We start from the raw sequence: 118,827 nt of genomic DNA on the forward strand, positions 1-118,827 counted from the left end.
AGACACACGCACACACTAATCTCCGCGGGTGAGGTGAGGGGCTATGAGGCGAATCATAACAGAGCGCCATAAACCTGTCTCGAATCCTTCACGTTAAGTCTCGCGAATTATAACATCAGTAAATATTTACATCTATCAAACTAGTTCCTCCATTACCACTTGACCTAATATGGTGTACTGTATATGGGAGAGGTATTTAGGGGGTTTATATCTGTCTTTATCACTTTAGACACCTTATATATACGACGAATCAACAAGGAATTACTGCAACTTCCTCTCGATAGGATATTTTTGGGTATTAGATCCGTGAGGCTGAATAAACAAACAAAAAGCAGCTGTCTGCACTCCCACCCCTCACCCCTCCCACCTGTACATCTTTCAATTCTCTAATATCACAACAAACTTCTAATCCACAGGTATTGGTTTTCGCACAGAACAAACCTATAAAACTTATTAGATCGTGAAAGATTATTATATTTTCTTTTAATTATTTCTTTTCTTATTTTGACTCATCTGATATTTTGTTGAAAGATATGCGGGAGTGTGTATACTTGTGGACATTTTTAGAAAGATGTGTAAGATGATTCATTAAGCAGATGGTGGGGCCGGGAGTGTGTTGATAGTGGCTAGCAGGTAAACATAACATCATAGCCTAAGCGCACGTACATACATACACCCCCCCCCCCACTGCCTCCACGCCACAGTAGATTAATGCACACAAATAGGTCATATACTTATACGGACAAATAATCTTAAATGCAAATGGGCGCGAACAAATTCCTTTCGTGAATCCCGACATGGTCACACACGTGTGTACATAGCGGGTACACATACTGTACACAAACACACACACAACCACAAGTACACACAGAAGCACGAACTGTACAAGCTCAAGTATGTAAACCGAGAGTGAGATAATTGTAATTTGCAATTGTTGATTAAATGTATTGACTACCAATATGTAATTGTTATTACCTACGTTCAAAGTGGCATAATAATTAACACAATATTATAGTGAAACGCACGACTTCAATAAGTATGGACGAGTATTAACGTTATATTAAACCTTGTCTGCCTGTAACGTGTATCTGTGACACCATAGTTCTCTACAACAAACAAAATATATATTAATACAGCCAAACATCAGGTCAGGTCGTGTCAGGACCTACATTCTGAGGTCAAGAGACAGTTACGTCACAACTATGCAGCTCATCCGAGACTCGGAGGCTTTAAGCTCACACAGTCAACTGTATACACGTATGGCTAATAACATCGTGAGTAAAAATTAATCCATTTTCATAGTGTCACGCCTGGGCCGAGACAACAACTACGATATATCTAAAATCATGATTGTCCGCTGAGAGGATCAACAGACCCATTCATTTCGTCCTTCAGCAATGCTCTTCTGCCTTTTGTTGATGACCGAGCCCTTCAAAGGTGTGATAATGTTAAATACGTCATTACTAAGGTGACCACAACAATGTCCATCACCAGTATTCAGTTTTTATGAGTCATACATTACTCACGTTACAATATATAGCAGTCCAAGTTTTAATTAGAGTACCTGTATGGTAACCAGGAGCCATACGGGACCAGAGTAAAGCAGCAGTAACAGTCGAGAAACGTGTACGTAGTGTTAGTGCAGGAAGTGATGACACAGGCTTCCAAAATGCTCTTTATACTTTCAGATTAGAAACTTAGACCTAGCCTAACCTAACCTAACCTAACCTAACACACGCCCTCACAAACGACACAAACTCAGGCCACACAATACTGCTGGTTCGGCCAAGATTCAGGTTTGACCACTCCAGTTCAATAATTTGTCTCATGTCGTCATTTCTGGTGATGGTCTTCTTGTCGTTTATACTGGCTGGTGTGTCTTGTTGCCGCCACCATCTTCATCACCCTTGTTTATGTGTCATTGTGTCGTGTGTTATGTGATGGTCTGAGGTCCAGTCGTCAACAGTAACAAAGAAAAAAAAAAAACAGAGAAGTAATGAAATAAAGCATCACCAGAGAAAATGGAAAGAAAATAAATATAGAAAAATAAATAAAGACTATTCAGGAAATTCTCAACACCACTCTTGAGTAATTAAGGGGAAGGTGCCCATCCCCGCCCATCCCTGCTCGTTAAAGAGACGGCTGTGAACACCCTTCTCCCCCTCCCCCCCCCTCACAGCCCCCACCCTGAATTAAGGTGGTACTTGTGAGTGTTTCGACCTCCTCCTCCCCGTCCCCACCTCACCCCTCCTCCCCGTCCCCACCTCACCCCTCCTCCCCGTCCCCACCTCACCCCTCCTCCCCCTTTCTTAGCCACCCTTAAGTATGTGAGTGGTGGTATTCAGAGCAAGTTCTGCCCTCCGACATGAAGAGACGGGGGAGGGAGGCGGTGAGGTGAGGAGTGAGGGGAGGAGAAGACGGGTTGGAGGAATAGGTAGAGGAGGATATGGGAGTGACAGTAAGATGAGAGGAAAGACAAGAGGAGGGGAGGATTAGGAAGAGAGGGGAGAGGCAGAAGGAGGGGAGAGGGTAAAGAAGAAGAGAAGGTCAAGAAGAGGTGGATAGGGTCAGGAAGAGGAGGAGAGGGTTAAGAACAGGAAGATAGAGGTAGAAGGAAGGAGAGAGGGCAAAGAAGAGGAGAAGAGAATTGAGAAGAAGAGGAGAGGGTCAAGAAAGGGTCAGGAAGAGGTGAGAGTCTGGAAGAGGAGAAGAGAGTCGGGAAAAGGAAAGGGTTAGGAAGAGGATCGGGAAAAGGGAGAAGAAGAGAGGGGAAGCAGGAGGAGGAAGGAAAGGGAAGGGAAGGAAAAGGAGAAAGAAAAAGGATGAAAGGAGAAGAAGAAGAAGAGAGGAATTTTGAAAGCGGATACAATAACGGATACGAAGAGGAGAGAAAGAAGAAAGAAGAGAATCAGGAGGAGAAAGAGAAGGACACAGAATAAGTCGGATGAGAAAGGAGACGAAAGCGACGAAAAAAAAGAAAACCAGAGGAAGACAAACAATGGAAAAGACGAAGAAGACACAAAACAAACAGAAGACGAAGAAAAGGATCACAAAACAATGAAAAAGAAAACATAAAGACGGAGAAAAATAAGCAGAATACAAAGAAGAGGAAGCAGCATATGAAGGAGTAGGAGGAGGCAGGGCTGGGTAAATACACAAGCATATTGAGTTCTGATAAACCCCTTAAGTTATACTGTACCTGTAATCTGCGCACATACAGGCCAGAAATTAATTAAAAGTAACACCCAATAACATGACCTGAATCAGAAGGAAAACAATATAAGGTAGAAGAATACATTAAGAGGAATTAAAGGAGAAAAAAGAGAATAAGAAAGAAAGTAGGAATGGAAATATAAACGTGAAATGAATTAAAGGGAAATTAAAGAGAGAGGAAATAGAACATTATATATATATAGAAATGAAACGTTTGAATCAAAGGGGGAAAGAAAGAAATATTAAAAAAACTAAATAAAGACGAGAATTTTAGAAAAGGATACAATAGAAAAGTGACTAAAGTGGTGGTAACAAGAGAAGCTATAGAAGGAGTTGAGAAAAGTTTAATCGAGATAGGTTTTAACCCTCTCAGTACCGGAGGTTTTCACTAAGCTCAATAAACTCCTAAAGTACTGGCAGTATTGAATGGGTTAAACACCAAGTAGAGAGAGATAAACTAGGGAGATTTTCACCAAACAGGCATACATACCCCCCACTTAAACAGGTACAATATTCAACAAGGCGCGCCTGTACAGGATGTTTCATGAGTGTTCGGGCTAACAGTAACCATCTTGAACATAAAGATTTACCAAAAACACTTGACCAGAAAACTCAACTTATGTCAACAAACAGAAATGTCTCAAGTCACTACTAGAACATGTTTTTCAGTAGTCCTCGATACACATACATTGTACTGTAAATAAGTGACCGAGATGTCCCAAAGAGACTCGGGCATGTGGTGAAAAGGAACATATATATGGCAGAAAAGGACATATGCACAATAGTAAATTTCATAGAAAAAGAGATGGACATGTACCAATAACTAACATAGATACCCAAAAAAGGAAGTCTTAAGTTAAAGAGAACGGGTCTATGTTGACAGAAAATGGTCACATAAGTTGAGAAACGTAAGGACAAACTTCATTAAAACAGGTGTGAGGAAAATGGATACACCAAATTTAAGTAAATGGAAATGGATTTAGAAAATGAATTTGTAACTAAAGAAAACTAAATTATAGATAAATAGGTAAGTTAAATACTGAATGAAGAATGTGGATTTCTGAGTAAAGGAAATTGGCTTTTGTATTAAAAAACTAGACTTAAAGTTAAGACAATAGGCATAAAGATGAAGAAATGGAATTGTAGCCAAAATTGATGTGTGAAGATAGAAGACAAAAAAATATAATGTTTACTTCAGAATGTTAGATGTCAAATTAGTCTAATCTATATTGAGACCTATTGAGACTGGGGCCTATTTGATCAGACATACAGACAACAAATATATGAAAACAATAAAAAAAAAATGGGTTAATCATAAGAGAAAACGGACACGCAAGTACAGAGGGGAAACTTGCCTATAAAAGATAACACATGTCCAGGTGAGTGTGGGTGTGGGCATGTACTAGAGTTGTGTTGTAGGGCTGGTCAGTTGTTACGACGACCAGCGAAACACGACAGCGATCCTATCAGTCCTCAGGTGGTGGGTAGACCAACAGGTACAGCCGCTACACCGACACATTAGCATACCTCACACCTGCCTCTATAATGGACTACCTGTTGTAACATAAACCTCTAGGTCTTATTTATACCATAGTGAATAGTTTACTAAATTCAGGGTAATTGTGTGTTAAGAATAAGATAGATAGATCGTAGACGCTAAGTGTGTGTAGGACAAACGAACTTGGCTTTAAAAGGGCAACAGAAATGGCATTCTTAGTGATTTCATAAAACTGGTGACAACAGAGGCTCGGGATAAGTGAGATCTGTATCCACCCGTGATGTGTTCTTCAATGTCCGTCTTGGCAAATTTAATGCTAAATAAATCGTGACATAAGGGAGAGGAGGAGGGTGGTGGTGGTGGTGGTAGAGGTGGTACTGCCGGAAGCGCCTCTACAAAAAAAGTTGTTTGAGGAATCTTTATTGTGTGTCTCCTGTATGGTGTTCGGTTGTTTACTAATCTGTGGTGTACGGATTAGGTCTGTATCTCACCACCTGCTGTGTAAACTACTGACGAGGTAGAAATGAACTATATTGTAACTTTACACCAACAACTATATTTTTGTATTTATTTTTTTTAGGAGGGGGGATTTGTTTGCTGTGGAAAATCTGACCTCGTGGATGTTGTTTAATATCCCTAATAGTTGGTGTACTAAACCAACATCCAGCAACAACTGTCTTCAGAGTGATGGTAAGTGAATATGTTTTTGTAAGCTATTTTATATCAAGTAGTTACGTGCATTAACGAAGGAGATACAGAGCTATTAGAATTCTGAAAAATCTTTACTGGCAACAGGAGGCTCCATTGTTAGTAAATAATGACCTTACTAATTGGTTCACAGTTAGACGGGGAGTAAGATAAGGCTGTGTTTTATGTCCAGCATTGTGTAATATATATTCAGCATTCTTAAAGAGAGAAGTTATAAGTAACGATGAAGGAATACAAGCTAATTAATGGTAAAGTGATATTAAATACACACTAAGCAGATGGTACTACTCTTATCACAGATAGTGAAAAGGCATTACAAAAACTCGGTAACAGATTAATGGGAAAAGTGAACAATATGGGTTTAGAGTTAATGCTGTAAAGACAAAAGTATTGGTTGTTTCCATATTGGAAATAAATCCCAAAATAAAAATAATAGTAGACAACAGGGAATTTAAACAAGTAGATTATTATTATATTTTTGTTTTTGTATTTGGGAAGTAACATTAGCTGTGATGGTAGCTGTGAGAAACAAATCAAAGCAAGAATAGGCCAAGCAAGAACAGAATGCAATAATATTAAAGACTTAAAAGAAAGGGACATTTACTTCAAATTGGGTAAAGGCTGCTGAAATGCTATACATGGCCAGGAGTGTTACTGTATATGGGTCAGAAGCGTGGACACTTTCAGCCTTTGAGATGTGGTGTTATAGGTGAATGTTAAGAATGAGTAACAGTGACAGGAAAACAAATGAAGAAGTACTACGGTTAGGAAAAAAATGAAGATATAGATATGAAATGTACAGAAAAGGAAAAAGAAGATACTTTGGACCTGTAATTAGGGAAGAAGGAATAATAACATATATTAATAGACAAAGTTGGGGTTAGGAGGGCCAGGGGGAGGCAGAGTCTGAGATGAATGGATAAGTTGAATTAAAAACTGTGCCCTCAGAGATACAAAACCTTGGAGGATCGGTAAAAACAGCCCGAGAACGTTTACAGTGGAGGACTGTGGTCGCCAACCCTCCGATATGAAGACGGTGCTCTGATTTACTTTGATCACCCCCGACGTGAGTGTGCGAGGCTGTTTCGGGTGTTAGAAGGAAACTCGTCTTCCAATTTTGGATGAGTTGGATTGAATTTGTTTAGGTATGATCATTACTTCTTAAGGTCAGTTCCTACTGTTCTTAGGCGGCTTTACATTATACTGTCTCGGATGTAAAATTGTTTATCACTCGGGTTGTGTACACCTGGAGGGCAGCTGTGTTTTGTGTGGCATTAGGCAAGGACACACACACACACACCGTCAACACTTGAGTGGACGCAGATAATCTATGTCACGCTCACATTCTGATATATGTACTCAGGGGCACGCACACGAATACACACATAAATAAATATACGCACACGCAGTTCTTGGGAAAATATTATGACAAAGAAAATAATAAGTCTTCCAATAACATGAAAAGACACAGTGAACAGTACTCATGGCGTGTGTCAGGTAACGACTTGATCATGATGACGGGGCGACCGGATGGCGTCAATAAAACCGGAATCTCAGATATCCGAACGTTATATTTACTTCGTAACAGAAACATTAATTAGTGTCATGTCGTGGTGCAAATTCGACTTATTTTTGGGGGTCGATATTCCTGTACCGACGTTAGATATGGTCTGTTGTAGAGAGAAGGGAACAATTAATGTACGAATGTTTGAGGAAAGGACCGTGTTCACCACACAGCAAAAGGCCAGCTGGCGAGGAACAGCAACAACCAGTCTGGTGTTGGCCACTAACTCAGCTGATTCTCGAACCTGAAAAGTTGCTGCCTCCTTCAGTATATTTTCACAATGATAATCCTACCGAACGCTAAATTTCCAAAAGGTGTTCGTCTCACATCCTGGCATCTTCATTTTAAGGCAACACAGCTTAATGGCCCCAGTTTAAGGATTCATGTTGGCACGAATTTATTATTGAAGCCTCTGTGTGTACAGGAAAAAATTAAAGGTATGTCTGTGGCTCAAAAAATAATTGTCAAGACAACTTTAAACATGTAACATGACTGCTAAACAAACCCCTGGCGTTGCCCCTCTAGATGTGATTTTTTTTTCTTTTTGGGGGGGGGATGGGAGGGGGGTGAGTCTTCGCGTAGCTGCTATAGATAGCCTCAAGGTGTTTATGTGAACAACTAAGACATTCTAATCCTCTCTGAATATAAAATAAAAACTTATATAATATCATTATCAAGTCTTGAGATACCTGACACAAGGTGATAAAAAGATAGATACAGTACATCGTCTTCTGTCTGCCACTCCTCTCGTCCCTTTAACTTGGGGTAGTTGCCACCTCTATTGTGCTCCTGTATGAATGAACTGGCCACACCTCCAGCCACCAGAAGTCCCAAACTCATGTCATGCATATTTATGACAGTGGTCAAAGACGTGATCAACCAGAATCAACAATTGGCAACTACCTATCGTGGAAAAACATACTGTATTTCCAGCCTTTATATAATTATGACTCAGATAAGAGTTGAAGCAGGAACAAGCGCTGAATTTGGGGATTATCAAAGTCAGTGAGCCGATGGTATAAATGGGTGGTGACTCCTTTCAAGAGACATGGCAACTATTAACGCGGGACGAGTACACAGCCCAAAGAGTGGCAACCGACCGCCGTGCATCCATACCAACGTTAGTTACCTCAGTTGGTTCAGTGCTCAGACTCAGTGAGCGTCGAGCTGCCAATGTGTGTAGTGGTGGCGGGAGTGTGTGGTAGGCGTGGTCTTCGTCGTGTACAAGTTTTAAAGTGATTCTGAGATACAGTTATACTACCACGAAGTGACTAACGTGTAACATCACCCGTCTGGCTCACATGAGGTTAGATCTTGGTCAATAATACCATCAGTGGCAAACTATGTTTTTACATTCTACAAATTCTTAACATTATATTTGCCGCATCATCAGAATCTACACTATTATTAATGATATAAATATCGGGCCTCGTGAGTTTCTAAATCCCTGACATACGTAAGTGCAAAAGTAAATAATATCAAGAGAAAAATGCAAACAATTAAACAATATTTTAGAAAGAGATAAACATTAGCTCACACGGCACAGGTCTCAGAATTAATCTAAAGTCAGTTGTAGTAGAACCTTCAACATGATGTACGATGTGGTTGTATTAATTAGTTAGTGTGTGTCTTAAGGGTTAAAGTCCTAATTTAAGAGTAAGTTTGTAATATGTCTCAAGAGATAACTTGTCTAATCTTAGGAATGTCACTATAAAATATGCTAATTGATTCGGTATCATTAACTACTACTGTATCACTAACTATCGTATCACTAACTACCGTATCACTAACTATCGTATCACTAACTACCGTATCACTAACTACCCTTTCACTAACTACCCTTTCACTAACTACCGTATCATAACTATCGTATCACTAACTACCGTATCACTAACTACCGTATCACTAACTACCCTTTCACTAACTACCCTTTCACTAACTACCGTATCACTAACTACCCTATCACTAACTACCCTATCACTAACTACCCTATCACTAACTACAGGTATCATGAGGAATACTGTGCCTCTTTAAGGGATATTGTGTCAGGAATATTATATCTCACTAAGGAATATTGTCTTACTGAGGAATAGTATGTCTGAATGATGAATATCTCAGTGAGGAATATTATTTCACTGAAGAATATTGTCTCACTGAGGAATTTTTGCCTCATTGAGTAATAATGTCTCAGTGAGGAATATTATCTCTCAGTGAGGAATATTATCTCTCACTGAGGAATATTATCTCTCACTGAGGAATATTATCTCTCACTGAGGAATATGTCTGGCTGAGGATTGCTCTCCAAAGTGTTCCAGATCCGCATATATGGTTATTTTATGCCTGTGTTTGTGTACTTTCCTGCATTTTAATCTGGGTGTTTGTGTGAGTATGCCTGCATGTTTGTTTGTAAGGCTTTAGCTATTTTCATCGTTGGTGTGTGTGTGTGTGTGTGTGTGTGTGTGTGTGTGTGTGTGTGTTTGTATGAGTAAATTCATATTCATATAAAGAAAACACACACACACACACACACACACACACACATTGCAGGTATGTTACTATTTCCACATATATATTTCAAGGCCAGTTAACACTCCCTGCCCTGGGGTAATAGTGGATCACATGTCAACCCCTGAGTGAGGCCTTTGAACCTACAGGACCCATGTTCGAACCTCGCTAGCCTCCCGCAACCACCAAGTACCTCACCTCAATCAACAGTGTCATTACCATCATCATTGTTACCAAATATTCATCATCATCATCATCATCATCATCATCATTATTCCAATCGGCAATTTTACTGCATCAACACAAACCAATTACTGTATTCAAGCTACAGTATACTCTTACCGAGCCAGGAATTAGTGTTGAGAAATACAACATTCATACAACAAATTTGATCATACAACACCATGTATTATTTCACCGGTTATATCTGTTAAACGTGTATAAAAGGAAACATGCATCGGCTGTGTCTATCATGGTACAAACAGCGACGAGGAGACAAACACGGGCGTGATATACTTGTTATCACAAGTTGAAAATTAAAACAGATCCCACTGGGTGGTGATGGGTGATGTCACTTTCCTTTAGATAAGACTAAATGAGTTACCCGGCTTCGCCCGGGTTATTGAGTCGATCCAATCGTCGTGGAGAGACAGGAGACAGTGCATGACCATCTCCTAGTCGACTCGCACTTCCCTACCATAAGAAACATACAAACACACTATGTATTTTGTGTATATTGAAGTACTTGCTGGATAACGCCTCGAGAACGCCGAGAGAAGGAGAACTTGTAGCAGCGAACACAAGAACAGAGGTACATATGACACTCTTATACTAGCACATGAGAAGTGAGTGGCGGTGTCAGTAGTGGAACTTTAGGCTCCCCGGGTAGTGATCACTGTCTCACACTGTATTGTGTTGTTGAGTTACACAGTCACGTTCAAGAAGTTATGCAGCATATTCGACTGTGACTCATGAAGATTAAACTTGATATAGGATGGATAAAACAGCTGCGTGTGCATGTGGTTAATGGGGAAACACAGTTCATTGTTTTTATACAGACTTAGATCACCCGGGGTAAAGTTCACACTGAGTAATATTAAAGAGCAGGAACTACGAAGAGGAATAATAATACAACACTAGACACACACACACACACACACACACACACACACACACACACACACACACACACACACGAGCCACGAGGAGGACACAGGTGCTGAATTATACACGAGACACAGGAATAATAATCAACAGTTAGCAAAAATAACATTCAATAATCTCCACCACACCTCCACAACCACCACACCTCCACCACAACCCACCACACCTCCACAACCACCACACCACCACCACCACGCCAACATCTCCACCTCACCAACACCTCCACCACGCAAACACCTCAACATCACCACACCATCACCTCTACAACGACACCCCCACACCAACACCAACACCACAACCACACCAACACCACCACCACGTCAACTTCACCACCACTACACTATCATCATCACCACCGCCACCATTAACACTAGCAGAGCCGGATTAAGGGTTTTGTAGGCCCTGGGCACTTTTTGATCACAGGCCCCTAAATTTCCCGATTCACCATCATGTGCCTTACTTTACCTTCACGACCTATGGGTAACAGAGCCTAATGGGTTAGTTGACACAGACAGACACGTTGATATGTAAGTTTTCCATAATTTTAGGTTAGTTTGTTTTATTGCGGTTTTTGCAGGTTAAATCTAACAAATATACTCGTTGGCTTAGGATAATTATGGATTTGCATATGTGCATAAGCAAATGCATATTTTAGCATTTTTGAGCTAAAGAGCATATTCATTAATTTTTTTGTTTCATAAGGCATATTTGGGGACAATTATAAGGTATTATGATAAATGCTTCAACCTGTTATGGTATTTAGAATCGTAATATACAAAAGGAATTTACATGGGTACATTAAGCTCTTGTCAGATTTATCGATTATTTCCATTTACCGTGTTGGAACATAAAGGTTAAAGGCCATACCACAGTGAAAATACATACATTATATCTCAAATTTCGTAGGCCCCTTAAACCTTCGTAGGCCCTGGGCACTGTGTCCACTGTGCCCCCTTGATAATCCGGCCCTGATTGCACTAGGCCCACAACATCATCACTCACTGGGTCTTTGTCTGGCTGAAGTGAACTCTCCTCCTCCTCTGTTGGTAAGGATTATATCCGTCACTCTTCGTTGATTTAGTCTACTGAACCCCATTCTTTGGTGTCACGTGTGGATTCCGCTCCCAGGGTATAAACCTGGCCTCTGGATATATCTTGGACTGTGTTGCAAAGGATTGGATACTATTCGCGTGGCCTTATCTTGCAGGGGATTACATGTTTCCTTTTGGCGAGGGATTAAAATCTGCTTTTGTTTACTGTTTGGGATTAAAATCTACATGTACTTTTTTGAAAGCGATTAAAATTAAGTAGATCCTATTAAGAAGGGGTTAAAATTTATCAGCGCTTTTTTATAAGGTATTACAATGTAGTAATTCATTTCTGTAGAAAATCAGAATCTAATGGTTCTTTCCCGCAAAGAATTACGGTCTCTTAATTATTTCTTGCCTGGGAATAAATGATCTAATATAGATTTAGTGCAACAGGTAAAATTCTATTGAGTTTTTTTATCTCACAAGGAATTAAAGTCTACAAATTCTTTCCTTCAAGAGGATATAAATACAGCTCTTCTTTTTATTCCCACCATCCAGGATATAATGAAAGCCTCCCTCAGCCATAAACATCACATTAACTCCTGGGAAAGAGCAAAGAATGGCCTGCTTGTACCGCCATCGTCATCTCAAAGGCTAAATGTCAAGCTTGGTGTCTGTGTGTTTGTGCATCAACTTTTATTCTTTTTTTTTATTATTATTCAACAAAGAGTTTCCTTGAGTGAAGAGATGAGATTAACTCCTTCGTCCCATCCCCCTCCCCCCCGGACCCGCCAACCCTTCCTTCCCCGCCAACCCTTCCTTCCCCGCCAAAAATAAAACTCATCCACCAAAGACTACAGCAAGGTGGTTGTTTGGTCTCAGTTTAGTTCATAGAGCATAATCGGAGAAAAAGTTCGAGCCGGGAGTTCAAGAGTTGTTATTAGTAGGATTGTGTTGGTGGGACTGTGTGTGGGTGGGTGTATGTTGAGAAGTTCATAGGGCAGAGCAAGTTGAAACTCTGCTTATTCAGGGGGGTCCTCGGTACTTGCAGCCCACATTGTCTTACCCTTAAGTCTGCATGCAGTCAGGTATTTGTGGCCTTTGTCTTGGTTCTTATATTCCGTATTAGGGAAGAACTACACGCACTAAACACCTTATTTGTTATAACGTTAATAATCCAAAATTACTACAATACACTATTAACTTATTTGTCGTATTTTACATGTTTTTTGTTTTTTGTTTTTTAAGAGTAAGAGCTTAAAAGTTCTTAGTAGCTGAAGCACTGAAATACACAATAAGCAAAATCAATTCGTAGTCAAACATAGTAGCGCCTTGCATCAATAACTATTCGCCTCGTTTCAGCATTTTTTAGCGTTATATCAACCCCTGTAGTCCCCTCATTAAGACTTACAGTGTGTAATTATGAATTGTAGTCCTAGTTTCAGCAGGACTGGTAGCCCCCTAACGCAAGTAGTTAAAATCCCAGGACAGACATTAGTTATGGACCCTTTGTCTCACCTATTGTAACCTGTATTTCATCACTCTGCTCTATATACAGGACTTATAACCTGTGTATCGGCATCTTTACTGCCTGTAGCTCCTGTGGCGGCACTTTTAGGTCCTGTGGCGGCACTTGTAGCTTCTGTGCAGGAACCTGTAGTTCCTGTGCCGACACTTGTAGTTCCTGTGCAGGAACTTGTAACTCCTGTGGCGGCACTTGCAGCTCCTATGGCGGGTTGTAGCTCCTGTGCCGGCATTTGTAGGTCCTATGGCGGTACTCGTAGCTCCTGTGGCGGCACGTGTAGTTCCTATGGCGGCACTTGCAGCTCCTGTGGCGGCACTTGCAGCTCCTATGGCGGGTTGTAGCTCCTGTGCCGGCACTTGTAGGTCCTATGGCGGTACTCGTAGCTCCTGTGGCGGCACTTGTAGTTCCTATGCCGGCACCTGTAGCTCCTCTATTACTATTTATAGGGCAGTGCTCGTGATAGTATTTGCAGTCAATAATATTCAGGATGTGTAACACTATATCGGTATTTGTGGGAACACATCAACGAGTAGTACAAATAAGCACTTGTACTGTATTGGTACGACAATCGTATTCAACAATTGCAGTCTTAGTAGAAGCGTTTATAGTCGTATGATGAACGTAGCCCCTGACCAACATAGCCTGTTGGTGAAAGTAGGTCCCTGGTGCACCAGCACATGTAGTCAGCCCTGCCAGTAGCACTTGTTGTTGCTCCGTACCAGCAGGTTGTCAACACAGCCAATGGAAGGCATGCTGGCCCGTGATTGGTGGAGAGCTTGTTGTTGACGCCAGGCTGAGGCCATCGCTTTAAGGGAGAACGCAACTGTCCAAGATAAGGACGGCATTTCTTTGTTGTAGTAAAGCGTTCCTTACAAATCCCGGCTTTTTTTTTTCAACTCCCCACACACGTGATTGTAATCTATGTTAATTCACGAGGTTAAATCCCATTGCAATAAAGCCTTTGAGTCGGGTCGTGAACGCAAGGGGCTGTCATGCACTTCGTATACATAGATGGAGTTTTGACACCTCTCTCGGTATTTGGACGCAGAATAATTGCGCAGTGCGTGGTAGGAAAAACAGGGGATTGGAATCCAGGCAGGCGGTGCGTGGGTGGTGAGGTTTTAGTATGCGTTTTTTATAGTGTTGTTACCCTGTCTCACTCCTGCTAAAGATGGCTGTAATAAAAGGAGTTAGTTCGTTGAAGTCGATGTTCATTTTATAATGTATTACTGCGCCTCAACGACTAAAATCTTTAACCGCGTATTCTAGATAAGTAAATACCGTAGTCATAGTCATAAATAATTACAAATGATTACATACAGATTATTTTTTCCTCATACGTTCTCCGCTAGTCATTAGGTCGGTTAGACATTGTTACGTGACTGCTTTTCTCACCACGATGTTTATATTAAATACTTGACGCGAAACTCGAGTACCTCTCTCTCTCTCTCAAGAAAATCAAATCAAAATTAACAATATACAAAAATCCCTGGTCTCTTAGGAGGAACAATGTTGATAGCCTTTTAAGTGAAGTCAATTTTACCCGCTGTCAGTTGGGATCAGATCAGGGTACGTGCGTGTATGTAGAGGTAGCAGGTTCCTCCCACACCGTAAACGGAACAACTCTCGTGAAGAAAAAAAATCACCAGAATATTTTTCCCCAAACTTATTTCACCTTAAGATTAGCCAACCCAACCCAACCTTCCTCCAGGTAGCGTTAGTGTTCAATCATCAGGTGAAATTAATTGAGGAATAATCTTCAGGTAATCTGCAAAAAAAAAAGTTACGTTGTTAGGCATCATTCACTATGACTTGTACTATTGATGTTAAAATGCGTTACTGTATTTGGACGAATAGTTTAAGCACATATAACCATTATTTATTTTGTTAATTATTGTTACTGACTCGTCCCCCAACCTAAACAAAGGACCCTACTGGAGCTATGATGGCTTTATTGGCTGCTCCTTGGTTCGTGTTATCGTTTACCATTGTATATACTTGTAATGACCCTGAACATCGCTTTTGTACCAGTGTTGTCTATGTGTATTGTACATATACCCTCATCATCTACGTCGAATCGATATGAACTTGTGTGACGATTTTACTGAATAAATATCTATCTTTTTATCTACACAATTAAAAATAAAGATATTGTCTAATCTCAGTGTCAACAAAATCAACTCTCAAGATATAGAATGTGAATGTTTCTTTGTTGTATGTGTACCTGAGCTTCAACTAAGACCAAACACATAATCCACATTCAAATTATAGACAACAACATCTACAACTAAGAGATTATAGATGTCTCATGATGTGAACGAATCATTTACGATTACATACATTTGATTTTACGGTTTGCTTGTCAAAATATTCGTCCTCGTACATAATACTAATGTTTTGAAGCTCCTGTGTGAGACATGTGGAGGAGATGGAGTATAATGAAACTGATAAACAAATGAAGGTGTTGTGGACGAGACTCACTACACAACTCCACTTTATGGCGCGCTGTACATCCTCTCCGCCTCCTAGTTAACTCCTCGGCTCAACCCCTGTAAAAACTGGCCGCGAGCTTCTTGTGTACCTAAGTCGATAGGTTTTGAAGTCATTATCATTTATATTTATTCCCCAGAAACGAATGCTAAGTTATCGTTCATTTCATTATTATTTCAACAATACATGAATTTTTTTTTATTGGTACAGTAGGAACAGCGTGTTTAAATCCCATCATTGGTATAGGGCACAAGTGGCAGTAACGTCTATATATTTTTTTTAAATAGTTTTCTTGAGCACAGTACCGCCAGCAAGACCACGAGAGAAATATTAAACAAAAGAATAAGTTTGGACGCTCATTGTGGGTTAAGAAAGATGAAGGCATGTGAACCGCAAAACGGGGTCTACCTGTTGACTAATTGGTGCTGGCGTCCAGCTGGTATACGAGGTATTCTTATTTATTTTAAAATTAAGTGTCGCTTGGTGGAATAAATCCATAATTCATTGTACAGCAAAAACTCAGTTACTGTTTATTTTTTACGTGAGAACCGGTTCTGATAGGAATATTAAACTAAATACAAAGAAACTTTGAATTTTGATAGCGTTTCGTTTCAATTCAAGATTACATACAGTATATCATGTTTTGTTGGAATTATATGTTTCACAGCCGAAACATGCCCTTGTTATTATTATTATTCAAACATAAATACACTTGTCAGAAGGTTTAATTCACTAAATGAACGATGTTTGATTCATGAAATAAGAGACCCACAGTAAGGTGACCTTGTTCACTGGATATTTAACGACTTAATTTCACCTCTCTCTCTCTCTCTCTCTCCTGGCTACACACCATAATCAACGTCTTGCCAGCACCTACTGGTCCTTATCTCTCTCCCACACTCTTAACACTCGGATTATCAGGTTTGCCTCTACACAGCGCTAGGGCTAGTTTATTGGGGACTCCCTTGCATCCTGTTCAAGCCGAAGTGTAGAAACATTATAGCGCCCGACAGGGAAGCATGCGGAGTACAGTACATGACTGCCTCTAGTATTCCTCCTCAGTTTCATGCTGTTATGGCGAGCACCAGCTAACTGAAGGTTCTGGTGTAATGCTGGTGTCTCTCTCTCTCTCTCTCTCTCTCTCTCTCTCTCTCTCTCTCTCTCTCTCTCTCTCTCTCTCTCATAGCATTACTGAATAATACCACTTACGTCAGAAGATGGTAATGGACATTGGAGAAAAACATTTTAACTTGTATAAATAAATCTAATACAATAAGCAGGGATGTGGCGGCCGAGTGGCTACAACTCTTGTCTCCTGTCTTAAGGGTCGATAGTTCGATTCCAGTCCAACCATCTGTGACTGAGTACCTACAGTACTGTAAGTTTGTAGTTGGGGGAGTAAAGGCAGTCGAGTGCAGTACCAGCAGTGTTCCTCCTCGTGTATCGAAGGTTTAGTGTGCGGTACTGTATCTACACTGTCCCTAACAGGGAATCGTGCAATATGAAATTATTAAAGATTTTTCTTGATGATAATGACTCATCTCTACTTCCAGGAGGATGGGGAGGATGATGTGCCCGGCCCAGGTGTGGCTGCTCCTCCACCTGCTGCTCCTTCACTTTTCCCAGGTAAGTTATACTCGTCCTTGGGGCATCAAGAGGGAAGGAACCAGCCTGGGGTGGAGAAGTGATCTTTGTATGTCTGAAGGTGAAGACGAGCAACAAGACTCTCTCTATCCCTGTACGTGTGTGTCCTTCCCCATCACTCATCATCTTGTAGACTCGTGTGCACCTCCACCCTTCTGAACATACACACACATGTATGTCTCTCCTCACATGTGTAATAATCGCCAGTGAAAGCCTTGATATCTTAATGACCGGGTGGACTTGACCTAGTCTTGACCTCTGACACGAACCAGACGCCCTCGTCTGTCAGCCTTGAAGACTTGTGCTTGATAGTAAAGAAATTCATGGCTCATTGTGGCTATATTTGGAGGTCCGAGATACTCACAAGCGGGGGTGAGAAGAGCACTTTGTGGCCCCTTGTAGATGCTGGGTGTCTTTATTTTGTTATTATAGAGATAAGAGGGAGAGAAAGCCTGGAGCAAATAGATAAGAGGGAGAAAAGACCCGCAAGTACAGAAAAGAACACAGACGTAGACGCATGTAAACTTTGTCGTCATCACATACACAGTTCGTTCTTACACAGCTATGGACCCCACACAGATATTATACACAGATTATACTGTATGTACAAAGTATCTTTACAAATTTGTGTTAGATAATAATGACACAACGAACGAAGCATTTTGACAAACCTACCGAGACAACAAGAGTCGCATCGTTCATTTTGAAATTCATTGGACCATTCCGTAAAGATACTTTTTTGATTGTATGCACAATACATAGTACAAACAAGAGCAAGTTTTCACGCCTGAGCGCTCACGTGCACACACACACTCCACAAATAAGCACATACCCTCACCCACACCGGAACACACACGCAATCCATAATAAATCCCCATCGAGTATTATCAACAAGATCTGGGGGAGGGGGAGGGGAGCAGACGTGATGCCAAGGAGGAATTTCGCTGTCTCCAAACGTTCATATTTGATGTCTCCTTCAAACATGATAATATATTGAAGTGTATCCTACACCAGCCCCATACACAGTAGGTAAGATGGCATCCAAATTACATTGAGACAATATGTTAGTTCTCAATATAAAAAACTTTATTTGTGAGGACTTGGGTGAGTGTGTGGAGTGTTGTGCGGGTAAATTCGATCAGGCTATTCTATCGATCTCTTTATCCCATGTCTTTTGTCTCTTCCTGGCGAGTAAAATCTCTCTCTCTCTCTCTCTCTCTCTCTCTTTTATTTTCAGATTGGTGTGTTACTGATCAAAAAGCTATAATTTTACTGAAAGTATATTGTAGTTGTATTATACTGTACAATAGCAAGGTATCTACTGAATACAGAGGTACAGTACTGATAACAAACTCTTAGACATTAAATACATAACATTCACGCGTATACACAAGTGATCTCGTTATTCATTTCGTATACTATTGTTCACAACAGAAAATAAATGCCTACTATTAATGTACGACAAACAACAGTATTTCAGGAAAATGACAGAAAACGAGTACTGTGATGTATATATTTTACTGTATATTTTAAATGGGATTTTGTTCTTGTAATAATCTGGAGTATGAACACGGCGGCGGCGCTTCTCCATACCATCAGAACTGGTTCACTAGTAACTAAGAGGGGCTTGGCTTATTGACCATTCTTACAGCACCTCCACAGCACCCCACACAGCCGGCCAGCTAGCTACCTGTAGGTCGGCCTTCTCGGGCTGCTACGCAGCTACGCACTGAGTAACAGTTAATGTTCAGTAAAGGAAAGATTTATTTTCCTGAGGTAGTACAAAGTTTTTACACATGATCAATGAGATTTTTCTTTGTATACAGGATATATACTGTACATGTACAGTATATGTTACGTTTTTTGGCGAAATCGGTTATTTTGCAAAATTACCAATATACATGCCGGGAATTTTGCAAAATAACCGATTTAGCAAAAAACCGTAATATATATTGTCTGAATATTTGTGAGTCAGTCGGGTTTTTACGATAGGCCGTCAGGGATATGCGCTGACTATTACTGTAATTGGTACAACACATGAAGAAAGGGTAGACTCCCAGGTCTGTTAGAGTCAACTTATTGTTTTTACAATAAAGACTTGAATACAGCGAACACCGCAAACAGTAAGCAAACAATGCCTGGTTATGACACTTATAGATCTTGCTAACAGTACATGACAAGTGTTTGACAGCGTGTCGACCAACACACACACACATTCTGGATGTTATTTCTTTGGGATCCAGATAAATAAATATTGCTGTAACCTCAGGTCCGTACTCAGTAACTCTAGGTACTAATTTTTTTTTCATTTAATTTCTTAATTATATTTTTTCAAGATAATCTAATACCATTTGGAGTATATTATTACACCCTTTAATTTATTATATTTTTATCATCTTTAAGTAACTATTTTTTTTGTCTCTTAAAGTTATCCCATTTTACTGTCTTAGTGATATTATTTCCAACTGTTTAAATATATTTACATTTGTAAACCTAAGATGCTTTTACCGCACTGAAGAAACAAGTTTTAACTTATAAAAACATTGTCCACTCAGAGATAATGTTATACCCTCTTTCAGTTTCGTTAAGTTCGCTCTCTGGCAAATATATTCTTACTTCCAGACAATTTGTTTAAGTTGAATATATTGTTTTCTCCTCCGTGTTAACCTGCAGGTACTCTCACCCGCCCAAATATTGGATCAAATTATAGACGAGGCTGGGAAGAGCGATTGCCTGACGCATAATTTAGGAACATTGTCTAACATAGTCTGTTGCGGCCAAATATTTAAGTTGAAAATGTGGGGAAATGTGTGATGACTCTGGCAGTGTGCTGGCGGCATTATTTGTTTATCTGCTTAATGATTTAGTTGTTTTTTAGAGTTTAAATATTTTTAGATAAGACATTCGCTCCTAAAACAGATAAGGAGAGAGAGAGAGAGAGAGAGAGAGAGAGAGAGAATTATTGAATATTATCAAAGGAAGATATTGTGGACACCTTGTCGTAAAAAGAACTGACGTGTGAGACGTGATGCAGATAACCTGTAACCATGAACAATACTTCCCACTTGTGCGTGTATATATATATATATATATATATATATATATGTGTGTGTGTGTGTGTGTGTGAAGTCCTCATTTATAGGTACCTTGAAAGCTTAATTGTTGGCTTTTTCTATGAATTGTCATAATAAAAAACTAGTAAGAACAGAGAGATTAATGATGATTATTTTGCTGTAAATGTAAGTTACAGTCGTCACTTTACTTTATTGACTGATATATTCGCTGCTGTGACATAAACATTACTACGGTACGGCTGTTGCTGCTATGGTACGGCTGTTGCTGCTATGGTACGGCTGTGCTGCTATGGTACGGCTATTATGCTATGGTGCAACTGTTGCTGCTATGGTACGGCTGTTGCTGCTATGGTACGGCTGGTGCTGCTATGGGCGCAGCTGTTGCTGCTATGGTACGGCGCTGTTGCTGCTACGGTACGGCTGTGCTGCTACGGTACGGCTGTGCTGCTACGGTACGGCTGTTGCTGCTATGGTGCGGCTGTTGCTGCTATGGTACGGCTGTTGCTGCTATGGTACGGCTGTGCTGCTATGGTACGGCTGTTGCTGCTATGGTACGGCTGTGCTGCTATGGTACAGCTGTTGCTGCTATGGTACGGCTGTGCTGCTATGGTACGGCTGTGCTGCTTACGGTAGCTGTTGCTGCTATGGTGCGGCTGTTGCCGCGCTATGTTGCAGCTGTTGCTGCTATGGTACGGCTGTGCTGCTATGGTACAGCTGTGCTGCTATGATGTACTGTACTGTATTTGTTGCTGTGACATTTTCGTTGCTGTAAGAGATTCGTTGTTGTTATATATTTGTTGTTGTGCGTAATGGGTCGCTCCCGGGTGGATGGGTGAGTGGGCGTAGGTGGGGGCGTGGGTGGGATGAGTGGGTGTAGATGTGGGCGTGGGTGGGGATGAGTGGGTGAGGGTGTGGGCGGGGAGAGTGGGAGTTGTTGTGGGCGTAGGCGGGATGAGTGTGGCGTAAATGTAGGCGTGGGTGGGGAGAGTGGGAGATGCTGTCGGCGTGGGCGGGATGAGTGGAGCGTAAATATGGGCGTGGGTGGGGAGAGTGGGAGTTGCTGTCGGCGTGGGCGGGATGAGTGGAGCGTAAATGTGGGCGTGGGTGAGGAGAGTGGGAGTTGTTGTGGTGGGTAAGCTGGAGTCACAACACTGGGTTGGCCAAAGTAACTAGAGACGCTAACCTTGCCCTTTCTCCCAGGGCCATCATGCTATGAAATATCAGCGGCTTCCGACTGTTCTAAGACGTCAAGTTGAATTTAGTGAGATGGAGACAGTGTGTGAGAGAGAGAGAGAGAGAGGAGCACAATATAAACATTAGTTGTCTTTATTTAATTATTATTTTCATATACAAGACACCCGAGACAGCAAAGTGTTTGTTTTAAGATACCATGGTGCCCCCCGTTGCTTGACCTGGGTTAGTGTAGCGACTAAATCATCAATAAAAAGAATAAGCAAATATCCATCTCGTTGAATGACTGATCCCTAAAAGACATTGTCGCTATGAATGAAAACAAAAATATGTACGAGAAGGTCAGAGATTCTTATCGTGTCGTGCAGAACTTATTGCCGGTAAGGTTATATATTTCTTGTAGCAATTTTATTCTCGTATAATATAAACTGAATATAATATTGAAACGAGACAAAATATATTGAAAATTCCATTCTCCTTTTCTGGGGATTTTCTACCAAATGCTATGTTTTTTACCTAACTTATTTACAAATCAATTTTTTCCATGATAAAAAAAAGTTTGGGTACGCGAATATATTAAGGCATGAAGATATGTTAAGACCAAAATAAATACTAAATTAAAGCGTAGTGTTGGTGATGTGTTTGTTGTCACGGCGGCGAGAATGATCCGATACGTCACGCATTATATTAGTCATCTTGGCCTGGCGAGGATGTACAACAATAATAATGATGACCTAAATCTGAACCCACTTTAGCTTTTGATGATGTAATTTTTTGTTTAACCAGAAATGATTAAGAGAAATACTTTAACTCAGATTCAGAGATTTATATTTTCATTTGGCTCTTATTTATAAACAATAAGTAATATCATAATGCAACAAAATGGACTTAGGAGTTTTGTTCACGATTTTAAATCTGCATTCGTTAATTTAGTTTTATATTTTACAAACTAAATATATAGATTACGTATATTATGGACGCAATTATTAGATCTCTCGAAATATACGAATTTAATGAAAATTTTCTTGGATTTTTTGTTCACCTCGTTTAGAGGAATTTCAAGTAATTACTGACAGTGAACTGGATTAAGAGACATGACCTTGACGCAGGTGAAACTGGAGACATGATATTAGAGTGCAGCTTAAATGATGCGAGTGTAAGGGCCTCTTAATGTTACAGCTTCGGTGACTTTCAAGGAGAACCTTTGGATATTTCATTCATTTGGTTTACTTGCATATTAACATAATGCTATTTCTAACGTATGAGTGAACAGCGACGTGCCCACAATTTAGCAGGGAAGGGAACAGACTATTAATCATATTTATTTTTTTATCTGTTGACACCGAACAGGAGCAGACCATCAACATCACCGAGTCATATATGTAGATGACCCAGGTGAGGTGCATGGCTGGACCAGGGCTCACCACACAGGATTTATTCTCGGGGCTAAACAATAAGACTACCAGTATGTCAGGTTCGGAAGGTTTACTGAGACACAACATTGTACATCTAAGATACCCCCCAACCCTTTACCGTCCCTCTCCCCCTAGCCTCCTTCCTCCCTCCAACCACTATCCTTATCATCTCCCATTACCCACATCTATGATTTGGCGCTCTTGCTATCGTAGGAAAAATCAAAACAGGAAGGTTGGGGAGGGGAACGCGCCATTCTTTACAACCCACCTCAGAATCAGATTTGTCCCCATGCTGCGCGAGGGCTTTTTTATGGGGTACTCCCTTACATCCTGTGCAAGACGAACCGCAGAAACATTACAGCGCCCAACTGAGAAGCAGCGGAGTTCATGTTTGTCCTATCTGACTTCTATTGTATAATTAACAGGCGTGAGTACCTGAGGGGCCATTAGTTGTGTTAGCGAGTTACATGTAGTGAATGATGAATGTGTGGATGGAGGGAGGCTTCCTGTACAGTTCATCCGTTTATGGTAGAGTGTGGCAGCTCCCTAATAATGTCAAGTGTCAGGCCTGTCTCTAGGGGAAGGGATATTTGGTCAGGGAGGGACGAAGTGATGGTGACGACCTGGGACCTGTGAGGGAGGGGGCCAGATTTTTGAGAGCTGGAATCTTCTCATTTCTCTTTCTCTATGTTTACTTCCTCTTCTTCTTTTCCTCAAGGAGGTTATATGAAATACATTAAAGATGAAAGCAAGAGACTTAACAGCTTTAGTTTGTTTAACTCGTATCCGCTTGGGGAATCAATTGTGGAATAAGAGGTAATAATTCTTTTTCCACTTCTTGTTCTTCGTCTTCTTCTTTTAACGAGAGAACAAGAGGCGGATGAGATGAAAGGGCGAAGAGCCTCGCCATTCAACAGTTTAACCCGTGCCTGTAACAGTGGAGGTGGCATCTGCTGGAGGAAGACGGCAGTATTAGTGTGAGGCTGACCAGCTCACAGCCACTTAGCTGCTGCTGTATATATACACCGCCAGCTGCTGTGGCCATGTTTACCACCAGATGTGGCGGCTGTTGCTGCCTGTTTGTTTCCTATATATATATATATATATATATATATATATATATATATATATATATATATATATATATATATATATATATATATATATATATATATACTCCAGCCAGACGGTGCTGAAACAGTACCTGTCGCCTTGGTGAAGCACTAACTGTACTCTAGCCAAATATAGGTGCAGCACTCGAGCAAGACAGCTAATAACCACTTCACCTGACATTGGTGTGATGCACTATACTCAGACACCAATGAAGCACTCACTACCCGAACTCTCCCAGGCCACTCAGCTCCGATTAGCTTAATGATCCTGACACAGCCATAAATACCCGACCGACCCGGATATAACACAGTTCACCGGCACACTTGATGGAAATTCGGATAGACAAAATAAAGACAGAGTTGAGGAGTATGTCAGCACGTAAACAATACTCTACACGTATGCAATAGTGTGAAAAGTATACAGTATATGTATGAAATTATACGTACATAGAGACAGATACATATACAGACACATATATGCTAAAGAAAGATATTGTGAGAACTCGATCTTGTTTACGCTCTTATAAGGAATCAGATCCTCCTTATCTCCCCTGGGTGTTCCGGCAGCCAGCCATCAACACCCTGCATCTGCTTGTATTGATTACAGTATTGCTTAGTTTGATTGTAGTAAGGCCTTTTATTTACTCTCTCTCTCTCTCTCTCTCTCTCTCTCTCTCTCTCTCTCTCTCTCTCTCTCTCTCTCTCTCTCTCTCTCTCTCTCTCTCTCTCCTAATAAGCCTTCCCCATTATCTTATATGTATATACACTATATGTAAACATTCCTGTAAATGGTTTAATAGAATAAGAGTGTGTGTGTGTGTGTGTGTGTGTGTGTGTGTGTGTGTAAGTAATAGTAATATGGTGTCTGCCGCAGCCCTGACAAATATAGTTCTTCACGCCGCCTCGCTGAGTGCCGCATGACAGTGATTCCTGTGGGGACATAAACATTTGGAATTTAAGAGGTAACTAAACTAGTGTGACCGAGACGAGCATGTATAATAACTGTGTGGTGCAAGAGGGGAGAGACAGACAGGCGGGCGGGGAAGAGAGAACTGAGAGACATACAGACAGACAGGCAGACAGGCGGGGAAGAGAGAACTGAGAAAGACAGACAGGCAGACAGATATACAGACAGCTAAGCAGATACAGACAGACAGGGAGACGGAGAGACACGAAAGAGAGATCTGTGAGAAAGACATACAGACAAACAGAAACAGAGAGACGGGGAAGAAGAGGCGAAAGACAGACAGACCAAGACAGGCAGGCGGGGAAGAGAGAGAACTGAGACATACAGACCAGACAGGCAGACAGAGCAGGGGGAAGAGAGAACTGAAAGACAGACCGGGCAGACAGACAGGCGGGCGGGGAAGAGAGAACTGAGAGACATACAGACAGACAGGCAGACAGGCGGGGAAGAGAGAACTGAGAAAGACAGACAGGCAGACAGATATACAGACAGCTAAGCAGATACAGACAGACAGGGAGACGGAGAGACACGAAAGAGAGATCTGTGAGAAAGACATACAGACAAACAGAAACAGAGAGACGGGGAAGAAGAGAGACCTAAGAGAACGAGATACAGACTGTAAAGGAGAGACAGAAAAAGACGGAGATGAAGACAGGGAGAGAGAGAGAGAGGGGACGAACCGAAATAAACAAGCGAGGAGAGACAGAGATAGACAGAGAAACAGACAGTGTGGAGGAAGTCAATCTCTCAAGAACGCCCATACGTCACTCACCACTACAACGAGACACCTTATCACCGCTTCAAATGTCACTTGAGATAGACAGGCAAATAGAGCGACGAGAGAGAGAGAGAGAGAGAGAGAGAGAGAGAGACGAACAAACAAATAAGAAGAATAAAAGATTAAAGACAATCAAAAGAGAGAGAAAAAAAGACAGTAAATAATGGGATAGAAGAGAATAAACAGATCCACATGTCTATAGATCATTCGTCACCACAACGAGACAGATATTGCCATTATTTCCGTCACTTGAGACACCCATGACGGGAGTAGAGAAGCCCTTTATCCTTGACGATTAATGGAGAGGACCGCCCCATAAACACAAGGATTTATGACATTGTGTAACATACGAGACGAGTCAGTGTCCACCTTTCACGCAGACACTGAAAAGAGAATTTTGTTTTTAGTGAAGCATTTAGGAAAAGGCTATTAACTAAAGTAATTTCGTTATAAAGTAGCTTCGTTATAAAGTATTTTCGTTATTGTTTCTTTATAAAGTATTTGAGAAGTGTTTTATTAATTTTTTTAGGCTGAGACAGTTTCGGTGTGAGATTCGTTTTTGTGACGTAGTTTCGTTGTACGGTATAAGCGATGTTGTTTCATTTGTATTTCCACTTTAAATAATTGTATATCTCTCCCTTTAACTCTACATGGCAGTTAAATATCTTGAATATATGAATAAATAAAAACACAAACTTCAACAACAACAACAACAACAATAACAATAATAATAATAATAATAATAATAATAATAATAATAATAATAATAATAATAATAATAATAATAATAATAATAATAATAATAATAATAATAATAATAATAATAATAATAATATCACCGCATTTCACACAACTTGACTTAGCATATTTCACTCCACTAGCTTAAACATTACTGCATGTATAAACGACAGTTATGAGGTGTAAGGAACATCTCTTTAGGTTGACGATATGTGGAGTCAGAGAGAGCGATGTTGTATCAAGAACCGGCAATGTTTATACAACTTCAGAGTTTATCGGACCTAAGTTATGTTCATATTAGATCTATTAGTGTTTACTGATTAGATAGTGTTTACGGGAAAAATGACTTGGCGTAAATTGGAACGATGTTTATTATCAGACCTGGTAATATGTTTTAACCTGTGGCGATGTTTATATTAGACCTAACAGAGTGTTTTAACCTATAATGATGTTTATACAAGACCTAAAAGTGTGTTTAACCTATAGCGATGTTTACAATACGTACAGTACGTCATGTGGTGGTCCTAACATTGGTACTATATTTGTTCCTGTGTTTAGGAAAATGTTTTATAGTGTTTATGAAATTAGAATTTTGTTATAATCTGTTCAAATGTTCCTTTTTTGTATACGCCATATAATGTTTATCTATTTATATAATGTTTATACAGTGTGTTTACGAGTCTCCGTGTTGTTTGTATGAGAGCCAGTTTGTTTATATAAAGTGTAGTGAGAAAGAGGGTGTTGTGTGAGGCAAGGTGTGAGGTGAGGCAAGGTGTTGTGTGAGGCAAGGTGTTGTGTGAGGCAAGGTGTGAGGTGAGGCAAGGTGTGAGGTGAGGCAAGGTGTTGTGTGAGGCAAGGTGTGAGGTGAGGCAAGGTGTGAGGTGAGGCAAGGTGTGAGGTGAGGCAAGGTGTGAGGTGAGATACGTATAAGTGTTGTGTGAGGCAGGAGGTGTGGGGTGAGGCAGGAGGTGTGGGGTGAAGCAGGTGTGGGGTGAGACAAAGAGGTGTGGGGTGAGGCAAGTAATGTGTGGGGTGAAGCAAAAATGTGTGGGGTGAGGCAGTAGGTGTGGGCTGGAGTGATGCTGGAGGTGTGAGGTGAGGCAGGAGGTGTGGGGTAAGGCAGAAGGTGTGTGGTGGGGTGAGGCAGGATGTGTGGGGTGAGGCAGGATGTGTAGGGTGAGGCAAGATATGTGGGGTGGGGTGAGGCAGGAGGTGTGGGCTGGAGTGATGCAGGAGGTGTGAGGTGAGACAGGAGGTGTGGGGTGAGACAGGAGGTGGGGTGGGGTGAGATGGGGTGAGGTGAAGGTGTGGGGTGGGGTGGGGTGAGGCAGGATGTGTGGGTGAGACAGGATGTGGGGTGAGACAGAAGGTGGGTGAGACAGAAGGTGGGGTGAGGCAGAAGGTGTGGGGTGAGGGCAGGATGTGTGGGGTAAGGCAGGAGATGTGAGGGTGACAGAGTCCGTCGCTAGCAATGTGGGTGGGAGTGGCATGCAGTTTATCCTCTCCTCTCATCTCTCTCCTTCCCTATCCCCTCTAGCTATCTCAATTCCCTTCCCTCTCTTCCCTATCGTTCACTCTCTCTCTCTTCCTTCCAATTGTCATTTTTACTTAATAATATACCCTTCCTCTCTCCCTTCCCCCTACCCTCCCTCCCTTCCACTCTCCCTGGCGCCCTCTCTCCCTCTCATTCCCCACTCATCACCCCTCTTAGCCACCTACTCACCTCTCCTCCTCCTTCCACTCCTCCTCTTCATCACTTAGCTTCCTGTCCACCTCCTTCTTTCCCTCATCTATCCCTCCTAGCCTCGTATACCAAGCTACTACCCATCTCTCCTAGCCACCTCCACACCATCTATAGCCTCCAACCCTCCAGCATTCCTCCTAACTTCCTATCCCCTCCAGCATCCCTCCTAACTTCCTATCCCCTCCAGCATCCCTCCTAACTTCCTATCCCCTCCAGCATCCCTCCTCCTAACTTCCTATCCCTCCAGCATCCCTCCCAACTTCTATCCCTCCAGCATCCCCTCCTAACTTCCTATCCCTCCAGATCCCCCTCCTATTGCCCCCCCTACCTCCGGCCTCCTACCCCAGCCGCCAGCACTCCACCCCCCTGGCATGAACGAGGACTTGGCTGCTACGTTAGATATTTTGGGAGGACTTTCTTGGCCAACTTCCTTCCTCCTGCTGTTGCTGTCGATATTGTTTTGCTTTCACTGCCTCACTCGCTGTCGCTTATACTGTAACTCTTGAGTTTTCTCTTGCTGTCGTTGCTGCTACCGCTCTCGCTTTTAATGTCTGTTGCTATCACTGTTGCTGTTGGTTTTCACTTGCAATTGTTCTTGCTGTTGTTTCATTTGACCTTATTACTTGTTGTTGCTGTTGTTTTTTTAATGTTGTTGTTGCTTGTTCATGTTGCTATTGTTTCCGTTGTAGCAGAAGTTTCCTTTTTGTCACATTGCTGGTCCCTTTATTTATAGCCACTACTAATAGCTGCTCTCGATACACGCTGTTACGTTACACACACACACACACACACACACACACACACACACACACACACACACACACGTACGTTTCCGTAGACCTAGAGACAACAGGAAGAGTTAACTCGTCAAAACACAGTATCAAAGATCAACATTGTGCCAGTTTACGCCACCCTCTTTGTTTACAGTCTTCTGGTCGTCAAAACCCGGATGTTGACAAAATCGGTTCAGTGTGTAGGGAAGTTCTCGCCCTGTGGTGTGATGATTTTATTACCATAGTAGAGAATAGTTTTAATATTAAGACGAAGACAGGGTAAATAAATAATGTTTGGTATTTTGTTTTTATATGCCAAGACTGACTGTCAAACTAATACGCGGGCAAAGTTGGCAGTGATTTTAACTTGTAAATCTTACAATACGCACGTACACACACGTACACTTGCATATTAGAACACACACTGGTCTTGTTTTTGTTGTTTTATTATTATTATTATTATTATTATTATTATTATTATTATTATTAGTAGTAGTAGTAGTAGTAGCAGTAGTAGTAGTAGTAGTAGTAGTAGAAATGACAATATATTTTAAATTAACATGGACGGACGCTTTCAATACACAGTAGGGATAAAAAATACAGATACAGACTGCTAGGTGCGCACACACACACATACACACACACACACACACACACACACACACACACACACACACATACCAGATGTGCCAGACAGGGACTCTGATGTAGTAGTTGAGATTGATGCTATGGAGAGTAATTTAAATTCTTCCGGCTTGGTTACCTGGTTCAGCAGACGGCATTTATTTGACCACTACATATGGAGGTGAAAGGTGAAAGTATGTGTATGCACCATCCTCTCTCTCGCCCTCCCTCCCTCCGCTGGTTAGTGGCGGGAAGGAGAGTGTGTGGAGGCCCAGGTGTTCGCTGACAATCGTCTTGACTACATAATCCAGACCACCTGTCCCCCCTCCCTCCTCTCTGCCCCTTCCCGTCCCTCTTCCAGCCTCTTCCTTGCCTCATCCTTCTTAACCCCTAGAGCTATGACCTCCTTCTCCTCCTCCATCCCTACTTGTCCGTACCTACTCCCCTCCTTCCCCTCTTCCTCACTCCAGCCTCCCCACCCTCTTAGTTATCTTATTCATCCCCCTCGCCTCCGCTCCTCACCTCCCACCTCCTTTTCCCTCACCCGTCCTTACACCTCACCCGTACCCTCTTCTCTTCTTCTCTTACCTAACCGATAGCTCTTCCTCCCCTCCTTCCTCCTCACTCCTCCAGCCTCGTTCTTTAATTCATTCCTCGGTTCAGTCTCATGCCTCCCCCTTTTCCCTCCCTCTTCCTTTCCTTCCCTCTTACTTCTCCCGCAGATCTCCCTCAGTTCTTTCATCTCTCTTACCTCATCTCTACGTTTCTCTCCCTTCTTCTATCCATATCACCTCACCCCTCTCCTCCCTTCTTCTATCCCTCGTACCTCAACCCTATGCCCCCCCTTCTTTCATCCGCTTTCCTCACTCTTCGCCCCCTCCCCCACCCCAAACCTCACCCACCCAGACCATTCCCGTTCAGATGCTCACTAAATCGCCATAAAAAGATACCCACCGCTGCCACTCTAAAACCAGATATTTTTTGTGGCTGCTTTTTTCTTTTTTCTTTTTCTTCGCCGTGTAGTAACCAGGGTCCATATTCATTAAGATCAACAGTAGTATCTATGTAATGATCATCCCCTAACTGGTACTATGAGGATGTAATTATGTTGTGAAGGTTCTGTGTGTGTGTGTGTGTGTACGAACCTTTATGAATCTTTCCCTGGGGTCTTTTGTGTCTCCGTATAAAAGGTTTTGTTGGCTTTTAAACCTACCGAGCCCCGAGACTCCGACTAATTTTGACCCCGCTCTCACTCTCTCTCTCTCCCTATACGCTGATGCCATGGATCCCAACGTTCATTTCCATCCATCAATTCCTTAAATGTGGTAAAGCAAACACCTATCTAAAATATCTTACAATCTTAAGTTATATTTTCACTCCATTTTTGTTAGTTTCCTGTTAATTTCATTCTCACAGATACAGAGAGGAAATTAACTTAAGGTCTCTGAAAATCCTGACGCTAGCTTCTGATATTTGACAACCAAAGAGAAATACGACCCCGCTACCGTAGTGCAAAAAAAATCACGACCTAAAGGTACCACCATACACGTTCTCCGTTATCAGCACTTCCCCGATTTTTTTCCCCCTCTGCTTTACATAATGAAGACCTGAATTGAAGCCCGTCTGGACGTCTCATTAGCCGCGACGTAGCCGGTAGTATATAGCAAATGTCCGGTAATTGAGATATTTACGGTGAGGCCAATGTGAGATACCGGACTTACTGTGTTCAAGATGGTTCCTGTTTACGCTTAATCTTCAGCCTTCAAGAGGGAATGAAAGACCTCACTATATCTGTTCATCCTCCTCTACTGATGCAACACTCTCAGCAATTACATAAAAGTGTTTCTATATTTATCTGTGTGAATCTGATAACACGTAAAAGATCATTTAGAATCATACATAAAGTATTCTTTAGTCTAACACTCAGATGCCCTCGTCATACACCAGCAGCCCAGTCAACCAGCCTCGTGAGAATATCATACACACACATATACATTAACAAAAAAATATTAAAACGTGACCCATAAATTTTTGTTTAACCTTAATGGCGTAATAGGCAAGACAACTACACTGATAATTCTCTGCCAGTGTGTCAAGTGGTTATAGTACCGAGTGGGTGGCGTTAAAACAAGATGCAGTATACTGACTCGTGGAGGTTATTGCAGTAATACTTGGGCACATCTTGGTGGCGGATGTCCGTCAGTCACGCATAGCCTCTCTCTCTCTCTCTCTCTCTCTCTCTCTCTCTCTCTCTCTCTCTCTCTCTCCAATTGCTTTAGACACAATCAAGGGAAAAGAAATTATGAAAAAACCCAAAACGTAACAGAATCTCGACTTCCACTTAGAACACAACGTAAGAGGTGACCCAGTTAGGCAAATAGGACGCTTAAGTGGGATGAAGGAAAGGGAGAGAGAGAGAGAGAGAGAGAGAGAAGAAATACGAGAACGGAAGAAGATATTAGATGATGAAGACGGTAGGCAGAAGGATTTTAAAGTTGCTGTGTAAATAATTGAAATTCTAGAACTTTATTTAGACAAGAAAGGAAGTTGAATAATAATAATAATAATAATAATAATAATAATAATAATAATAATAATAATAAAACAATATTAATAAAGTGATTGAAAGAAAACGAGAAAAATATAATGCTGATAATATCGTCGACTATTTATATAACGAAAATATTAATAATGCAATAATAAAGGTTAAATAAAGCAATCGAACCTTTCACTATGTATGTCTTTTGTAGTATTTAATTCTTCTAGAGTATTTGATTATTCCATAGCATTTAATTCTTTTCATCGTCATTTTGGACATTTATCTATTTTTTTTGTAACTTCATCTGTTGAAACTAAAAATAAACGCAATTCTTTTTTTCTCTATTGAACTAATTCCTTCCAGTTCATTATTATTGTTTTATCTCCTAATTTCTTGTTTTTTCTTCATTTTCCTTACTAGTTACACCTCATTCTTCATTTATTTATTCTTGTTATATATCTTTCCTCACACATCAATCCATTTTATTAATATTTATCAAAACATTATTTATTTCCTCTGAGTTTGAATTGTTGTTGACATAGATTACGAGCCTAAAAAAACCTTACTTGTTAATGCTGGAAATAAAATGGCTTAGTTGTTTATTCATAGTTAAATCGTCTTACTGTTTACCATTGTATGTATACGTGCACGGTGTTCTGTGTACTGTGTTTGTTTATGTGTATGGTGAACTGTATACATGCATTGTCTATACATGTACTGTATACTGTACATGCCTAACCATTCTTATGAACATATATGATGATTTTACTGAATACATATGTATGTCTGTTTATCGGCGCATTGCATCATAACATCAACAGTACAGTACAGTCATACATCATAACATCAACAGTAGAGTACAGTCATACATTATAACATCAACAGTACAGTACAGTCATACATCATAACATCAACAGTACAGTACAGTCATACATTATAACACCAGTACAGTATAGTCATTCATTATAACACCAAAAGCGCAGTCATACATTATAACAAGTACAAATTAGTGACATTATCCTTGATGACGTATAATTGATGTATATTAAGTATAATTTGCCTCAGATTTCGAGTTTAATGACACTAATTTTATTCAAGCGAGGGAATATATTAAAACAAGACCGTGAATAGTTTACTAAATCTTTTAAAATGAAGATCTGAAAATTAAACACACCTACTCTAACCTAACCCAACCTGCTCTAACCTAACCCAACCTACTCTAACCTAACCCAACCTACTCTAACCTAACCCAACCCACTTAACCTAACCCAACCTACTCTAACCTACCTAACCTAACCCAATCCACGAACCCACTTAACCTAACCCAACCTACTCTCTAACCTAACCCAACCCATCCTAACCTACCTAACCTAACCCAACCTTCTCTAACTCACTCTAACCTAACCCAACCTACTCTAACCTAACCCAACCTACTCTAACCTACTCTAACCTAACCCAACCTACTCTAACCTAACCCAACCATAAGGTGTCAAATCTTCACGTAATCATTTTAAAACAGTTGATTAAGTATACAATCTGTCTTCATATGCATTAAGTCAACAATAATATTATCCTCGTCAATATTTAAAAGTTGAAAGTAAAATGATATGTGAACTTAGCCTAAAAACCCTGACTGTTGATATGCCTAGATGTGTTAAAACAACAAATAAACAAACAAATAAATAAACAAATAAATTTTCTGAATCTTTAAAAGTTGTCCTCTTCCTTCCTACATGTTCTCCCTTCCTTTCTTTATCTCCCTGTTTTCCATTTTTTTCTCTCTCCTTTCCACCCTTCTCATCTTCCTCCTTCCTTCCTTCCTTCCTTCCTTCCTTCCTTCTCTTCCTCACTCTGTACTTCCTTCCTCCTCACCCTTTCCCTTCCTCCCTCTTTTCCCTTTCTTCCTTTCCCGCTCTCCTTTCCCCTCTCTTCTCTTTTTCTTCCTTCTTCTCTCTCTCTCTCTCTCTCTCTCTCTCTCCTCTGTAACCAAACTTCCTGCGTATGTGGTTTCTATATCCTGGTCTGGGAGATGTATAAATAAACTGTCCTCTGTGTGTTTGTGTGTGTGTGTGTGTGTGTGTAAGTAAAAGCTTGAGTGGTGTGAATCTCCATGCGGGAAATTATAGATCCAGTATCAAGATAACAGCAGACTTCATGTTAAATCCGCCAAACCACTGTGCTTGGTATTTCCGACAACAGTGTCCATCATGTGACCTCTATAGTTATGGCATGAACATGTGACTTAACTCTCTCGCTGTGGTTATAATGTGTTTTAAGTGCTTCTGCGGCTAAAGGTCTTTAACCCTTAGAAGGAGATGAAGGAATTGAAACTCGTCGTCTCGTACTCTTTAAGTGTTAAGTTATTGGTCAACGCCCTCATGGGTTAAGACCGTTAAGTTATTGTATTCCAAGGGTTAAGGCCATCGCCCTCCAAGGTATCGACCCCCCAAAAGATTAATCCATCGTCCTCAGTGCGTTTAAGTCATCGCCTTCAGAGGATTTATGGCAATGGCTCGAGATTAACATTGAGAATATAAATGCAGTTTCAACATCCTGCTGAACTTAATACACAACACACAGCCTTCCGTCGGAGATAACCTTGTAAACAGTGACAGGATGTTAGACAAAAATAAAACCTGAATTGTTTATGTCAGGTCACGCTCGTAACAAGCTTATCAATCAGTGTACAGTTTGGTGAGACTTTAGTACACTGTGTCTGGGTTAAGGGGGAACATAAATGTCAAGTATTCCATTTAATTAGATATCTTCATTATAATGGCGGTGAGAGAGAGAGAGAGAGAGAGAGAGAGAGGTTCGCTCCTTCTGGCCCAGACACCGAGGCCCGCATGTGCAGTTGAAGCCCAGATTTGTGAGAGAGATAAAAAGAAAAAAACAATAATAAGATTAAGGTAAGGAAGTAAATGTTAATCAGTCACCTTTACCTATAATACGACCCACATCTTGCCTAAAGCCTCGAGAGAGTTTTACCTGCACCTTCGCCTGAGTGTACAGTAGTGGTGCAGCTCGTGGTGTAACATGTCATACACAAAGCTAACTGAAGGAGGATCTACATCTTTAGAAAATAAGACAAAAAAAACACTCCATGACTCTGCAGCTGCGGGTCTTTGCTGGACGTTTTTATCAGCTGACATCTCCTTACGCAATTTCCCAAGGACGATATATCATGGTGGTAATATCTTGCACATTGTTGTTATCAAGTTGTCAAGTGCCAACATCACCTCCTCCCTCCCCAGACATATAATTACATGACGACACAAATGAGGAAATAAAACAACCTAAAGACCTGATACAGTGTTGCTGACATTCTCATCAGTATACTTCACTTCAGGACGACAACACAAGATAGGCCTATGGGAATTGTCTCACCTCTGTTCAAGTCTTCCTTACTGGCCCATATATCTGGACTCAGTCGCCCCAACACGTGTATTTATAGATAATCTTGATCACAGGTTTATTTTGGGTCTTGAAATAAATAACAAAAAGTGATGTAGGAGTCAAATAAAATCATTAAAAAGGAACTTGAAGGTGTGTGTGTGTGTGTGTGTGTGTGTGTGTGTGTGTGTGCGTGTGTGCGTGTGCGCACGTGTCTTGCTCCATGATGGGCATCAACATGTGTGGGCTGAAATGTGCGTGTTTAAGACCACCCTCCTGATAATTGTGTCCGTGTTTTTATTGTTCACGTCCTTGACCATGTTTGTCCGTGTTTCCTCTTTTGTTATACGTGTGTCTGACAGTGTCTGTTCATATTTGTTTCTATCCTTGTTTTATACGTACATGTCCTTTTCTCTATGTAACGTGTCCTTAGTAAAATGCACGTGTCCTTGGTAAAATGGAGATGTCCTTGTCCGTGATTAAAGTAGGGTGTCCTTGTCCTTAGTAAACACGGGGTGCCCTTGCCCTTGGTCAACGTGGGGAGTCCTTGTTCTTGATCAAATCGAGTTGTCATTGTCTTTGCCTATAAAGTGGGGTGTCCTTGTCCTTGGCTGCGTCCTTGTGACTTTACTTACAGTTGTTTAGGAGTGATATCATCGCTAGCATTCAAATTTATTATTACAGCAATACATATCTCTCTCTCTCTCTCCCTTCATAAAAACGTCTCTCCTCTCTCTCTCTCTCTCTCTCTCTCTCTCTCTCTCTCTCTCTCTCTCTCTCTCTCTCTCTCCTCCCTACATAAGCCCAATCAACCTCCAGTAGATGTTATCACACCTAGATTTTTCCCAATTACTTTTTTTGGTATGTGCGTCAGTGTGTGTTTCTGGCGGCCGGGTGTGCAGTATCACGTGTAGTGGTGTTGCTCGCTCTGTATTGTTCACTAGCGAGATAAGGCACTTGAAGTTAGATTACCCTTAATAACTGTTGCTCTTGTTGCCTTCCAGTAAAATTATATAGAGATAACTGTATTTTTGTCTTTTTTTTTTTAGGGAGGTGTTTGTATAGACATGCAGCTGTAGTTTGTGTATTTTTGTGCTTAAGGTTTCTGCGATGTATTCAGAATTTTAATATGTTTTGTATTTTTTAGCCATATGGAACAAGATGTATATCCAAAGTGCACCTGACGCTTTCTCACCGCCCCCAGTGTAATGTTGTTTATCTAACAGTGCTGGAGTCGACAGAACACCCCCATTTACCCCCCACACATCCCCATCCCCTCTCACCCTCCCCCACAACCCCCATCCCCCCTCACCCTCCCCCATAACCCCCCCCATCCCCCTCACTCCCACAACCCCCATCCCCCCCTCCCCCCCCACAACCCCCATCCCCCCTCACCCTCCCCACCCCCCATTCTCCCTCACCCCTCCCCCCCCCCTTTGCCCTCACCTCCCCCAGCCCCCATTCTCCACAACTCCTGGGTAGCTCCACTAAGGCATGTATACTATGCCTTTATCTGGTCGGCTTCAGCTAAAAGCACAAAATTAACGTCCAGAACTTGCCTCAACATTCCCCTGAGACTCTACTTTATCTAAATAGAACTATGTTTGGTTATCTTTTAAGACTGTGTTATCGCTGGTGTTAATTTTAGACGCTAGTTTTGTGGTCTTAGTTTAAGTTAACAAGTTAGGTGCATCAAACATCTTCAGTCAAGAGAAATATTTATCTTATGAACGTCAGAGATGCTGGAGCACGTCCTCACACTTCGCTCTGAGTATTAATAAATCAATGGGTGAGATCTGTGCACACCGCCTACACACACACACACACACACACACACACACACACACACACACACACACACACACACACATTTTATCTCTAATATTCAACCGAGAGAGAAACCTATGCAATGCTGCCAACTTTTTCAAGACGTGTTATCGCCACATAAATACTGTCACGCCTCATAGGTCTCGACAACAAAGTTTCCTGCACAGTGGCGCATCTAGAGGAGGAAAGCCTAAGTTTACGACACACAGCTTGTGACACTGCTAAAAGCTGGTGGTGTTTTAGCCACTTATATAGCGTGTCTCCCTCTCCACTGCCGTCAGCAACCCCGGCGCCAGTGTGTGTGTGTGTGTGTGTGGGGCCTGGATGCACATCACCCAACACGTCATCACCACGTTAGCATCATCACCACCAATGTAACCAACCCCAGACTTGTGTGTGTGTCCTCACTGTGGAAAATGATGATGTTTCTCTGTGAATCAGTGTTGTGCGGCGCCAGCACACAGTATGTCTTTGTATTAATGATTTTTAGTAAATTCTGGAGGAGAAGAGCTGCTGAATGGCGGGTATTGTTATCCTGTGTACGTAAACGATGACACGAGCTTTCGACGTCTTTGCAGATTTCATCGTTTTCCGGCTTACACCATAAACCTCAACGTTGCTCCCCTTAGCGTCATTCGTCTTATTCTTGTGACCAAAGTGCTTCATTTTAGCTGTTCGATAATATTCATGTTGGGTAGAATCCGCGTTAACAGGGTATTTAATGTCTCACGAAACGGTTATTTTGTTAATGTCTTTGATCTGTCACTCATAAGATCATGTTTCCTCCTTCCAGTTGACAGTAATCTTCCTGCAGACGAGTGTGGGAGGTAATGACGCGATGCCGGGAGATGATTTTATTTGTGGTACTTTACATGTGCTGGTGAAGAGGAGGAAGGAAGGAAGGAGAGAGAGGAAGAGTAGAGAGGAGGGAGGAAGAGTAGGAAGGAGGGAGGAAGATTGGGGAGGAGGGAGAGTAGGGGGGTGTAGGGAAGAGGAGTAGGGATGAGGAGGAAGAATAGAGAGGAGGAGGAAGAAGAGTAAGACTGAAGAAATAGAGTAGGGAGAAGGGAGAAGGAAGAATGGAGAGGAAGAGGATGAGGAGAGAAAGAAAAAGGAGTAGAGAAAGGAGAGAAAGGAGAAGGAGGTGGTAAGATGACTGTGGCAGATGAGAGAACACAAGGTTAATTCTGCCGTGATGTGATAAATTGAACCAAGTGACACTCCATTGTTTTTGAGCGGTAGACCGTAAAAGAATTTCTTGTTAGCTCTTGTCTGTGATGTTTTTTTTCTTTTTTTCTTTATAATTGAACAAACTAGTGACTCGGATCATCTTACTCACCCTAAGCTGTTGAACAAATGTGTTAAGTGTGCCCGCAGTGAAAAACTCTCTCTCTCTCTCTCTCTCTCTCTCTCTCTCTCTCTCTCCGCCCTGCTCACTTTCCTGCTCCCATACTTCCTTCCCTTCCTCTCCCTACACACCCTTTCCTCTCTCTCCTTTCCCTTCTTCCCTCTTCTCTTTCCTTTCTTCCCTTCCTCTCCCTACACGCCCTTCCTCTATCTCTCCTTTCCCTTCTTCCCTCTTCTCCTTACTTCCTTCCTTCCTGCGTTAACATTAGTAAACACTGTCCCATGAGCAGTGACCTCCGCCAGGGTGCCAGGAGAGGCGGCGACAACAAACACATTTCTTCTACCACGGAAATCAGATACGCTAATTTGTCCTCAAGAAACGATGCCGCCATGATGAAGCTTCCACGCTTAATGAAGAGTATTATTACCCCTTGTGCCATACCTTGGTTGTTGGTTTATATTTTAGATGAAACAACCTAGATTATCTTACCCGAAGATTAAACCATCCTAACGCTAACGTAACCTAACCTAACGCTAACCTAACCTAACCTAACCTAACGCTAACCTAACCTAACCTAACCTAACCTAACGCTAACCTAACCTAACCTAACCTAACCTAACGCTAACCTAACCTAACCTAACCAAACCTAACCTAACCTAACCTAACCTAACCTAACCTAACCTAACCTAACCTAACCTAACCTAACCAACCCCCCAAGTAAGGTTAGGGTGGTAAATGTTCATGTACTGTATGTATGTATTTTGATAACTAAGGTCTTCAATCATGTTCTGAACTAGATCGGTATACTAAACACCCAAATGACCTGATTGAAGTAAAGTTTTGTTCCGGAGTCACTTACGGGTACTTATTTGAACACTCGTGATTAAGTGTTGTAAGTAGGGCTTTAAATAAGGAAAGTTTTATAAGTGGTATTGTCTTCAGGTTGGAGGTAGCTCATCTGTGACTGGTTGTGTGAGACTTTCGTTTGGTAGCTTTCTCACGAGATCTTTCACTGAGAGGGAGGAACTTTCTCTCGGGTTAATGTACAACACGCACCTTGCATTAACCCACCGCGTGAACTTTGTGTAGAGTCCACTCTCTCTCTCTCTCTCTCTCTCTCTCTCTCTCTCTACACTATCTGGCAATTGATATTTTTTCTTTCACATTGTTTGTCTGTCTGTCTGCCTATCTGTCTGTCTGTCTGTAACAGTTCCTCCGCTTAACATGTCTTTCCAGTGTTTTTCAGCATTGTAAGACTAGACAAAAAAGAACTAAAATAAATAGATAAATATAATATAGAAAAAAATGCGTCAGCGATAATTTTACTTTTACTTTTACTTTATCCTCTTCGCCACTGATCGGCTTGTTAGCCGCTTGGGCGATCGGTCATGACTCTTTTCCTTTATATTCTTACCAAAGGTCGGCTCCAGCCGCCCGGGCGATCGGTCACGTCTCTGTCACGCACTGTTGGCAAATACTGGGCATGCACCGGCTCCTGAATGTACCTGAACCCGCTCCAGTGTTGGTCAAGTCTTCTCTTGAAAGAGCTCACACTCGGTGCCGTCACAACACTCTCTGGTAGATTGTTCCAAGAGTTTACAACCCTCACTCCGAAAAAGTTTGCCCTCACGGTTTTCCGGACTTGCGGCTTCTTCAATCTTGAGCTGTGACCCCTTGTGGGGCGAGCGTCCGCCAGCTCCAAGTAAGGACACTCAACTGAGTAGTGCCCCCTGAGATGCTTATAAACCTCAACTAGGTCCCCCCTTGCCCGTCTGTAGTATAAGCTAGGCAAGTTCAGGCGCTCCAATCTCGCAGGGTAGCTGAGATGCCGAAGTGCAGGCACCAGCTTGGTGGCCCTCCTTTGAACATTTTCAACCAACTGACAGTCCCTAGCATATCTCGGGGACCAGATGGGGTGACAGTACTCCAGATGGGGAAGCACTTCACTCCTGAAGATCGTCACGAGGGACGGACCGTCTAGATATCTGAACGACCTTCTTATAAGACCCAATAATTTATTTGCCTGATTTACCTTCTTCTCACAATGGCCCGAGAACTTCAGCTCATTGTCAACATACACACCTAGGTCCTTCTCACACACAGTCTCAACTAGTACATTTTCTTCATCCCGTTGGGACATATGGTACGCCTCCTTACCGTTGGTACGCCCCAGGTGCATCCTCTTACACTTCGTGACATTGAATCTCAGCAGCCATTCCTTCGACCATTCCTGGAGCCCACAGAGGTCCTTCTGCAGCTCTTCACAGTCCGCTTGGTTCTTAATTTCCCGAAATAACTTGGCGTCATCGGCAAACATTTGTATGGAGGAGTGTACAACGTCAGGCATATCATTTATGAAACAAACAAACAACAGCGGGCCCAGTACACTACCCTGCGGTACCCCACTTGTTACAGGTACAGATGACGATTTCGTGCCATTAATCACCACACATTGCTTGCGGTCATGTAGAAAGTCTTCTATCCACGCTAGGACATTTCCCCGAATTCCGTACCCTTCCAGTTTGATTTTCAGCCTTTCGTGGGGTACACTGTCGAAAGCCTTGGCAAAATCTAGGTAAATATTGTCGATATTACCACCCCGTTCTAGAATATGGGTCCAAATATCCAATACCTTGAGCAATTGTGTCAAGCAAGAGCGCCCCGGCATAAAACCGTGTTGGCAATCTTTTACAAGGTTGTTTCGTAGTAGATGTTCCATCGCTGCATCTCTGATAATACTCTCAAGTACTTTACATATTATGCTGGTCAGGCTCACCGGTCTATAGTTGTTCGTGGAGTGCCTATCGCCCTTCTTGAAGATAGGACTCACATAAGCCACTTTCCATTCACTGGGGACCATTTGTTCATCCAGGCATTTACAAAACAGAATCTTCAGGGGCTCTGCAAGCTCGTTGCACAGCTCCCTTAGCACTCTAGGATGCACCATGTCAGGTCCAGGACTCTTATGGACCTTTAGCCTGGACAGTTTATTTCTAATACCCTCTTCTGTGAACACAATGTGGGTCAGTGCTGTGTCGAACCGTCTGTCCTCAAACGCAGGAAGGTTAGTTGCATCCTCTCTTGTGAACACTGAGGAAAAGAAGCTGTTCAATGCCTCAGCTTTATCCTGGTCAGAATCTGCGTAACTACCATCTTCAAGCCTCAGGTCTGATACTCCTACTCGCGTTTTCAATTTCGACTTTGCATAGCGGTAAAACGCCTTTTGGTTTGACTTGACCTCGCGTGCAACCAGCCTTTGGAACTCCTTTTCAGCCCTCCTACACTCTATCTTTGCTTGGTTTCTGGCTCTTGCATACATCCTCCTGTCTTGCTCATCGTTTGACCCAACCCACGTCTTGAATTTCTGGGTTTTCTTCTTAATTTTGTCGACCGCCGCATGGTTCATGTGTAGGGATCCCCTCGTATTCCTAGAAGCACTGGGTTTGGTCTTGGGTATATATTTATCGATCAAATGGGTCATTTTACTAGTTATGATATTCAGCGTAGTGTCTGCGTTCTTGTACCTTAATAAGTCAGGCCAGTTGATACCCCTCATCTCTTCCCTCATCCCATTGTAATTTCCCTTGTAATATTTGCACCTTGGCCTGGCCTTATCTTGAACTAGGTAACAGTTAAATCTGAATGACAACACTGTATGGTGACTGGTGCCAACTGGGGCAAGGTGTTCCAGTTTGGCCACCATACCCTCCTCGTTTGTTATGATGAGGTCAAGTGGCTTGGGTGTTTGTTCCCCTCTGTAATGTGTCGGGTCTCTCACATGTTGGAACAGAAAATTATCTCTCAGAGTTTCTACAAAAAGAGTAGCAGGATTATTCAAGTCATTCGGGGTTGACTCGTTTCTCCAGTCGATGTCGCCATAGTTAAAGTCCCCCATGATAAGGAGGTGGCTGGGGTTGAGCATCGCCGCATTGTTTATTAAGGTTCTTAAGTTCCTTTGATTTAGTGGGCCACAGTTCGGGGATCTGTAGATACACCCGACGATAAGTAAGTCCCCTCCCTTTAATTTAATTTTACACCACTTGGACTCTTCAAAGACATCCTCTCCCTGTACCCTCGCCTGGCTGGCTCTAAGGTCTTGCCTAGCGTAGATAACCACACCCCTCCTGCAGGATTCTTGAGTTAGGTTCGTAAATGAGTCATATCCAGCAATACTGAACTCACATTCCTCTGGGTCGATTCTCCTGTTCTTGTACAACAGTTCTACAACTCCTACAATATCTGGTTGGTGTACTCTTAGTAGTGTTTCAAACTCCTCCCTCTTATCCAGGAACGTGTCGGTATTAGTGTACATGACATTCAAGCCAGAATTTGTTCTCGGTAACGTCTCTGCTCTTAGTAATAAACCCGCTCCACCCACATTCTCAGAAGCTGCAGCATTTGCTAAGTACACTGTATTTTGCAGGGTGTGGTTAAAAATTTCATTGTTTACACGGCGCTCGTTCCCTCCTGTCCGGTAGGCTGAGCCGGTGCCGCCTCCCGGGTGGGGGGTTGAGTGGGTGGAGGGTGCACTGCTGCCCCCTGGCCCTGTGTCGGCACACTTGTTTCCACTACCCTCCCCCTGAGTATAACCCATGTGCACCTGTCCCCGTTCCTTCTCGACTCCTCCCTCTTCTGCTTCAAGTCCAGCAGGAGCTTCTTGTGCTGTTCCCTCTGCATTACCGTGCGGTCTGGGTGAATAAATACATCTCGAAATGCCTCGCTCCTTGCTAAGTTTTTTGCCTGCCGGATAACTTGCCATTTTTCCTCCTCACTCCCTAATGTGATCCTGAGGGGGCGAGGCTTAGCCCCCTGCTTTTGTCCCAGTCTCCTCACATCCTGAGGGGTTGCTGGAATCTTCAGAACCTCTGTGCAAATATTTTGAAACAGCACCTTGTCGTGTGTTTCCTTACTCACAGTTCCCTCTGCCTGGCTCTCTGGGACTCCAAAAACTATTACATTGTTCCTGCGCTGGAGCCGTTCCTGGTGTTCCTCCTCTCCCCTAACAGTAGGTCCGTTAATTTTCATTTCTTCGACACACTTTTTCAGAGTCCCAATCTGCTGTAGAACCTGTACTGATTCTGCATTACTCTCCGCCCCCCCCACCCGTGGCCCTCCTAATACGTCCGCATAGCTCCTCTTAGCAACCACCTCCATTCTATTAGCTACTTCCTCAGTCTTAGCAAGGATCTCTTTCTCAACTTGCTCCAGTTTGTCAACCAGCAGGGCTCCTGCTTCATCTATTTTCGTCCCTAGAGAACTCGTTCCCTTATGGATTGCAATCGCTTCATTCACCTTGACTATGCAGCCAGGGCAATACCAGCAACAGCCATCAAGCTTTACGGCAGTTAGTAACTTCCTAGACGTTGCATTAGTTAGGCCTGCATCCTCCATATCCGACGTCTCCCTGCAGTAATCACATACCAAACTCATGGTTGTTGTTGTTGTGGGGGGGGGGGGTGTAGACTGTGTATAGATCTACACCTATTTCAAAGAAAATAAAGAGAGAAAAAAGTACTTAGCTACTCTCTGTTGCCTATGGAGTTGTCGTCTGCGACTGCGTACCCTGTATCTCCCTGTGAATGGTGTATTGTAGGCACAGTTTCAGTCCTTGAGCAAGCACACAATCAACATAAAATAAAATTTAAAGTCTCTGTGGCACCTATGACACGACTTGGTTTCAGCTGGCACGGTGCCTTTCCAGCTTGCTTGCTAGTGAGCGCTCACTTTAAGTTATTTACAACTTCAGCGGTCACTGATGACACTATGAACTATCACTGTGTACACTGTATCTCCCTGTGGGTGGTGTATTATAAACACAGATTCAGTCCTTGAGCAAGCACACAAACAAAATAAAATTTAAAGTCTCTGTGGCACCTATGACACGAATAGGCTGGCAGTTGTCCTTACCAGCTCGATTGCCAATATGTATTCACTTTAAGTTATTATAGTCTCTTCTGCATTCACTGATGACAACTATGAACTGATTTAACTGAAGGCACAGTACTACACTCCCTGGTTGGCCTTTATCACAGCCGTGACCACAACACCCTAAAAAAATAAAATAAAATAAAAGCTTTGTCATGTGGCAGTGATTGTGTGGTTATAGGCCTGTGACCCTGGCTGTACCTCCAACTCGGTGGAAATTGAGTTTTCAAAAATACAATCGTGTCTAGCATGAAAAGTCCGACATCGATTTACACTTTCACCTCACTAAGACGATCTTGACGAACTTATGTAATCACTGTCCAATTTCTGCCGCTCTACATCGAAGGCCCGGATGCCGAACACGCTTTGTTACAGAGACGCAACACGACCCGCCCGCCCTATAACGCCCTATATAATCTATGGGAAGAACATTAGTACTAACCTAAACTAAACTAATTTAAGTAATGTCAATGTAGCGAAGGACATATTAAATGAAACAGAGTTAGTTTTACTATAGCTATATACACTAGTTTTAATCAAGTTGTAAAATATATAAAATATAAATTATCTCCCTATTTTTCCTCCTATTTTAAGGCTGAGACACAAACCAGGTACCATACTTCTTTATGTCTCTCATCCAATAGAACAACACACGTATTATCGGCTGACCAGGACACTTCTTTCTCAAACTGGTTAACACACACGTATGGTTATCGTAGGCAGAAAGGGTTCAAGCTGATGATTATCCCCCCAGCTTATTTCCCCTTGAGATTAACGTAACATAACCTAACTTAACCTAACCTATTCTACCCTAACTTAACTTAACCTACCCCCCACCCCCTGTCAGCGTTAAGGTGTTCAATCCTCACGTGAAATAAGCTGGGGGGATTAATCTTCAGGTGATCCGAGGAAAGTCCGTAGCTGTGAATACGTCGTGGTTTATTGTCTAATTTCCAGTTTTCCGGAAGTTATTTGTGGTTGTGGTCGCCGACGGCTTGGAAATATTACCAGACACGGAAGAATCAGTACATGAAACCGAGTAACAACACAGTGTAGACCTTATGTCCGTAAATAATTATTATGGCCATTATTGTACGTTCATTCCGAGCTGTGTAGAAGTTGATCAGTAATGCCATGAAACTGACGACCAGAGGCTGAAATAAGGCTAGGGGGATGATAATCTTCTGATGATCCAGTAAGTCTCAGCTCAAATACTTCATAATTCTTCCCGAGACAAAATAGGGTGGCGCCCAATTATAACTCCCGCAATCTACCAAGGTTTAGCCCAATTATTAACACGAGGAAGTAATTTATCCGAGGAAAGTCTGTTGGCTAGACTGGTATTACACAAATCCTCTCTTAAGGAGTCAAAACCACCGATGTCATGATTGCGATTAGAAAATACCTCACCAACACCATACGGCATGTTGACGGAACTAAAATTAGACCAGGAACTAAAATAAAAACAATTTCTCATGTTCTGACCATAATGTACACACGGTAAAAAAAAAATCTATCCACACTTCTGTGAAACAATATGACACTACAGACGAAGAACTTTGACAACCCTATCGAGACAACAGGAGTAGTCATCGGACTCTATAGTGAACAGGTACTCTCTTTTACAGTGTATACTTAATTGTTGACACAAAAATTTCGTTCAGAGAATTACCAACAGATATCATGGCAGCACCAAACCATGGGAAAATATCATACCCCATTTTGAGGATCTCTGTCTCCCTCTCTAAATATAAACACATTCTTATTTAGTTACAAAGAATTTACATACCTGAAAGGGCACACACGCGTACCAGCGCACACATATGTACCCGCGTACACATGTGTACCCACACACAAGTGTACCCACACTTTCACAAACATACTGTACATACTGTATATTTGCGGCACTTGTACACGGACTTTTATTCGGATGCATTCGCACACACATACGTAAACGCATCCACCTGCACACACTTACACGTTGGTGTGCACACAGTAGCATAGCTATACTTACACACACACACACACACACACACACACACCAACACAAAAGCGAAGTGTTTACAAGATCATGTTGCTGAGGTATAGTGGGTCACAAGGTCAAGTGGCGGCTTTAATATCGAACTCTCAGGTTTTCTCGGTGTTGTCAGAAGCCTCCTCAGAGCTCTGGTGTGTGGCCCCTTTATCCCGTCCACCTCTAACTCTACCTGGCCATAGACATTTATTAGCCTCGGACTGCGTTTCGACTTGATGTATTGTGGTTTATGGGCGTAATTATGTGCGTAGGTGAGGTATATAAGAGAGATGGTATAGGAAGTGGGTAAGATAGTACAGTAGTTACAGGTACAGGTAGTGGGTAAAATAGTAGTAGTTACAAGTACAAGAAGTGGGTAAAATAGTACAGTAGTTACAGATACAGGAAGTAGGTAAGATAGTACAGTAGTTACAAGTACAAGAAGTAGGTAAGATAGTACAGTAGTTACAGGTACAGGAAGTAGGTAAGATAGTACACTAAGTACAGTAGTTACAGGTACAGGAAGTAGGTAAGATAGTACAGTTAAGTTACAGGTACATGTGGTGAGTACAAGTCAATTTAGTATATTACTACATTTTTTCTTCTAAATTTACAAGTTTCACATATTAAACTAGACGAAACATTAATGATAAAAGGCCAATAAAGTTCTATATAATGTCTACTACAGAATCAGGTAAAGTTTTTTGCACCTGTATCACCATAAAGGTATTCTGGTAACACGACGCGGGTGATTATATTCCTTGATACAGTGTTGACGTCTCCTGTACAGTACACACACAGACCACAATAACAGCACACACCTTTAAACCCCTGAAATTGCCTCTCAAATACAGTAGCGAAGACGTTCATTAATATATAAAGTATTGTATCAGCAGAACCAAGAATTCATAACTATATCTAGAACAGAAAAAAATAAAGATCTATTTTATTGCTCGTAAGTTAGAGATAAATAATTATTAAGACGACATAACCTTAAATTTCATCCATCAACTTAAGATAAGGTTGGGGATATATAATCATCTATCTGACACTACTAAAAATTAAACTAAGTAATATATCAGTAATTATCTATGTGAGAGTAAACATACAAATATTTATATAAAGTTTAACAGAGAACATATTTGTGTGTGATGTTCAGTGAATTTATCGTGTTTGTTTAGGACTTGAGGAGTGAGTAGAGTGTCGCGGGCTTAACACATTATACTCTCATGTCTCCTTTATTTAACTCTCGTGATTGACGACGTTTCGTGATATTGTAGTTATTGTCTGGTTATTGTAGGAGTAAACGGAAAGTCTTAATATCGTTTCAGTTATGTAAAGCTTCATGTGTGATATTACTCTACCATTCATTTTCAAAACTGTTGGACTGTTGGGATGGCAGTCAAGAACAAAATATTAGTTGTTGGTTTACCTTCAGAGTCGTATTCGTGTTATCATGGGATTTGTTAACGTTCTTTTTGTGTGAATTAAACGGTAACCTAACCTAACTTAACCTACCCTAACCTAATCTGTCCTAATCTAATCTAACCTAACCTAACCAAACTTAATTTAACCTAATCCCCCAGGTAGCGTTAGGCTGTTTAATCATCAGGAGAAAATTAAACTGGAGGCTAATCTTTCAGTATTCAGTAATAGTGTAATTCCTCTTACAATGTAACTCCAATCTTAGTTGTTTTTATTCTGACATCTGGATAGCTAAGTGTTATAACCTTACGTATTATTTTTTGACTTTACATAATTCTCTCTCTCTCTCTCTCTCTCTCTCTCTCTCTCTCTCTCTCTCTCTCTCTCTCTCTGTGTGTGTGTGTGTGTGTATGTATGTATTTATGCTACTCCAGACAAACAAGGAATCGATCACAAAACAGACAATAATCTAACCAGGACGCACCCAAACGAGTCACAAGCCACCACAGAAAATTCATCAGTGCCCGGCCACAAAGTTGTCCCACCCCAAACATTTTTATTAACTCTTGGTCAAATAAACACCAAGCGGGTTGTGGTACGGCTGGAAAATAAGGACAGTGTGTTATGTAAATAGTCCATTGGTGTGAAGATGATGTCTACAGTATATAAATGAACTGAGGCCACACACGCAACAAGCCGATCACACCAGTTAGTCACCGATCACACTAGCTAGTCACCGATCACACTAGCTAGTCACCGATCACACTACCCCATGAGTAGGAGAGAGAAATATTTCTGAATGGTGACAACTGTTATGGATAGGACAGACAGACACGCCCATGAGAAGGAAGAGAAGATGGATAGGAAGAATAAGCATAATTTTACGATGGATAGTCACGCCTCCACTGGGTTAAATACAAAGAGATAGGCTGGATGAAAAATAGTCACCGTACCATTGGAGATATACGGTAGTACTTTTAAGTAAAATGATAATGATGGATATAGGATTAAATGCTGTGGATAGAATGGATAGATATTTAAAGGATTGTCAGGATGGAGATCTCCCGGACAGGACAGAGGTACCCGCATCAGGTCCTCGGGGTATTGGGAAGGAGGGAGAGGGAGAAAGAGGGAGGGAAGGAGGGAAGGAAAGAGAACGAAGGGGAGGGAAGGAGGGCAGGAGGAGTCGGTGAAGCAATTATTTATACGGCTATTACTTGGTCATCAGTCAATCTTTATCGGAATATAAATAGGTGGAAAATGTTAATCAAATGAAATACAGATACGCGTATGGAAGGTGAAGAGACAGAGAGAGAGAGAGAGATAATGAGTACCGGAGAGGAGGCATGGAAGACAAACAGGAAGGAAAAAATATATAATGAAAATTATACGAGAAGAAGAGTAGTCGTGTTAGCCTCAATGACCATAAAGGTAAGAGAGAGAGAGAGAGAGAGAGAGAGAGAGAGAGAGAGAGAGAGAGAGAGAGAGAGAGATAACTGACAACAAAACAGAAAAACATAGGAAGAAGAAATAAGACGAAGAAGGAGATACAAGAAAAAACAGAAGAAAATACAAGAAGAAGCAGAAGAATGGATACAGTTCGAAACAAAATACAGAAATATAGATAAAGAGAGAGGCGTGAGGAACTAAGGCAGGGTTGCCAAAGTAAGAACACAAGATTGTGACGATAATGAACAGCGGTCGTCTGGTTTACTGGCCCCGCCCCTCACGACAACAAGGACCTATCTCACCTTCTCCCTCCCATACTTTTATCTTTTAACCAAATTCTCTCTATCTTAGAACTGTCTGGCTAACTATAATTACGTGGCTTGATCCTACGGCACGGAAGAGTGTTCAGCCATGTGTTTTTATTATTTATATATTTTGAGTTGATATAGTTAAGTTTAAATGACTTGCTTTGGAAATATCAGTGTGTGTGTGTGTGTGTGTGTGTGTGTGTGTGTCTGAACTCGAGTTTTGAATGCTGCCAGAGTTGTAGATAGTGTTCTGAATTTCTTACAGCATATTTTTCTGTGTTTATCTTGTATATGACCCAGCACTGTCTTGTTTATTAAATTACATAATTAATACCTTGGCCTGTCATTATTTTGTTGCGCAACCGAGTGCCCCATTTATTAAAATCATAAGTTAAAGTGTAAAGTAGGACTTGTACTCGAGGAACTGTAGAGTCACTCCGCCTGACAATAGATTCTGGCGCCTCGGTGTTGACATACGCTGCTCCACCACGTCTTCCCTCCGTCTATTATGCCAGGAATTTTAAACGCAAGACAATTGACATCTTCTGAAACCTTAATATGTGAAGAATTCTGAGTGAGGACCTTAGACTAAATGAATTGGTAATTAACCTCAATGTTTTGATAAAATTCATTTACTATTAAGACAACACAAGTTGAGGTACATTTAAATTTACTTTTGACAAAAGAATACTGAATTTTTATTTATTTTTCTTCTTTTTTGATACTCTAGAAAATGATTTAAGATGTTTGATATCTTAATCATTAAAAATATAATTAGATATGCGTCAAGTACAATTCGTACTTAAATTAATAAAAACATCTTAAAATGACTCTTCGAACTATTGTGTTGTTTTAATTTCGCTGATGATTTTGAAACATTTTAGATCGTCAACAAATCCTCTTTATGTAAAATACAATAACATTTACCATAGCGCATTACGTAAAAGACTCATGACGTCTTTCTAACCCAACAAGGACTCCAACTATAATTCTTCTCACTCCCCCTTGTACTCTGAGCTTGACCTGAATATCTGAATGGCTTTGTTTAGTATTTGGAAGCAAACCCTTGTTAGTAGAATGCGTAGTAAGGCTCTCTCTTACTGTCTCATAGTGCCAGCACTCCTTATTAGAAAACTCTTCTGCACAATTAATTCCTTCCAACACAGTTTGAATTCCAGGATTAGCGCACTTGGTTAGCTACATGACCCCTTATATATATATATATATATATATATATATATATATATATATATATATATATATATATATATATATATATATATATATATATATATATATATATATGGTGTGTGTGTGTGTGTTAAAACACTGGCAGTGGCCTTAAAGCCGTGGCTACAATGTATAACTTAAATATATAGTACAGTATATAGTAAGTACAGTATTTGTATTTATATCTCAAGTCAATTTAAACAAAAACCTACCTGGGCTAAGGAAGGACTCATTAGACTCTATAGAACGATAAGTGTTTACGTTAACTGTCTAGTTTTGTAATTCACAATTTTCACTAAACTTACCACAAAAGAAAGAAGGTAAGTGTAACCTACACAACGCTGTGCCAACAAACATAAGAATGAATTTTTCTCCAACACTGAGTACCAGTTCCTGACTGTCACAAAGTGGTCCCGACACAACTATCTTTCCTTCAGTAAAGTTCTCTTTACTTTAACAAAGATTTAATGGATTTAAAAGGTTCTTATATCACAGAGAAACAAAATTCTCTGTATATTTAAGCGCCTCTTACAAGTTTTGAACTAAACTTTACACAAAACCGAACAGATTAAAAAAAAAAAGATAATATTATTTTTTACCTGTCTTCTATCTCACAAGACAACTGTTTGTCGTCTCAGCTAATTGTACATAATGTCTGAGATGTTTATGTCTCCGTCAGAACAGTTGTGAGTGTTACGTCACCAGAGGTTCTTTCAGGTAGAGATGCAGGTGTAATATTTCTCCGACAGTGAGTGAGTGAGTGAGGTATAGATCACCTGTTGAAATTTTATCTTCACTCGCTCTCACTTTCACTCTCCCAACGACCTTTATTTTCACTCTTACTCATTTTATTTCCCAACAGCTCTCTCTCTCTCTCTCACACGGAGGTCAGTGATCTTTCTCGTACATCCGTCTGGGTTTGACTCCCACTTATTTAGTTCTCAGTGGCGCAGACAGTTTGCATGGAGTGACGGATGACGTGAAAGTGGGTGTGTGTGTGTGTGTGTGTGTGTGTGTGTGTGTGTGTGTGTGTGTGTGTGTGTTTCATCTGTACGAGAATGTTTGTTTGTGTGTATGAAGGTTCTTTTTCTTCACTTTTCTTTATATTTACACCACCAGAGACTGGAGTGCGGGTCCGGGTGACAGTGTGTCCTCTCAGGGATGATGTGACTGAAAATGCTGGAGAGTTTGACCTAAATTCAGGTCTTGGCCCTCGTCTGCCTTAATGCGGTCAGGGGAGATGAAAAATGGGATGATTTAGGTGTGTGATAAGACGGAATATATAATCTGTCTATATACTAGTGTGTGTGTGTGTGTGTGTGTGTGTGTGTGTGTGTGTGTGTGTGTGTGTGTGTGTGTGTGTGTGTGAGTGTGTGTGTGTGTGTGTGTGTGTGTGTGTGTGTGTGTGTGTGTGTGTGTTCAATGATAATAATTATAATGGTCTATGTTACATAATACGATACACACAAGTCACATGATAACATCTTACAAAACAAACAATATACCGGTACGCATACAACTAATACACATATACAAACAAACACTATAATGCAAACAAGACAAAAACAAACAAGACAAACAAACTTTATGGTCAAAAAGAACAAATACCGTGAAGGTGAACACAAGGACTTGACGATAATATCAGTTAAATCATCATTGGGATAATCACAATACCATGAGACAATTACATATTGGTTGGGTTGGGTTGGGTTGGGTTGGGTTGGGTTGGGTTGGGTTGGGTTGGGTTAGTATAGGTTAGCATTAGGGTGATTCATATTAAGGTCAAATAAACTGGGTTAATATTCTTTGGATCCGACTTTTTTTTTTTGTGAGATAGACGATAAATGATCTTGTGTGTCGTCCAGTTCTCCAGTTTTGTCGTAGCAGAAGTTTTGAGTGGTGGGAAATTCTTCAATGAATGGAATTTAAAGTGGATGATAAGTGGTGTCGTTACTTGGGGTTAGCTACAACAGCCTTGCCACACCTAACACTCAAGTCGTCGTTCTTGTTCTAGTGATTATAAGTACAATGTTTGAGGAGCATTATCGTATTTGTATAATCATTCTTTAGATTAATTCTTATACACTTTTCCATCTGTGTTGTGAGACCTGCGTGTTAGGGTATGTGAGTGGATATATTTACAGTGCTTCAATCGTAGGCAAGGGAACATAACTTTACATTCCTGAGAGTTTGGGATTACGTTAACAAAGGTGGCCTCTTCTATCTGTTGGACCAGAACCTCCTGAATGTTACTGCTAAAGTTATGTTTGGATCGTCACTGATGACACTGCCATCTATAAAATCAGCTACAAATTTTATGGAGAGAGAAGCGTTTCTAGAGAGCCTGTTACCCTAAGCTAGAATGATAACTGGACTCATAGATCCCAGTGGTGGCAAGGCTGCGAGGAAGCTTGGACGAAAGAGAGTTATACGCTGGGCGACACCCCAATATATTCAGTTCCTGGAGAGCAATAGTCAATTACTTTCCTCGTATCAATCAGTGACCCGAAGGCGATGTGGTCACGTATGCCAAGGCCAGTAGATCTATTTAAGAGTTAGAGAAGACAGTGCATAGTGGACCCTCTCAGGTCGCCGTGTGAGAAGTTATCAAGGCTTGGTGTGATGTCTCTCAGGTCGCCGTGTGAGAAGTTATCAAGGCTTGGTGTGATGTCTCTCAGGTCGCCGTGTGAGAAGTTATCAAGGCTTGGTGTGATGTCTCTCAGGTCGCCGTGTGAGAAGTTATCAAGGCTTGGTGTGATGTCTCTCAGGTCGCCGTGTGAGAAGTTATCAAGGCTTGGTGTGATGTCTCTCAGGTCGCCGTGTGAGAAGTTATCAAGGCTTGGTGTGAAGGTCTCTCAGGCTTGGTGTGATGTCTCCGTGTGAGAAGTTATCAAGGCTTGGTGTGATGTCTCTCAGGTCGCCGTGTGAGAAGTTATCAAGGCTTGGTGTGATGTCTCTCAGGTCGCCGTGTGAGAAGTTATCAAGGCTTGGTGTGATGTCTCTCAGGTCGCCGTGTTATGCCTTCACAACCCTCACAGCTACAAACGGCTCCGTCTACTCTTCCAGTCATCGATTTACGACATATGAATGTATGTATGTATGTATGTATGTATATGTGCGTGTGTAAATATGTTTGTGTGTGCGCATATACTCGTATGTATGCGCACGTGCGTGTTTCACGAGGTTTTGTATATGCTTGTGTGTTCATGACTACGTAATTGCTTGCATACGCGCGCGCGTGTGTGTGTGTGTGTGTGTGTGTGTGTGAAGTTTATACATCATTTTGTGTGCATGTTTATGTACAAGTTCGTTTTTTAAGTATTCGTGTGTATTGTGTGGTTATGTATATGTGTTTTTGCGTATGCATTTGTGCGTATGGTTGTATAAATGTTTATGTATGCATATATATGAGTGCATGTACGTGTATGCGTGAGTATGTATAGTTGTGTGATTAAGTATATGTACTGTATGTGTACACGTGTGGATGTATGTGTACGCATGTTGTTATATATGTAAGTTATGTGCGTCTCGTACGTACAGTGTGTGTGGCTATGTTCAGTATATGTATATGTACGTATGTTGTTCCTGTGACACTCATGCTTTCCTCTAGTAGTCTAAGGACACTATCGTAATTCCAGAATATCTAAGTAAAGATGGATAAAATCTCCTGATTCAGTTTACTCGTCCCACCACTGAGGTCTTTACCAAGCTCCACCATCCGTGAAATCATACCCAGCCGGCCATGCACACACCAGACAGCTTTTTCACGTGATTTGGTTTACAGACGCCTTCACATGTGTTCGTGAGTGCCAGGGTTCAAATATTCCAAGATTCGTACTTACAGCTTTATCACTTGCATAGTGGGAGAATGCATCTAACTCGTTTAAGCTACGATAACGAGACGACAAGAAGCAGACTGACGTCAAAACTATACTAAGACTTTACCGCAATTTGATACGTCACTTATTCTCAGTTCGAGGAACTAAAACTTCGTATAAATGCTTGATATCCAGAGGCAGAATGCTTGAAACAGAAGAGCTCCACAAGCAACAGGTAAAAGGTACTACAGTACTTAAAAGATGTGAGCCCGCCTTCTGTCATCAATATCGTTACCAGACCTCACTAGACTACAACCTGAAGTTGAAAATTGTAAACATATGCATTGTGGTTGTCTATACCTGTTGCAGAGTCTGGATTATGCTATTTAATCATGACTCAGGTGGAAATTAAACGAAAGAGAATATCTACTACATTTATAGAATTTATATACCAGCAATGGCAATGCAATGGCATCAATATATATCCTGCTATTATTGCGCAGCCGAAGTGCTCATTTCTTCAGGGATGATCCAACAATAGGCGCTTTCAGACCAGTGTTCTCTTTAGCTGCTTGTGTAGCTGTAGCTAAAGCGTAACAAACATCCGGGTGGTATTTTGATGCACGTCACAATATATTTTTACAGGTTTTAATTATGTTTTTATCTACTGTTAAATGTTGCTTATCACCATCAGAAGGTAAACAACAGCATTTACCGAACATTGTCTCAAACTATGTTTAACACCCCATTGTTCAGGTTGGTCACCGAGAACAGCGGGTAAAACGGATATTGTAGTGTATCCTGGGAAAAGACACGATTGCTGTAGGTACGACAGCTTTAATATTGAATGTGAAAAAGTAACAGAGATTGACAATGACAATTACCAGTTACGGTTTAACAGACTTATTACAAACTAATTAATTGTTAAATACGATTTTTTTTTTCATTCCGGCCATATAAAGGACATGATATACAAATACCAGAGTCGCAGGAAACATGTACCCTCAACTTTTCCTCTGAAAATGTTAGACAAGTTGTGAAAGTAGTTGAAGAGATTGGCACGCGTGAGTCAGCTGAGCGCATGTAAACAACCCGTGTTTGCCCAGACGATAAAGCCAAGGGGTGCCATCACCACCAGCAGGAGCAGCACGCCAGCTAATTGAAGGGATTAGATTTGGTGAGCCCGGTGACTGCACCCCATGGGAGGTGCTTGCCCGGCCTGGCAGATGCCAACAGTAGAGTTCGTCTCGCTGTCTCAATACATGTAATGGCCTTTCAACACCAGGTTAAGCAAATTATACTTGGAAACACAATAGTAAAGGTTAAGAAAGAACTTTCTCTAGTGGAATTGCAGTGAATACTAGTTTGTGAAAGTGTAGTTGGGTTGTGTAACCTGTGAAGGTACAAATGGACGAGAGAATGGGCTAAAATAAAAACTAATTGTTCAGAAAAATATTCACTAGCCTACGCTAATTAAGGAATCGTGTGATGAATTATTCTACTGTGTTTCCGTCAGTGAAACACAGGAATCAGATGTGGAGATAACACACTTAAGTTTGAATTATATATAAGTTGTGTAACCACAGAGACAATAAGTAGTGCTCGCGCGCGTCACACTCAGATCAGAGAAGTATTGAGGCACTTCCTGATATTTTCGACAGTAAGAAGTCTAATAGTGTGAAATTCAATCAAATTCAAAACCAGAGATATGTATCTCTTTTTTTATTGTTGATGATTACTGAGGTGTAGTAATTCATTATAACATCAAAAGATGAAACATTGTAAACGCCGGTACAACCAATAGTATCTCTGCTCCCTGGCACAGTTCACGGTTCAGTGGTTATTGCAACAATTTGTTTTGTTTTCCTGCTCATTTCTGGCCAAAAATAAATACACACTCATGATCAAGACAAGTTCGAGAGAAAACGGCCCCAGTTGAAAATGGCCCCATCCAGAACGACCAGGGCCGGCCGCCCACTCGAACCGTGACGAAAACGGCCCTAGAATGTAGTTTGTATACCAGTCTAGATTCTAGAGTGTATACCATTATGTATTTTTTTTATAAAATCAAACATGCGGCAAAATATACATGTATGTGAGACAATAGCAAATGTATTTTGTAATAAAAATCAATCACGTTGTAAAACACACCAAAAATATACACTGCTATGGTACCATATACTGTACAGTATAATTAATGGGAGACACGTTATCATTTTATGATGGCCCAAACGTTCAGGCAGCAAGTCATCACAAGACTTGAGGATTCTGCCCTGTAGTCTGGTAATGTTTCTGTTGCCTCTGATAACAACACTTTAGTGCATCCAGAAGTGGCAAAAGGAGACAAGAGGAAGACTGGCGTGGAAATGAAGAGAGGGGATGGGAAGGAGAAAGGTAGAACTGCAAAGATGTAGGGTGGAGAAAGAACAGGGTGACGAGGAGGAATGGTGGGGAAGTGAGAGACGGGTAGGTGGGAGAATGGGAGAGGGCGTAGTGGTGATGAGTGAGGGGCCTGTTTAACATTAGGAATTAGTTGGGGGTGACATGGTGGAAGGGGACAAAGTTAGAATGTCCCAAGGTGCTTCATGTTAAGGTTGTTATACGTAGTATTAGATATAATCGGAATATCATGAGGGCAACAGAATACGCGCACAGTAGTGTGAGAAGTAAGGATAATGTTTGAAGTTAGGGAGGTATGGATTGAGCACACAGCAGAATTCCCCTTACCCCCACGTGTAACTCCTTCGTCCCACTGGTAACCGACTGATTCCATAAGACTGATGATTGTAGTTTCAAATATTACACGTAGATGGTGTTGCAGTTGGTGGATGCCGAAAAACTTTGAATTCATCTGTACGTCTTCAGCTTTGATTTTTATTTCATAATACAGTCTGGTATACATTACAGTATATGTATGGCATACACTCTGGTATACAAAATACATTCAAGACCCGTTTTGGTCACAGGATTTCAGGAGGCCGTTTTCAACTAGGGCCATTTTCTCTTGTTACCGTCAATAATCCATTGAGACCTTACAAAATGGCGATATAATTATTATTATTTTTTTTTTACTTTGGGAAGTTTGGTGTACCAACTGCCATGATAGACCAAGATGGGCTTGTTACCTTACCCATTAAACATGACGCCTACCCACACACTCGAGATTTGGCTTAATGGACACTCGGGGAGTCTTAAGTTCAGACTGCTCACTTACTGAACGAGGTCAGGTAAGTGAAGCTTGTTGCGTCTTAGCGTTAGTACAGTACATACTTTAAACGAGCTTTACCTTTTTACTTTTTTCACACTCTTCTTTATATTAGTTCTATGGATGCGGTCACGTTTAACTTCGAAACGTTCTTTTGTTACATATTTTTTATGAAAAATTAAATATACTGTTTTGAGATCAATAAATATCTTTCTAAGAGGTACTTCGATATTTGAAAGAATAATGACCTGCAATCCATCGCTTTGCCGGATTTCTTTTTCCCTGGTGTTTGATAACTACTGGGGAGCAACCACGTTGGTATCTGTCGCACACATCGCGCACCCGTCGCACACCCTATAGGATAGCGAACCTTTGAGAAGCTTCACCATGCATACCAACATTCTACCTCACACACTCGCTGTCTGTGTGGCTGTCTACCTTCACTGTGGACAAGATAACAACAACGTGTGGTCCGGAGATTGATTCATGGGCAAACTATGTAAACATTAGGTAATTAAGAAAACACAAGACGATTTTCGTAGATGATGAAGCGCTAAATTAAGTAATAGTGTAGGATTTCTTTCACCCCATGCAGTTATTTACGACAGCAAAGTTAACGCAAAAATTTTTGAGACTCGTGGCCGACGAAGGTTACGAAAAAGTATGTGTGTGTGTGTGTGTGTGTGTGTGTGTGTGTGTGTGTGTGTGTGATCAGAGACTCCCGCTCTCCAACACCCGCATTTTATGGCTGGTTCTGTATACCTCCCGTCAACTGTGTTGTTCAGGTGGTGTATTTTCGACCACGCGAGTATAAATGTTTCTGTACGTCTGGGTGTTTATGTTGTGAGTTTGTGTCATGTTTCCTCTTGTCGATGTCTTCATGCCTTAGTTAATGTGTGTGTGTTGCGTTTGTATGTGTGTCAATATATTCCTTATGTTTGTGATGAAAACTTGATGTATTATGCAAATATAAAGAGTTGCAGTTTCCTTATATTACTCGGCATATTTTGTGACCCTCATAGATGAGTGACGCCCCCTGGATGAGCAACACTCCTAGTTGAGTGACCCCCTGAATGAATGACCCACCATGGATGAGTGACAACCCCTGGATGAGTGACAATCCCTAGATGAATGACAGCCCGTGGATGAATGACACCCCATGATACCCTAGTGGTCTGTGTTTGTGTGTATTCGTAAACACATGTGAAGTTGTGTCGAACATTAATTACATTATTATTACAGACGCAATGCATTTAGTTTCTTCTCAGCAACAATTGTTAAGAAAATGTGAATCAGTGAGAACAATACTGAGTGAAATTTTTGTAGATTCCGATATTTTTTTTTTTTTTGTATTTGTAGATATCGTTGCAGAGGAGTACTGTTGGCATTTACGAGAATATTTGGAGAAGCCAACATCGAATTCTTAGGTTATTTTTCCCCGTGAGAGGGTTACAGATAAATGTCTAAGGTGAGATACAGCACACTGATGGTTGCCAAAGTGGCATGGAAGTTGTATTCATGGCCTTACCGTAACAAGATGTGTTGTTTCATCCTCAGTATAGGAAAAAAACGGTAATACTTCGGACAACAGACCCACAAGAAATGGCAACTTTACGATTTTTTTCTGTAGAAGAAAACATCTTATTTACCTCTAGTGTCTACACAAAAGTGGAGGAGTTGCAACTTACTCACTTTTATTTTTCTCAAAGGGGCTATTACACTGCAAATTTTCCGTATTCCTCGAGAGAATACGGCGATACCGCCGTTTTCGATCTGTTAGTTTTTCTTCCTGAAAACTGAGATCTGAGGCAAACGGAAAGTACGGGAGTTCTCGGGCAAATTTTGACTGCATTTCAGGTCCAATTGAGGTTTTTCTAATCTAACTTTCATCCTAGGTTAGGCAGTTTAGGTTAGTTTATCTTATTCGCAATAAATTCTAGATTGCTGGGGGGGGGGCGTCCGTTGTTCAGGTTTGAAACAGTGCCAAGACAAAATAGACGATCGGTAATACAAAAATTGCTTTAAAACCCTGTTATATGTTGGTATATATTTATAAGAAATTATTTATAATCGATTATACAAGATTGTTTTCTAAAGCTACAGCCGGTTTTTCGTGTATACTGATTAGAACATTAATGCCTTTGAAAGATTTGATTTTTAGGCGCTTGCTGAAACAAGTCGAGGTGGCGTTACAGGAAGCTAGACATAAATTCGGAAAAAAATCGGAAAAAAACAAAAGTAGGAGCTTTAATTCCCCAGTTTTCTATAAATATATTCCAAGGGTAAGAAAGGCTTTGTTTTCTAATAGAAAGGTTCCTGAAGCTGGTCCTTCTCATGAGAGTCTTTCGACTACTCTCAAGGAATAAATGATTAATTGGTTCTAAGGAGAGAGAGAGAGTGTTGATCATTACAGAGAGAGAGAGAGAGTGTGAGTGTGTGTGTGTGTGTGTGTGTGTGTTTGTGTGTGAATTATATTGCAGTATTGTCAAAGTTGTCTAGTTTGCTGCACCGTTCAGTTTTCGTCCTGGACAGATACGACTTTTTCCTAAGTTTCTCAGCCACGGCGCTAAATTCAGTGTCTTATCTGAGTCGGTGGTGTTCAAAATAGCGTTCCCCCCAAGTGTTCTTTATTTGATATTTTATTTTGTTTTCCATAATAAACACAATGCCAAAACGAAAATGTTAATTCACTGCAGAACTAAAGTGTTTTCGAAAAGGTCGAGAAGAATGGGAAGCTGGGTACTTGGTATGTAGACCTGGTACTTTCGTCTCCATGACAAATAAGGCGAAAGTGATTTACAAACTCATGTGGACTCAGACAAAAGCAAGAAAGCAGTTAGAGGAGAGACCTCATCAGCAAAATTGACAGATTATTATTTAGTAAAACCAGGCAGCATATCAGAGGATGCTTTTGCTGCAGCATGTATAACACATATAACATTAATACAACGCGAGTGAAAGATTCTCGTACAAATTCCCCCCCCCCACCTCTCTCTCGGCGGAGTATCCTCTTAAGCTTTATGTTCAAATATGGTAACCCAAGCTCTATGCCAAACGCAACCACTCGCACCCAACACAGACGGTGACCAATTTTTTATCACTGGGTATTTAAGATTTGTCTCCATCAAAGCTGTCAACTTTTAATATCATTTATTTACAGTACCGCTGCCAACTAATACGGTGAGTGGGTTCTGGACCACACAACATATTTCATCATCTGTTGAGATAAATGAAGAGCAAAGGACTGAATTACCTGACCTTGAAGGGTAACATTCATATATCTACTATTATCAGAGCTAAAAATACCTTAATAGTTCATGAATGATAACAGCATTAGCAGAGTTACAAGTTTCCTCACCATCAAAAACTTACCAAATGCATATAATGACTTCCACTGTGCCATGAGAATGAACAAATGATTTATACGGCGCGTGTAGCAGCGGCTCGTGACGACTGCCAGACCATAATGGTATAAATGAGCTGTGACAACTGTGACAAGCCAAGGGGAGGTTGCCACACAGTCAATTACCAGACTCGTGTTTTACCACAGTGAGTGTCGTGAAGACTTCTCCGATACACTGATCTAATCCTGTATTATTTTTACTTCATTGAACTGCAAATGTGTGGTCTTACAATCTGCCCAGTAAACACCTCAAAGCTTCTTAACTTAATCTGTCCCTCTGCTGGTCGGTCTCTTTCTAGGTCTTTTCTTATCTCGTGGACCCAGTTGAGGGCCCACTGTTGGTCTATTATTCTTAAGTATGACCAGCCACTGACCCTTACAATGATATCTCCTACTTTATTTTGAGATCTTGCCCATTCGTTCCCTTCACTATATCTAAAATACATCATACCGAGTCTTAGAAATTTAGTAACACTTTTATGTTAATGTAAGGTGATCCTCACCCATTATCAACAATGGGAAAACGTTTTTTTCTCATTACACAATGATTTGTTGCTTCTGAATAAAATGACTTTGAGACACCTCGTATAATCCAAGTTCACTCCTCGTTATTATCAATGAACTGATATTTACGCTAAATAGAGATGATAGAGAAATAGCGACAATTCAAAAAAATGTTCTTTTTTTCGCAAATTCAAACTGGTCTGGTTCTTAATTTCCCTGAATAACTTGGCATCGTCCACAAACATTTGTACGGGAGTATTTTTATTTTTATTTTACTTTTTTTTTTACGGGGATTTGCCCACCCGGGCACCGGTCACTGACCCACATCAAGGCCAGGGGGCGACATTATTATTATTATTATTATTATTATTATTATTATTATTATTATTACAAATAAAAAATTAAATGAAAAAATTTTAAATAAAATAATAATAAAGTAATAACCATAAATAAAAACAAGGACGAAAAAATAAATCAAGAATGAGAAACGATATACAATACGCATGTTGTGTTGTCAAAGTCAGAGAAACAATTGAGACCCAGCAAATGTGTGTAAATGAGGCAGAAAGGCAGATCAGCAACCTGGGACTTCGTCACAATTTTTGTGAGTCTATACGGCAGCAGGGACTACCAATAGACAACACATTATGCTTCCAATATCTTCCCAAACGGTAGTACCCCCCTGTTTGATAGCTGCCTACTGCCTATGAAATAAACAAACAACGGGCCCAGCACATGGCCCTGTGGTACACCCGCTTGTCACAGGTACACATGACGATATTGTGCCATTAATCACCACACACTGCATGCGATCATGAAGAAGGTCCCCAATCCACACTAGGACACTTCCCCGAATCCCGTACCCTTCCAGTTTAATTCTCAGCCTTTCATGGAGTAGCTTACATTGTCTAAAACCTCCGTAAGAAACTGGAGGGATGTCTCAAAGGAAGAACCATACAACTAAGAGACTTCCTCCTCGTTCCAGGAAGGATTTTCCAAGATCCGACTGAATCCAGATTCGGTCCCATATTGCGAAAAGAACAATGAAATGACTTTTGTATATCATGACACACTCTGGACCCGACCTTTGGTAATCCCAAGAAACAGTGGAAATTATGGCAGTTCTAAGAAGATGCACAATGCTGTGTTGGAAGTAGTAGGCAGCTACCAAACAGGGAGGTACTACCGCCTGGGAAGATATTGAAAGCATAATGTATTGTCTAATGGTAGACCCTGCTGCCATATGGCATCACAAAAATTGTGACCAAGTCCCGGGTTGCTGATCTGACTTTCTGCCTCATTTACACGCAATTGCAGTCTCAATTGTTTCTCTTACTATTGACAACACAACATACTGAAGTATATTTCTCACTTTTGATCTTTTTTTTCTTTTTTCTTTTTTATGGTTCTTTATTATTATTATTATTATTAATTGTTTTATTATTACTACAATGTTATTATTATCATTATTATTATTTTTTTTTTGTTATAAATTTTATTTACTATGTATTATTATTAATATTATTATTATTACATTTGCGCTGCCCCAGGCCCCGATGTGGGTCAGTGACCTGTGCCTGGTGGGCATATCCTATGTAAAAAAAAAAAAAATGTACTAATGGCGTAAAGAAATTCAAAGTTCCAGACGTTGATTGAGTTAATGATATACGCAAGTTACTATCTACGAAATCACCTGATAAAGAAAATTTCCCTTGTGACTTGATATAACAAACATGACAATGATGTTCAACAAGGAAGTTACCCGCGACTTGCTCAGTTAACAGATCCGTAAAACTCCCGATAAAATACAAAAACAATATCAGATTTAAAAAACTGACTTGAACATACCTGAAGTGTGATATGTTGCGGTGTGTTACGGTCCCTCGAGGAGCTGTTAACTTTCACATACCTGGAAAAAAAATCAGATTAACCTTCCATCCTGCTTTACTCCTATAAAATTTTTGTAAATGTTAAGAAGAAAGTTGCCACTTATACTGCAATATATATATTGGCAAGATCTCAAGAATGCGTTTGTTCTAAAGTAAAAATATGTATTAGGTGGGAGAGGATTAAATAATGACTATAAACTTACAGTGGTACCTTTAGAAATGTATGACATTTTCTCTAAATTGAGTGATGGATGTCATATCCACATCCGCAAAATTTACCACATCTACACCTGCATCTAGAAAATGCTGATTTGTAGAGCTTTGGATTTTTATTTGTTAAATATAAATAATTGTATAATACATAAATATTTTATTCCACACACTGGATAACAACACCCATAGCCCCCAAGGCTACTGGGGCTAGATTTCAGCATTGATAATCTATTTATGTCTTCCCGTTCCACCTATTTGACATATTTTTCCACCAAAGATGGGAGAGGGGTCAGATGGTGGAAAGGGGTAGAGGGTGCTAGGGGCGAGGGATCAACAGAATGAAAGTAGCAATAGGTGCATCATCTTATCACTTGCACAACTCCTTCACTCTATCTCTGGTCCACTGAGATGATGGAGGGTCACTCACGTGGCCCACTGAGAAGATGGAAGGTAAATTATGTGACCTCACAGTCCCAGGCCTTGAAGGCAATCGAGGGTTTGACCCCTGTCAAGGGAGCATCCATGGCAAGGTCTTGGAGCCTGACGGGAAACATGAGTACCGTTGAGGACAAAGGGTGACTTGACTCGAACCTGGTTGGGAAGCTGGGGCTCGGGAGTCTAGTCTCACCAGAAGAAAAGGACAACCTACAGAAAAGGTGGCAGAGTCAAGGGGGATCCGCAGATGCTCTGTAAGTTCCCAAGGTCAAGCTGCTCTGCATCGAAGGGAGCGACCCACCAAAATCTGGGCGCAGCTGGAGTTTTCAAGCAGAACATTGGAGAATATCAAGCGGCATTGCAGCCGGGTCTGCTGATACAGCAGTACTGCAGAGGTGAAGTTCAGGAGCTGATCGAGATCTGTTACTACAGGGACACCGATGAAGGATAATAATGATCCTGGCAGTTCCTGCAGCAGTACTAAGGGATCCAAGAAGCATCGCCGAGCAGTGGTTGGAGAAGCTGAACGGTGGGGCCTGCTGTTGGCCAAGACAACCAGGAGGGTATGCAAGACATTGTGCCTTCATGTGTGGCAGTCAGCTTGGAATGAGAGCTGAACTCTTGCCTGGATTTGGAAGGGGGGGTGGCCAGGCTGCCGCTTGAGTATCATTGGAGGTCCTGGGTTGTGGCCAAGAAGGGAGCCGCCAGCCGACATATGTGAGCTGACAATGGCAATGGGGAGGCGAAGGCGTCTCCAGTAGAAGTAGACCCATGCTGGTAGTACAAAGGGATGTGCCTGCTGTCAAGCTGCAGCAAGTTTAGGAGATAGATTTTTCCACATCATGTCAACTTGTCCAAGTTATTAGGTATGTAAGTATTTAAGTAACTTTGTCTGAAAAACATTTACAAGTATTTTATTTAATTCTACTGTGCTTAACCCTTAAGCCCCGGGTTAGGGTGCTGCGGGCAGTAACCCCCCACCCACAGGGTTAAATCGAGAAAAAAAATCCCAAAAATAATAACAAAAAAAAGGCGGGAAAATAGGCGAACGTTCTGGAACGTCACCCGGGGCGCACTAGTCAGACGTTCTGGAACGTCACCTGGGGCCTAAGGGCTGACTATATTTACACATTGCGTTACTTTTCATAACAAGGTCTGCTGCTAGAGTATACTGTATATTTACTTTTTATCCTTGGTAAATGTTCAAATAGGAGTGCATATGTAAATTTTTACCCAATGCAGTGGAATAAATTTAATCTGTGTGAGTACTATACATAGTTGTGTCACTCCTGCAGGTGAGAGGGATGGCAGGTGTGGTGACGAGCCTCAAGATCAACACCAAGATTGAGCACCGTTACGCCATCACACAAGTTACCTCCGCCATGAGAAATCCCCTACCACAGTCAGCCGAGCTACAGTACCAGTTGATGCTGCCCAAAAATGCTCTCATATCTTCATTTATCATGTAAGATTATATTAGTTAGTGAGCTTTATTGCGGTTAATATTTGGAAGTTGCCATGTATGGAAATTACTATGGAAAATAGGTTTTTATATTGTCTTTCATTGTATTTCATATGTATTTGACCTTCATTTCCATTGGAAATGAGTAGTTATGGAGATATGACCCAATTACCAACATTGTGGGATAAAAACATGCAAAAATGACTCAAATATCTGTATACAGTACATACTTTTACTTTTTTTTTACTTTTATCCTCTTCGCCACTGATCGGCTTGTTAGCCGCTTGGGCGATCGGTCACGTCTCTGATTACTTTTCCTTTTCATTTATCTTCTCCACCAAAAGATCGGCTCGCTAGCCGCCCGGGCGATCTGTCACGTCTCTGTCACGCACTGTTGGCAAATACTGGGCATGCACCAGCTCCTGAATGTACCTGAACCCGCTCCAGTGTTGGTCAAGTCTTGTCTTGAAAGAGCTCACACTCAGGGCCGTCACAACACTCTCTGATAGATTGTTCCAAGAGTTTACAACCCTCACTCAGAAAAAGTTTGCCCTCACGGTTTTCTGGACTTACGGCTTCTTCAATCTTGAGCTGTGACCCCTTGTGGGGCAAGCGTCCGCCAGCTCCAAGTAAGGACACTCAACTGAGTAGTGCCCCCTGAGATGCTTATACACCTCAACTAGGTCCCCCCTTGCCCGTCTGTAGTATAAGCTAGGCAAGTTCAGGCGCTCCAATCTCTCAGGGTAGCTGAGGTGCCGAAGGGCAGGCACCAGTCTGGTGGCCCTCCTTGGAACATTTTCAACCAACTGACAGTCCCTAGCATATCTCGGGGACCAGATGGGGTGACAGTACTCCAGATGGGGAAGCACTTCACTCCTGAAGATCGTTACGAGGGATGGACCGTCTAGATATCTGAACGACCTTCTTATAAGACCCAATAATTTATTTGCCTGATTTACCTTTTTCTCACAATGGCCCAAGAACTTCAGCTCATTGTCAACATACACACCTAGGTCCTTCTCACACACAGTCTCAACTAGTGCAGTTTCTTCATCCCGTTGGGACATATGATATGCCTCCTTACCGTTGGTACGCCCCAGGTGCATCCTCTTACACTTCGTGACATTGAATCTCAGCAGCCATTTCTTCGACCATTCCTGGAGCCCACAGAGGTCCTTCTGCAGCTCTTCACAGTCCGCTTGGTTTTTAATTTCCCGAAATAACTTGGCATCATCGGCAAACATTTACATGGAGGAGTGTACAACGTCAGGCATGTCACTTATGAAACAAACAAACAACAGCGAGCCCAATACACTGCCCTGTGGTACATGTCGAACTTAACCTAACCAGAGAAACCAGAAGAACCTGACCTAACCTCCCATCCAGGGGGGGCTCTGCCCTCTGGACCCCCCAATGTGTAAACTTAACCTAAACTTACCTTAAATAACATATAGAAGAGGATCTTGACAATATAGTACAGACAGTCTAAATCACACCTTGGACACTAGACTGAATCAAGGACAACACCATGAGAGCTAAAGATTTTAACAGCTGTGGCTTTGTTCTCAAATACTGTACTCATTGACTTACACGCCAATCTCCCAAGGAGCAACCTTCACAGAGAGACGCCATCTTGCAACTATGTAATTCAAATTCTAAAGCTTGCACATGCTCATGAGTATCACATGACATTGAAACTTCTGCTGATTGGTTGAGTAAGAAGTAAACAATGTACCAATATATCCTCTCTAACTTTTACTTTCTTTAAATGAAATAGAAAAGTCGAAATAATTTGAAAATTATAAATTTCCGACAGAAACACTATAGATTAAAGTACATTAGTTTTTTTGCTCTATCTCCCTATACAGTACAAGAATCAATATAGAGTTCTGTGCATGGCAACTACCGAATATTAACCTTTATTGCTTGTTAGGGGTTATCCTCACCATGTGCAGTACAGTATTTGTGTTATGGTGCCTCAAGCACTAACTGGTGTAATAGTCAATATGCTTACCTTGCAAGCGAGTGGACCTGGGTTCGATCCCCATAGTGATTGAAACTTCGAGCAAACTTCATTACACCATTTGTCCCTGTCTACCTAGCAGTAATTAAGAACCTAGATGTTAATTGATTTGCTGTACAAGTTCCGGGGTAATAGCTAGCCAGTGCAGCTGGCGAATTGTCCGGTCTTCTCGGATTATTTCTTGACACTGGGTTATACAACTCATTAACTTAGGGTCTAGTTGTGTTGCCTACAGTTTCTACAACTTCTACAAATTCATGCCTCGGTGGCCCTAGGGCCAGCCACCCTTGAACACAAAGGGCAATTTACCATTATTATTGTAGCACTTAAGGCATTCCTTCAAATCAGACCCATATAAGATAGTACTCTCATTGTTAATCAGTATGAATTATTATATCAAGGGTGGGTCCAGGGGATGGGTCCTGGGAAAACAGGACCCCTCCCCTTTTCATCAGAAAATGGCAAAAATTTTCTTTAATGCAGTATTGTACTCAGGCATTTTTGTATCGTAAAAAATAATTACTATTGACCTCAACATATCTCTTAATACCAAGTGCACGTGGCTTCAAACTTGCCTCAAAATGCCCGTGATATTGATCAAATTTCAAATAAAATTCTGGGGTGCCTTGCAGCGCACCCCCAAAATTTCCCAGCCGTGCTTGTCATGTTCTCCCACCCACAGCTTCGTAGACCCCCTCTTTTGATATTCCTGGATCCGCCCTTGTATATGGTATGTATACATACATCTCTTTTGACATGTACTGTAACTCATATATTTGACTATGTTACTCAGTTTCGTATTAATACAGTAATGCTCAAGTGATATGAGCTATGACTACAGTGAGTGAGGTGCTGGTGTGTTTGTGTGCAGGGAGGTGTCAGGCGCCAACTACACAGGCATCATCAGGGAGAAGTCAGTATCCAGGAGAATCTATGAGATGGCCAAGAAGGTGGGCAAGACAACGGGCCTGCTGGAGCACAAGTAAGTATATGGATGTCATTGTCTGATGCAGGATTTTTCATTTAGGGGGATTAGGAAGGGGCACCCACGTCAAAAAATCCAAGTAATAGAAAGGTAATTAATGACGAGCAAATAGTAATATTTAACTTTAGCTTCTCTTTTATTTATTAGATTTAATATCAACCTTGTATCTGCCAGTGTCTATATACTGTATATCTAGTAAAAAATTTAAACTAAGGCCTGTAATTGTAAGCATCCTGTATAGAGGGGTTCCATCACTGAGAAAAATACAAATCTAAAATGTGCAGCATTAAATAAGCTTTTTAAAACCACCAAATGTAATATTCACTGACACTGTAACACCTACCCTATACTGTATATACCCTGTATATCTCAGTACAAGGCACAATTGAATAATATGAATACTGTACCATCTGATGTACTGTACCTCAAAATGTAAGGAAAAATACTGCACAGTAAACACTTTAACATTACTTTAAATGTAATGAATCTCCTCATTTCAAACATTTTTTGACATAAAATATACTGTAATTTGTAATATGTCACATAACATTTCTAATATGCCTTCTAACCTAGTAACATGTTTATAATATAGTATGCCTCATAGCATCTATGGTATATAATGACTCCATATGGTTGCAAAATGCCTCATGACATTTTTAATATGCCATGTAACATAGAGCAAAGCATTGTGTAAAAAAATAAAAAAATAAAAAAATAAATTACAGTACAGTAGATGCCTCCCTATTCCCATCCTATTCAAGAGAGGATGATGATTCACCCTGCGTACCCAAGGTGGAGTGTGTTTACATGAGGCTTATTAACACTTAAGTTCCTATTCTCATGTTTACTTTAGGGTAAGGCAGGCCCCCACCTCATCCCCTACCTCATGATGTCAATACTTTGTACACAGCTTTTACTGATGAACTCTCTTGGGAATGCACCTGAGCAAATATTTATCTTTTTTCTTTACATGAACAATTATACCAAAGATGTAATTTTAAATATTTAGAACATCTTTCTTAAACTATTGTTGCCATGATGTGAGAGCTCACTTAGAAGCCATTTTTAGAATTACTTACATTGAGACTATATTTTGTCTTGTTTATATGGTATGGATGTTGTGGATATACTGTACTGCATGTTGATAGGGACAATTATGTGAAAGCTTATGGATGAGTAGTTTAATCATGGGGCCAACTTACTGTCACAGTACTGTACCTGTAATAAATATTCATAATCATTTACAGTATTACCTGACTTAGAACTTCCAAAAATTGGAATGGTGGCCCAGATCAAAATAAATTGGAGTTATGTTGATGTATTGGGTCATTATTATGCATTCCCTTTTTATTTCACATAATCAAGCTCACCAATAGAGAACTAATTATCACTTTTACTTGTGAAAAAAAAGAAGTGAAGGAAATTGTTGTTTTCCTTTTATTGGTAAGTCCTGGAAGTATACAGTACAGTGCAGTGCAGTAATTACAATATTTCATGATCTGAAAAGCATAAGAAAGTAGATAATAAAATAAACAGATAAGGAAACAAAGGTTCATGGAAATATAACAAATCAAGAAAGAGAAAGTGATACAAATTGAGGGGGAAACAGATACCCGGTAATGTTGGAAAGTAAATCCAAATTTTTTAAAGAAATACTGTAACAGAAAAAAATGAGAATGATGTAGGAAAGAGGTGCAAACAAAAATACAGATACTGTATCATGGAGAGACAGATGAACAATACAATAAACTGACTCAAGCTGAGTAAATCTTCATCTTGAAGTGCCCAAGACAAGAGCAGTCTGAGGACAACATGTGCCCAAAAGTGAGATTATATAAGTACAGTACAGAACAAAAAACAAATTCTTAAAGACATTAATGTTTTTAGCAAAATAAATTGTGCAGTACATTTCTATATTGTACTTTTGGATACCATGAAGTAGGTTGCTTTTGTAAATATTGAGTTAATTAATTTGTAATTGTAAAATATAAAACTAAAACTGCAAGAATATGTCATTGGTACAGTATATTGTTATTACAACCGGAAGTCAGAGCTCCTATCCATGTTTTGTTCTCATGACAGGGATGATGCTATCCAGAAATTTGAGGCAAGCATAAATATGGTTTCTCATGGAACAGTCACCTTTCATATCACTTATGAGGAGTTGGTGCATCGTGTAGATGGTAGCTACTTGTACTCTGTTCACATACACCCAGGACATGTGAGTATATCTTACCTTTACTGTAGTAAGTTTAGGTTTCTTAAGTTTATATAATAGTATAAACAATAATGTTAAATGGAAATGCTCCAGATATTACTTTAAAACAGAAGACTGTATACTGTACAGGTACTGTATACTGTTTAACACTTTACAACCACCAACTTGTACCTGTACTGTTTTATAAGATATTGCTGTAATGTATACAGTACTTAATAATAAAAAATTAATAATATTTATTTAAAAAAATCATCTTACAAATTTACAGTATACAGTATGTATGTATATACAGGTACAAGTAATATCTCCGTTAGCCAGGATCCCTCTTAGCCGAAACTCTCCGATAGCCGGAATTTTTCTGTAAAGTTCCAAGTTTGGGAACGATTTTCCAAGGAATGCATTTTTTAGAAAATTCTGACAAAAATTCCTGAAACTCTCCTCTTAAAAGAGTTCAGGGTCTGGGAACAAATTCAGAGGATAAAAATCAGGGTCATTTTCCAGAAATTCTAATAAAAATTTCCCAGGTATGCAATTTCGAATGCAGCTAGATGGTGCAGGTATACAAAAAGGTTACAACAATAGTAAACAATTAGGCAATTTGACAAGGGCATTCGTGAAAGCCATTAGATGCTTATTTCCAGCAGGGTCCCTTACTTTATACTCAATTGTCTTTGCCACTGATCGCCCTGTTAGCTGCTTCTAATTGGACATCAAATTCACAGTTTGATGAACCCTTTTAAAACGTCTCCTTAGTTATCACAATTATAGTTCATCAATAAAATAAAACCATAAATTGTAGAAATATACAGTACACTGTATCTTAAATAACTTCTCAGCAAGCAAAAAGTATTGACTTTTATTTCTGGAAATGACCATTGCCCATATCGATCATATGTTTACTATTTTCTGCTAGTGATGGAATGATATTGTTTCATAAAAGTAATTGTGTGATTTTCAGCGAATTCCTTCAGCAGAGATTGACGTCCATATTATGGAGAGAGAAGCAATCATTGATTACAAGTTTCTGGAGCTGCCTGGTCAAGAAATGTTTTCCCACAACCCTGGAACAAGTGGTAGGTTTACGCAGCTGATGCAATTGTGTTTCAGTGTAAGCAATAGGTGATTGGTGATGTAACAGCAATGACAACATCAGCATTTCCACAACAAATCTTGCAAATTTGGCTTCAGAATCTTTCACAACAAAATTAAATAAAAAGGTTTTAGATATGTAGGCATCAGACAAGTTGATTATTTGAGTACAGCCATCCCTTAATATATGATCTATCACCTTACAATTCTTCAGTTCACAAATTCAATTTTTAACACTTTTTTTTTTGCTGTACGTTGCCACCTGTTAAGTACGATTACATCATCGCTGTCATGATCGCTGTGTTTATGGACTGCAATTGACAGTCATAGTCAGTTTGTGGTGTTATTTTTATTTAACATTTATTTTACCAATTTTATGATATACGTATGTACTTTATTGTGGTGTTGAGGTGCTTTATTATCATGATACTGTGGTGTGGAGGTGCTTATCATATTTTCGGGGCCTATTTGGGTGAAAAACCCCCCTTAGACTGACTCCTGGAAAGTACCTGTATCCCCACTGACACCATGCTAAAACATGTTCAATATATGATCATTCACTTGACGATCAGGTTTTCAGGAATGCATTTCAGTCATATATCAAGAGATACCTATATTTACTAAATTTTAAATTAATTATTTTTTCTATAAATTTACAGTTATTTATGAGAGAACTTTTTAATAATTCCTAAGTTAGTAAATTTTATCATATATAAGATTTGTTTGTGAAGGATTGTTTATGTTGCAGTTAGTCCTCAAATAGAAATATCAGAATATTTTTTCATTGACAGTACAAGGTGGGCCAATGAGCCTCGGGGAACTCCACTTGTGGTACCGACACGAGGATCCACATGACAACTCCGGCAGGGGTATTGATGGTGTCTTCACTTTGTCGTATACTACCACCAATCATACTGATGGTGGGGAAGTACAGGTGATGCTTGAATAAACATGTATAAATTACTGTACATGAGTTTATCCTGTTCTAAATTTATACTGAACTACTGTAGATACGTTAGTTGTCACACAAGGCTATGTTTAAGGGTACATATTATAAATTTAACTTGTAAATTTATTTATAATTTCACAACAGACAGGTTTTGGTTATTAGGTGTTTGGGTAGTTGTTCCGTTTTTTGTTACTTTTCTACATCTTTTATTGTGCATTGTTAGTACAGGAGGAAACTGGAGTACTGTACCCAGAGAAAATATGTGATGTTTGGTAGGGTCACATTGGATAACACCCTTCTCCTATGTCCCAGGCCAGGGATTGAACCCACGACACAGCAGTGAGAGATGCACACATTACTGAACTACTGTACCACCAACATAATAGAAACATTTGGTTTGTAAGAGCATGCCTGCAAATCTCATAGTGTGATGCAGACCATCTTGTGCAGAGCTGGATTATCCAAGTGTTTGTGTTTTGTGTATTAAGGTCAACAATACTCATAGAAGGAAAGTTTTCACAGACATAATACCAAGCCAAGTTGGAATCAAATATGTAAATCAAGTGATTGCCAAAGTGCACTGAATGAGGAACATTTGTATACAGTAGTTAATGGAGAAAACTCTAAAAATGTGACCAGAAAAATAAGATATTAACTGACAGTGCTCTCATGGTAAATATACTACAGTACTGTATACTTTACTGTAGAAAAATAATATTTCCCAATACCTGTACAGAATATCATTGTAATAGGCTGTCAAAATTCTAGATTATAATTGAACTCTATTGGTATCCTAAATGTCAATGATTCTATGCTGTAATTTCACTATACTGTACGGACTGTATTATTGTAGGAGTGACTCACCAACAACATTTGTATCTTCTTACAGCGTGTGGGCAATTACTTTGCACACTATTTTTCCCCCGAAGGTTTGCTAAAAATGCCAACCCACACAGTGTTCCTAATTGATGTGTCCTACTCTATGAACGATGGCAAGTTGGACAGCCTTAAGTCTGCCCTAATACCTATTCTTAGAGGAATGAATTCAGAAGACACATTTGAGGTAAGTTTAATGGATATGTCCATATAGAAGGTGCTTCTCCATATCTTATATAATAGAAGAGATTAGTTTTAATAGTGATATTAATAAAAAACACAGTAAAAGCCTTCACAAAAATTCTCTTAAGTACCACCTCATTACGTATTGTGTATTTACTCTGAGAAGAGACAGCCCTTAACCCATTTTCACGGCCTGAGTCTTTGTGGAATACTGTATGTCCTTGAGGAAAACAAAATAATTGAGTAATCTATGGACTGAAATAACTGTGTCAAAGGAGTCAGGCATGGGGAATAGTTGGGCTGAAAAGAATTTTTGTTTGGGTGTGCAGTATAGAATGGACTGGATACAAGTGGAAGGAGCAAATAAGATGCAACTGCCATGATTTGTCTGAGAACAACAAATTTGCATGTACTTATTTTCTTATCTTCTTGAAGAAATGGGGTGCAGAGTAAGAAATACAGAAATAAGGAGACATGGAAGTGACTTGGGTGTTCATTTTACATTTATATCTGTATCCAAGTCACATGAAGATTAGCCCCCAGCATAATTCAACTGATGATTAACCCTTTGAAGGCAGTGATGGCTTTAGGTAGCTTAATCTTAAGGTGAAATAAGCTGGTGGCTATTCTTTATGTGAGACCTTTATCCTACATAGAGTCGTCAGATACTGTAATCAAAAGTGTCCCTTTCCCAACAAAAGTATGTATCAGTGGTGTAATTAATAACCACGAAAGTTCATTTATCATCACCCAGTTCTCTTTTCACAGCTGCTGGCCTTCTCCTCAGATGTGGTGAATGTAGGGTCATTCAATGGTCGGCATAAGCAAATCAAGAATGCTATACGTAAAGTGAGACGTTTGGTATCCATGGGATACTCCAATCTCAATGCTGCAATTCTCCAAGCGATCAGAACCACCAACAACTTTAATGCTCATCAAGCTGTTAAGCAGGTAGCAGGGTATACCGGATCCTGTGTTGTCATGTACTGTACATATAACAGCTCTGTAGTTTTATTTATTAGATACTCATAGTTTTCATGTAAAGTACTGTTCATAATGACAGTAAGACTACGTTCTTATAAAGCTTTTCTACACTCTTGATAATACACTCATCTCCCATCGTTACTGGCAGATAGTAATCTTCACGGATGGGCAGAGCAACAATGGGGTGGTGAATCCAGAAATCATCCGTAAAAATGTGCGTGAAGCCAACACATACAGATGTCCCATATTTAGCTTTGTGTTTGGCAGTGCTGACTTGAAGTAAGTCTTTGATCATTTATTTGCTGTATTAAACAGTAACATGTATGGTATGTTATGGTAGCTGTTTAGCATTTATTTTAGATAAGAACTTAATACTGTATAAGTAAAAAAAATCATACTGAGTTTCTGGAATGAAAAATGACTTCTGTCCCAAATTCTGATGTTGAATTATTTTCAGATTGCTTACACATATAAGTGAAGACAACGTAGGCATTGCCTACTACTTGAACTATAATTCTGACCAAGCAGCACAGATTAAGGACTTCTATAAGCAGATATCCAAGCCATTGATATCAGGAGTGGATATTAATTACCCAGAGACTAATGTTGATCCAACTACCATAGTGAAGCCAGGACTGTCCAACTACTACTCAGGGGGGGAGGTATCTATTTTTTCCAGTTTTAGTATTTCATTACTGTATTATACTAATGTCAGGGCTCAGTGTTTACTGAACTCCCTGTTCCTAAGAGTTCTCCATTGAGTGTATTTTATTAATATCTCTTTTTGTATCTGGTTAAAATAAAATGAAAATGATGATGAAGCAGAGGTACAGTACCCAGTAATGAAGTAGTAGTACTGGTACATCTTTACTTTGCTTAGGTAACTTTCTGAAGGATTACAATAGTACTTAAAAGTACTTAACATTTTTGCACTTGAGTAATTTATCAGCAAAAGTAAGGTACTTTTATGTCATTTTTATACAAGTCTTCTTGTTACATTAAATTGAAAGTACCTATCATGAGCTGAATTTGGATAAACCATTCAGAACATTCTCACAAAGATGCATGATATATCCCATCCAATCATAATATCGCAGTACTTTCCCACCGGTTTCTTCATCCATTCTTACAGTGTTGGTGACGCTGTGCAAATTTCCCATCAATAAAGAACACAATTAAGAATGACCTCATTGTCTTGAGTCTGAATGGTGAGGTGGGATCAGTTTAACCTTACTTTTGACTAAACAACATGAAGTGCAGTCACAATCCTGGTGTTGGCTAAGGTTGATCGCTGGGCCCTTCTAAGTGTGGGGCCCGGGGCACTCTCCCCACTTATTTTCTACCTTAAGGATGGGCCTGCATGCACAGGATGTGAGTGTTGTCAATAACCACTGAATCTAAGAGTGGCCTATAAATACACCTATCTCCCCATACTCATGAACTTCATACAGTATGGATATGTGTGTGTGTGAAGAATGTTTGATATGTGCAAAAATGAACGTGTTGATAAATCATTGCTTCATCTTCTCTACCCTATACACTTTTGATTTCCCATACACTGGTTTTGACTCACTTAGCTCTAGTTAGTAACATTATTTCCCTGCTTAGTGTTTTAATTTATTGGCCATAACCTTGGGCTATGTCTAGCTGTAATGAAAATTGTACCACTCTGCTGTACTGTACTGTACTTGCAGTTACTGGTTTTCACATTTCTGTTAATACTCATTTATTCATATTTACTTCGTCCAGTTGGTGTTTGCTGGGTTATTGAGACCAGGAGCAACTGGGGTTAACCCCATAGTGAGTGGTGTGGGGAGGGACGGCCCCTACCAGTTTCCAGTGACCCGACTTGATTCACGGCAGCCATTCCATACTTCCTTGAGAGAGAACTTTACAGCAAGATTGTGGGCATACCTCATTGTCCAGGTGAGAAAAATTATATTGTCTTTCTTCTGTTATTAGATAGTGTCATGTTAGAAGAGGTTGGATTTTGGTTATTCTCCTTGAAGACATAAAATGTTGTAGGGATTTTCTTCTAGGTATAGCTGTAAAATGGATTAAGGATCTATGGCTATTTTCATTATAACAGAACTTACAGGTGTGTAATGAATTAAAGAGATTCCGGCTAATGGGGATATTACTGTATATCTACACAACCTACTCACCAAAATCCACTTAGTCCACAATGCAATACTACAACTCATATACAGTACACTACTCACTACATGTTCAATATTTATCCAACACAGATAATCCCTCAACACAAATTCGACACAAGATTCTTGGAAACTACTAACAGTTGTTTTGAAATACCTGAAGTCCATTGGCTTCATACCCAAGTAAAGAAGGGGCTACAAAACAGCAACAATCTATGGTTTAGACAACTCAGTATATTAATATTTCCTCCTACAGGACCTGCTGGCCAGAGCTGACTTATCAGAAAACGTGACTGAAACCCAACAATTCCATGCCCAAGCCCTGCAGATTGCTCTTAGAGTAAGTCTCAAATTGCAATAATTTTTTGTGAAAATGTGAAATGACGGTTTGAAAATTTTCCTTTTATAACAGAGATCTCTAGTCATTGTCAACAGAGCATAACAAGGACATTTACTTTTATCCTCTTCGCCACTGATCGGCTAGTTAGTCGCTTGGGCGATCGGTCACGTCTCTGATTACTTTTCCTTTTCATTTATCTTCTTCACCAAAAGATCGGCTCGCTAGCCGCCCGGGCGATCTGTCACGTCTCTGTCACGCACTGTTGGCAAATACTGGGCATGCACCGGCTCCTGAATGTACCTGAACCCGCTCCAGTGTTGGTCAAGTCTTGTCTTGAAAGAGCTCGCACTTAGTGCGGTCACAAAACTTTCTGGTAGATTGTTCCAAGAGTTTACAACCCTCACTCCGAAAAAGTTTGCCCTCACAGTTTTCTGGACTTGCGGCTTCTTCAATCTTGAGCTGTGACCCCTTGTGGGGCGAGCGTCCGCCAGCTCCAAGTAAGGACACTCGACTGAGTAGTGCCCCCTGAGATGCTTATACACCTCAAGTAGATCACCCTTCGCCCGTCTGCAATATAAGCTAATTATTTTACCGTGATTACTTTTCAGCCCAGACCTGAAAAGTACATATCTGGAGTTAGCAAAAGGCCACCCTACTAGAGGTCACTGGGTCAAGTCAAAGAAACTGTCGGTACAGAAAATGGTCAGAGCTAACAGTTTGGAGTAAGATTTCTAAACTCTCAGAATAAGCTGCTGGCAAGTGTTGTACCAAACAATAGAACATATTAAGGTACATTCAAGAGTCCATGCATGGCCAACAGTACTTGCCAGCAGTGGGTAACAGTGAACTGACTGCCACCCAACCAGCTAGTAAGCTGACAAGTGGTGAAAATGATAAAGTAAAGTAAAGGAAAGTACGGTACCTGCAAATTTCACAGTGTGTATCCCAGATAGTGTTTTGATGGTTTGTTAAGAATTGTAATATCTCATTACAGAACTCTAATAAAACTAAAAAAAATGTAGCCATGGCATACAGTACCTTATGTATACATTGTAAGGACCTGTTCAAATACAGTGTTATGTTAATAATGTCATAATTTATTTTCAGTTTGGTTTTGTAACAAGATTAACTTCCTTGGTGGTCGTTTATCCTGATGATGAGTATGTCATAGTCTCCTCCCAAGATGAGCTCCATCATGAAAGGAACTGGCATCATCCTAACAACTATGAATCCTCATTCTCGAGTTTCCGACGACTTGGTCGAAGTAATATACGTGGTAATAAAACAATAATCGGTATGTAATAAAGATGAACAATAAATAAATTCAAAATTCTTGGAGTAAGTAGGATTCTTGGATAGATGAGGCATGAGAATCTCATATTAATTTGAAGATTGCATTGGTAAGGAAAATCTCTTTATTGGTCAAACAGTAGTTATGATTTCATTTGCATTAATTCCTCCTCTTGCAAATTAACTTTCAATTCTTGCTAAAAAATTTTGAATCATAAGTTTTTCTGCTGTATATCTTCCTTACTTTTTGCATGTGTAAATACAGTACAATATGTATTTTCACTAATTACATTAACAAAAAAATATTTTTTCTATGATAACAGTATTCATAATTTACGCAAAATTTATGGAGCTACATTTGCAATAGTAATGGACATTTATAAAAAGTTGTAAAGAAATTCAGGCAGATATGGCACCTTTTATTGAGTTTTCTCTATGTGTAAGAGTGAATATGAAACATAAAAGTATTGATGACTGAAATAGTACTGTAGCGTAAAAACTCCTCAAATCTGGTATCCTCAGAAGCTAGCAGTTGCCAGTTTTTGAAAACTTTTTGTGCAGTTGATGCAGCATTACAGTGGGGGCTACCTGCTGCTCTCTTGGAAGACATTATAAGGATGTACAGTATAAAGTGCAAAATAATGAAAAAAGTCACACCTGAGACATGTTGATGGAAGGAAGAGAGTGACATCATTGTGGGCAAGAAGTTTAATGGAATGTCTGGATTTTATGCTACAGGTTAAACCTCGATTTAACGGCACTAGATTTACCAGCGACTCACATTTAACGGCAGAATTGAGAGATCATGATTTTTTTTTAAGTCCCGCTCATAATATCCAATAGTTTCTTTACCTGCTTCAACGCTCCCATAGCACTGCGGTCAGTTTGTTTTGGCACTGAAGTGCAAACGGTGCTGTGCTCGGGTGGATTACCTTAAATTTCTACTTTCTTTGCATCAATTATGGCCTCTTAAGTGACCTGACAACCCTAATGGAGTTGCTAGTCACCCAAAGAAGAAAAGAATTTTCCTGAACATTGTGCAGACACTGGTGCCAGGTTAATAGTAAAACATTTTTGTTTGCACCCGATTGGTGGGGGGGGCGACATCAGAGCATGATGTAATCTCTAGGAACTCTCAGAAAATTCGTTCCCATGCCCAGAATAAGACAGTTTTTCTGGGAATGCACATGATTCCATCCAAGGAAATTTGTTCCCATGTCTGAAATGGAGAAATTTTTCCGGGATATTTTTCGGAGGCACAAAAATTCATTCCTGCTATTAGACAGTTCCAGGGTTCAAAGATTCTGGCTAACAAGGAGATTATTGTATTTATATGCTTTTGTTATTGATGTTTATATGCATACAATTTTAAGTTTTAATGTTACAGTGTACAGTTAAAACTACTTTTTGGAGTGAATCTAGTGATCTGAACAGTCTTCACAGGCCATGCCAGATAAATGGTCCCACACATGTATAGCAATTGTATATACAGTTTAAGTGTACTTTGTATAATCATTTATTACCTATGGAAGAATCATTTCTGGCTTACGGAAAATTTGACTTACGAATAGCCTCCAAGAACAGAACCCATCCATAACTCGGGGAAAGTCTGTACAGTACCGAATTTTGTAGCTACATCATTGTTAACCAACTGCATAATACAATAAAGTACACATCAGTAACTTCAGATGTGTAGTTCATACAGTGTTGCCATAATAAAAAATAAATAGGCTTACTGTATGTAAATTTAATTAAGACATTTAGATATTGACAACAAAAGAATTATCTGTGGATTATGGAAATACACTATTGACTTAATGTTGATAATAGTGTGAATCCCTCTAAATTGTAACAAATAGTCAAATCAGTGTACTTCTTGTGTGATTTTCCTGTGTGTGGATCATTGGTCAACAAAATATGTGGTGGGCTGCACTCAGAAGCTTGGGTTATGTTTGCTAAGCTTAAGATAAGTAAGCTTATTAAAAAAGGGTATTAATGCATGATCACCTACAGTACTCCTACCATTACCTTCAAGAACCAAAATACTTTCTAATAAATGTGATCTAATTTTGTTTTAGTAGGCGGGTGAAATGTTTTTTTTTACACCCAGTTAACATGTTAGAAGTAGACCTGGTGCTGTATTTGATTGATGTTAGATGTCCATCATTGTTTTGTAATCTTTTGTCAACATCAATACTGTATTAGATTATGTAAAGTACAGTACAGGTACTTGTAAAATTTTAAATATTGTAAAAATAATATTTACTGACAGTTGAATGCTATAACATTTAGAGTAAAGCACTCTGCATGTTGAAAACCCTTTCACTGTACTCACATATACAGTATTCTCCCTAATTCACATTTTGATAAAACTGTGTAAGATTGACTTTTCTGAAAAGTAATCTACTGTACAGTACGTATTTACAAATCAAAATATCTTCAACTAATTTTTTAGCATTAAAACTCAATGGGAAATCCTCATCATATGGACACAAATTAACACACAGAAATCTTCCACAGCTGACTTGGATCCTCACTTCATCGTGTATGCCCAGGGGTTCAACCTACCACTCTGCTTTAACTTCCATGGCCACAATGGAGCCTACATGAACCTCATCAGGGATCCTCAGTCTGGTGAGTACAGTACAGTATTTGCAGCAAAAATTCTCTGATCTCAGACTTAATAATGTCAATTCCAGTAATCCAGTCTAATTCTAAAATTTAATTCCATCTGTCTAACCTTGTTTATCATGAAGGAGGCTAGTAGTTATCCTTATAAAATATAAAATATTTAGACGAGAGGCTGATTATTATTCTTATAATATGTCTGAATGTAAAATGGGTTTGATATACAGTATAGTCTCGATTTACGAGGATTTCCTTTACGTGGTTCGTCATTTACGCGGCACCTGGCAAGACCGGCAATTATTAGTTATGCGGTACATTCCATCATTTACGCGGGAAGCGGCGCAGGCAGGGTGCGCACTAGGTCTCCCAGGCAACAAAACATTACCGAGTTCTTCACCCACCACCCACCACAGCCAGCCCAATTCAGTGATAGTGATAGTAAGGATATGGACTTTGAGGGGTTTGACAAAGAGGCCCTGCAAGCCTCTGTGGTGGATAGTGATACAGGTGATACAAGTGATACAGGTGAGGGGCAATAATCTGCCCTCTGCCTCGGAACCAACCCCCCATCCCGGTGTGCCCAGCCATCTCTTCTACTAAGGTAAGTGTTAAAAAACCTAATATTATTGATATTTCTCTTAAATATTAATTGTGTGTGCATACCATCATAAAATTAAGATGTTATTTTTACTACAACGTACGTATTGTGTCGGAAAAAGGGTAGTCTGGGGGTCGGCCCAGTCTCTATTTCAATTAATCCCATATGTTCTGTTATTTCGTTTACACGTTTCTCGTTTTACGCGGACCTCCACGGGTTTAATTGACCGCATAAACCGAGACTATATAGTGTACTCTTGTTTACAATACTGTACTATATGTCAGACATCATAAAGTAATTTTTATCACTACAGTGTATGCATAATACTGTACTGTATATGTAAATTTATGTAAAAGAATCATTCAATCTAATAGTCACTTCAAATTTCATAGGTATCACAGTGAATGGTCAAGTGACTTCAAGAATTTCACACCCAAAAATGACATACTTTACGACTCTGTTCCTCCGACTGAACCAAGTTAACATTACCATTACTCCTGATCGCTTGGAAGTAGACTGTCTTGGTGATGATGGAACACCCCAGGTACTGTACTGTGTGACTAGATAATTACCTACAGTGTGCTTCTGCTTTATTTTGTTTGATAAAACTGTGTTGATCACCCAAGTGTGAAAGATAATAACTATACAGTACCAGTGTGTACGGTATATATATATATATATATATATATATATATATATATATATATATATATATATATATATATATATATATATATATATATATATATATATATATATATATATATATATATATATAAAATGTGTGTTTGTACTCGTATCTGCAGGTGACCAGCATTACAAAATCCCTCTGGCCATTCTATAAGAAAAATGGAAGAAGGTACAAGCATGGGACAGATAAGAAACTTCGCTCATCTCACAGAAAGCCAAAACAAAGGACAAGACATACTGGGCAGCGGAGACCCCATGAAGAAAAGAAAATCTCTCTTGACATTCATAGACATTACACTTACAATAGAATCACCCACTATAACTCTTACAACAGACCTAATCATTATTTTTCATATGAGAGAACCAACAACCAAAACAGCAATTTCCAGGATGATGATATTAATAGTCGTATCAGAAGGTTTAATGATGAAGCCAGCAAGTACTGCAGCCTAAACTCCACTTGGAAAGAAGGGGTTGGAAGAATGTGAGTTATCTCTCTTCATTGATAATAAATGTTAAATATTAATTTCTTTGTGACTATTAGAAATTATAATACTGTAATGGTTCATAATATGATATACTGTACAAAGTATTGATAGTTCTAAAATTAATTATTATTGAGTATTATAACTTTTCTGCTGACTTACTTTTTCTTTCAAATAAGATATGGTAATGTCCTGATTGTATTAGATAAGAAGAAGAATCTACATGTGACAATTGGTGATGGTTTGGCTCACTTCGCTGTAGTTCGTTCAAGAAACAAACTTGGACAACGTTTTCTTGGTTTCTACATCAAGGATCAACAGATTTTATCGCCCTTGACACATGGCATTATTGGTAAGATAATAAAAAGAACTCGTTGCTAATGGAAACATACAGGTTCCTTATTAATAATACATTAATGTGTCTGGGAGACTGAACAATGGAGTAAAGCAGTGTGAAGAGACAGAACCAAATGTTAGTGACTGTGCAGTTTGAAAAAATTTTCACAAGATCTTTGAATGAAGCAGAGTAAATGTTGAATGAATAGTGAGTTTTACACTAGAATAATATAACTTTCTACATGGAGTATTCCTGCCTTATTTATGGTACCTAATGGCAACCCAACTAGAGGTGGCCATGCCAAGGGAAGGAAGCCAGTGTTCTCGATTCCACAGCTTCTGGCCCTAAGAATTTTACGTCATTGTGCTTATTACCATATACGGTATATGTTTCACAGTGTCAGTTCTTAGCTTAGGAACACAGAGGTTATAGTCGTAAAGACTTAGTCAACTTGTCAGTGGATTTTATTTATATATTGTCTTAATTCCTCCCCCACTTCTTTGTGAAGTGAATCAAAGATTACTGAAACCTCAAAGAAAGGGGGAAATAATAGGGTGAGCAGTGCAAGACAAGTGTAGAAAGTGACAGGAAAGGAATAAGAAGACATAGCATATGCATCCAAAATTTATTCATAATGCTTCATTTCACTTCATTGTGCTCACCAAGTTCACTCACTGGGGTCACTCATGTTCAGTATATTACCCCGGTAGATGTAAAACTACATTGTTTACAATCCACCACCATTCTTCAGTTGTTATTATAATGTGACACCTATAAGCCTCATTAATTCACATAGGCCATCCCTGTCATTCCTAATCTTAATCACACTTTCATGCCGTCTACTGAGCTGTCATAAATCTTTCAACTTTCTGGTGCTCCATTTGGCCAAACCATCTTAGTGCACTTTAGACTCTGTAGAGACTGACATAATACATTATTCATATGTCTTCATTTGTAGCTCCATCAATCCTCCAAACTCCTATTGAAGTTTCTTAAATTACTGTACTCATCTTTGCTGCACTCAATCTTGATCTATCAATACTCTGAAGCACATGAATTTCATATAGTTATGAAAGAGTTGGAACAAGTATTCCTTCATGCAGTCTCCCTGTACACACACACACACACACACTCTGAGACTGACCTCAACTATTGCTCTGTGTCAATGTAACTGCCAATAAAACCTCACATTGCTCACCAGTGACACCATGGTTTGATTGGGTACAGACCTGACATATTACCCTCTTTGTGACATACATACAATGTACATGTGAGTAGAACTATCCTGGGGAAATTCCTGTTAGAAGTGCAGAGATTCTACTATTGATTGTGAATCACAGTCATCCATATCTTTATTGTACTGTATCCACATACAGAGTATTTGCTGTACACATACAGAACAATACACATCTATGCATTTTGAATAAATGTCTATCCTATTGAATGTAGTGTTTGTATGTCAAAACTTTCAGTTTCTTACTATCATCTTTTTATGGCCTATAGATTCTCACAAAAGATCTGCAGAATTCACCATTACTAAATGCTTCTGGGCTGAGCCTGCCATTGCTCAGAATGCACACAGTGCCTTGCAGCAGAGTGAGATGGACTCTCCATATGGAAAATGTTTTGCCACAAGCTAGATGCTTGAGCAGACTTTTCTCCCAGTCAAATCTGAATTCAGATCTGGATTTCATGATTGTCCAGGAACCAGCGAGACTTAAGATCAGGAGTCTTTGAAGTGTTTTCACATCATCTTGAAACTCAACTCAACCACATCACTCCCAAGTTCCCTACTACTAGCTAAAATGCATATTAGTATTGTCCTTACACTTTATTTTATCTTCTTTTTATTGCCTGGATCTGACCCAGATAAAGTAAAGTCGGGCGGGTCGTGTTGCGTCTCTGTAACAAAGCGTGTTCGGCATCCGGGCCTTCGATGTAGAGCGGCAGAAATTGGACAGTGATTACATAAGTTCGTCAAGATCGTCTTAGTGAGGTGAAAGTGTAAATCGATGTCGGACTTTTCATGCTAGACACGATTGTATTTTTGAAAACTCAATTTCCACCGAGTTGGAGGTACAGCCAGGGTCACAGGCCTATAACCACACAATCACTGCCACATGACAAAGCTTTTATTTTATTTTATTTTTTAGGGTGTTGTGGTCACGGCTGTGATAAAGGCCAACCAGGGAGTGTAGTACTGTGCCTTCAGTTAAATCAGTTCATAGTTGTCATCAGTGAATGCAGAAGAGACTATAATAACTTAAAGTGAATACATATTGGCAATCGAGCTGGTAAGGACAACTGCCAGCCTATTCGTGTCATAGGTGCCACAGAGACTTTAAATTTTATTTTGTTTGTGTGCTTGCTCAAGGACTGAATCTGTGTTTATAATACACCACCCACAGGGAGATACAGTGTACACAGTGATAGTTCATAGTGTCATCAGTGACCGCTGAAGTTGTAAATAACTTAAAGTGAGCGCTCACTAGCAAGCAAGCTGGAAAGGCACCGTGCCAGCTGAAACCAAGTCGTGTCATAGGTGCCACAGAGACTTTAAATTTTATTTTATGTTGATTGTGTGCTTGCTCAAGGACTGAAACTGTGCCTACAATACACCATTCACAGGGAGATACAGGGTACGCAGTCGCAGACGACAACTCCATAGGCAACAGAGAGTAGCTAAGTACTTTTTTCTCTCTTTATTTTCTTTGAAATAGGTGTAGATCTATACACAGTCTACACCCCCCCCACAACAACAACAACCATGAGTTTGGTATGTGATTACTGCAGGGAGACGTCGGATATGGAGGATGCAGGCCTAACTAATGCAACGTCTAGGAAGTTACTAACTGCCGTAAAGCTTGATGGCTGTTGCTGGTATTGCCCTGGCTGCATAGTCAAGGTGAATGAAGCGATTGCAATCCATAAGGGAACGAGTTCTCTAGGGACGAAAATAGATGAAGCAGGAGCCCTGCTGGTTGACAAACTGGAGCAAGTTGAGAAAGAGATCCTTGCTAAGACTGAGGAAGTAGCTAATAGAATGGAGGTGGTTGCTAAGAGGAGCTATGCGGACGTATTAGGAGGGCCACGGGTGGGGGGGGCGGAGAGTAATGCAGAATCAGTACAGGTTCTACAGCAGATTGGGACTCTGAAAAAGTGTGTCGAAGAAATGAAAATTAACGGACCTACTGTTAGGGGAGAGGAGGAACACCAGGAACGGCTCCAGCGCAGGAACAATGTAATAGTTTTTGGAGTCCCAGAGAGCCAGGCAGAGGGAACTGTGAGTAAGGAAACACACGACAAGGTGCTGTTTCAAAATATTTGCACAGAGGTTCTGAAGATTCCAGCAACCCCTCAGGATGTGAGGAGACTGGGACAAAAGCAGGGGGCTAAGCCTCGCCCCCTCAGGATCACATTAGGGAGTGAGGAGGAAAAATGGCAAGTTATCCGGCAGGCAAAAAACTTAGCAAGGAGCGAGGCATTTCGAGATGTATTTATTCACCCAGACCGCACGGTAATGCAGAGGGAACAGCACAAGAAGCTCCTGCTGGACTTGAAGCAGAGGAGGGAGGAGTCGAGAAGGAACGGGGACAGGTGCACATGGGTTATACTCAGGGGGAGGGTAGTGGAAACAAGTGTGCCGACACAGGGCCAGGGGGCAGCAGTGCACCCTCCACCCACTCAACCCCCCACCCGGGAGGCGGCACCAGCTCAGCCTACCGGACAGGAGGGAACGAGCGCCGTGTAAACAATGAAATTTTTAACCACACCCTGCAAAATACAGTGTACTTAGCAAATGCTGCAGCTTCTGAGAATGTGGGTGGAGCGGGTTTATTACTAAGAGCAGAGACGTTACCGAGAACAAATTCTGGCTTGAATGTCATGTACACTAATACCGACACGTTCCTTGATAAGAGGGAGGAGTTTGAAACACTACTAAGAGTACACCAACCAGATATTGTAGGAGTTGTAGAACTGTTGTACAAGAACAGGAGAATCGACCCAGAGGAATGTGAGTTCAGCATTGCTGGATATGACTCATTTACGAACCTAACTCAAGAATCCTGCAGGAGGGGTGTGGTTATCTACGCTAGGCAAGACCTTAGAGCCAGCCAGGCGAGGGTACAGGGAGAGGATGTTTTTGAAGAGTCCAAGTGGTGTAAAATTAAATTAAAGGGAGGGGACTTACTTATCGTCGGGTGTATCTACAGATCCCCGAACTGTGGCCCACTAAATCAAAGGAACTTAAGAACCTTAATAAACAATGCGGCGATGCTCAACCCCAGCCACCTCCTTATCATGGGGGACTTTAACTATGGCGACATCGACTGGAGAAACGAGTCAACCCCGAATGACTTGAATAATCCTGCTACTCTTTTTGTAGAAACTCTGAGAGATAATTTTCTGTTCCAACATGTGAGAGACCCGACACATTACAGAGGGGAGCAAACACCCAAGCCACTTGACCTCATCATAACAAACGAGGAGGGTATGGTGGCCAAACTGGAACACCTTGCCCCAGTTGGCACCAGTCACCATACAGTGTTGTCATTCAGATTTAACTGTTACCTAGTTCAAGATAAGGCCAGGCCAAGGTGCAAATATTACAAGGGAAATTACAATGGGATGAGGGAAGAGATGAGGGGTATCAACTGGCCTGACTTATTAAGGTACAAGAACGCAGACACTACGCTGAATATCATAACTAGTAAAATGACCCATTTGATCGATAAATATATACCCAAGACCAAACCCAGTGCTTCTAGGAATACGAGGGGATCCTACACATGAACCATGCGGCGGTCGACAAAATTAAGAAGAAAACCCAGAAATTCAAGACGTGGGTTGGGTCAAACGATGAGCAAGACAGGAGGATGTATGCAAGAGCCAGAAACCAAGCAAAGATAGAGTGTAGGAGGGCTGAAAAGGAGTTCCAAAGGCTGGTTGCACGCGAGGTCAAGTCAAACCCAAAGGCGTTTTACCGCTATGCAAAGTCGAAATTGAAAACGCGAGTAGGAGTATCAGACCTGAGGCTTGAAGATGGTAGTTACGCAGATTCTGACCAGGATAAAGCTGAGGCATTGAACAGCTTCTTTTCCTCAGTGTTCACAAGAGAGGATGCAACTAACCTTCCTGCGTTTGAGGACAGACGGTTCGACACAGCACTGACCCACATTGTGTTCACAGAAGAGGGTATTAGAAATAAACTGTCCAGGCTAAAGGTCCATAAGAGTCCTGGACCTGACATGGTGCATCCTAGAGTGCTAAGGGAGCTGTGCAACGAGCTTGCAGAGCCCCTGAAGATTCTGTTTTGTAAATGCCTGGATGAACAAATGGTCCCCAGTGAATGGAAAGTGGCTTATGTGAGTCCTATCTTCAAGAAGGGCGATAGGCACTCCACGAACAACTATAGACCGGTGAGCCTGACCAGCATAATATGTAAAGTACTTGAGAGTATTATCAGAGATGCAGCGATGGAACATCTACTACGAAACAACCTTGTAAAAGATTGCCAACACGGTTTTATGCCGGGGCGCTCTTGCTTGACACAATTGCTCAAGGTATTGGATATTTGGACCCATATTCTAGAACGGGGTGGTAATATCGACAATATTTACCTAGATTTTGCCAAGGCTTTCGACAGTGTACCCCACGAAAGGCTGAAAATCAAACTGGAAGGGTACGGAATTCGGGGAAATGTCCTAGCGTGGATAGAAGACTTTCTACATGACCGCAAGCAATGTGTGGTGATTAATGGCACGAAATCGTCATCTGTACCTGTAACAAGTGGGGTACCGCAGGGTAGTGTATTGGGCCCGCTGTTGTTTGTTTGTTTCATAAATGATATGCCTGACGTTGTACACTCCTCCATACAAATGTTTGCCGATGATGGCAAGTTATTTCGGGAAATTAAGAACCAAGCGGACTGTGAAGAGCTGCAGAAGGACCTCTGTGGGCTCCAGGAATGGTCGAAGGAATGGCTGCTGAGATTCAATGTCACGAAGTGTAAGAGGATGCACCTGGGGCGTACCAACGGTAAGGAGGCGTACCATATGTCCCAACGGGATGAAGAAAATGTACTAGTTGAGACTGTGTGTGAGAAGGACCTAGGTGTGTATGTTGACAATGAGCTGAAGTTCTCGGGCCATTGTGAGAAGAAGGTAAATCAGGCAAATAAATTATTGGGTCTTATAAGAAGGTCGTTCAGATATCTAGACGGTCCGTCCCTCGTGACGATCTTCAGGAGTGAAGTGCTTCCCCATCTGGAGTACTGTCACCCCATCTGGTCCCCGAGATATGCTAGGGACTGTCAGTTGGTTGAAAATGTTCAAAGGAGGGCCACCAAACTGGTGCCTGCACTTCGGCATCTCAGCTACCCTGAGAGATTGGAGCGCCTGAACTTGCCTAGCTTATACTACAGACGGGCAAGGGGGGACCTAGTTGAGGTTTATAAGCATCTCAGGGGGCACTACTCAGTTGAGTGTCCTTACTTGGAGCTGGCGGACGCTCGCCCCACAAGGGGTCACAGCTCAAGATTGAAGAAGCCGCAAGTCCGGAAAACCGTGAGGGCAAACTTTTTCGGAGTGAGGGTTGTAAACTCTTGGAACAATCTACCAGAGAGTGTTGTGACGGCACCGAGTGTGAGCTCTTTCAAGAGAAGACTTGACCAACACTGGAGCGGGTTCAGGTACATTCAGGAGCCGGTGCATGCCCAGTATTTGCCAACAGTGCGTGACAGAGACGTGACCGATCGCCCGGGCGGCTAGCGAGCCGACCTTTTGGTGAAGAATATAAAGGAAAAGAGTCGTGACCGATCGCCCAAGCGGCTAACAAGCCGATCAGTGGCGAAGAGGATAAAAGTAAAAAGTAAAAAAGATGCATCTCACAGGTCACTTATATCATCCCCCGTGCTATAAACTGAGATTTTGTGCCTCAAGGCTCCATTTTTACTACATATTATATTTTGAAGGTTAATACATATCTAATATCATAAATAAGAAGTCAGTTTATTATTAAAGATATAGTGTATACCTGTAACAATAGATTAATTTTCTTTTTAAAGGTCAATTCACCACAAAAACTGTGAAACTGATCTCACCAACCAGAATTGCAGCCAGTAGAAATAACAGCACTGAGAGCACGTAAGTACTTTTATATTCTTTCAAACTGTCCAAAATTATCAGCAGAATTTCTTTACGGTACAATGTTGTAAAGTAAAATATTTCCTCATGAGGTTCAAACCTTCTAGACTTTATGGTGGGTCTGGTGAGTACTTGGATGGGTGACCACCTGGGAACACCAACATGCTGTTAGCATAAGGATATAAGCCTCTCATGGCTTTGTTGGCTATCATTGGTCATACTGACTGGTAACAATTTTTTTTTACAGTTTGTGGCAATTTTTAAGACATGCCAACCTTCAACATTGAGTGTTACAACATGTGTTACAACATCTGAGTCACCACATGGTCATGAGGACATGCTATTATACTTATTCTGTTTAAGAGATTGGTACAGCTGTAATGCATTTGCCTCTCACCACTTGGATTAGATGTGAGATGGATGTTACTTTTACTTTTATCCTCTTTGCCACTGATTGGCTCGTTAGCCACTTGGACAGTCAGTCACATCTCTGTTACACACTGTTGGCAAGTACTGTATTGGGCATGTACTAGCTCAAGAATGTATCTGTACCTGTGCCAGTGTTGGTCAAATCTGGTCTTGAATGAGCTCACACTTGGTGCAGTCACAACACTCTCTGGCAGTTTGTTCCAAGAGTTTACAATTCTCATTCCAAAAAAGTTTGCCCTGACAATTTTCCAAACTTGTGGCTTCTTCAACCGTGAGCTGCGACCCCAAGTGAGGTGGGTGTCTGCCAGCTCCTGGTATGAACACTCAACTGAGTAATGCCCTCTGAGATGTTTATAAACTTCAATTCCCTTGCCCACCTATAGTATAAGCTAGGCAAATGCAAGCATTCTAATCTCTCTGGTTAACTGAGGTGCCATAGTGCAGGCACCAGTCTGGTGGCCCTCCTTTGGACATTTTCAATCAACTGACTGTCTCTATGTCGCTTTTTGAATAGCAACATAGCTATAAATCTATGTTTGTTAGCTATCTTCTTGCTGTTTAGGGTGATGATACTGCCTTGTGTTGCCTGTGATGTCTCCATAGTGACTGTCAATCCCATGGGAGGACTTAAAAGACATCATCTCGTAGTGTGTATCAGATAATGTTCTGTTGCCAGCATGAATCATGAGAGATGCATTATATTCATAATTGTTACCTCATCAATTGAGGTAGAAATAATATGGCATCATAATACACCTGCAATTACTATATTTGCAAATGGATGTAATATTGGATCATAGTGTTTCCTATTTCATTCTAAGTGATTCCATTGTAACCTTGGTTCATGAAAACATAGTAATGTTATATTCCTATTTGGCAACCCATCCCCTGGGGCTGAAATAGTATCTAAGGTGCATAAATCAGCGGGGTTATTCATGACGTTATTGGTTTTGCATATGGTATCACAATTCATCCTATTTTATTACATTATGTCGAGAATAGGTGACATACTGCCGATATCATAGTGATTATCAGTTGCAAGAATAAAGAACAAAATGTGTAACTCACAATCAGAAATACCAACCAAACCGAGACTGCTGTGCGCGTGTTATTGTGTTCATTTCCACATACTCCTGGCCCAGGAGGGGAGGGGGTGGGTGGGATACCTTTTTGGGAGAGTGCACACACAGCAATTGTACTCACTAGAGCCCCTTTTCTGTAACTTTGGAATCAGTGAGATTAAAGATTTCCTTATATGTAGTACAGTACAGTACAGTGAACCCTCACTTTACGCGGTCAATTGAACCCACGGCGGCCCGCGTAAAGTGAGAAACGCGTAAAGTGAACAACATAACATATGGGATTAATTGAAATAGAGACCGGGCCGACCTCCAAACTCCACTTTTTCAGACACAATACCTACGTTGTAGTAAAAATAACTTCTTAATTTTATGATGGTATGCACACACAATTAATAATTAAGAGAAATATCAATAATATTAGGGTTTTTAACACTTACATTAGTAGAAAAGATGGCTGGGCACACGGGGATGGGGGGTTGGTTCCGAGGCAGAGGGCAGATTATTGGCCCTCACCTGTATCACTTGTATCAATTGTATCACTATCCACCTCAGAGGCTTGCAGGGCCTCTTTGTCAAACCCCTCAAAGTCCATATAAGTCCATATCCTCACTATCATAATCACTATCACTGACTTGGGCCGGCTGTGGTGGGTGACGGGTGAAGAACTCGGTAATGTTTTGATGACTGGGCGACCTTGTGCGCACCCTGCTCGCGCCGCTCTCCGCGTAAATGGGTACACACACCGCGGAAAGTGAGCATTCCGTGTTCGGCAGGGTACCGCGTAAACGTGGAAACGCGTAAAGTGGAACCGCGTAAAGCGAGGGTTGACTGTATGTGTTTTAACAGCATTTTGTCTTCAGTTTAATTATTGTGTATTTACTTCACCTCATGAAAACCAGAAGAGAACATCAAGACTGGCCACATATATCATCTCATCATGGTGTAGAGAACAATAGTCGTCATCTTTGACGAGTTTGATTAACTGGTTTTCTACGTCTTGAAGTAATGAATTTGAGAATGAAACGGATTTAGCTATATTCAATTGTTTTTCTCCAAGCATACATGAAACAGTATCTTGTATACAGTTTTAATAAGATTTTCCCCAATTACATGAGTCTTATCTGAACAGGCAATATGATTGCTCACTTTGCATGACACTTCCCATACATTTTCATATGCTCCCTTTGCAACCTACTAAATTTTAGAGTAATTATGACCACATACTTTACCTTAAAACAATCTCTGCTTTAAAAAAAATAATTTATGTTTCCAGGGTAAAAGTGGCAGTAAACAGGCGCAACAGGAGGAACAAATACAGGCCATCTGAAGTGTCTGGTATTTTAAGTAAGCGTCACTCTCTCCTGGACCAAACTAATGTGGACTGCATCCACATCAGAGGCAATGGAAAGGGACTCCTGGATGGTCAACCCAGAGACTACTTATTGAATTGTCTTCATTGCTGAACAAGAAAATCATAGATTCTCATGTCTTCTATGAAAGAAGAACAGAGAACTGCAAGCGGTTTTAAGCTTATGCTCAGCACTGGAGCATCACCCTGCATTGTCTTCTGAGAAATTGAAAAAAATCTTGTGCTAGACAACATACACCAATTGGTGATATAAATCATGGAATAATTTCATCAGCTGCCTCCTTCAGGTAACATTATTATTTAACATTAAAATTTGTACAGCAAATTATGTATCATGAATATTCCTTTGCTTTCCTGTAGAAAAATGGGAGCTTGTACTTTCAATTGAAATCATAAAAAAATGCTCTATTATTAATCAGGATCTCTATCATCATTGTAAAAATTTTATTGTATTTTGTATCTATGCATGAGAGCTGTTATTTTGCTTACATTATTACTGTATCCAGTAAAAATGCTGACTTGAATAAAAGGTGTCCAATTATTTTTAAATAGGAAAATAGCAGTAGTGTAGTGATGAGAAACATAAACAGTAAGTTCTGATACAGTACAGTACAGTACAGCACAGTACAGTGGTAATGAGCATAACTCTCACCAATATGTCAAGGGTTCGAGCCTCGGCCCGGACACACATGAGAAGGATGGTATCCAGTGTGACCCTACCAGACACTACATGTTTCCCGATCCCCGATTTCCTCCTTTACTAACACGGGATAAACCACCCAAACGGCTAGTAAGCTGATATGTGGCAGATATGATAAAAATAAATAAATAACCAGTCACAGTGATATATAAAAACATATATCTTGGTACAGTATATAATTTTTAGATATTCAGCAAAAGGTACTCCTGTATATTATAGGTCAGTTGGCCTCTGCTACCCTTGGTAGCACTCAGATCGCTTGTTGTGTACAATACCAAAAATCTTCAGAGACCGCATATTCCTTGAAATCTTATTGTTTTATTATACTGTAATTTTTTTATTACTGTGGCATTTATTTTCCCATTATTATATGCCTCATTACTTGTACAGTACGTACTTCCCCAAGTGAGTATGTAATTCCTGAATCAACTCTTATTCATGGGTGATGTATGTCTTTTATTACTGTAATCACAGCAAATGATACATGCATAATATTCCTCAACAGTAAGCTGCTGATGTACTATAACTCATATTGTACTGTATTATATAAAGAACCCCATCACCACTACCTTCACCCTGGCTCTAGGTACCAACATAAAGTAAAGAAAAATTGTGGACAGTAATGTTAGTGTACTGTTTACAGCCTATCATTTGCAGGAAAGTAATTAGGCCCAGAAGAAGAAGTCTTGTAGAAAACCATGTAGTTAGCGCAATTGTTTCCAAAATACAATGTGGACAACTTTGTGGAGTGGTGTGGATATACAGTACATTTCAGCCAAATTACACATACAGTATTGTCTTATAGATCTAACCTAAGAGTTTGTCTAAGGGATTTTTATCCTATTTTTAAGAAAAAGAAAATACATACCAAGCTGTAGTCAAATTGTACTCCCTTTAAATTTTGTAATACATTTGTAAATACAATACATATACCCTGTATACAATACAACAGTCACATACACTAAGAATGAAAATAAGTTTTGTTTTCACTCCACAACTACTCTTATATATTCTCACTTATGATTTTATCCATAACATGTAAGACGGCATTCAGGAGATGAGTACAAATGATACAGCAACCTTGGTAGGCTACTGTACTTGTTACTATCCTGTATGTCATATTTATGGAGAGCCTCGCTTGTAAATTGTTGTCACAGTACATAATTGTTTTTCCTCTCCTTTATGCTGTAAACAAGTTACTATAATTTCAAAAGGGTTTAGCATTTATTCAGCAAATTTGTGTACTGTATTATATAAAACAATGTTGATATCAAGTGTTGCTGTTGTACAAAATAGGATATTACCCGAGCTTACTTTTCTCATGAATTTCTGGAAATTTTAGTTTCCAGTACAGTACAACTAGTGAAGAAATTATATGCCAAATCTTTTTTACTCACAGTAGTTAAGTTTTATATGGGGTGTTTACTTCAGATACTACTGATAATTTGGGGCTGTCAGAGTTTTTGTAATGAAAGACTTAATTCTGTCTTGGAAATTGTATGCCCCATTTCTAAATCTTTATTATTTGTACATTTATCTCACAATCAAGTCAGTAATGGGGTGAAGGCAAGGATTTAAATGATATCAAAAGGTGAGTTATCCGTCAGAAATGCTAAAGATGCAGGGCCGGCGCCAGGGTATTCAACACCCTAGGCAATATGTACAGTATATTTGCACCCCACACCCATTTTTCCCAGTCTTATAATCCTCCAAAAGTAAAATTATAATGCAATATTTTCTCTGCAAGATATTTATTCATGAAAAAAGACATAAAAGTAGCAACTACTCTGTGAATTACATGTTCCTTGTACAGATTCACTTTTTGTGCCTTTATATTTACAAATTTGCTAATCAGATCCTGGGTATCAAGCTTTTGGGCAATTTCTTGCTCTATAGATACAGTTGCTAATCCAACAAGCCTTTCTTGGACCAGTTGTGGATGATAAGTCTTTATCAATTTTGGTTTTGAAAAACTTCCCTCACCATTTGCAACAGTAACAGGCAGAGTCAGAAGAATATGGAGGACAATAAATGTGTTGAAAACACTGTCATTCAGCTTATTTTCACAAATGAACTTCAACACTGCTTGCTGTGTCATAGATTGTGGTAGGCACCAAGCGATGGCCTGAAGTTCACCACACAATATCTTCAGCAGCCTCAATATCTTTAGATTCATCATGCTGCAAAGTTGATTCAAGCTTTATGCAGTAATTCATCATTCATGAGTAGCGAGGTCGGGAGTATCTGCTGAACTGTAGTGTGTAAACATAGTGATGTCACATCACTGAACTGTTCATTATTAAGTAAAATTTCCCCACTTACTTAACAATGGATGTTTGATTCATTACTTGTACTGTATTTATATTTTAAATTTAGGCATAATATATTATTCACCACTTTAAATTTATAAAAGCTGTCTTCTGTTTGCATGTTCAGATTGTTCAGATTTTATGATTGACATATACAATTGACATATACTTGTATACAATATATGCCAGTATATGCAGTACTGTATGCAGAATATTCTTATTTTTTCTAGCCAATTTTTGCACCCCCAAAATTCTTGCACTCTAGGAGACTGCCTAGTTAGCCTAATGGTAGAACCGGCCCTGTTAAGATGAATTACAAACACAATCATTTCTTAGAAATTTACCTCATCAAATAAAATATACTATCATATATATTTTATGTAATTAATTAATTGGCCTTTTGACAACTATGGTCATAATGCCTTATACTAAAGTATTGATATCATTTATCATATTATATAATGTATTGTATTTAACATTCATCAAATGTACCATATTTAACTTCACCTCTAACTAATTTCATTCATTAAATGTAATTAACTTCACATTCTACAGGTACTGTACTAGTGTACTTGAACTATATGTTTATTGTTAATATCATTTATAAAACACTCAAGGTCTACCAGTAATATCTCCATTAGTCAGAATCCCTTTTACCCAGAATTCTCCAATTGACGGAATTGAAAGTTGCTCGGAATTTTTCGGAATGACTTTTCCGGCTTTGAGAGAGTAGTCTCGTAACCTGGAAATCTCTCATTCCCGGAGGTGCTCTGCACCATTTGTTCCGGCTAACAGAGATATTACTGTATCTTAATGCTTGGTATTGAACCTTGATTATCATGTGTTTTTCTTATGTATGCACTTTTGAGTAATAGAACAATGTAATTTATGAGATCAGGTAAGACATTATATAATATATTACATACTATATTTGTTTATTTTTTCCTTTAATCCACTAGGTTGTATAGTATTATACAGGGTGTTTTGGAAATACATTTTATAATTCAGTGGGTGTATTCCTGATACATATATAAGGATAAATGACTCCATGATCACAGGTCAACATCTGTAAAATTGTGTGATCTTCAGTACATGAGACGTAGGACCCTGACAGAGGATCCTTTGAGACTATGGGTGAGGGACTGGAGGGTTCTCGTTCATTGGCGGCACTGGGAGATAACATGGGTGGCTACAGCGGAGGTGGTGACTCTGGTAGTGGCACACACGGGTAGACCCAGGTACCTGTTTGTGTGTATTTGTTCAATGTCTTGTCCTTGCAGAGTCAGCGGTGTCTGATGCTGGAAGTGCAAGATGAACTTGGTTTTAGTGTGTGAGATGACTAGCCCAAGTGTTTGACAGGTCTGGGCGAATGTGGAGAGTACAGATTGTTCATGTTGCACTGTAGTAATTTGGAGAAGATCGTCAGTGTAACTGATGATGTGTCCGTCTAGAGCGAGCTCAGCAAAAATGTCATTGAGGCAGCAGATGGAGTTCATGAGAACATTAAAGAGTGTAGGGCTGAGGACACTACCCTGAGGCATGCCAAGATGAAGGGTCCTGAAAACGGACACGGGCCTGTCGATGGGAGAGGTAGTCAGCAATCCGCGTGAAGAAATTTGCCCTTGACATCAATGTGCGTTTATCAAATGCTCCCTTGAAGTCGACAAAGAGGGAGGTTTTGGCTGAGGTGTTCGCCATGGAGTGAGCGATGCAGTGAGCAGTACTCTTCCTAGGGCGAAACCCACAGAGGTTGGGGTGCAGGTAGGCTTCAATTTCCCAGTGGAGGCAGTGGTGAATCAAGCGTTCCATCAACTTTGAGAAGCAGAAGATGAGGGAAATTGGACGATATTTGTCTTGTCTGACTGGTTTAGGGACTGGGGTGGTGGTGGTGGCAGTCACATATGATGTGTTAAATGCCCTTGTTGCAACCCCTGGTGATCCCCTCCTCTGTCTACCAACCTTTCTTATGATACGACAGACATACCCTCAATGGAGGAAGAACCCAGAGAGTAACTCCGACGAGACATCTAACCCCAACCTAACACCCCCCAACGCAGACTGGCACCTCCCCATCACACCAGCACCAACACAAATCACGTTCACGATCTGTTTCTGCCACACGCAAAACAAAATCACATTTAAGAAACACAAACAAAACAACACCAAAACAGCAAAAAACACAAAAATAATGATACACACAAGCATACACAAACATGATCATCATAATGCAATTCATTTGCAGAACATTCTTATCAAACAAACACATCATATATCTCCTTCAAGAACACGACCCAGACATTATCCTCAACTCAACTTACACAAACACAAAAATAAAACACTTTGTCAACACAGACACCTCACGAACAACAAGAGTGTGTAGCAATCTTCGTCAGCTCATCTATCAGACACAAACTCATCACCGATTTCACCTTCAAACACTTCATGGCAGCCAAGATTGAAACTGATCACGGACAGATAATTATCATTTGCCTAATATACACAAAGCCAAAAACATACATTCACTTCACAGGTGTAACACAATTAGTAAGACACAAACCAGGACTAGACCATCTCACAGACAAATCATACAGGGAACTCGAACAGGTCACAAACACTGGGAACTTGAATGGTGACTACAAACAAACAGTGTCAGGAGTCAAATTCGACGACACCCTCACCATGAACTACCACATCAAGACAAAATTAGAGATCGCAAACAAGACACTCTCAAACATGTACAGATTCAGAACAGCATCAATCAAAACAAAATCACACCTATACAATGCCCTCATACGCCCACTGCTGACATACACACCCATCACTCCAGTTAGCAGCACCAACCAACAATAAGAAACTGCAGATCATACAAAATAAATCACTTCTGTTCATACACAACACACACTGGACATACTTCACCACAAACGAACATCTATAAGAACACAACTTGCCAAGGCTTTCGACAGTGTACCCCACGAAAGGCTGAAAATCAAACTGGAAGGGTACGGAATTCGGGGAAATGTCCTAGCGTGGATAGAAGACTTTCTACATGACCGCAAGCAATGTGTGGTGATTAATGGCACGAAATCGTCATCTGTACCTGTAACAAGTGGGGTACCGCAGGGTAGTGTATTGGGCCCGCTGTTGTTTGTTTGTTTCATAAATGATATGCCTGACGTTGTACACTCCTCCATACAAATGTTTGCCGATGACGCCAAGTTATTTCGGGAAATTAAGAACCAAGCGGACTGTGAAGAGCTGCAGAAGGACCTCTGTGGGCTCCAGGAATGGTCGAAGGAATGGCTGCTGAGATTCAATGTCACGAAGTGTAAGAGGATGCACCTGGGGCGTACCAACGGTAAGGAGGCGTACCATATGTCCCAACGGGATGAAGAAATGTACTAGTTGAGACTGTGTGTGAGAAGGACCTAGGTGTGTATGTTGACAATGAGCTGAAGTTCTCGGGCCATTGTGAGAAGAAGGTAAATCAGGCAAATAAATTATTGGGTCTTATAAGAAGGTCGTTCAGATATCTAGACGGTCCGTCCCTCGTGACGATCTTCAGGAGTGAAGTGCTTCCCCATCTGGAGTACTGTCACCCCATCTGGTCCCCGAGATATGCTAGGGACTGTCAGTTGGTTGAAAATGTTCAAAGGAGGGCCACCAAGCTGGTGCCTGCACTTCGGCATCTCAGCTACCCTGCGAGATTGGAGCGCCTGAACTTGCCTAGCTTATACTACAGACGGGCAAGGGGGACCTAGTTGAGGTTTATAAGCATCTCAGGGGGCACTACTCAGTTGAGTGTCCTTACTTGGAGCTGGCGGACGCTCGCCCCACAAGGGGTCACAGCTCAAGATTGAAGAAGCTGCAAGTCCGGAAAACCGTGAGGGCAAACTTTTTCGGAGTGAGGGTTGTAAACTCTTGGAACAATCTACCAGAAAGTGTTGTGACGGCACCGAGTGTGAGCTCTTTCAAGAGAAGACTTGACCAACACTGGAGCGGGTTCAGGTACATTCAGGAGCCGGTGCATGCCCAGTATTTGCCAACAGTGCGTGACAGAGACGTGACCGATCGCCCGGGAGGCTAGCGAGCCGACCTTTTGGTGAAGAATATAAAGGAAAAGAGTCGTGACCGATCGCCCAAGCGGCTAACAAGCCGATCAGTGGCGAAGAGGATAAAAGTAAAAAAGTAAAAGACAACTCCATTCCAGTACAGCGGTAACGCGCAATAACTCTCGCCAATATGTCAAGGGTTCGAGCCTCGGCCTGTACACACGTGAGAAGGGTGTTATCCAGTGTGACCCTACCAAACACCACAAGTTTCCGTCCCCGGTTTCCTCCTGTACTAACACTGGATTGAGCGCCCAAACGGCTAGTAAGCTGATAAGTGGCGAATATGCTACAAAAAAAATTCAATCAACATCTACCGAGACAATTAGGCGACAAACAAATAAAAAATCTCCTAACCACACACCCACACTGGCAGGGATACGTTGACAATATTATATTCCCATACAGACACAGGAACCCCTCCATACTAAACAGACCCAACACACCATACCCACCTCATCTATACTAAAACACGGGATCGGAGACACGGCCAATATGCATCCTCTTACACTTCGTGACATTGAATCATGACAGCCATTTCTTCGACCATTCTTGCAGCTGGCAGAGATCTTTCTGTAGCTCTTCACAGTCCGTTTGGTTCTTAATTTCCCTAAATAGCTTGGCATCGTCCGCAAACATTTGTATGGAGTATATAACTTCTGGTAGGATATTTATGAAACAAACAAACAACAACGGGCCCAGTACACTGCCCTGTGGTACCCCACTTGTCATGGGTACACAGGATGATTTCGTGTCATTAATCACCACACACTGCTTGCGGTCGGGAAACTTCATAGAAGTGTCTTAAAATTGTCTAAACCAGCAGAAAAACACAATGCTCAAATCGAGTCATATTGGTTAAAAATGCAAATTTACTCAATTTTGTTTTTTTATGGAGATATTTTAATGGTCTAAATTGCCATCTAGGGAAGGTTTGGTTTGGTGATGCTAGGTTAGGAAGTAATGATAGGCTAGGTTTGGTTATAGAGCATAATAATATGTTATGGTAAAGAAAATGATCTCTAGTTTCTACCAAAACAAAACAATTTTCATTCAAAAAAAAATGTCAGACGCACTTGTAAATATTTACCCTGTAAAATTTTAGTTTCGGTCATCCCTGTGTTTAGACATCCAAACTAACCTAACCTAATGTAACCTAATCTAACCTAGCCACAGAATCCAGGAACTATATCTCCCCCGACACCCCCCTTTCTGGTTGGGGACTTGGCCCCGAATGACCGAAACTAAAATGACCATCCAAAATAATACCCATTTACCATAAGTTTCAGCCAGAACTCGATCATTTTGAATATATAATACATTACTAAATCTACCAACCTTTATTGTTGAGAAGATTCATTGCCAGCATTGAGTGTTTCACATCAGAAATCCTTGAACGTTGATAACTGGTAGATTTATATCGGGTATTCGCCAAATCACGACCCAATAATTCACATTTTATAAGTGTGCTCTACTCGTTGCACCCACATATCTTTTTTTCTGCTTTGAAAATAACTGATATTTTGGAATAGCGTCTCACTTTGAAGTACACCCAAACACGACACTCTTGCTCGCTCCATCAGTAACTTAGTCATTACTAGTTCATATTTTTTTCATTGGTACAGCTACAAGTTCTATTTTCAGTTGTACAGTAGTCACCACTCACTACATTATAAAAAAAATAACTAGTTTTTCACCCAAATACACTGTTTGTAACAGCTTTAAACGTGAACATTTGTGCACAGTATCACTGTTTACATAAGGAATATTCGAGACGGTAGTTTCGGAACTTGGTAACTTCGGAAATTCGGACCGGTAAGTTATGCCCACAGCAAGCTGTTCCGAGCTTACTAATAGTTTTCTTATTTCCATGTTAGGTTTGGTTCCTTTGCGTTATTATACCAATTCTTTTTGAGTGTATGGTAATGTGATAAATAACCGTTTTGCAATATACTGTATGATCTGAACTTACCGAAGTTAGACAATGCAAGTTCGGACAAGGATTCTAAACTTGTACTCTCGTGGACAAAGTTCGCTCCTTCCCAAATGAAGCAGTATCGACCCGCACAGCACACCCGCACCAGATGACAATCAGGGTAAGTCAGTTCGGAGACTCATTCCCGTGTCTCAGTTTCACTACAGGGAGCGAACTTTTGTCCACGATAGTACAGTACATGTATGAGGATAGCCCACTCCTATAGGCGAAAACGCCTCAGAACCACCGCCCAAAGTGGCGCCGCCAAGTGGCTGAGAAGTAAACTAGGAAGGAATAAAGATAGGAAGATGAAAAATTCGGCAAAATCACGTTTTTCAGTCGTTTTGTTCGTTTTTTATAGCAGCTGCAATGGTACCCCGTCAATGTGCAGCAATTAAATGCTCTGCCAACTCTGTATGGAACAGAAACCTGCTTTCTTTTTTCGATTTCCGATAGCAAATTCCGAAAGATAAAGTGAGGCTACTTTTTCTTTATCATATTCGCCACTTTATCAGCTTACTAACTGTTGACTGTTCATTACCGTAATTTTTATGAGCTTTCTATATTTAATGCGCTTAGCACTCTAATTTAACACCTAGTGCATAAATAAATTAATATAAATTTAGTACATTACCTCAATGGATCATGGGGTTGTGTATAGTGAGAAAGTGGTGCAAGATATCAATAGGCTATTTGTTTCAGCAATCTTTGCAAATCAAACGTTTGTGTAGTGAGGCATACAGTACCTGTATTATTATGATTTATTATAATTATTATTATCTTCAAGGTTTTTTCCACTGTAGGAGCCTAATTTTAAAACCTAGTCTTAAATTTCCTGCAATACATCGATAGCTGTGCACATTAGTTTTGAAGCTGTACTGTGCGTACTACAGTAGTACTTTTTTTAAACATTGGTCAGCAATAAATTTGTGAGCACAATATAAGATGTGGAAAAGTGGTGTCACTGCCCACTCTGTTACTAACTTGTAAATACCGTGTTCTTTATATCACAACTAAAATGGTAGTCTGTTGAAAAAAACTACAATACAGTACATTGTTTAACAGTCTGCAATATTTTTATTTTTATTAAATGGTGAAGTTTTTTGGGGTTTCATGTACCGTGTCTAAAAAAAATTATATATATATATATATATATATATATATATATATATATATATATATATATATATATATATATATATATATATATATATATATATATTTTTTTAATGTAGATATTCCTGCCGATTCCTCACATCTTAGTCGACCCCCTGCTTCTTGCTTCAAAATTTGGTCTTAAAAACACGGTCTATACAGCTTATACAGTGCGCCTGTAGTTTAAAAAAAAAAGCTTTCCCCTTCTCATGTGGTTTGTTTGAAATTGCCTGTAAACCCTGTAAGCTTTAGCTCATAAGTACAGTATAATACAATATTTGCCAGATCCAGATCAGCGAGGTGTTTACCAGCTACCCAATCAGGCCAATCATTCCCCTCATTAAAAATCAATATGGACACCAAAAAGAATCACGCTAATGACCCTGTTAAATCTTCACCCATTTTTTAAGAAATAATTAATTGCTTCTTGTCAGTTTTGGTTGTGTACTTTCATGTTTCCTGTTGTCCTTCAAACTTCACTGTAGGTGGTAAAGCCGTAACATGCATATATCTCACATCAATATGCCAAAGGTTTGGCCTAGACGGTTCCATGACAAAACCCCAACGGGGTTGTCATTTATCAACACTAACCTAACCTAACCATAAAAGTGTTTTATTTTATATTTTATATACGAGACTGGGGTTTTGTCCGTTGGGGTTTTATCCGGTCACCGGCCTAGACACATGTGAGAAAGTTATCCAGTGCAAGCCTACCAAACATCACAAGTTTCCTTTTGGCACTTTGGTTTCCTCCTGTACTAACACTGGACAGACAACTGCTTTAACAGCTAGAAAGCTAATGCAGTAAGTGGTGGAAAAAATAATGCTAATTAAAAATTTCACCTACCATCCATTACAAATTACTGTAGTCTTTTCCCACAAGTTTTTCGTGCTAGTTTTTGTTTTCCTGTAATTCTGGAACTGTTGAAATATTCTAAAACAATTATTTTGAATTCTTAAAAGAAAAACTGTTTTCATCCTAAAATATAATTTTAATTTGTATTTTCTCTGTAACAGAGAAGCTCCAGACTCCAGAAAGTTAATGACAGTCATGTGCATTCAAAGTTTCTGTGCATGTGTAACATCACCACGTGTTTTGGCCAGATAACTTGGGGATTCAAATTCTTTGTTCTAGATGTCACAGTTTAACACTCTGCTGGTCTTACCCCCAGCAATTTTTTACCCCCATTTTAGTCCCTTATCTTTCCCAGCCACTCAGAGCAAGTGGAAACAGTTTTATAACTTTTTGTACATGCTAGTTTAAGCCTTATAAATTGTTTTGACCCCATGTGTTATATACCATCAGACACGGGTTTTTTTTTTAAATGTATAGGCATTTACAGAAAGGAAATTTAATGAAAACTGAGGAAATACTGATAGGCATAAGTGATTTTTAGTAAATATGTTTCTTTGTCTACACTGAAACAGCACCTAGATTCCAGAAATGTGAAGTTTTCGTTTGATGCTAAATAGCATCGATATAGTATTCTGGAATATGGATAATGGGAAGGGTGTGAATACACCTATCTTTTGCTGAATTTCCCATGAAAACTTAAGAAACAACAACCTCTGGGAGCAGAGTTAAGAGTTGACCAGTTGTACACAGTAACAAGTGATTTTGTCTGACATGAACCAATTAGAATGTAGAGAAGCATTGAAGGAAGTGCATGTATTAGGCCAGTTAAAAGAGGTTGTACGGGGAGAGATATTTAGGGACAGGTTTTTATCAGACAGAGATACTTAGCTGTGACAAAAAGAATCTTACCACTATGGGGAGGATATTTACAGTACAGTACAACTGTTATTGAACCTGTAAGTTGGTGTACATCATTTGTATGTGTTTTGTTGCATGTCCTGTTTAATATCATGAAACTTGCTCCTGCTGCATATTTAACTGTAACTCCCCTCCTCAACCTTATAAATAGCTAGTTTTTTAAAATAGTCATTGCTGTGCTTTGAAAATACACTATTGTCAGTGTTCCGTGGCTGTCTATTTATTAATGTGTATCTAACGTGATGCAGTTAAAATGTCTCCTCTTCCCACTATCCTTATTCCCTACTGCCTCCCCCTCACCTTCCCAGTCCCACAACCTTGTTGTCAATGCAGTAGTCCTCACCATTCCCTCCCTCCCTCAGCTAATCTTTCCCCAGCACTGACTTTCACCCCCTTCTCTTCATCATTGAGTACGTACTGAGCTGTTATTTTGACTTGGAAAAAATATGCTGTACAGGTATATACAGAAAGTTAAAGTACAGTAAAATTAAAATGTAATATTACTACAATGTTTATGCAGTGATAGAAAAGTGGAATTAATTATAGAAGAGATTGACAGAGAGAACTAATGAGTTAAAGTAAAACATTTATATATGTTATTTACCAATGACATTGCTTGAGTTAAAAAGTAAAGAGGAAATGAAACTTTTGTCACATCTTCAAAATTTCATAAAACGTACAACTTAACATGCTGACTAGGGGTCTGGGTCACCATCATAGCTGGTAGGCCAAGTGCCCTGCCATTGTTAACTGCTCACTTTCCGTCATCAATGCAATACAGGTATAGCACATCCATTTTTACCTCTAATGACTTTTTGTAGCCTTCTTTGATACAGTGGCAACAATATTAGTTGCTGGTCATTTTGCACTCATGTTTGCAGGGTTGAGCTAAAGTTTAACAGGTAACACTCACAAAAAATATGCAGGACACAACTGGGTCTTGACTAAAATAATATTGATGTTAACAATGATGTGGAGCAATAGGTGTTGTGTGTCTTTATGAATGATACCCAAAGTAGTTTGTAAATTTTTTCTTGTTTCCTAACTTTTTTCGCGAGTCAAAGCATTTAACATCAAACTATATTCCCCAATTCACCAGTGAGTGTAGCACTATGAAATAAACAGGAGCAATATAGCTAAGTACATAAATAGTGGACTTACTGTATGCACACTCCCACTTCCTTAAAGTCAATTCTCCCTCTATCTACTGTAGCACCTTCCTTATCCCATCTTCCTTCTCCTTCCCTTCTTTCTTGTACCAGTATAAAAAGAAATTTGCATAGTGGTTATTATAGGAAGAAAAAAAAGATGTATGGTACATTACAACTGCTTAACATAAATTTCAAAATACTATGTTCTTTTCATGCCCATCATATCATGTGCACTGTGTTCTTTTATTTTCATAAGCATATCATTAGCACTATACAGTACCACCAATGTTGAAAAATAACAGTCCATTTATATTTCAAAATGAAAGCTTTTCATGTGTTTCACCCGTCATCCCTCTGACTCACACAAACATTACAGTACTGTATGCTGTGCAGGTTGGTCATTATGTACTCTCAAAATTCTGCATCTGCACCAGTAGTGTTTTCTGCCACATCAATCCTTTTTTATTTCACTCCTAACAACTTAAACATTCAGCACTTGATTACATCTGCATTTCTTGAAGTACAGTAGTATACATTTTTGTTAAATTTTACTCAATTATACTGTACTGTACTGTAGTTATAATGTAAACAGTAGAGTACAGTGACAAGATGGTTAAAATGTCAAACTATTAAAATGTTATTACAGTATATTTATTCATAAATAATTATAGTTTGGGTGGATGATGGCCATTGTTGATGTTTATGTTTTTTTATGGACTTAAAACATCACCATCGTTAAAGCAAAATATCGTAAACAGAGAGATTGTAAATTAAGGTTTACTTGTACTGTACATTAAAAAGAAATACCCTCTCACTACCAGGCCAAATGGGCATATTTCCAAGCAGTCCGCCACCTGACAAAATATTCATCATCCAATGAGCTTTATGATATGTTTATTTTTCTACTTATAATTTCGAGTGGATATACAGTACCCTGTATATATATCTATTTAATTTATTTATTGATTATTTTACTCCGTTACAAGCACAGACCATCCTGCATAGATACTGTGCAAAAAAAAAAAAGAAATACCTGTACTTCTCATAGGGTCAAAAACATAAAGGGAATAAACATTTCTTTGTGCGCTATAGTTTGAGATCTCAGCCACTTGAAGCTGTCTCCTGTGTAGAGAATCAAATGAAAAATATTATGATGTCCAGTAGTAAGAGTATTATATACAGTGGGGTATGCTATAACGAATCAAATTGGTTCTAGAACCTTGTTCGTTATAGCATTCGTTCGTTATATGATTAATCCGTTCCAGGCCCCCAAATACAACCACTTAACACTGAAAATTATAATATAAAATTGTAAAAATTGTAAAAAAGTGCATAAATATGCATCTAAACCCCTGAAATAAAGAATATCATTAATATTTGTAATAAAAAAACAATAAATTAGAAAAAAAAAAATTTAAATAATGTTCGTTGTAGGAGTTTCGTTCGTTATAGCATTCTCAATTTTATAGGTAAAACCGTTCGTTATAGCATACCCCACTGTATAATATTTACAAAAGTAGCAATACAAGTAGCAGTACTGTACTGTACTTACAAAAATAATAACAGTATATAAAATATTTCCAAAAGGAGCAGGCCATCACATTGAAAACAATTTCAAAATAATCGTGGGTGACACCCATGCTGTGTCATCTTGGGAGACATAGGGAAAACTTTCATTCATCAGTACTCGGCTAATCGCTCACATCACTGATCCACGGCAGGCAGCAGCTACTGTTGTACTGTTTGTACACAAACTTATAGCATATGCTAGGATTTTACACTTGCAATAATAAAATAATGATTTATAAAAAAAATTAATAAAGGTTTTTGAAAATGCTAAAACATTCATAACTAAAACCAGTGTTATGAAATAACTGGGATGTAGAAGTTATAGAATAAGTTACTACACTGCCAGACAAATGACAATTTGCATAAGGATTTTTATGTGATAATGCTTGATTAGAAAAAACTCTAATGAATGCTAATACAGTCAGTCCTCGACTTACGACGGAGTTAGGGACCGACGACCAGGTCGTAAGTCGAAAATGCGAAAATGATACATAGAAAATCTAAAATGGGTGTCTCTTTTTCTTCTCAGTGCCACGAGAACTCTCACTTTTACGCTTGCCAGCCATTTTAAAGGGAATTACAAACGAAAATTTTATCAGTACACAGCGCGATCACTAATGTCAGGGCTTGAAAATACGTAATTTAAAAAACATTTTATATGACTGCGGCGGTCTTATGTCCAGGTGGACGTAAGTCGAGTAGGTAGTAAGTCGAGGTATACCTGTACTTGAATTTAAAAAAAATATACTGTACCTATATGTAAATGTGTTAAATATAAGCATTTAATGCTAAGTATCTACTTACATTAAGTTCTATTATGTCCACACATGAGTGTGAAGGGTGGAGGAAGACAGCAGTCACTCGAAAAGTTCCAGCCAGTTTTCCAATAATTTATTGTTGAGGATGAAGTGATTTTTCACTATACAATTCCCTTATTGGTTGCACTCTCAATACAAAAGATAATTTAATGTCATAAACACACTGTTGTATTTCCAACACAATATTCCTCTCGAATGAAGAGAACAGACACCCTGTCAATATTTCCATTCTACAATACTACTGTAAACATAACATGCTTCATTTCTTGCAGCACTACACTCAGCACTATCACTTGGCTGCTTAAGAGATGCCATTAAAAGAATTAAATTTCTTATAATACCAAAATAAATACAGTATGAATTTGAATACGAATACATGCATATTAGGCAACGGTGTCTATTTGAATAGGCAAGTCACCCAAGCTGACCCAGAAAAACAAGTGAGGAACACTTGGTGAGATTATAGCAAGTGAGTAACACATGACAGGAGTTTTCCATTCAAATTTGGGATACTAAAGGATTCTGGAGGATCGGATTTTAGAAGTTTGACTATACAGTACTGTACACTGAAAAAAATTAATATCTTAGTGTCTTTACAGCCTGATTAAGAATTTATTTGTTGTTTTTCATAAGCATCACAGTATACCATTACACACTGTACAGATACAGTATTACTACTGTATTTGCTCACAGACATGTTTCTCATGCCTTGACTTGTGGTGAAACTCTGTCGACATTCACAAACCTCATTCTTCTCTACCTTTGACCTTAATCACTCTCCTCCTCTTCCTCTGATTCTGATGGTGGTAGATCAATCTCATCTGCAAAGGCCAAGATGTGATGGTGGATTAGAAGCATACATTCTATGTCAGCATTATAATGTATCATCACCATTTTATGGTCATTTTCTAGTGTAGGTTAGCCCTGAATCCTTGCTGGCATGATGTCCAGCTTGGCATCAGGTATTTTAAAGCACAGTAATACCCGGTTTAGCCTTCAGGATACATTCCTGGATAATAGAGCACAATCCAAAATAGCATTCTAAGGGGTCATTACACCATAACATATATGGAGATGCATTCCTGATGAAATTATTTTTTACCTATAAGATATATATACAGTACAGTATTGTATATGAAGGGTACAGGTATTAATAAATGCAGATTATTACAGTAACACATATGTACTAATTAATGAGAAACAAATAAACAAAATTGTATAATGAATGACAGTCGTTTGATGAACGAGTGTGAGAGGCAGACGGGTAGCAGTGGATATCATATGGCTCTGCACTGGTTGATGTTAATCCTTATAGGTCGTGATAATAGAGGTAGCGGTGATGATGCAGGTGGTGATGATGCAGGTGGTGGGGAGGGAGATTGGTAAGTATTGAGGAGGTGATGCGTCTATCAATTTCTTTGGTAACACTGTGCCCGCAGCACTGCCAGACTTTATTGAACAGCTGATATTTACCCACAAAATTGAGTGTGAGTATATATGAGCAACGTTGTATCCCTTCAACATTACATTGCATAGCATTTTAAAATATGGATTAAGAAAGCTGAAAGGTGGGGGTGATTAGCAAGGTGGAGTGGAAGGTAGTGGTAATATGCACCAGGTGTTGCCAAGCACTCCTCAGTAGCTGATGTCCAACTTGCCACCACACATTGTGCTTCAGTTAACCACACACAAATTTATGTCATACAATAAGGCCTTTCACTTAATATAACAACTTTGTGGTTGTCATGGCTGAAGCTTTTATCTTGTTTACCTTCTTAATAATGGTTTAAACAGTCGATGTAGCCAAGTTAGAAGCCTCACCGACTCTACCTGATGTTCACCAGCTTCCAACTGCCTCATCACTTGTAATTTTACATCCAGAGATATTTTTCCGCGGCACTTTAGACACACTAGCAGCATTAAAACTTGCAGGCCGTTTTCCAGACATGAGTAAGAAATAGTCATTAATATAAAAAAATTGGTGAGTCATCAAGAATGTGCCCACAGTGGAAGTGCACTAAATTTGTACTGTAAACTGTAAACAGAATGCTTGGGAAAAATTGGCCAAGGGTAGTGCTAACCGGGATATCACTGTACTAAGATTAGCAAAAACTTAAAGAGAAATATGTGAAACGAAAAGAAAAATTAGATACTTTGGTCATACTGTATCCTCTAATTAGAGATGAGGGAATAACAGAAATATTAGTGGGCAAAATTGAGGGTAGCAAGGCCAGGGGAAGGCAGAGACTGGAATGAATGAATTAAATTAAAAAATGAGTTCCCAGAGACACAAAACCTTGGAGGATTGGTAAAAACAGCCCAAGAACATTTAGAAAGGAGGACTGTAGTCCCCAACCCTCAGATATGAGGACAGTACAGTACTCTGATTGATTGATTCGCAGCTGGATGCAAACTTATATAAAACAATACTGTAACAATTTTTACACCCAAGATACTCCAGTATTATTCATAGTAATCCCATAAAAGAGAGATGTATCATTACCACCATCATTTACTGTATCAATACCAGTACCGTAGATGGATTAGAGAAAGAAAGTGGATAAATATTTAGGTAATGGTGTACAAACCCAGAATGTTTAAAATGTAAGGTTTGGACCTATAATTAGTTTTTCCCTTTACTTTAGGACTCATTGGTACAGAAAACCCTTGATTTGATGTGATTTCAATCAGTGCCAGGAATGCATACAGGAATTATTTTCTAACGTGGGTAACTCATGTAGTGGTCCCAAAGTGAGAGGCACAAACATCTCATCATTAATTACAACCTAACATACACTATATCACATACAGTGCACTAAAACTGTTACTGTACAGTACTATGATAAAATACAAAGCCAATGAAGGCAACTGTCCAGTTCCTCATTCGTAAAGTACATTGTGCTGGAGTGACTCCCTACTTTAGAGTTTCCCTCAATAAAACCTGCTTATGTCTCACCAGCCAACTGGGATTTTTTTTATCAGCTGTCTTACTTCAAAATCATGTGTTAGGGGACTGGAACACTACATTCCCAAATACCACCCTGTTTGTTGATAGATGAGGAGACAATAACAAATATACTGTAAAGTAATATGGGGAGTGAGATTTACCTACAGATGTAACTACAGTATGTTAAAGAAATATCAAAAAGGTCTAACTAGAGAATCAAGCCATGACTTGTTGTGTGTTGGACAAGTTTTACGTGAACAGCTGTGCAGTGACACTGATATGGAATTACATAATCAGTTTGAAAATATTTCCTCACCTTTTGACTTCTGAGATTCTTCTTCAAGCTCCTGAAGGTAAGTATTTTGTGCTTGAACAACTTCTGCACTATTGCTGCAAGCAGCATATTTGTCCAAAAGTTCTACATTAATTTTTATAAAAGTTTTACCCCATTTAAACTTGCTCAAATATAGTGAAGCAGCTTCTTTTTGACCTGAAATATAAAAAATTATAAGATACAAAAATATTTCAGAAAAAGATTATACAGTATACAGAACATGCAACAAAATACTGCAGTGCCAACTTTCTCATAACTCATTTACTATGAAAACCAAATCAAGTCTTACCACATATATACATAGTGGCTGCAAAAGCCTCTACACAGGACAACTTGCATGGCCGACCATAGTTGACAGGATTACAGGCCAAAAGGTAAGGCAAAAGCCTTGGGTAAGTTGCTTTCATCCGGTTAAATGGAGTCTCCGACAACCTGGCCCATGAGCAGTCAACCACAGCAATACCATGTTGCAGAAGAATACTTATATCCTCTGGTGAAACACACTGCAGATGTTGTGAATTGTGTAAGTCTTGATGTGCAGGCTGGGGTACTCAACCACGACATAATAATCAGCTGGTAATTAATATAACTGTACAGGCATTTATTATTCATAATTTCTATTCTCAACACAGTACAGTACTGGCAAAAAATCCAACTTTAGACAATTTACAATTTTCTACACCTCATGAAAATTAGCCAAAATATACTGTACCACCTGTGCTGTACTCACTGAATATCCATTATTTAGGTACTAAAGTCTTACTCATTGAAAATTAATACATTGTGTTTGTCCCTTAAATATAACAAACAATGAAAAATTCCTCCTTTCCCACAAAAAAAAGAGATTCTTCTCAGAGGCCTTTAAATTTCATAAAAATATAATTAACAGTTCTCAAGAACTTTTTAATTTATCTTCTTATAATAAAACCATTACAAGTACAGCTCCTCTTAATTATAGCAACAGTTCTCCTGAGGTTTATATTTATAGAACTAAGAGAAAAAAAGAGAGAAAATAAGTCACTTGAGATTTACAATACTGTACTATAGCTGTGCTAAATTAAAAACTGACAAAGTTAACAGTCATAAAGGATGTCATCATTGCATGCAATGAAACTAAATTATATTACAATCATACTCTCCTCCAATACTAGTACAGGCAGAAAAAAGCTTTCCCACTTCTGTACAGTAGAACGGGTATTTATAATTAATCATTTCACCATTTATCAGCTTACTAGCCATTCTTTGTTATGAACTTTATCATTCAGTGTTAGTACAGAAGGAAACCAGAATACCCGGAAGGAATCTGAAGTGTTTGGTAGGGTCACACTGAATAACACCTTTCCCATGTCTGTCCCAGGTCAGAACTTGTACCTAGATCACAGTTGTGAGATATATGCACTTTACTGTTATACCACCAACACCCCCACACTTTATGACTGTATTTACTGAAAGGTTTTTTATTTTATTTTTTCTTATTCTGGGCTGTCAATGACTGATGGTTAAGACCCATTTCTTGTTAAATCACTGTATTGTACTCATATAATGCTGACATCCTTGAAATCATAGTTGAAGAAAATATAAATATGTGCACTAAACTAAATCATGACTGACAGATGACAGATTTAATCATTTAACTTACCTTATTCCCAACAGGTGTGAGAACCAAGCCACCAAACCTCTGACCAAGTCTGAGGAGCTTGACCATTCTGTGCCGGACAAGCTTTCTACCTGAGCACTTCTTTGGGTCACAGTGACGAAGGTCCCACATAGCCACAGGGAAATTCACATCACTCACGTCATATTCTGCCTGGATACAGTATGCACATGAAGGATGAAGGTGTATTTACATTAGATACAAAATTATATCAGTAGGCATGTACTGTAGTCACAATCCAAAGTTTACCTACCACACTGGCTGGAGGGAAGGCAAGGGTACGTATCCCATTGAAACCCATGTTAAAAGGCTCCTGACTTACGTTTATTTAAGATGCATTGTGGTTTGCAGAAAGGCAACAGTATCATAAATCAGGGAATACTGTTACTGTATATAGAAATGTACGGTAATAAATTCACTAATAATACGCACACTCATGAGATTGCAAGTATAAAATTAATCTGTACAATTGACCAAGTGTGCTGAAATGTGACAAGTGTGTTAAATGGACAGGATATCTAAAATGCATTCAAAAGTAAGACTGAAAGATATGTAAAACCTTTTTACTGACCTCATATTCACTGTCGTCAGTTTCATTATCCTCCTCCTCTGCTCTACCTTCCACCTGCGGTTTCTTGTCAATATCAGTGATGTTTCTCCTACCTTCGGCAACTTGTTCATTTTCACCACTTTCTTCATCATTGTCATCTGTAAACAAACTGAGTTTATCTGTCAGTTAAGCAAATTGTACCCATTTGCTTTATGTGGAGAGAGAGAATAAATATGATACCATAATGATCTCATAGATTTCAGTGTACCAAAAAAAAATACTGTAAACCTTTATTAATATATGATTTATTATACATACTGTGATTTACATCAACAAGACAAACTAATAAAGTTTATTTACCTAGAGTCCACATCAATGCAATTCCTGTGTCCAAAACTCATACACCAGCCCAATAATGAGGGAGTCAACGTCTCTCATCATTAATTATCACCTAACTTACACTAAATTAAGTGTTGTATTGTAGTTGTTAACCAGAGAGAATGTTTTATGTGAGTTAACCTGTTAATCAGACCTGTGCAGCAGTTAAAAGAATAATTAATTCATGTTATAAATAGAGAACACTGCACACAATACAGGTACATATTTATAAACAATAGAACCTATACAGTATAAAGATACGAACTATGTGCGAGTCCATGTACAGATGATAACCACAGAATTATCACTAATTCTTCAAATTTATACACTCATGTATATTAACTTCCTGGAAATGCAATCTCTGAATTTTTAAGACAGTATGTTAAGGAAATTAGTTCAGTATACAGCTACTCTTCGACTTACGACATACTTGACCTACGACCACCCAGACATACGACCGCCTCAGTCGTACCCAAATTTTGTCAAATTACGTATTTTCAAGTCCCAACGTTAGTGATTGCGCTGTGTACTGACAAAATTTTCGTTTGTAATTCACTTTAAAATGGTTGGCAAGCTTAAAAGTGAGAGTTTTGTGGTGCTGAGAATAAAAAGAGACACGCATATTAGATTTTTATGTATTATTTAAGCATTTTCGACTTAAGACCAATTCGACTTACGACCTGGATTTTGGTCCCTAACCCCGTCATAAGTCGAGGAGCAGCTGTACTGTACTGTACAGTACTAGCAATGTGATATATCCAATTCTGTGCCAGAGTATCATAACAAGTTAAGTTATCCATCATATTACAGCCTTCAACTAGTACTGTACCTTTTAATGTAAGTCTAAATAGAGCTTCATCCTCCAATTCCTGCCTGGAAGCCACAGATGATGAATCAGCACCTGATTCAAATCTTTCCCGTCGACCCACTCGTTGTTTCCGTCCTCGATTGCCTTTCCCATTGTCACCTTTCTCTCTTCCTCCCTTACGCCCCGGGCCACGACCAGGTCGGTTCATCCTGAAGAGCATAAAAACATCAACTGATTAGCATGGAATGGAAACGTGTCCCACTAATTAGATATAAAAAAAGAATTATTAAATGTTTTTTGGTGTATTTTTTATTTGCTTAGCCATTATTTTTTTTTCAGAAAACGTCCCACGAAAAAAAATCGGCCAATTTCCGACAGAAATGAAGGTCATATTCGGTCTAAACACACACAAATACACTAGAAAAATATATTTTTGACTTTCTAACAGTGTGGTGCGCTTATGCAAATTTACCCAAAGCACAATCCTTCATCATTTCCTCAACACTGTGGCTCGCTGTTTCCCCCTGTCGCAGTAACAGTAAGTTTGCCCATGGCAGGTGTTAAATTATGCTAGGTTTTATGTAGAGGTTAGGTTAGGTTAGGTTAGGTTAGGTTAGGTTAGGTTAGGTTATGTCATTTAAAAAAAAACATTGAACAAACTACGACAGTGGCCTCTATAAAGCAGTGATATTACAGCGTTTTTATAATAGTTTACTATGATAAATTGTCGCTGGGTCAGAAGTCAATAGTTACCTAATTTACTGTTTACATACCTGCACTGCACTGTGAACTTAAGTAACTTTTTCACTGAATAAATACTGCATCAATCTGGACCTCTCACATGGTAAACAAGTCTAGCCCCTGTGGTGGCCTGAGGATGGTCGGTTGATTGACCGAGTAGTCACTTACGTTTTCTTTGTACTTGTTTGATTTCATTCATTTTAAATTTTTAGACTTGTATTGCATGGTTTATCCCTACCTTAATCTGGGTCCACGTAAAGGGTTTCAGGGTGTTTACGGCGGGCTATTGAAAGATATATATATTTTTTAAATCTAGGAAATATGGATTTAAATAATCTCTAGTCACACCACACAATATATGGTGAGCTGAATAAACGAAGCCTGGCAGCTGCTGAGAATGGAAGAACAAATCCACTACGGATCGAGGGGGAGTCTTGAGGCCCATAACCCCCCCTTTTCATCAGAAAATTCCTATACTTTTTCTTTAATGCAGTATTATACCAGGGCGTTTTTTAATAGTTAAAAGTAATTATTATTGACCCCAGAATATCTCCTAATATCAAGTGCACATTGTTTCAAAAGTGTCTCAAAATGCCCGTAATATTCGTTACATTAAAAGATCTGGGGGCTTACAGCGCCGCCCCCCCACAAGCTCTGTGTGCTTGCCGGTTCCCCCACCCACAACTTCTTAGACCCCCCTTTTGATATTCTTGGATACGCCCCTGCTACAGTACCTAGTTCGGAAAAGAGGGTCTCCAAACTGGTGCCCCTGCACTCCAGCACCTCAGGTTTAAAGACGTATTAGAACGCATGCAATTCCCTAGCTTATATTAGTATTACAGACGGTCAAGAAGTGATTTAATAAGTACCTTGTAGTGGCTAATTCTCCCTACAAATGCTCTGCTGACTCGCGCCACCCTCGCTCGCTGAATGGTCAGTTGCCTTCCTCATCATCAGCTAAACAGCGACGCCTCTCCTACAGCGGCTTGCGTCATGAGTAGGCAGGATTGTATAAATACCTCCCTGGCAAAACTTGGCTTGGATTTTCTGAATCTGGGAAGCAATAAATACTGAAAATTTGAAAATCCGAGCAAAGATTTGGCAAAACTTACATTCTCCCGTTAGTTTCCAGGAACGTGCTTTCATCAGCAAGTTTTTATATTTATTTATTCAATAGCCATATTTTTGTTTTAAGATTTGAGGGGAAAGGATGACAGTTGTAGCTGATACCCATACACTGGCATATACAGTGGAACTGGAGTCCTAGAATAATTTGCCCATATCAGTATGTATTCTAATAAAATCTACCTTTCAGAAGTTTTTCTGGTGGCTTTGCTTCAGTAGAATTTATACGACACATTTTGTTTGTACTGTATTTTTTACATCATACTTGTAATGTCTCACTGTATTTTTCTGTGCAGTACAGGAAAACCTAGTATTGTTTACACAAATTTATCACTTTCCATGGATTATGCACCGATTATTAATTTTTATGGACTTAATGCAAAAAATATTCAGGAGTTCTACTGTAGTTAACATTTTTTCATAATTATTCATAGATTTTACTGTAGTTTTAGATACATCTTCAGGGACCTTCTGTGTCTCTTCAGGGGCGGGTCCTGCAATATCAAATGGGGGGGGGGTCCAAGAAGTTTTGGGTGGGGGAACATGGCACGCACAGCGAGCCCATCCAGCTGGTGTTTTAGGGGGGCGCTGTAAGCTAAAATTATTTTGAAATCTGACCAATATCATGGGCATTTTGAGGCCATATTGAAGCCATATGTAATTGATATTAGAAGATATTCTGAATTCAATAGTAATTACTTTGTATTCTACAAAAGCGCCTGAGTACAACTG

General features: G+C 40.0%; 2 protein-coding genes across 4 annotated transcripts; one reads left to right on the forward strand and one right to left on the reverse strand.

Annotated features, from left to right (window-relative positions):
- Positions 1-8,102: 8,102 nt before the first annotated feature.
- Positions 8,103-97,936, forward strand: LOC121874244 (inter-alpha-trypsin inhibitor heavy chain H3-like). Of its 3 annotated transcripts, none has more exons than XM_042378327.1 (20): positions 8,103-8,289; positions 17,252-17,324; positions 65,979-66,148; positions 69,040-69,150; positions 71,236-71,374; positions 72,330-72,444; positions 73,252-73,394; positions 74,299-74,472; positions 75,237-75,419; positions 75,601-75,731; positions 75,910-76,114; positions 77,202-77,378; positions 77,865-77,948; positions 79,056-79,224; positions 81,759-81,872; positions 82,857-83,008; positions 83,271-83,638; positions 83,819-83,991; positions 91,043-91,121; positions 93,906-97,936. In XM_042378327.1, exons 1-20 carry the CDS (start codon positions 8,285-8,287, stop codon positions 94,093-94,095), a joined length of 2,955 nt encoding a protein of 984 aa, XP_042234261.1. In that variant the 5' UTR covers positions 8,103-8,284; the 3' UTR covers positions 94,096-97,936. The 3 variants fall into 3 exon arrangements, with proteins under 3 accessions (XP_042234261.1, XP_042234262.1, XP_042234260.1); XM_042378326.1 differs by having other exon boundaries at positions 8,104-8,289; positions 79,056-79,242; XM_042378328.1 differs by lacking the exons at positions 91,043-91,121; positions 93,906-97,936 and having other exon boundaries at positions 79,056-79,242; positions 83,845-83,984.
- An 11,680-nt stretch (positions 97,937-109,616) lies between these two features.
- On the reverse strand, positions 109,617-117,117 carry LOC121874245 (18S rRNA aminocarboxypropyltransferase-like). The gene is made up of 7 exons (XM_042378329.1): positions 117,003-117,117; positions 116,251-116,438; positions 115,065-115,201; positions 114,479-114,646; positions 113,129-113,342; positions 112,822-112,995; positions 109,617-110,379 (listed from the first exon to the last, which is right to left on the reverse strand). The coding sequence occupies exons 2-7, from the start codon at positions 116,435-116,437 to the stop codon at positions 110,327-110,329; spliced, it is 933 nt and encodes a 310-aa protein (XP_042234263.1). The 5' UTR covers position 116,438; positions 117,003-117,117; the 3' UTR covers positions 109,617-110,326.
- Positions 117,118-118,827: the final 1,710 nt, after the last annotated feature.

Source organism: Homarus americanus, unplaced genomic scaffold (assembly GCF_018991925.1).
Source record: "Homarus americanus isolate GMGI-L3 unplaced genomic scaffold, GMGI_Hamer_2.0 scaffold49667, whole genome shotgun sequence".
NCBI lineage: Eukaryota > Metazoa > Arthropoda > Malacostraca > Decapoda > Nephropidae > Homarus > Homarus americanus.

Excerpts from the sequence above, each read along its gene's own strand:
- LOC121874244 (XM_042378326.1), top strand. Across the intron at positions 73,395-74,298 it reads CTGATGGTGGGGAAGTACAG|CGTGTGGGCAATTACTTTGC; the intron begins GTGATGCTTGAA and ends ATCTTCTTACAG. Across the intron at positions 75,732-75,909 it reads TTTGGCAGTGCTGACTTGAA|ATTGCTTACACATATAAGTG; the intron begins GTAAGTCTTTGA and ends AATTATTTTCAG.
- LOC121874245 (XM_042378329.1), bottom strand. The coding sequence starts at position 116,437 with ATGAACCGACCTGGTCGTGGCCCGGGGCGTAAGGGAGGAAGAGAGAAA. Across the intron at positions 114,647-115,064 it reads CTGACGACAGTGAATATGAG|GCAGAATATGACGTGAGTGA; the intron begins GTCAGTAAAAAG and ends TACTGTATCCAG. Across the intron at positions 110,380-112,821 it reads AGAATCTCAGAAGTCAAAAG|ATGAGATTGATCTACCACCA; the intron begins GTGAGGAAATAT and ends TGGCCTTTGCAG.